Source organism: Staurois parvus, unplaced genomic scaffold (assembly GCF_062004578.1).
Source record: "Staurois parvus isolate SC_StPar_1 unplaced genomic scaffold, SC_StPar_1.0 ptg000262l, whole genome shotgun sequence".
NCBI lineage: Eukaryota > Metazoa > Chordata > Amphibia > Anura > Ranidae > Staurois > Staurois parvus.
In genome coordinates, this window is record NW_028318058.1 from 255717 (window position 1) to 399895 (window position 144179).

Genomic DNA, 144179 nt, shown 5'->3' on the forward strand with positions numbered 1-144179 from the left:
GTATATGAAAGATCAAAATTTTTTTCTCTTTTAATATGTATATGAAAAGAAAAAAAATGTATTCTGTATATAAAAATGAAAAAAATATTTTCAACTAAACATACCTTTAAAAAAAAAAAACTTTTTTTATAATTTTTAATATACCTATTAAAAGAAAAAAACTTTTTTTTATTTTTCATATACCTATTAAAACAAAGAAACCTTTTTTTATTTTTCACATACATATTAAAAGAAATTTTTTTTTTATTTTTCATATACATACTAAAAGAAAAAACTTTTTAAAAATTTTTTCATTTACATGTCAAAAGAAAAAAACATTTTTTTTTATTTTTCATATACATATTAAAAGAAAAACCTTTTGGATCAAATTAAGATGAATCTGTACCAGAATGATGGGAAGAAAAAAGTGTGGAGAAGGCTTGGAACAGCTCATGATCCAAAGCACACAACGTCAGCTGTAAAACATGGTGGAGGCAGTGTGATGACATGGGCATGCATGGCTTCCAGTGGCACTGGGTCATTGGTGTTTATTGATGATGTGACAGAAGATAGAAGCAGCTGGATGAATTCTGCAGTGTTTAGAGATATACTGTCAGCCCAGATTTAGCCAAATGCAGCAAAGTTGATTGGACGGCTCTTCACAGTACAGATGGACAATGATCCAAAACACACTGCAAAAGCAACCCAGGAGCTTATGAAGGAAAAGAAGTGGAATATTCTGCAATGGCCGAGTCAATCACTTGATCTCAAGCATGCATTTCACTTGCTGAAGGCAAAGCTAAAGGCAGACCCACAAACAAAGAACAACTGAAGACAGCTGCAGTTAGAGCCTGGCAAAGCATCAGAAAGGAGGAAACCCAGTCTTTGGTAATGTCCATGGGTTCCAGTCTTCAAGCAGTCATTGCCAGTAAAGAATTCTCAACAAAATATTACAAATTAACATTTTATTTCTGATCATATTCAATTGTCCAATTACTTTTGGTCCCTTGAAAAAGGGGGGGTGGCTACTCTTAAGAGCTGTAATTCCTAAACTCTTCCTCCAATTTGGATGTACATACCCTCAAATTAAATCTGAGAGTGTGCACTTTCAGCCCATATCCACTATATAACTATAGCTTGAATATGTTTTGGTAAATACCTGAAAAAAACTAAAATTGTGCCTGTGTACAAATATATATGGACTTAACTGTATATAGCGCCAACAGTTTGATCAGTGCTTTACAATATAAAGGAAGACAATACATCAACGATACAGTTCAATACAAGAGGGTTAGGAGGGTCCTGCTCCTTGGAGCTTACAATTAATTGATTTATGTGAAAGTTGTAGCGTTCATCAATGGTGATATACGTACCAGAATTTTTTTTTTTACTAGTAATGGCGGTGATCAGCAACGTATTGTGAGACTGCGTGCATTCTGACACTGGGGTTAACTGACTTGGTGTCACTGACATCCCCAGTGACACCAATACAGTGATCAGTGCAAATAAAAAGCACTGACACTGTACTAATGGCACTGGGCAGGAAGGGGTTAACATGTGGAGCGATCAAAGGGTTAACGATGTGCTGTGTGTGTTTTACCAGCTCATGGGGGGAGGTCACAGATGGGGGGGGCACAGTCGCAGATGTGGTGCAGTTCTCTGCGTGAGTGTGGTTTATGCTGGAGTGTGAAGATGCAGTTGAACACAGCAGTTTAACTAAAACAGGATAACCCAAGCAGCAGGAAGATACAACAAAGAACTCTACTGCATGCTGGATGGACTGTAAGCAAACACCCTGGGAAACATTTCCTACAAGTCTGAGTTCCACTCGTGTACCTTTTTAATATGCCACCTCTACTCTACCTTTTCTGTTTCAATATTTTTATTAAGAAAGTTTTGTTTTATGAACACAACAAGCTCAATATACGCCCACGCAGGGGCCGAGCATAACAATAACTCAGGAACAGGTACAACCTGCTGACTTGTATTAGCCAAATAATAAAATGTCTAATAACAGCAAGGAAGGACGGTAAACAGTCGAACCAAATATTATCGGCAGTAGTCCAACATAATACCGTAAAGAGAAGGGGAAAGAAAAAAGGTTAGAAGAAAGAAAAAAAAAAGGAATCAGAAAGAAAACAGAGGAAAGGGAGACTAGAAGAGTCACGGATCCAGGGCTAGCACAGGCAGCAATTATAAGGGGTCATAACTAGTAAGGGGCAGGGATGGCAAGGAATATCATATCCAAGGTTCCCAAACCTTAAGAAATCTCGGATGAGAATTATGAAGAATGCTAGACATCTGTTCATTGATCAACATATCATTCATCCGGGTCTACACTCCTTGGAATACAACCGAAGGGGTTCTCCAAGCTTGAGCTATGGCGCATTTGGCCGAAATAAATAGGTAGGATGCCAGTTTCTGCTGAGATCTAGACAGACCCAGAATTGGGCAATGTAGAACGGCTCCTTTGCATCCCTACGGACCGTAATGTGAAATAGCGTTTGTAGCAAACCAAAAACCCTAGACCAGAAGCCTATCAATCGCGGGCACGTCCACCAAATGTGTAAGACGTCCCCACGTAGACCACAGTTCCGGAAACATCTATCTCCACCAGTCGGATTAAAGTGTGCAGTCTGAGCCAGGACCCAGTACCACCACAGGAGAACTTTGTAGGTTGCCTCAAGAGTGACTGTATTGAATGAACATTTCGCCACCATCCCCCAGGCCCTACGCCACTCCTCCACCGCAATCGAGCCACCCAGATCTCACTCCCGCTGAGAGACATGGGGTGGTGAGGAGGACCTACTGTTAAGGGAGGCATAAATTACAGAAATGAGACCAGGGGACCCTGGGGAGTGCTGACAAACGTGTTCAAAGGACGTTTTGTGGTAAGGGTATGTAGAAGTACGACGAAGGGAAAGGACCCAGTGGTGCAATGGCAAATATCGATAATATTCCCATGGAGGGACCCCCCTTGATTCTTGAAGAGATTCCCATGAAGGAAATGTGCGAGCGTTCATGTACAATAACAAAGCCATGGGAGGTCCACCAAGAGAAAGAAGGGGGATGTTCTAGGCCTGGCGGAAATAAAGGATTATGCGTGATCGGCAAAAGAGGTAGAAATGATGAAATCAAATTACCCGAATATTTTACAGAATCCCAGGTTCGTAAACTGTGAAGCATGATAGGGCTCATATCCGGAGGGCGTAGCTTAGGCGGGAGCCAAAGCAATGCAGTTAGGGAAAGCGGAGCACAGTTGGGTAATTCCAATAGTACCCATAACGGGATATCTGTCGTGGCATGAAGCATAGACAACTGGGAAATCTGGGCCGCCAAGTAATATCTAGAAACGTGTGGCACTCCCAAACCTCCCTGTAATCTATGCGTATATAGAATGGCTCTAGGTTCTGGGACGTTTATGAGTCCAAATAAAACTGAGAATCCGGCTTTGCTGTACACAAAGAAAAAACGCAGGGACCTGAATAGGAAGAGTACAGAAAAAGTACAGGATCTTCGGCAAAATAGTCATCTTGACAGCATGTATCCGGCCAATCCAAGATAAAGGAAACTGCCAAGAATGAATCAGGGAAGTAACAGAGCGCAATAAGGGGTAATAATTAGCCAAAAATAAAGTAGAATAGGAGGAAGTAAGTGTAACGCCAAGATAGGTCAGAGAATGGGATGCCCAACCTAGGGAAAGTGTGTCTGCAACCGTTCAACCAGGTCGGCAGGGAGCGTAATATTCAATGCCGTGGTTTTAGACAAATTAATGCGGAGGCCAGAAATAGTCGAAAAACCGTCCAATATGACTTGGAGATTGGGGAGAGTGATGAGAGGATTGGTTAAAACCAAAAGCGCATCATCCGCATAAAAGTTGGCCTTGTATTGAGTGCCGGCATAGGGGACACCAGAAATATCCGGGTGATTTTGAATGGCTGCAGCTAAAGGTTCAAGAGCAAGAACGAAAAGAGCAAGTGATAATGGGCATCCCTGTCTCGTGCCCCTGAAAATAGGAAAGGACGAGGAAAAAAAACCTGCATATTTAACAGAGGCCGAGGGAGACGAATATAAAGCTGAGATCCATGCCAGAAATGCATCACCAAACCCCCATCTAGACAGCGTATATGTCAAATATTCCCACGAAAGTGAATCGAACGCTTTATAAATGTCCAGGGATAAAAGGAACCCTGGTATCCTTACTCCTCCTTTTCATATTACTATCCTGTGTTCCCAAAATCTCATCTCTTTACTCCTCTGCTCCACCTTAAAGCTTATACATATCACCCTCACTGCTACCATCTCCCTACTACTGCTCTCATCACCTCCTGCTGATACTTTACTCACCTGCTGACCCAAACCAGGATTGGAAGGCATGTACACTTGTATACATCCCGCTCCCATCTTACTTTCCTCACCCTCCTTCTTCTCCTAACCTCTGGGGATATCTCCCCAAACCCTGGTCCTCCACTATTTCACCCCCACACCAAGCACCCTCTTTCCTCCAGGAATAGCCGCAATCCCCTCAATTTAATATCAGTCCCCATGCTCCCAAAAACCACCTTCCCTTTTTCATGTGCACTCTGGAATGCCTGCTATGTCTGTAATAAGCCCACCTATGTCCATGACCTTTTTGTCTCCCGCACCCTTAACCTACTAGTAATTACATAAACCTGGCTTCAAGCATCAGATTCTGCTTCTCCTGCAGCACTTTCCTATGGAGGCCTCCTCTAGACACACTCACCCAGACCCAGTGGTCAGAAAGGAGGTGGGGTTGGTTTGCTTCTGTCCCCACTGAGCACCTTTCAAGTCCTCCGTAACCCTCCCTCTCTATCCTTCTCTTCTTTTGAGACTCACTGCATTCGGCTGTTTTCTCCCAATTCTCTGAGGATTGCAGTGATCTATCGGCCTGCTGGACCGTTGTCACGCTTTCTTGATGTTTTCTCCTCCTGGCTGCCCTACTTTCTCTCCTCTGAACTACCCACTATCATTCTTGGAGATTTTAACATCCCCATTAATGTGAGCAACCCGGCTACATCCCAACTCTTCAACCTAACCTCATATTTTGCCTTGACACAATGGACACTGTACTCCACTCACTCTGATGGGAATACATTAGACCTTGTTTTCTCCAATAGTTGCACTCCCTACAACCTACAACCTCACAAACACCCCCTTTCCTCTCTCTGACCATAATCTCATCACCTTCACAGTGTCCTCATCTTCAAACACCTATCCCTCCAAGCAGCAAACAATTACCTGTAGAAACCTTCACAACGTGAACCCTGCTCCTTTCCACTCTGCAACTGACCGCCTCTATGACAGAATCTCTCCCATGTCCTGCCCTGACTTGGCCACTGCTGTCTACAACGGTTTGCTTTCATCCACACTAGACTCACTTGCTCCTTTAACAACACGAAGTATCAGGCCCCAACTATTACAACCTTGGCAGACTGACGACACCAGAAATCTTAAGTGACATAGTCGTGCACTGGAGTGTGACGGGCACGGCGTCAGACCCCCAGCCCTTCTCACCGACTTGTGACCAAAGGACTAGCCAATCTAAAACCGCGCTGTCACTTGCATAACAATGCTACGCTCAGCTGCACCCTGCACAAAGATTTTCCAGCTCACTGGACCACAATCTATGTGCCGCAGCCTGAGAGCGATTGATACTGGGTCAGGTTAATTACACAATTAACCCTTCACACTGCCACCACCACCTTTTTGTACAGAGAAGGAGGAAATTCACAAATCTTAGCAGTAACACTATGATGTTTGAATAAGTGTCTGTATACACACTGTTACCGCAGGCAGATGTATGCAAAAGTTTAAAACACACAGTAGTGCTCTTCAGAGACAGGGATTCTTAGTTTGCATTAAAGAGCTTTAGAAACAGTTCATCACTTTTCAGAAAATAGGATTTTTTACTAAAAAGGTCAAAATGGTGCAATAAAAATATTTACAGAAAAAGATTTAGCCAATATATATATATATATAAATACAGAGAGCAATAACACAGCAGAGAGATAACAGAAAGAAGTTTAAAGAGGTAGAATACTTGCCAGAGTCCTTGGTTTAAGCAGATTCAAGTGTCCTGAACAAAAGGGTACCTTTTCTCCCAAAGTTGGTTCCTGATATTAAAAGGGAGAATCTCTTCATCTTATTCTCCAGGCCTGACAGCCTATTTTCTAGTCCCCCAGCAGGGGGTGTCTACTGAAGCCAAGGGCCAATCGCCTCATTTGGGGAGGGGGTTTAGGCAGAGACCCCGGTTGTGACCCAAATCCCTCACAAGTCCACACCATGGTCAATAACCTTCCATAGGTACATGTAGCATCCTATCCACTAGTAGAATAATGTGCAGAATCATATTCTGAACGTCCAGCCACCAGATATGACTTATCTGCCTGTGACGGTTAAAGAGATATCGCTTTCTGCTCTCGGGTAGACGTAATCTAGGATGTAAGGTATCAGGTGACTGGCATTAAACTGACCTATCTGAATATATGCTTTGTTCTATTGTACCTATTTCCTGCTGGGAGTTATGAAATTGTATGAAAAAGTGGTTTTAAATGGGATGTATGTTTTACTGCTATTTCGGAATGCTTTTCAAGTCCAGTGACTGACGGGTTTATAGCTTTACGATCCGGCCAGAGCAAGAGTCTGTCAGACACCCTGAAACCAGCTAATTGGGTTTACAACCATGAAGTGTATCCAGCTGTGCCATGTGCACTCCTAAACTCTGCACACACACAGACCACATGCCATTCAACAAAAAGGGAGGGGGACTGATTTGGAGTGAGAATGACACAAGATAGTGGATCTTGAGCAAAATGGATGGCCGTGTCCATATCTTTACATACAATTGCTACATGGAGCGATTGGGGCATAAAACCAAATCTCACCAAGTTTTCACCCTATATAAATCTGCTTTCTTAACATATAATTCCTCCCTCCATGCTGCCAAACAAGCCTACTTTGTCACTCTCATCAATAGCTTGTCATCCAGTCCTCGTCATCTCTGCTCTACTTTTAACTCTCTACTTTTCTCCACCTTCACCTCCACCCAGTAACTCACTCACTGCTTACGAGATTGCAAATCATTTCAAAAACAAGATTGATGCAATTCGTGGGGGCATCTCCACTGCACAGACATCCATCCCACTTAGCATACCTTATACTAAACCTCTCTCAACACTTTCTTCTTTTGAGCTTGCTACTACTGAAGAGGTCTCTAAGGTTTTTTCAGAAGCCTGCCTCATCACCTGCCTCCTGGATCCTGTCCCCTCACAACTACTACGGTCACCCTCTTCTTACATCCTATGCTCCCTCACTCACATCTTCAATCTCTCCCTCTCTAACGGTGCCTTCCCCTCCCCTCTAAAGCATGCACACATCACTCCCATACTTAAAAAACCCTCGCTGGACCCCACCAACCTGAACAACTTAAGATCCATCTCCCTGCTGCCATTTACCTCTAAACTCCTAGAATGCTTAGTCTACAGTCGCCTGAGCTCCCACCTCACCAACAACCTTCTTGACCCTTTACAGTCTGGCTTTCGCTCACAACACTCCACTGAAACTGACCTACTAAAACTCACTAATGATCTACTAACTGCTAAAACCAATGGCCACTACTCTGTACTCTTACTACTTGACCTCTCTGCAGCTCTTGATACTGTTGACCATCCCCTTCTCCTCAAAAAACTCCACTCTCTTGGCCTGCGAGACTCTGCTCTCTCCTGGATCTTCTCCTACCTATCACAGTGCTCCTTCAGCATTACCTATAACTCTGGCTCCTCCACTCCACTCCACTCCCTCTTTCTGTAGGGGTCCCTCAAGGTTCTGTCCTTGGACCCCTTCTCTTCTCCATCTACCCCTCCTCCCTTGGTCACTTGATAAACTCCCATGGCTTTAAGTACCATCTCTATGCTGATGACACACAAATCTATCTTTCTACCCCTCACCTCACCCCTTCAGTCTCCTCTCGTATTACTAACCTACTAAGTGACATATCGGCATGGATGTCACTCCACTTCCTCAAACTCAATCTTTCCAAAACTGAGCTCTTAGTATTCCCTCCAGCCTGTGCCCCCTCCCCTGACTTCTCCATCAAGATCAATAATACAACCATCAGTCCCTCCCCTCATGCCAGGGTGCTAGGTGTAATCCTAGACTCCCATCTGTCCTTTCAGCCCCAAATCCAATCGCTGTCCAAATCTTGTAGACTTCACCTCCACAACATCTACAAGATATGGCCGTTCCTAACCTCGGAAACCACTAAACAACTTATTCACTCCCTGGTTATATCTCGCCTTGACTTCTGTAACTCCCTCCTCATTGGCCTACCTAATCGCAGGCTATCCGCTCTTCAGCCTATCATGAATGCTGCTGTCAGACTCATCCACCTTACTAACCGCTCTGTATCTGCCACCCCTCTCTGCCAATCCCTCCACTGGCTTCCCATTGCCCAACGGATAAAATTCAAAACATTAACAATAACATATAAAGCCATTTATAACTCTGCCCCAAATTACATCACCAATCTTGTCTCCAAACATCCACACCGTACTCTCCGCTCCTCGCAAGACCTCCTACTCTCTAGCTCCCTTGTCTCCTCCTCCCATGCTCATCTCAAGGACTTCTCCAGAGCTTCCCCCATCCTCTGGAACTCTCTACCCCAATTTATCAGACTATCACCTACTCTGCTCAATTTTAGGCAATCTCTGGAAACCTATCTCTTCAGAGAAGCCTATCCTGCCCTCAGCTAATAATGGAATCTTCTATTCCTCCTACCAGTCCATCCCCCAGAGTTACTACCTTTTGTACCACTAGCCCCTCCCTCTTAGATTGTAAGCTCTAAGGAGCAGGGCCTTCTGAACCCTCTTGTATTGAACTGTATTATTACGGTATTGTCTCCTGTTATATTGTAAAGCGCTGAGCAAACTGTTGGCGCTATATAAATCCTGTATTATAATAATTCTGTGTGCTGTGTTTGTGCTTTACACTGTAAGTACACTGCTTTGTATGGCTGTGCTATGCAGAGCCATACAAAGCAGTGTGGTGGAGCTGACAGGGGAGAGATCTGTGTTGTTTACATACAGTTTCCCCCTCCACTGACCGGGACCAGTGGTTGATAGCCAAGGCCGTGAATTGCGGCGCAGGTAAGGTGTGCTCGCCCCCTACCCGGAAATGCTAAAGTACGTATATATACGTGATTTTTGCGCACCCCTGCTGCCCTGTAGTAGTTGTATATGAAAAATGAAAAAACGGTTTGTCTTTTGCACGTGTATGAAAAATAATAAAAAGTTGTTTGTATGTAGCTGAAAAATAAATGTTTCTTTTTTTCTTCTTAGTCAAAAAAGAAGAAAAACATACTGGCTGTGGTTCTGGAAGAACGGTGCTGCTTCGAGTCCGTACTGAAACGAATGAATGAATAACAGACAGTGAGTGGAATGTAGAAGGGTTTACCAGCTGTGCGGCGCTCCACACAACAGGCACAGGCAGCTGATCCTACCTGCCCGGCTCATCACACTCACAGGGGAGGGGCCGTGCAGCTGTTGTGGGCGTGGCGATCACTTGCAGGGGCGGGATCTGAGCAGGGTTGGTGTGAGGGGCGGGGCGGTGGAGGAGCGCTGCTGTTGAGTGTGGAAGTTATGGACGCTTCTCCGGATCTGTCCCGGCATCTGGTGAGTCAGACTTTGCCCGATCCGCCGTATTGTGGAGGTGGGGGAGGGAGGAGAGGTGGCTGGCAGCCTGGCACGCTGCTGTCTGCATGTGATTGTGCGCTATGGCACTGGCAGCCGCGGTGTACAGAGAGGGGATGTGACACACCCAGAATAAATGGACATAGTGGGGGGTAGTGTGGAGATCCGGCTGGGAGAGGACAACTCCTTCCTACTGTCCAGTGTGAGGACCGATCACCGTGATCTCCTGATGTGCTCCCAGTACAGAGTGCATGACAGCTCTAGTATTGATCACTAGGATACTATTGGTGATAGAAGTCTTCTGATCATTTCTGATCTCAGTTGTCCAATCAGTGATCATAGCATGGAACTTTCTGCTTGTAGTGTGATCGATTGGATGAGATGGAATCTTTATAGATGATATGTTATGGACAATCCCCATGACTGCTCCCACCACCATCTACAACAGGGGTCTCCAAACTTTCTGAACAAAGGGCTGGTTTTCTGGTCTTCTGACTTAAGGGGGGCTGGACTGTAAGCAGTGGGAGTGGAAAATGCAGAATAGTGCCCCATCACTGATGTCAGTGGGATGAATAGTGCCCAATCATTGGTGTCAGTAGAAGGAATAGCTCCCCAACACTGGTATCAATGAAAGAAAATTTGCCCCAATACTGATGTCAGTGGAAGGACCGGTGCCCCAACAATGGTGTCAGTGGAAGGACCGGTGCCCCAACAATGGTGTCAGTGGAAGGACCGGTGCCCCAACAGTGGTGTCAGTGGAAGGACCGGTGCCCCAACAGTGGTGTCAGTGGAAGGACCGGTGCCCCAACAGTGGTGTCAGTGGAAGGACCGGTGCCCCAACAGTGGTGTCAGTGGAAGGACCGGTGCCCCAACAGTGGTGTCAGTGGAAGGACCGGTGCCCCAACAGTGGTGTCAGTGGAAGGACCGGTGCCCCAACAGTGGTGTCAGTGGAAGGACCGGTGCCCCAACAGTGGTGTCAGTGGAAGGACCGGTGCCCCAACAATGGTGTCAGTGGAAGGACCGGTGCCCCAACAATGGTGTCAGTGGAAGGACCGGTGCCCCAACAATGGTGTCAGTGGAAGGACCGGTGCCCCAACATTGGTGTCAGTGGAAGGACCGGTGCCCCAACATTGGTGTCAGTGGAAGGAATGGTTCCCCAACACTGTTATCAATGAAAGACATTTTGCCCCAACACTGGTGTCAGTGGAAGGACTGGTGCCCCAACACTGGTGTCAGTGGAAGGACTGGTGCCCCAACACTGGTGTCAGTGGAAGGACTGGTGCCCCAACATTGGTGTCAGTGGAAGGACCGGTGCCCCAACATTGGTGTCAGTGGAAGGACCGGTGCCCCAACATTGGTGTCAGTGGAAGGACCGGTGCCCCAACATTGGTGTCAGTGGAAGGACCGGTGCCCCAACATTGGTGTCAGTGGAAGGACCGGTGCCCCAACATTGGTGTCAGTGGAAGGACCGGTGCCCCAACATTGGTGTCAGTGGAAGGACCGGTGCCCCAACATTGGTGTCAGTGGAAGGAATGGTGCCCCAACATTGGTGTCAGTGGAAGGACTGGTGCTCCAACATTGGTGTCAGTGGCAGGAATAGTGCCCCATCTTTAGTGTTAGCAGGAGTAATAGTGCTCTATAATTTATATCAGTGGATGGAATTATGCCCGATTGTTAATGTCAGTGGCAGGAATAGTACCCCATTGATGATACCAGTGGGAGGAAAAGTGCACCATCTTTAGTGTTTGTGGAAGTAATCGTATTCTGTAGTTTATATCAGTGGGAGGAATTATGTCCTAATATTGTTTTTGTGGAAGGAATGGTGCCCCAAGGGCCAGATAAAGGCAGTCAAAGGGCCATATTCGGTCCCTGGACCACAGTTTGGAGAACACTGATCTACAACAATGGGGCAGTGTATGGGCTGCATTGGTTTACTGAAATCACAAAATAGGATTTATGATGGATTGTAGTGACTTTGTTCCATTATAGACATGCTTACAAAGAGCTTTGTTCAGGATGGTAAGTTTTCTGCCTGGATACCCCCCCCCCAGAATCATGGAGTATAGAGCTTTTCTCCTGGGTCATGCATGCCCAGAAGAATGAATGACTGCCCACAAGACATTTATGATAGGGATTTATAAGGCACATACACATCAGTCCCTTCCTTACAATCTAAGGTCCCTATCTCACATGCGTACATACACATACTAACATCATGCTGGACAGGAGCCAACGTACCTTTGGAAAGAAATCCAGAAAAGCCCAGGGAGAATATGCCGACTCCATGCATATAATGTTCTGATTGGGATTTGAACCAGGATCCCCAGTGCTGCAAAGATGAAGTGCTAACTACTAAGGCTGGTCATACATTATACAATTATCTTGAGAATTTTGCTTTAGATTTACCAAAAACCATATAATATGAGGTCAATCCCAAACTAAACTTTCTTTCAATTGTATCCAATTAGGCAGGCCCTTGCACTACATAGTTGAAGGTAAATCTAAAGGAAATTGGGCAGAAATTGGACAGAAAATTGTATAGTGTATGGCCAGCCTAAGCCACTCTACAGTCCCTAGAGTTTTAATTCTTCAATATGTGCATGACTACTATAAGGAGCATACGGACATGTAAAAAGTGGGACCCATTTGCAGTTTAGCATTGGGGTGAATTATTGCTTATGCCAATTGTCACATGGTAATGAACTTTGCATTAAAGAGATATTAAAGGCTGAGGTTTAAAAAAAAAAAAAAATAGGCATGTCATACTTGCCGTCCTCTTCTCCTGACTGACCCCTCCCCCCTGGAGCTCCTGACCCCCCCGTAACCACAGAGCAAACTGCTTGCTCTGGGGGCAGTTGTGCATGCTCCCTCCTGAGCACCACTCTGTTTCTCTGAGCCCTCATTCACACTGGTGCAATTCATCGTGTGATTTGACAGTTGCAAATCGCATGTCAAGTTGCACCCCATTGCCAGCAATGAAACCGTTCAAATAACAAACATGTCCTAGTTACCGTCCTCTTCTTGTGTCCCCCACTGGCGCTCCTGACCCCTCGCCCCCCCGTTGACTGCCCACAGAGCATACTGCTTGCTCTGGGGGCAGTCGTGCATGCTCGCTCCCAAGCCAAACTCTTGTGTTTCTATGAGACCTCATTCTCACCAGTGTTATTCTTCATGCGATTTGACAGTTCCAAATCGCATGACAGGTTGCACCCCATTTCCAGCAATGAAACCGTTCAAATTGCCACAACTCATGTCGTGACGACTTTGAAAAGGGTTCATGCACTACTTTTTCAAATTGCATTGCGACTTGCGTAGACTTCTGTTGAACGAAGTTGCAAGCCACAATGAAATCATCGAGGTGCAAATTCCACTAATCTGCGGCTTTGAAATCACGATGAAGTAGCACAATGTCAAAGCCACACTGGTGTGAACCAGGGCTAAGACGCACAAAGCGCAGCTCAGCCCTGCCCCCTCACTCATCACTGGCTGTGACTGACAGCAGGGGGAGCCACTGCTGTGTCTCAGCCAATGAGGAAAGAGAGATTTGGGAGAGCCGAGGCTTCCATGCACAGTGCTGGATCGAGATCAGGCTCAGGTAAGTATTGGGGGGGTTGTGGGGGGAAAAGCACACAGAAGGTTTTTTTTACCTTCGTGAATAGAATATACCACAATGCAGCAGAAATAAGAACTGTAACATATGTAAAATTAAAGAAACTCTCAGTGCTCGACTCAGGTAGTCCATGAAGACAGTGCGATTAATCAGTGCTGAAGTTTATTTTTATTTATTTCAGGTACTTGCCCTCAAATTACACAGCACTTTACATATATATTGTACATTCACATCAGTCCCTAACCCTCAAGGAGCATACAATCTGAGAGTAATCAGTGCTTCTGCCATAGTAACTGTACAATGGACACCAGCACTGGATTCCGAGTTAGCTTGACGATCTTTATTGGACACATAAAATTCCATATAGTGCCTCAGTACTTACTCGTTTCAGCCCAACGGGGCCTTAATCATAGCAAAGTTAGCCAGCTTTCCACTACTGGTATGTGGTGGTATGCTGTCTAGCTTTGTTATGATTAAGGCCTTTTTGGGCTGAAACACGTAAGTGCTGATGCAATGTATGGAATTTCTATCCTGAACATTAGCATCCTGGGCAGCTAGCTCAGACTGAATGCTGGTTTCAACTGTACTGTTATCAAAACACGTGCATGCATTGCCTCCCACTGTAATTTATTTTTATTTATTTCAGGTACTTATATAGCGCTGTCAATTTACGCAGCACTTTACATATATATATTGTACATTCACATCAATCCCTAACCCTCAAGGGGTGTACAATCTAAGGTCCCTAACTTACATTCATACATACACATACTAGGGACAATTTAGACAGGATCCAATTAACCTACCAGCATGTCTTTGGAGTGTGGGAGGAAACCGGAGTACCCGGAGGAAAACCCACGCAGGCACAGGGAGAACATGCAAACTCCAGCCAGGTGGTGCCGTGGCTGGGATTCGAACCAACGACCCTAGTGCTGCCAGGCATTTAACCACTGTGCTGCCCTATATTCAGATTGAATGCTACAGTGTGCGTTGCATGTGGTTGTGAGGCAGTTTTGTTGCAGCCCCATTACTGGAGCAAATTGGATCGTGCTTTGCTGGGTGTTTTTGCCTTCCTCTGGATCAACTGTGGGCATAGGATTATAACTACTTTTTTTTTTTCTCTGGGTGGACTTTTGTCTTTTTTTCAGCCAGACTAACTATGTAACTATGTAACAGTGATGGAGAGGATCGTTTTTGCTGCAATGGGGGATGTTGGGGGTTGCCCTCAACCAACTCTTTTTCCATTATGGTACACTTACCTTACTAGTGCACCCTCCTCCAGCACTGACTGATCTAGGCTGTCCGTTGCTGCTCCATCCCCTATCACTGCCATCTCTTCTTCCAGGTCTTTCATACTTCTGGGCATGCTCCGTATAGTGTACACGGAAAATAAAACCCGCTAGAAGGAAGAAGAGGCAGTTTTTGGCAGAAGAGACTTTGCATTTCTCATGCCAAAAAATGCAAGTTTCTAGCAGTTTTTTTTTTCCATTTTTGAAGTTTGTTTGTGCCTTAAGAAGCGGCATGTGTTTTTGCAGCTGTTTTGTTGCCTGCGCCCCTACTACACTGCACCAAACAGAGAATGCCATAAACAAGTGGAGTGCTAAAAGTCACACCCAGCATGCAGCTTCTGTGCAGACACTGTCCTCTCTGTCTTCCCTAGCCTTGGGCTTTTCCTTTTCATTCATTGTGTTTGGAGAGTACATAACTAAGCACTTACACAACCAGAAGAAATGAAGGGAATGGCTGCACCCAATACTTCTTTTGCCAAACATGATGTATTCATACTACAGCTGGAAAATGGGTACCTTCTCACTAATGACTGGCCTTGACAGTAGGGTTTGTTGAATTCTTTTGTAATGTAATGACAGTGTTTGTCACACCTGAGCGTTTTGTCAAATCTGTCAACAAACAAAACTGCATGCAATTAAAGTGGTTTTTATGGCAGAAGGCTTTTTACCTTAACACATCCTTTACATTAAGGTAAAAATTGTTCTACATGCATCCCCCCCCCCTCATCAGCCCCCCAAATGCTTACCTGAGCCCGATCTTGATCCAGCGATGTGCACGACAGCAGTAGCTTTCTCTCAACTCATTGGACAGAGAGGCAGCAATGGGAGCCCTTGGCTCCTGTTGCTGACAGTCACAGCCAGTGAGTAGAGAAAGGGTGGCTCAATGCTTTTGCTCGGAGCAGCCCCAATCCTGCTCTTCTCAGGTCCCCCGCTGGCTGCTCCCCCTGTTGAGTTCCCACGTAACAAGATGCTTACTATGTGGGCACTCGTGTGCTCGCTCCTGAGCCAGGCTGTGTATCGATTGACACACAGCAGTGAGGCAGGGCTGAGCCTTACTCGGTCAATGGACACACAGCACAGCTAGGGAGCGAGCACACACAAGTGCCCCCATAGCAAGCATCTTCCTATGGGGGCACCTTGCAGGGGGAAGGATCCAGGAGCACAGGCAGGGGACCCGGGAAGAGGAGGATCAGGGGTGCAGTTAGAATCACTTTAAATAGTGGCCATTTACATATGAGTGCTCATGTGCCCTACACTCAATGCTTGACACTCCAAAAAGTGACAAGAGCTACCCATAGACTTCAGTGGAAATGCAAGTAAATACTCAAATTGAGTGATTACAAGTGAATTTTAAAGTGTTACTAAACCCAGGACCCTGCATTCACTCTATCTGGTCTCACACAGTACACAGAACATGGAAGCGCAAATATTTTAGTAAATATAAACTGCTAAATACATTTTCTCATCACCAGTTAGAGCAGTCTTGTGACTTCAGATGAGCACTGGTTAAAGATTGTAGGAGGAGCTTTTTTTCTGCTCTGGGAGGATGCAGAACCCCTGGCCTCTGTCTGGACAGTGCTGATTGGCCTTGTGCTGACCACATGCACTCTCCCAAACAAAGAGAAAAAAAAACCTAACAATACACACCAAACAGAGCATGTGCAGAAGGCTACAGGTTCAGTCTGTCTTATCAGTGTGGACATTTGAACAAGAGGAGGGGCAGAGAAGTCAGGATCAAACAGCTTTTTTACATAATGCAGAGGATTAACCCCTTAAATTCCACAGTGAGTATAACAAGCATGCTTTACTGCATATACAGACTGATTTTACTGTTATGGATTTAGTAACACTTTAAAACTTTTTTTTTTTTTTTAATTTAGTAAAACTGATCCCCTCCCCTAGTACATCTGGTCCCCTCCCCTAGTACATCCCATTGGCTTAAACAGAAATGTCGTAAGCTGGATTATACATGTAAAATGCTTATAAAACGCTAAGATTCCATGCACACTAGCTTACAAACACCAGTGCAATTGGCAGAAAAAAATTCTAACTTTGAGCTTTTTTTTGTACTAGCGTTTAGCATTTTTTTCTGCCAGAAAAACGCTCTCAAAATCGCAAAACAGAAGATTTTTTTTTTCTGCTTCTAAACACTGAGCTTAAAAACACCTCTAGACTACCTAATGTGCAAGAACACATAGGATAATATTAGTTGCTTCTACAGGCAAAATGCTAAACTCCTCTAGGAATAGTGTTTTTTTAGATTCGTGAGCAATGAGCCTAATATGCTCACAGAAACACTCAAATAAAAATGCCTGAAAACACCTACAAATTGCTCTGCTCAGATGTGAATGCAGCCTTAGGGCTCATGCACACTGGACTTAAAAAATGCTGCTTCTACAGGAATTTCAAGAGGAGAGTTTCGAGGCAGAAAAAAAAATCAATCACCTTTTGAGAGGTGTTTTCAGGTAGAAGAAACATTCAATAGTGCACAAACACAGCGTTTAGCTTTTTGAAGCGTAAGTTGAAAAATGAGTAGAGGGGAATGTTTTGGGATGAAACTGCTTCTAAAAGCAAACGCCTATAAACTCTCCCAAACTATTGGGCAATACAAGCCACTATGAGTGTTTTTTGGTTTTTTTTTTATGCCTTTTTCTGCCAGAGGTTTTGACATTTTTTTTCTGCTCCTAGTGTGCATGGACCCTTAAGTGTATTCCAGTGCAAATTAAAAATAAGTACAAAAAAATGCAGTATTTTTGCAGTACATCTCTGCATTTCCCCATGTTTCATCCATTTAAAGACTTTGCAAGCACAGAAAAATACCTGGTGATCAGCTAATAATTCCTCTTGTAGACTGCTTGGTGTCAGCCCTGCCCAGTTTTCTTTTGTTGAACTACTCAACCACTCCCACTCTTCATCAGCAGTGATTGCTGGCTGGGAGCTTTGAATAAGCTGCAGCCACTGGCAACATGTCATTATATCAAACAGGGTTGGCGACCGCACCTAGCCTCTCACAACTGCATCAGGAATCAAAAGATTCCTGCAGCTACAATTCACACTGGCCTAAGGGTCTGTTCACACCATCCAGCACTTTATAACACAATGGCTGTACCTCACTGTTCCTTTTTTCCTTTAAACAAACTGTATTGAAATGTCGCACAGATGTTTCTTTAAGTTCAATTGGCTGCCGTGTGGTGCAAGATGGTGCCTCGCACTGCGGTGCACTGAAAAAAAGTAGTGCATGGACTGCTCTTTTTCAGCGCACTGTGCCTGCACACCACTGCAAGGCAGTCTAAAACTAGGCATTTTGCCCTGTCATGCAGTGGGACTGCGCTGGAATAACTGATCAATGCAGTCTAACAGGATCTGGTGTGAATGTTACTAAACCCACAACAGTAAAATCAGTCTGTATATGCAGTAAAGTATGCTTGTTATACTCATTGTGGAACCTAAGGGGTTAATCCTCTGCATTGTGTAAAAAGTCTGTTTGATCCTTACTTCTCTGATCCTCCCATTCTTCTATTGACCCCAATCCATCTGCTGATTGAACAGAGCCTTGGGGGCAAGCTGCATATGCTCAGTTTGGTGTGTATTGCTAGAGAGGTTTTTGTTTTTTTTTCTTGGGAGAGTGCATGTGATCAGCACAGGGCCAATCAGCACTGTCCAGAAAGAGGGTCAGGGGTTATGCAGCCTCATAGGACAGTCAGAGGAGAATGAAAACTACTACAAGCTTTAACCAGTGCTCAGCTGGACACTGATAGAAGTCATAAGGCGGCCATATACTGATTATTATTATTATACAGGATTTATATAGCGCCAACAGTTTGCTCAGTGCTTTACAATATAACGGGAGAGAATACAGCAACAATACAGTTCAATACAAGAGGGAAAGGAGGGCCCTGCTCCTTGGAGCTTACAATCTACTGATGATGAAAAAAGGTATTTAGCAGTTATATTTACTAAAATAATTGCATTTCTATGTCTGTGTACTGTGGGAAACTAGATAGAGTGAATACAGGGTCCTGGGTTTAGTAACACTTTAATCACCGGTCTGAATGTTGCCCAAGAAATTTGTTGAAGAAAAATTTTCCATCCTGCTCCTTCAAATGTTCTCATCACTGTGGTCAAAACTCTTTGATCCCAATACTAATTAGAAAACTGATTGAACATTCTTTTTAAACTTGCTAATGAAATTCTACTAATGTATGGTCAACTTAAGAGTTAATTTCCCTTCTAGATCCTCTCTCCCTCACATATTGCTCTTCCGTTGCAAATAATGTGACTCAAAAGAATATGACTGATTGCTATGGATACAAAACAGAATACTTTTCTATTACTTGAAGTAGTTTGGTTTTGTACTTCCTTTTTTCAGTAAGGCACACCAAAAGGATAAGAAAGAGGAAAAACAATTTACAGTATCATGTTCTATGCTCCAGGATATACAATAAATCTCATTATGGCAGCTTCCTGTCACCAAAAACTGAAGAGCTGATATTGAGGCTGTACTTATCTATGTATCTGCCTCTGAGAGTTACATGTCCATGCTTCTTTTATACACAAGACATGAAGAATCTTGTGGTCTCATTAGTGGTGAGTTAATTGCAATTCAGATTAGTGGTGCCAGCTGGTGGCCCAGGGCCAGTGCTCCATTGGCAGCCCTTCTGTCCATGGGAAGAATGTGTTTTAACAAATACATTTTTTTCAGCTTTGGCTGTTCACTCACAGGTTTCTGTGAGGTTATTTAGATATAGGGCTGAAATCCAAATGAATCAGACCTGCTTACGTAGGACATTCATAAATATTGCACTGTAGATGCTACCGGGCAATACAGCTCTTCTGGTGCCTTCTATTAATTCATTAGTAAAGGTCACTATGGAGCTCTGGTGCCCAGTCGTTGAACAGAGGTCCACATGCAGTCCTTTGGTACTTATGATTTAGCCCTCAGACCCCAGCAACCAGTAGTGGGAATATTGTTTTGTAAAGGGGATGTAATGGAAGTTATCTCTAGCAGTCTCCTATAATGTACAGGCAAAAGAGATCCACTATGCTCAACCCAGTCTCCAGTGCAGGTAAGGAAATGCATCCGTGGTCACACAACCTCCTTTGTAGGCAAGGTTCATCCAGTGAACGTCCAGCAATGGCAGCATCTAATAGGAATATGAAGGCTTTATGTAAATATAGGGCTAAAATCCAAATGAATCAGACCTGCTTACATAGGAAATTCATAAATATTGCACTGTAGATGCTACTGGGCAATACAGCTCTGCTGTTGCTTGCTGGTAATTCATTAGTAAGGGTTGTTATGGAGCTCTGGTGCCTAGTCTGTGAGCAGAGGGCCACAGGCAGCTCTTTGGTACTCATGATTTGGCCCTCAGGCCCCAGCAACCAGTAGTGGGAGCATTGCTTTGTAAAGGGGATGTAATGGAAGTGATCTCTAGCAGTCTCCTATAACGTACAGGCAAAAGAGATCCACTATGCTCAACCCAGTCTCCAGTGCAGGTAAGGAAATGCATCCGTGGTCACACAACCTCCTTTTTAGGCAAGGTTCAACCAGTGAAAGTTCAGCAAAAGTCAGCACACGGCAGCATCTATTAGGATTATGAAGGCTTTATTTAGACATAGGGCTAAAATCCAAACAAGTCAGACCTGCTTACATGTTTCAGCCTAGTGGCCTTAGTCATAGCCATGACGTTTGCTAGACTTTCTCATATAACTTATCTCCAGTCTCTAACAGTCTCTTGCAGTACATTTCCAGCCTTCAATTATACCTGTACCAGTTTCTAACCATCTTCAGCAGTCTCTGAAGTACTACATATACTGAATAATATGTGCAGACCCTGTGGATGTCAGGGGCTGCAGTTGAGGCCCACTATATCTATTAAGTTGACCACCACTGCTATAGGTGATTTTCCCTGCTGCTTTTATTCCACATCCCAGGTACTCAAAAGACGTCTTAAGCTGGCCATAGTTGATGCAGTTCTATTTCTTGCAACCATGGGTTGCAGGAAAGAAAGTCGCTTGGTTTCTGCCATCAACACAGTCAGTGTTGATGGGGGAATCCCTTCCGTGGAGCTGTTGTGTTCTCACGGCTGGGAGATGCATGGAGGGGGGCCGTCCCTACCAGGGGAACACAGAGCTATAGCCACTGGCAATAATCGCATGAAGAATACAACAGGCTGGTTCTACCCAAGTCATACAACAATCAAATTGGGTACAATCAGCCTGGCCATAGATGGTTCAAATTTTCTCCGGTTCTTTTTCTGAACCAGCTGAGATTTGAACCATCTATGGCCGGATTTACATTCTTTTCAGAGTGCAAAGCTTTGTGTAAATTTTCGAAGGTGCGGATTGATCTCCTCTCCTCCACTAACAGAGTAGCTTGGATTCTGTAAAAAGAATGCAAGATGTTTTGTGACTGGAGGAGATGTGCAATGAGCAACCCACTATGATTAGTGTAGTAGAGCCAAGACTGTAAGATTCTGCACTGACCCATTGATGATTGTTTATTCATAAAGGTGAACGCTCACACAATGCTGAGCCGCTATGTGATCCATCGGCTGGGCTGTTTATGTGTAAAAGCAGCCCTGATAGACACATAAAACCACAGCACTGAGTGGTCTGAATGAATGATCAGTGTTGCTTGTTGATTCATAAAAGATTTCTCAGAGCTGCAGCTCTGTGTAATGTATCTACAGATGATTTACCTTCATACAGGGCATCAGCAGATACTTCACACAGAGCACTTGTTCATTCATAAACCTATGAATGAACACGCAGTACTGAATGTTTATTCATAATGGTGAAATATAACTTGGTTTAGAGATGGGGCGAAGCTCTGTGCTGGCTGTGCCTTCCCCTACGGTAATGCTCATAATTTGGGGTTCAAAAGGGGGTGGAGTTACAGTCAGCATATAGAGGTGTATTTTGGGGACAACAGGAATGTTGCATTTTGGGGATCAAGTGCATAAAGCACAACTCCTGGAATTTTGAAAATTATCCCTGGCAGTGGGGCTTGTTTAGTCCATGGAGAGGAGAAGCATTTTAACTGATCCTCTGCTCCCAGGCAGATGATCCTTGCCCATGCTATGGCCATGGATTGTCCCTCAGTGTCATCAAGTTCAGTGCAGGGCTATGGATTCTGCATTGGGCTTAATGTCATCAGGACCTTAGACTGCTGGAACATAGAGGAGAAAACACTGCAGTGAACGATCTAGCGGCGTGAAGAATTGGGTAAGTTAATCTACTTTAACAAGTCCCCCAGATGAATACAAGCAATAAACGCTTGCAGTGCAGTTAAAGCCTCACTCCAGGGATCATTTTTAAGTTTCACAAAGTTGGTTGTGCAATAGCACCACCCATAAGCCTCCTGTATGATGTCCTGTCAGCTTCCCCTCTGCCTCCAGTTTTGTAAGGAGCACATCCCATTCTGATTCCCCAGACCAGGGGTAGGCAACCTGAGCGCGCCGCAGGACTACAAGTTCAATCATGCCTCTGCAAGTCATAGCTGTAGCTGTCAGTTTTGTAATCCTTGCAATGCCTCATGGGAAATGTAGTTCCACAACAGCTAGAGAGCCACAGGTTGCCTACCCCTGCCCCAGACAAACAAGTTCAAGTAACACTTCTATGTGTTAACCAAGTCAAAACAGTGATAATACCACTTCAGCCACAGTCCCTGTCTGCTGCCCATAAACTCTGACGCGTTTCACCTGGATTGGTTGAGACATAGAGGTGCCACCTCTACAGCTAAATCCAATCAGGGGAAATACATCAGAATGTGTGGTTAATGGGCGGGGAGCATGGCCAAAGGGGTTTTATTACTGTTTTGACTTCGCTAACACAGTGCAGCTTGAACTTATTTTTTACAGAGTTGGCTTTAAATAAAATGTAAACATGCTTACCACGACTTCTTCCTGATTAAGTGCTTCTGGTGTAACATTTGAGGGTGAATTGCTCAAAGTTGTCTGCAGCTACAGAGGTCACTGAGGGCTTATTTTAAAGCTTATCAAGCAAGTTCATAGCATATTCATGGGTATACTTTAAAAAGAAGTGTAGGAATTCTATGTTCTGAAGTGTCCATAGTGATAACGGCAGGCTCACCCAAAAAAGTAAAGATTTAATTTAAACGTTTCTTCTGTCCATCACTCAGCCCTTTCACCCTTCACGGTTCACCTAGTCACGTTAATGATAGTTTGCCAAGTATGCCATTACAATTACCAGTATGGTATTAAAGCTCAGTGATGTCACAGAGTATCTTTCATAGATGTTCCCTGGGCCCTTATACATTCTTCTCCTGCTGGTACCCCATAACTCTCCAGCTTGTGGCTGAAGAGTGAAAAAACAGCTCTTTTGTTTATAAGAGCTTCAGAGATATGTTTAGCCAACACCACTAGATACATTTTAATGTTGACCTTCAACTTCTTCAGTCATTTCCATAATTTGCTTCCCATCCTCTCCTGTTACACAATCATATATTTGTTTATGTAGAAATACCCTTATGCAGGACCTGCCCCCCACTTCCGTCTTTCATGCCTAGGCCGTCTTCCAGCCTGTAAGCTGCCCATAGTCTCCCAAGAATACCACATCATGCGTTCCAGAAGGTCAATCGGGGGCATCTCTTCCTGGTTCATTCAGCTGGCCCCCTGATGATGTGCCGCAGAAAGAGAGGGCCAGCTCCTGATGATGTAGAAGAAAATGGCAGCATGGGATGTGGTATGCAGCAATGGTGTGGGAGATCCTTCAGGACAACACTGGATTTGTTGGTGCGGTGGGTATGACAAATGAATGACAATCCAGTGAAAAAGGTAAGAAGGGTTTGGAAATGAGATTGAAGTTACTTTTTTACAGTCTTCCATTGAAATGCAGACACGGGCACCAGAGCATCACTTTTCACAAGCCACTATTCTGTAGCTCCAAGAGTGTATCATTGGGGGGTTTTACATAAGAACACAACTTCGGTGGGAAGATACCTGGATTTACGTATAAAAAAAGGAAGGAAAAGACGATGCAATTTGTCATCTTCCTGGTACATTACTAAGTCCTGAATAATAGGACAGGCTGCTGCACTTGACAAGCTTTCCTTGCAGAAATCAGTACATTCATATTTTGAGGTCGACTTGCTAGTAAAGCAGCATGCCACAGAAAGAGCCAAACCCCCATGATTACTCATAACCACATTTTAGAAGGATTATTTTCTAATACAAAACAATAGCCAACATTCTTTAAATTAGATTGTGGTCCAAAAACAAAAAAAAAGTCCAGGCATCATTATTCGTCAAAGTAGGGGACCTTTGAAGCTCTTTTAAGGGTTTGAATTGCATGTAAAATCCTGGTTAGAGAGCTCCTGTGGAAAATCCCACTGGCTTGATTTTTCTTTGGCTAAGCTACACAGAGAAATGAAAGCTGTTTTGTCTTACTGTGGAAATCATGATGGAGAGATTTTTTTTTTTTTTAACTGTAGTTAATGTTAACTTCAAATATCCAATTTGCCATAAGTCTTATTGAATATTTGATGCAACCACTGGCTAGAGCAGGCATCACTAGGTGGGTATGGTGGCTATGGCACATGTTCTGTGCGCCTCCTGAAAAAAAGTGCATTGGCATTGCCACCTAGCAGCCTGGATGGTATTCTTTTTTTCTTCTTCTCTCTCGGCCCAGCCACCCTGGTGTCTCCTGCTCAGCCATAGACCACCAAATTGATCCTATTATTGTAAACATGCAGTTGTGCAGCTCCCATGCCCCATCCAGACCTGCTCCACCTCCCATCATCCACCATGCTGCCATAAAGTTGGTAGTAGGGCTGTGATATAGAGGGGGCTGAAGACACTGATGTGAAGGGGGGATGTGATGAAAGGGGGTCTATGATGTGGGGGGAGAATATGTGATGCAAAGTGGGGTCTGTGATGTGAAGGGGGGACTGAGGACACTGATGTTAAAGGGGACTGTGATATGAATAGGGGGCTAAAAAATTGATGTGAAGGGGGCTGTGAAGTAAAGGGAGGGCTGTAATGTAAAGGGTTGTGGTTGCAATGTAAAGAAGAGGGCTGTAATGTGAAGGTTGGACTGTGATATGAAGGAGGGAGAAGCTGTAATGTGATGGTGGGGACTGTGATGTGAAGAGGGGTGGTTGAAATGTGAAGAAGGGGGGAGTGTGATGTGAAGGGGGGTGAAATAAAGAGAGGGAAGTAATGTAAAGAGGGGTGGTTGTAATATAAAGAAAGGGGGGCTGTAATGTGAAGGGGGGGGCCTGTGATGTGAAGGGGAGGGGCTGTGATGGGGAGAGGCTGTGATGTAAATTAGGGTGACTGTGAAGTAAAAGGGAGGGATGTGATGTAAATTGGGGTGACTGTGATGTGAAGGGTGGTTGTAATGTAAAGAAGGGGGCTGTGATGTGAAGGGGCTGTGATGTAAATTGGGGTGACTGTGATGTGAAGGGTGGTTGTAATGTAAAGAAGGGGGCTGTGATGTGAAGGGGAGGGGCTGTGATGTAAATTGGGGTGACTGTGAAGTAAATTGGGGTGACTGTGATGTGAAGGGTGGTTGTAATGTAAAGAAAGGGGACTGTAATGTGAAGGTTGGGCTGTGATATGAAGGGGGAGGGGCTGTGCTATGAAGGGGGGCTGTGATGTGAAAGGGGTGGTTGAAATATAAAGAAGTCTGGACACTGCTGTGAGTGATCACACAACATAATATTTAGACCACTCTTGGAATCAAAATGTACTGGCTGGACCTGCGTAAATTTTATTTCGTACCCCAGGCCTAGGCTCTAGTGAAAAGTACTCCTTTGGTCCATTATTCTCTGTAGGTCCGTCTCTTGCCTGGTGTATTCCTGGAATAGGCTGCACGTTGGTTCATTGTTGCACTCAATAATACTGAGAGGAACTGACTTTAGTGGGCTATATTTTTCCATAGCTGCTCAGAGGAGTTCATTCATTCTGGATTTTCCTCAGTACATTCCTATTTAGTGAGGGAAAACATGTAAGTCATTTATTTCTGATTCTGTAACTAGTAACTGCCACGCATTATTTTTATTGAAACTCTGTTGTCACAGGACTGCTCAGCGTGTCCTTTTTGCATGTAGATTTTTGCTGGTAATGCATCTGAATTTAAACTTCAGCCAAAACAAAACAATTTCTATTAAAGTTAAGCTGTTAAAGTTGAGCAAAAGTAATTTTTTTTAATGCAAATTTGCTGGAATTGCAAGTTACAAATTGTCTGTGCATGCACACTTGTAAATCCATTGTACCTTTGCATTATCCATATCCCATCTTGTCCAGTTTGTTCATCAGCATTAGTGGAAGGTGGTCAAAAAGAAGTACATAAAATTCTGAAACCGTTTACACATGCCGGTTCACATAGACTATATTGTCAAAAGTATTGGTTGGCCTGCCTTTACACGCACATGAACTTTAGTGGCATCCCAGTCTTAGTCCATAGAGTTCAATATTGAGTTGGCCCACCCTTTGCAGCTATAACAGCTTCAACTCTTCTGGGAAGGCTGTCCACAAGGTTCAGGAGTGTGTCTATGGGAATATTTGACCATTCTTCCAGAAGCGCATTTGTGAGGTCCAGGGACTGATGTCGGACGAGAAGGCCTGGCTTGTAGTCTCCACTCTAATTCATCCCAAAAGTGTTCTATCGGGTTGAGGTCAGGACTCTGTGCAGGTCAGTCAAGTTCCTCCACCCCAAACTCGCTCATCCATGTCTTTATGGACCTTGCTTTGTGCACTGGTGTGCAGTCATGTTGGAACAGGAAGGTGCCATCCCCAAAATGTCCCCACAAAGTTGGGAGCATAAAATTGTCCAAAATGTCCAAATATGCTGACACTTTAAAAGTTCCTTTCACTGGAACTAAGGGGCCAAGCCCAACCCCTGAAAAACAACCCCACACCATAATCCCGCCTCCACCAAACTTTACACTTGGCACAATGCAGTCAGGCAAGTACTGTTCTCCTGGCAACCGCCAAACCCAGACGCGTCCATCGGATTGCCAGACAGAGAAGCATGATTCATTACTCCAGAGAACATGTCTACAATGCTCTAGAGTCCAGTGGTGACGTGCTTTACACCACGGCATCCGATGCTTTTCATTGCACTTGGTGATATAAGGCTTGGATGCAGCTGCTCAGAAACCCATTCCATGAAGCTCTCTACACACTGTTGTGCTAATCTGAAGGCCACATGAAGTTTGGAGGTTTTTATTTATTGTATCTGCAGACAGTTGTCGACTTCTGTGTACTGTGCGTTTCAGCATGCACTAACGCCGCTCTGTCATTTTATGTAGTTTACCACTTAGTGGCTGAGTTGCTGTTGTTCCCAGTTGCTTCCATTTTGTTATAATACCACTAACAGTTGACCGTGGAATATTTAGTAACAAGGAAATTTCACGGATGGATTATTACACAGGTGACAACCTATCACGGTACCTCGTTTGAATTCACTGAGCTCCTGAGAGTGACCCATTCTTTCACAAATGTTTGTAGAAGCAGTCTGCATGCCTAGGTGCTGGATTTTATATACCTGTGACCATGGAGGTGATTGGAGCACCTGAATCCAATGATTTGGAGGAGTGTCCCAATACTTTTGGCAATATAGTGTATATGCGGATTCCATGCGGTTTGAACCATATCCAGTCCGCATGACGTGAAATAACATTGCTTCCTATTGTGCCTGTTCACATATGTCCGATGTCCTTTTTTTTTTGTTTACTATACAGAGAATGCATTAAGGTAAAAAAAAAAAAATCTGCATTTAGAACCACTGTAATGTTTCCTCTGAAACTGGGATTGTTACTGCTGTATGCATGGACTAGTTTTTTTTTAAACTAGATGTCCAAAATAATCTGTTGCCTGTGCCTATCCAGTTTCAGGGCCTATGCACACTTAGCCATTCTTGTTCATTACGTTAATGCACATGCAATAAACGCAATACGCCACTCCAGGTTGTTCCGCCTGTAACCTAGCCCTAAGGCTGGCCATACACTATACAATTTTCTTGAGATTTTTGCTTTAGATTTACCAAAAACCATATAATATGAAGTCAAACCCAAACAACACTTTCAGTTGTATCCAATTAGGCAGACCCTTGCACTACACAGTTGAAGGTAAATCTAAAGGAAATTGGGCAGAAATTGGACAGAAAATTGTATAATGTATGGCCAGCCTTAAACCATAAAAAAGGTGCCGGTCCAACTTGCAACTGTGAAGGTTTCAAAGAAAGATGGATGACTACACAGTAGGGTATGGAAAGTCCAAACGCTTTATAGCAATGGTTCAGTAATCCAAAACATCATAGCATCTCAATACAAGGAGGATTGTTGACGCATTTCACGCCAAGAGTGTTTACTCATAACTGTTGTGTGTTGCATACCCGTTCAACAAACTTGTAGCATTTTTTCTGGAGCAAGGGACCAAAATGCACAGTACTGTGTTATGATTGTTTGATCCAAGAAAAAATAATAGTAAGATTATTAAAAAAAAAAAAACCCTATAAAAAAAGAGAACTAAAGTGGAGTTGTTGCCCATATTGGCCAATAGGCCTTTATCTTTTAATTTTGGGTAAAATAATTAACTATGGACAACCACCCCACTTGTGTTTTTTTTTTTTTTTTTCTAAAAATTTTCCTTTTCCACTGGAAAGATTGATTTTCAAAAATCTGCTTTCCTGCCATTGTGCTTGGCTAACTCATGAGCTCACCCCCCACCTCACCCCCTCGGTCTCTGCCCGAATCACACACCTACTGAGCGACATATCGGATTGGATGTCGCTCCGCTTCCTTGGACTGAATCTCTCCAAGACCGAGTTTCTTGTCTTCCCCCCGGCCCCAACCCCACCCCCCATTGACTTCTCCATCACATCCAACAGCGCCAATATCAGACCCGCCCTTCAGGCCAGAGTGCTTGGTGTCATTCTGGACTCCAACCTGTCCTTCCAGCCCCAAGTCCAGTCTTTAACAAACTCGTGCGGACTCCACCTCTGCAGCATCGCCGGAATCCGCACGTTCCTAACCCCGGAGACCACTGGACGGCTCATCCACTCCCTCATCGTGTCACGACTCGGCTACTGCAGCTCCCTCCTCACTGGCCTGCCTCGCCGCCGGCTATCCCCGCTTCAGTCGATCCTGAATACGGCTGCCAGACTCATTCACCTTTCCAACCGCTCCGTTTCCGTCACCCCCCTCTGCCAATCCCTTCACTGGCTTCCGATTGCGCAACAGATCAAATTTAAAATCCTAACACTGACGTACAAAGCTGTCCACCACACTGCCCTGAACTACATCACTGACCTAATATCCAAGTACCGCCCAGCACGCACACTCCGCTCCTCACAGGACCTCCTTCTCTCTGGTTCCCTGGTCTCCTCCTCCCATGCCCGCCTCCAGGACTTCTCTAGGGTGTCACCCATCCCCTGGAACTCCCTTCCCCAACCCGTCAGATTATCGCCTACTCTCCTCTCCTTTAGGCGCACCCTGAGGGCCCATCTCTTCAGGGAAGCCTACCCCCTGCTAACTTGACCGACCTCCTCCACTCTTCCTACCACTCCATCCCCCACAGCTATCTCCTCCTGTACCACTATCCCGTCCCTTCTAGATTGTAAGCTTGAAAGAGCAGGGCCCTCAATCCCCTCATGTTTTGCATTGTATTGGTATTGTTCTGTCACATGTTCTGTCCCCCTCTGTAATGTACAGCGCTGAGCAAACTATTGGCGCTTTATAAATACTGTATAATAATAATAATAATAATAATGAGCTTACACAGGATTGAGGTCTACCTATCCGATTAGGTGATAGAGCTGAGTGCCTAAGCAGCAGTCAAGTGGAACAACCTCAGAGCAACCAAATGGATTGGTGGGGTAATGAAGGGAAGGTAAGTATTAATTGCTGCATTAGTATTACTTCTTTAAATAAGAACTCCAGGAGTTCAAGCACTATTTAAAATGTTCTGGCCAATAAGGAGATAAAGTGACACTAAATAATATTCTTATTCTCAAAATATAATCCATACACATCTACTACTTAACAGCCTGTAATCTATTTGTTTCTAAAATAGTTTTACTGTGTTTTTCTGCCTCCTTCTAACATCCTCTGTGTGCTTCCAAACCACTCTTTTCCCTCTCACTTTTTTTTAGAAAGAGCAGTGCACATTAGTTGTGGCCATGTCCACTGCTCTATGAGCAATACAAATCCCATAGTCCCTAGGCCATCTTGGGAACAAGCTAGAGAGGATGGCTAAATTCCTACATACAGCAGAACCATGGAGAAAGAACATAACCACCCCCTAAGTCAGATCACAGCAAGAGGAGGCTGACAGCAATAGAAAGTATGTTTTTGAGCTAAGAATACATACTTGAAAAGTATTTTGTTTTTGCTTTAAACCAGAGTTTAGTGTCGCTTTAAGACCAACGAGGTTTATGACACCTCGTGGACTTATATTTACGGTTTGCATTTTTATCAAGCACTGGGAGTACATCCATTGTCATACTTGTGGCACTCCAACACTGGACCTTTCGTTCTCCGATCATGCAACTGCAGAGACTTGTGCAGTTACTGTGTCCGCCCCTCCTGTCCAGAACGCTTCATATTATGTGAACCTATCTACAAATATAAAACGTTCTGTGAGTGGACAATGCAAGGGAGGGGTGGCCAGAGCAGCTGCAGTGTGAGAAAGCACTGTCAGAGCACTGGGAATATGGCAATAGGTGTACTCCCAGTGCTCAGTAATACCGCAAATTGTAAATAAAAGTGATAAGTCCATTAGGTGGCATAAACTGGCACAGTATAAGCTGGCACATTTAAAAAATTGCTGAATTCCTGAAGTTCTGCTGTAAGTCAGGCCCACACAGTATTTTGGTGAAAAAGAGCAGACAGGGCGCACAATCATCGTGCATTACCGTGGTATACCACGTGTTTATTAAATAAACAAATGGATGTATACTCACAAACCAATGAAGATAAAAGCAGTGTAAATGGTCCACAAAAACAGTCACACAATGCTGTGTCCTTTGATAAGGATAAGTTAACGCGTTTCGGGAGATAAACCCCCTTCATCAGAGCTGACAGCTTTTATCTTCGTTGGTTTGTTGGTTTGTGAGTATACACCCATTTGTCTATTTAATAAAAATGTGGTATACCACGGTAATGCACGATGAGAGTGTGCCCTGTCTGCTCTTTTTCACCAGTGTCCAGATTTCTCGATCTTTGAAGGGCAGCACCACTTCGTCTGGCATCCTGAATTTTCTTTAGTCTGCATGAGAATTGGAGCGCTGGTTTTGTTTGTTTGTCTTTTGGGCGACACAGTATTTTGGCTGCGTACACACACCAATTTAAGATGATTGAAAACAAGTTTGATGCAGTTTGGTAGAAGTTCTTATTTAAAGGTAATGAACAAGCTGACATTCTGAGCCACTGTTTTGAAAAAAGAATGCAAATCAGGAGTTCTGATTTCACTTGCTGCATGCTTGTTACAGGTCTGTGACTTAGAAAAGACTCAAAGGGTCAGCATCACAGCCAGGCAACTAGCATTTTCAGAAGGAGGTCACTATTGGCAACCTATGTGTTTCTCACTTGACAGATTCCTTTTCACAGTCTGTAAACTAATCTGCTGTGTTAAACCAACAGCTGCTACCAGGTATTGTATGATCAGCTACATAGTTCCCATGTCATGTACACAATGCCTGTAGCTGCAACTCTGAAAAGTAAATACACCTTGTAAAAGGAGTTCTCCTGTCTTAAAAAACATAATGGTGTACTTTTAGTTGCTTGCTGTACTTTAGAATGGAATTTGGAGATTTGGAGGAGGCTGAGAGCAATAGAAGTTATTTTATTTATTTTTTGAGTTTAGTGTCACCTTAAGGGCCCATTCACAGCAGCCTTGCCCAATTCATAGACTTGTTTACTACCACTTTATTTTGTCATGATAGTTAAGTCCGTTCTTACACTTTTACCTACAGGAAAGCTTATAATGCTTATCTGTAAGTAAAATTAATATCTCCTAAACTTATACTATTTTGGAGATACTCCAGCGAGCAGCAGCCGGTAATGTAACCCACGCATGCACTTTGAAGGTACGGCATACCTGTTGCACGCTAGCACATTATGATACTACCTTGCAGGGGGGACCTTTTTTTCAGAAACTTTACTACCACTTTAAGGCTTCGTTCACACTTCTGCGACTCCACAGTTGTGCGATTACCAGTGCGAATTTAGAGTGCAACTATGATATGTGTCCAAAGTCGCATATGTGTCCAAAATTGCATGTGAATGACGTCTTACACCACAACCACCAAGTTGTGGACAGAAAGGGGTTAAAATAATACCATGGAGTTCTTCCCTTTCTTTCCCTTCTTCCCTTTCTTTCTCCCCTTTCTTTCTCCCCTTTCTTTCTCCCCTTTCTTTCTTCCCTTTCTTTCTTCCCTTTCTTTCTCCCCTTTCTTTCTCCCCTTTCTTTCTCCCCTTTCTTTCTCCCCTTTCTTTCTCCCCTTTCTTTCTCCCCTTTCTTTCTCCCCTTTCTCCCCTTTCTTTCTCCCCTTTCTCCCCTTTCTTTCTCCCCTTTCTCCCCTTTCTTTCTTCCCTTTCTCCCCTTTCTTTCTTCCCTTTCTCCCCTTTCTTTCTTCCCTTTCTCCCCTTTCTTTCTTCCCTTTCTCCCCTTTCTTTCTTCCCTTTCTCACCCCTCTTTCTCACCTTTCTCGCCCCTCTTTCTCGCCTTTCATTCTTTCTCTTCTTTTCTCTCTTCCTTTCTTTCTCTTCTTTTCTCTCTTCCTTTCTTTCTCTTCTTTTCTCTCTTCTTTTCTCTCTTCCTTTCTTTCTCTTCTTTTCTCTCTTCCTTTCTTTCTCTTCTTTTCTCTCTTCCTTTCTTTCTCTTCTTTTCTCTCTTCCTTTCTTTCTCTTCTTTTCTCTCTTCCTTTCTTTCTCTTCCTTTCTTTTCTCTTTTCCTTTCTTTCTCTTCCTTTCTTTTCTCTTCTTTTCTCTCTCTCTTCCTTTCTTTCTCTTCTTTTCTCTCTCTCTTCCTTTCTTTCTCTTCTTTTCTCTCTCTCTTCCTTTCTTTCTCTTCTTTTCTCTCTCTCTCTCTCCCTTTCTTTCTCTTCTTTTCTCTCTCTCTTCCTTTCTTTCTCTTCTTTTCTCTCTCTCTTCCTTTCTTTCTCTTCTTGTCTCTCTCTCTTCCTGTCTTTCTCTTCTTGTCTCTCTCTCTTCCTGTCTTTCTCTTCTTTTCTATCTTCCTTTCTTTCTCTTCTTTTCTCTCTACCTTTCTTTCTCTTCTTTTCTCTCTTCCTTTCTCTTTCTTCCTTCCGTATCATTCTTGTCAATCTTTTTATTCTTCCTTCCTTCCTTTCTTTCTTTTTCCCTTCTCATTCCCCCCCCCCCTTCTTTTCATTCTTCCTTTTCTTTTTTTTTTTTCATTCCCCCCCCCCCCCTTTTATTCTTCCCTTCTTCCCTCCTTCCTTTTTTCCCTTCTTTTCATCCTTCCTTTTTTCCCCTTCTTTTCAAACTTCCTTTTTTCCCCTTCTTCTCATTCTTCCTTTTTTCCCTCCTTTCATTTCACCTTTCTTCCTCCCTTCTTTGTTGATTCTGAAAGCAGTTTCTGATCATGTTGCAGGGTCCTGTAGCAGGGTTGTCTGGATGTCGCTGTGTGAGCAGTGTCTGTAGTAGCTCAGAACAGGGGAAGTTTAGGCTGGTGCTTGTTAGTTGCAGAGCCACTCCTTATATGTGGAATTCCATTGCACAGTAATGCTTTCCATATGTGCCGTTTGCAGTCCTGCTCTTCTTGATGACATAAGAATGTGGGCTGCTCTAAACAAGCCTGTTTCCTTCTCTGCACTCTACACACTGAACTTCCTTTATCAGGATGTATTGTAAAATACCGCACAATGACCCCAGGCTGCATTCTTTTACTACAGCACTGTTACCTACACACTCATTGCATCTGATGCTTCTATATATAAATCCTGTATAATAATATATGAATACTGTGGCTTTATTAACAAGGAGATAATACCTCTGGGTTGAGTCATGTGGTCTTGTCTTCCTGATGTGTCATTGTTTGATCATAATGCAGTCATTTTCATGGTTGACTAGGCAGACAGATGGTTTAATTGATTTTAGGTTCTGTAGCATGAAAACAGACGCTGTAACATTAACTATGTAACACTATGGGGTGGATTTACTAAAGGCAAATAGGCTGTTCACTTTGCAAGAGAAGTTGCACTTTGCAATGGAATTTTCTCCAGAGCTTACTGAATGTTGAAAAGCTTCACTTTTCAAAGAATACTCAACCATGTGTATGCAAATTGTTTTTAAAAAACTGTATTTTTGCATGTACATGATTGGATGATGGAAACCAGCATAGCTTCCCCTTATTTACTAAGCTAAGGGAAAATTCCCTTGCAAAGTGGAAAGGCTATTTTCCTTTAATAAATCAACCCCCTGTACACTCATCTAAATATTTATCTACATTTGTTAGTATTTACTACATTCATCTTGCCAATGCAGGATGCAGATTTACAGTGGCAGAGCAGCCCCGTTGTGCTGTCATTCGCTACAGCACAAACCTGATCAACGAGTCCTGAACAATGATTTATGGCCAGGACCCACTGATTGGCTGAGCGAATGGCAGAAGAGAGCCCTGTGCTGGTAAACAACACAGGGCTCTCTACAGAGAGCAGTGATGTGGCTGTTTTTTTTTTCTCCCTGCAAAGCATGATGATAAAACAGTCACATTGCTCAGTAAAAGCAGCATACATTACACTGGTTAGGCATGCAGGTAACTCTTTGATTGCCCCTAGATATTAACCCCTTCCCAGCCAATGTCCATTAGTACAGTGACAATGTATATTATTAGCATTGATCACTGTATTAGTGTGACTGGTGATGTCAGTGTCATTTAGTCAGTTCCCATCCAGCGTCAGATTGCCCGCCACACTATCACAGTCCCACTATAAGTCACTAATCACTGCCATTACTAGTATATATAAAAAAAAATTCCAATGTATATGCCATAATATGCTGATGCTATAACTTTCACACAAACCAATTAATATACACTTATTGGGATATTTGTTTTTTGTTTTTTTTACCAAAGACAGGTGACAAAATACATTTTGGCCTAAGTTTAGGAAGAAATTTGACTTTTGTTTTTAACTTTTATTGGAAATGTTGCATAGTAGAAAGTAAAAATATTTTTTTTCAAAATGTTTGATCTTTTTTTTAAAGATCCGTGTTGCATGATTGTGCAATTACCAGGTAAAGTGGCACAGTGCCGATTTAGCAAAAAAATGGCCTGGTCATGAAGAGGGGGTAAAACCTTCCAGAGCTTAAGTGGATGTTTAGAATGGGAATGCCACATGAAAACTACATACAGGTCCACCCAAAATTGGGTATCTATGAGAGTACTTCACTCTGTGTTTGAGTCTACATATATTTCAAGCTGCCATACGTTAGTAGTACAAGCTGAACAAAAAAAAAACAAGCGGATTCTCCCATCCACGAATCTGTGCCTATTGTGTTATGGCAGTGGCCTGATCAGGAATTGATTAGAAGCAGCCATTTTTCAGCTGATTTTTTCTTTTTTACCTGGCTTCTTTGATTTTTGAACCGAGAGATGTCAAGTACGGAGAAAATGTTGGTCTGTTCATTAGGAACTGGCCAAATTGTGTACAATGTATGGCCAGCTTTCAGGCCCTTTCACACTTCATTGAAAAAATGCAGTAAAAATGCACGTGTGTTTATAATGCATTTTCTGGTTGCCTGACTTCAATCAGGCATCTGTGAAACTTGGACATGTAACTCAAAAAAGCGCACCAAAAACACAATCACGGTGCTTTTTTTTAATGGCATTTTTTATGCCTTTTCCATGCATTTCAGTGTGGAGGTGCATTTTTGGTGCTCTTTTTAAGTATACACCAAAAATACAGCATGCAGGACTTTTAAAAAAAGCACACCACACCTGCGGCACATTGCTGAAGAGTTTGATAGGTTTAAGCCCAGGTTCACATATGTGCGGTGCGATATATCGCATGTGATTCACACAGGAACCGCACCGTGATTTGTGTGCGGTGTGATTGGAGCCATACATTTGTGTATGGCTCTAATTGCACCGCACCCACACCAAAAATGTGCAGGACTCTTTTTTTTGAGTCCGCACTAGAATCGGATAGCATGGGTATTCACACCAATGCGATCCGTCTCTGCACATCGCACCGCGTTTTACGGACCGCTTTCGGGGTGTTGTTATCTTAACATACACACTCGCAGCGATTGAAATGAACGGGGTGTGATTCTGATGCGGTGCGGAATTCGCACAGAAAACGCTGCGATTTCCGCACTGCATCAGTGTGAACCAGGGCTTAAAAGGATACAGTTTTCACCCATTTTAGCTAGTACACACGATCAGAAAATCTGCTGAAAAATACCATTTTCAAAGCGATTGTATGATAATTTGATCATTTAGAACACAGCTTTCGCAATCTGATCATAATTCATGCAAAGTTGCCTGAAGGGACAAACACATTTTTTTCGTATGATACCAAAACAAACAATTTTTGTTTAACCACTTGCCCTCTGTACGATTTACCTCCCTTCATGACCAGGCCAGTATTTACGGTACGGCGCTGTGTTACTTTAACTGACAATTGCGCGGTCATGTGATGCTGTAAATAAATGAAGTTTGTAATTTTTTTCCCCCATTTCTTTTAGTGGCATTTGATCACCTCTGGGTTTTTTATTTTTGGCGCTATAAATGAAAAAACACTGACATTTAAAAAAAAAAAAAAAAAACCTAAAACAAAACAATATTTTTTACTTTGTTATAAAACATATATCCAATAGAAACATTTAAAAAAATCAAATGTCTTCATAAATTTAGGCCAAAATGTATTCTGTTACATATTGTTGGTAAACAAAATCCAAATAAGTGTATATTGATTGGTTTGCGCAAAAGTTATAGCGTCTACAAATGGTGGTGTATATATACTGGAATTTTTTATTTTAGACTAGTAATGGCGGTGATCAGCAATTTACAGCAGTACTGCGATATTGTGGCAGAAAGTCTGGCTGTGGGAACCAGTGACACTGATACAATGATCTGTGCTAAAAATATACACTGTCACTGTACTAATGACACTGGCTGAGAAGGGGTTAAACATCTTGCGGATCAAAAGGTTCATTGTGTGCCTAGCCAGTGTTTCTGTGTACTGTGTGTGCTGTTTTTACTAGGCAATCTGCTAGATTTTATTCCCTGAATAAAATCTAGTGGATCGCCGTTGACATAACTCCGCTCTGCCTTGTTTACATAGGCAAAGCTGTGTTCTGTCAGTCTCCTTGGCAGTCAACAGGGGCCGGCGCTCATCCATTGGCTGCTATCTATTGATTGGCTTATGCTGTATTCAATCAAAGCAGAAGCACCGCTACAGCAGCAGGCACCCTAATCCCTCCATATGTGATTTTGAGAAGAACGCCCACCCTGTAGCAGTAAATCTGCTAAAGGGCAGATGACAAGTTTAATCAGTACAGACCAAGACCACGGATGCTCAGAAAAGAGAGAATATATTACATCACTTCTGAAGTAGTATTTGGTTGTATGAGAATTTTCGTAGCTTTAGTAACCTCTTCATTTTTTACTGAAGACTAGCATGCAAAAAAAATAGACAATCATTACTCCCTGTGCCTGCGTGGGTTTCCTCCAGGTACTCTGGTTTCCTCCCACACTCCAAAGACATGCTGGTAGGTTATTTGGTTCCTGTCTAAAATTGGCCCTAGTATGTGTATGTATGAATGTGAGTTAGGGACTTTAGATTGTATGCCTCTTGAGGGTTAGGGACTGATGTGAATGTACAATATATATATGTAAAGCGCTGCATAAATTGACGGTGCTGTATAAGTACCTGAAATAACTAAAATAAAATAAATTAGTCTGATATTCTTGTGTGGACAAGGCTTAAGACTGAGAGTTAAGTGTGAGATTGCTGATACTACACAGTGAGTAGAAGCATATATAGGAAATCGCACCCATATATAGCTTAAATGCAGGTTAAGGCAGCTTTCACACTGCTCCATGGTAAAAACACATATGCTTTTTGGCCGTGTTTTTAATGCCTTTTCTAGGTGCCCAGCATGGACCTGTGAAATTGGACATGTGACACAAGAAAAAAAAAAAAAAGCAAAAATGCACTCGTGGGTGCATTTTTGATGTGTTTTCTATTAGTTTGAATGGAGATGTGCGTTTTTGGTGTGTTTTTGGTAAAGCGAAGTTCTGCTTTAAAGACTGGTCCCCCGCTCCCCATTGAGGATTGGCAACTTTGGGAAACGTGGGGGGGAACCTGCTCCCACTTCCGCTGCGATCGCCTAGGCGATCGGAAACAGAAGTTGTCCTCCCCTCTCCCTCCCTGAAGTCTTGTGGGACACGTGACAGGTCCCAGAAGACGTTGGAGCCATTCAGGAAGCGCAGCGCTACTCGCACATGCGCAGTGGGCACCCGGCTGTGAAATCGCAAGCTGTCACAGCAGGGAACCCACACTGAAGATGCCGGCGCTTGGAATACAGGATGGCCAGTGAAACGGGTTGTGGCGGGGGGCAACGCGGGATCGTGGGACAGTAATAGGCTGTTTTTTAAAAGTCAGCAGCTACAGTTTTTGTAGCTGCTGACTTTTATTTTTTTACAGAGTGAGTGGAACTCCGCTTTAACAATGCACCACACACACACGCCAAACATGCAGCAAATAGGACTTTTTAAAACGCAACTGACCAGTGTGAAGAGTTCCAAACAGTATAAAGGGATTTATTTTTCTTCTGCTTTTTTTAAACTGAAACAGATTAAAACTGTTCAGGGTGAAAAGTCCATAGGGGCAAGATGATCATTTTGACGAATATGGGTGTTAACATAGAAACAATGAGGATCTATGCTGTGGAAACCATGCCCTCAAAAGACCATCAGGAAACAAAGACATAGTCCCCACCATTGCTTACTCCTGGCTGATCATGCTTTTGGTTTGCACTGTGTAGAGGTGACCATCATGGTAGAGGCAGGGTTTTGTATCCTCATGTCAGAGCTGCCCTCCTAATGACTGGTGAGGAATATTCAAGCAGCAGAAATGGAGGAAGCATATCCACAGAATGAATGAGGCACTGCAAGTCCTCAGGTACACCTTCCTTCTTGGCAAAGACAACAATGAGCAGCACAGTAATGCTATCACCAAATCTCCTATGTCTATCAGTCAGTGGTAGTAGTGCCTATTACCCAGCATGTACCTGTGAAACTTGGACATGTGACACAAAAAAAAAATAAAAGCAAAAATGCACTCATGGGTGCATTTTTGATGTGTTTTCTATTAGCCATGATATTCCAGCGTGAAGTACTACAGTGATTGTTAGCTACACCAGTTGGCCCATCAGGCATGAGATATAAATATTTAAAGCGGCGTGCCACCCAAAAGTATACGCTCCTCTTATCTGCCTCCTACCCCCCTCTGCTGCTCCATTTGGCACCTTTTGGGGGGAGTGGGTACCTGGTTTTGACAGGTACCCACTCCCACTTTTGGAAGTTTGCCCCTGACACCAACCCCCTCCCCCTCTCTCCCTCCGCAGCCCTCTGGGATACTTCACAGGTCCCAGAGGACTGCGGCTCATTCACAAAGTGCGCAGTAGGAAACCAGCTGTGACACCGCAAAGCTTCACTATCAGTTTCCCGTACTCAAGATGGCGGCACACGAACCCGACAACCAATTGAAGAATCGGCTTAGGGTGAGGATACCGCTGGATCCCTGGGCAGGTAAGTGCCCTAATATTTAATTTATTTTTGGGAGGTGGGGGGCAGGGGGCTAGAACTCCGCTTTAAATTAGGCCAAGCTGGACAAAAGTAAGTATGCAAAACACACATTCCTCGAGTTCAGCTTTAGCCCCCGTTCACACCAATGCGACTTGTCATACGATTTTACCATTCAAATTGAATGACAAGTCGCACCCTATAATCGGCAATGGAACTGTTCTACTCGGTGCGACTGAGACTTTGTTGGAATCGCACCGATTTAAAAAGTAGTTCTTGCACTACTTTTGCCTATTTTCTGGTGTTACTTGCATTGACATCTGTGCATGAAGCCGCACAGATGTCTTACAAGTTGCACCTGAAGTCGCACTGGCATGCGACTTTGAAATTGTGCAACTTCAGTCGTTTTCAGTGTGAACCAGAGCTTAACACAATGCACATTGACAGGGGACGCAATACAGTCACCGCCCTCTGCTCAGAGCAGAAGGGGGAACTGAGAGATCAGCAGTGTTTGATCGCTCATTTCTCAGTCAGAGGCAGAAAGGGACAGATGCAGCATTGGATTGATGCTGCATCCATCTAGGTGAGTATATTTTTTTCCCCCAAACCCATACTTCTCTTACATTTTTTTTTTTTAAGCTTTGGATAGAGTGGAGATGGATTAGAACCCATGTCAGGTTTTTTTTTTTGCTGTTTGTGTCTTCGTTAGTGAGAGTCATCGTCTCTATTTGTCCCATTATCTCCAGGAGTGAAAGTAAAAGAAAATCTCACACTGTGGGTTGTCATCAGAACAGGAATAGAGGGAAATCTTCCAATGGGGACACTAGTTCTGGTGACAATCAAGGATTCCCTGACTTTGGAGGGGTTTTTCCTCACATCCTGTTTTTGCTATGGGTTAGGAAGTGAAGGGAAATCTCCCCAATGGGACAGAGATAGCGAAAAACTGTCCCTTATTCTACTAAAAAGGAGAAAAAGTTTTGCCTTTCAAAAAAGTGATTTATTGCAGTTTACCAATCCTTAGAAATGGTGACTGTATTAATATTTCTCCTTTTTTATTGCTTTCTCCCTCTTTCACCTGGTGATCTGGCCAGTAACACACCTCTTGTATTCGTCCTCATGCACACTGGACGTTTTGATAATGCTGATAACGTTAGCTGTGTAAAGTCACGTTAAAAACATGAGTTTTTCAGCTTTTTTTTTAGCATTTTTGCATTAGCGGTTTTCCGCGTTTGCGTTTTCTAGCTTTTTTTTTTTCCCCCAATTTTTTTTTTTTGGTCAAAAAAAGTCCAAAAATGCCGGTTTGCAGCGTTTTGCAGTGTTTTTATAGCTAAAAACTCCTCTAGAAACCCACTAGTCCTGGGTTTTTTTGTTTTTTTTTCAGCCAAAGAAACATTGATTACAGCCTATGTGTGAATGGACACATAGGATAACATGCTGGGGGGTTTACTTGCTGTAGAAAAAAAGTCAAAAGCCAAAACCAGCTGCTGTAAAAACATGAAGTGTGCATGAGGACTAAGAGTGCCTGCACTCTGGATGAATGAGCACATTTGGACAGCAGCATTGTCAGCCTGGATGAGAGGTGTTAGATGTACTAGCAGATTTAGATAAACTAACAAATTGAAGCCAAACTCCAGCTAACACTTTCTAAGCAGTTACAGCAAGGCTTTGTTCCTTTTTAAAGGTTTTACAGAAATAAAAGCTGACCATTGTAAGCACCCCTGTCAGTGATAAATGGTGTGTCTCATCTCTGTAACTGCTACAACTTCAGGACAGCTTATTCTGATGAAAAACAGACTTGCTGGCAGGATCACCTGGTGAAAATGAAAAGGCTAAAAAAAAACCCTTATACAGCCGTCTAAGAATTGGTAAGCTGCTATATAATAAATTTGCTTTTGGGTTTAATACTGCTTTAACGTTCACACTGAAGCCTAAACTAGAACAAAAGCTGAAATCAGAGTGATTACTATAAGTACGGTTTTTAATAGACATTATTTTGGCGTAGGAGCCTATAATCTTTTCTGCGTGAAGTATGACAAATTCTGCTAACGCAGCACTTAAACCCTGGAAGTCACAGTTGATAAAGTGCTGCTGCACACATTTGGCTGGGCTGGAGCGACAGGGGTCCTATTTCAGGTTGTCATTGTGTGCTCTCTCTGGAATGCATATTTGTTTCCAGAGCTGTGAAGAAGTTTAGAAGAAGGTCACTCACATGAATGTGTTTCCTGTCAGGCTCACCAAAGCCATCACTGTGCTCCGTCAGTGTTGGAATGTAGGCTAGCTGGAAGCATTATTACATGACACTATACAGACTTCATTGTGTGGATGAATCACCTAGGTGTTTATTAATGTCCTCCACAGACTGTTTTGTCTGGGCTTGGTGACTTGTGATGCAGTGATTTGGGCAAATCTGAAATCTGGATACTCTGCTTTTTAGCGGGGAATCCTTCCCCGCCTCCTAGCAGCATTGCACTTTGTCCCAACCCTTGTCACTGTCACTTTGGCTGGAAAAGTATATATAAAGAAGTGGAATCCTATTCCAAATTCTATTGTTACATGTAGTATATTTGTTTAATTTATTACAGTTATTTATATAGCGCCAACACTGTGCTTTACATACTGTACATACACATCAGTCCTGCCCTCATAACTTTCTGCCCCGGGTCATGGCCAGTTTCCAGACCTATGATAGTTTGACTGACAACTACTCGGCCATGCAAAAGTGTACCCAAATACATTTTTTATGTTTTTTTTTTTTTATTTTTATTTTTTTTTATTTTCACCTGTAGAATGTAAAAAAAGTAAAAATGTGATCCTTTACTTTTTGAAATACAGGCGTAACTTGGTTTATGAACTCCTCGGTTAATGTAATTTTTGGTTTACGAATGAAAATCCTTTGAAAATAATGACTCAGTTTACGATTTTTTTTCACAATCCGAATGGATGAAATGGTTTTCAATGCACTTATGAATTTGTTTTTCAATCATGTCCCTGTACAGTACTATGCCTTTAAAGTGCACTTTAAAAAGAGTTTTTAACAGATAAGACTTTTTTTTTACTTTTTCCTGACCTCCAGAACGGATTAATTAGTTTTCAATGCATTTACACTTTTTTTTTTTTAATCATGTCCCTGTACAGTACTATGCCTTTAAAGTGCACTTTAAAAAAAGTCTTATCTGTTCAAAACTCTTTATAAAGTGCACTTTAAACGCATATATACTGTACAGGGACAGGATTAAAAATTAATTCGGAAATGCATTGAAAACCAATTAATCCGTTCCAGAGGTCAGAAATAAGTAAAAAAAAGTCTTATCTGTTCAAAACTCTTTATACTTTTTTCTGACCTCCAGAATGGATTAATGGGTTTTCAATGCATTTATGAATTAATTTTTAATCCTGTCCCTGTACAGTATTTATGCCTTTAAAATACACTTTATAAAGCGTTTTGAACAGATAAGAATTTTTTTTTTTTTTTTACTTTTTTTCGGTTTTCAATGCATTCCTATGGGAAACTGTGTTTCGGGTTACGAATTTTTCGCAATACGAAAAGTTCTGCAGAATGCTTTTAATTCATAAACCGAGGTATGACTGTATATAAAAAAAAAATACCAGGGCAGTTCCAAAACTCCCTAAAATGACCCCTTTTCGGAAAGTATATACCCAAAGGTAATTTGATTTTTTTTTTTTTTTTTAGGTTTTTCTTTTTTTTTTTTTTTTTCTTTTTTATTTTCTGTATATAGCGCTGCACTTAATCAAATCAAGTGTTTTTTCTGCCCAAACTCTGCTGCTCCTGGATGCACTGGCAGTGGGGTTTTTTTCCTGCCTTTTAAAGCTCCTGCCACTAAATGCTGCTAAAAGTCTGTGTGCATGGACTCGTAGGCAAACATGGAGGGGCACTTAAAAATGTCAGATGCCCCTAGCAGCTGTAAAAACATCCTGTGTGCATGAGGCCTTAGCTTGAGTGTGAGTGGTCAAGTCACTATAAGACTGACCATACACTTTTTTTTTTTTTTTTTTTCACCCTGTGGGCTAACTGTAAAAATTCGAACAGATTCCTCCATCTATGCTATACAGTGCAAATGGATGAATCCCCCTGCTGTATTGTTGGACAGGGATGGCCCAACAAGGCCACCCAATAAGCAAATTTTGGTTGGTTTACCAGGAACCCCCCGACATGCAGCAGAATACGCTTTGTACATTTTGGCCTAAATTTCAGAAGACCTAAGTTTTTTTTAATTTTTTTTTAATTTTTTTTATTAGATATACAGTATTTTATAAAGGAAATGGAAAAAAAAACATTTTCCAAAATTCTTAGCCTTTTTTTGTTTATATGATAAAAAGCCTAGTGGTGATCAAACACCACCAAAAGGAAGCTCTATTTGTGTGAAAAAAAATGTTATAAATTTCATTTGGGTACAGCGTTGCATGATCAAGCAATTACAAGTTAAAGTAGCGCAGTGGTAAATATTTAAAAAATTGCCTGGTCATGAAGTGGGTAAAACCTTCCAGAGTGGTAATTTTGAAAGAATTGTAGATAACTATAACTAGGTGGCTTTGTTATTAGACAGTGTCTGCATGCCAATGTGTGCGGTCAAACTAACAGATTCCTGAATTCACACAAACAAGGTGGATAGAGAAATCCCCCCACCAGGTTATTTAGTTATATTATTCTGATAGCGGCATCCGTCACCCTCAGAAAACACTAATTGGGATCTCCAGTGGATTGGCTGCAGCTGCTGATCATCAGAAAATTTTCCAACATTTTTACTTTGGCAGAAGGCTGTTAAGGCTAGGTTCACATATGTGCAGGTGGTGCTGCTGCAGATCCGCACAAAAATCTGTGCAGCTGCACCACCCGCACAGAGGAATGTGGACCCACGGGCGGGTGCCACTAATTCTAATGGCAAGCTGCCTGCACTGGAAATCAGTTCTAATGGCAAGCTGCGTTTTCAGAAGAAGTGCAGGGACTTCATCCCTACGTGTCCCAGGGCACGGGAGTCCATTCAAATGAATGGGCTCTCATGCCGGCGCAAAACGCAGACCGCAGGAACGTGGATATGTGAACCAGGGGTAAATAACCCTAGGGTCACACCCAAGCCTTTTCTGCAGCGTTTTGCATAAATGCAGTACAGTCCATTTACCATGATTTCCTATGGGACATATTCACATCTGTGCGTTTTCACCCGGTGTGTTTTTTGGAAAGGGTCAGGGACTTTTTTTTTTTAATTTTATTTTTTTTATGCAAAACGCATTTTTGGTTCCATAGACTTCAATGGGAATGCTGCAAAAAAGCATGTCTTGTGTTTTTGATGAGTTTTTGATGTGGTTTGCATTTTAAATATGCCTAGCAACAAGAAAAAAAAAAGAAAAAAATCACATCAAAAACTCGGCAAAAACTCAAGTGAAAAAATGTATTATTTATTTCAGGTACTTATATAGCACTGTCAATTTATGCAATGCTTTACATACATATATATTGTACATTCACACCAGTCCCTAACCCTCAAAGGGTGTACAATCTAAGGTCCCTAACTTACATTCATATACACATACTAGGGCCAATGTAGACAGGAGCCAATTCATCTACCAGCGTGTCTTTGGAGTGTGGGAGGAAACTGGAGTACCCAGAGGAAACCCACGCAGGCACAGGGAGAACATGCAAATTCCAGACAGGTGGTGCCGTGGTTGGGATTTGAACCAACGACCCTAGTACTGCCAGGCAGAATGCTAACCATTTAGCCACTGTGCTGCCCCAAAATGCAAAACGCAATGCAGAAACACATCAAATGCAATCTGCATAGGTGTGAACCTAGACTTAAACAAGAAGTGTGGAAGCCCACACACTAATCAAATTCCAGCCAACTTGACTGGCCGTATTTTGATCAGTGTACAGCCAGCTTTATATGAGCTCAGTTTTGACTGGTTCTGTTTTATGGTAGTAACAACAGTGCATTCCCATATCCCCGTACTAAGCCTAGCGCACATGATCAGAAAATTGTGCAAAAAATACCGCTTTCTAAGCAATCGTAGATAATCTGATCGTTCATACACAGGTTTTATTTGAAATTATTCGAAGGGACAATCAAGAAAATATTTCTCATACGATTTCAGATTGTACAGTTTTTGTCCGAAAATACAATACAAATTCATTACAATACATGACATCACTTCCGAATTGTTATTCTGTCCTACGAAAATTTTCGTAACTTTAGTAGTCTTTTCATTATCGATATGGGACTAGCAGAAAAAAAATGGGAACGATCATTCGTCCAATATTTTCATTGTGTGTATGAGGCTTTAGACACAAATTTACCTTTTTATAAAGAGGATAGTGTTGAATCCCATATCAACTCATCAGAAATAATGTCTTCCTACATTTAGGGCTAATTCACACCTGTGCTTTGATCTGCGTTTTAGAGCGGCTGTAAAACGCAAATCAAGGCAAGGACATCTAATAAACAATAATTTCCAATGTGTCCTATTCACACCATTACACTGCGTAGGCCTGTGGTGAGCTAAAATTCAACAGATGTAAGCTAATGTCAACAAAATGCACGGGATATCCTGTGAAAATGCAGTACACTTTAACGCACACTAAAATGCCTGTCAACAGACGTAAAAAATGTATGTTAGCTGGTGATCAGAAAGGATGGAAATGTACATCCATTTTCCATACATTTTAGCGCATGTCAATTGGCCCTAAACCTTTTTCTATGTAGATCAGTGGTTCTCAACCTTCCTAATGCCGTGACCCTTTAATACAGTTCCTCATGTTGTGGTGACCCCCAACCATAAAATTATTTACCCAGTAATTATAATTCATGAAGTGTCATTTTACCTCCAATACTGCTGCTTTCAACAAAGTAGCTGCTTTTAACAGAGTAGCTGCTTTCAACACAGCAGCTGCTTTCTACACAGTAGCTGCTCTTTACACATCGGAAATATGTGTTTTCTGATGGTCTTAGGGGACCCCTGTGAAAGGGTCGTTCGACCCCCAAAGGGGTCGTGACCCACAGGTTGAGAACCACTGATGTAGATGGACCTGTATAGTTACAAAATAACTTGCCAACTGCTTGCAGAACAATGAATTGTATCTTTTCTTTTTTTTTTTTTTATGCTGTATCTTTGTTATGTAATAGCACAGGCCAGTTTTGACACACAAGATGTAAAGATAATCATCACTGTAGTAATTTTTTATGTAGACTGTTAAGTCTTCTGTCGGTCTACATGTTTGTGCTAATGATTTGTTAACTGCATTTTGGCCTCACATATGAATGTGTGCCCCAAGAATGCTGGATTTTTTCTGCTAGAACTTAAAAGAGAAGTACAGCCATCTTTGGGCAGTGCTTCTCCTGTGGAGCACATGAGTTTAGGTCGTTCTGCTCTCCTGTGACCCGTTTTCAGCTGACAGCAGGCTGAAGCTGCTGTCAGCTGACGTCACTAAGCCGGCCCAGGCTGGGGTAAGATCCCAATTTTAAAGTCAGGATCCACCCCAGAGTCTGGCGTGGCAACCGGCTCAGCCTTTCAGCGATCTTCTGAGAGCCTGAGCCAGCAGAGCAGACAGTGATGACTGACAGTTACCACTCTGCTCAGAGCGACAGTGAGAAGTCAGCGTTCAGCAGTCATATGATCTCAGCTTAGAGCAGAGGGGAGAACTGAGAGATCAGCAGTGTTTGATCGCTCAGTTCTCAGTCAGACCCGGCGAGGGACAGAAACAGCATTGGACTGATGCTACATCCACCTAGGTAAGTTTGATTTTACAAAAAACAAATTCCCATACTTCTCTTTTAATGTTGTGTGAAAGTGCATATTGCGTTGAGTGTAAATGCATTCTACTGGCCAAAATATTAATTTATTCTGGCTGCTGGAGTACATTTCTGCTCATATGCATGCAATATATGCTCATAAGCTCCTCTGTGAGCACAACTTTGGTGCATTTTTTATGCTTCTGAACTCTGCTCATTTTGCGTTGATTGTTAGGCGCTGTCATCTGCCGGCATTGTAACAACCAGTGACTCATCCATGCTGTCAGCCAGCAGGAATGAGTCATCTGTTGTTAAGGAGCTGGCACCCATCTGCTTTCTAACAATGATGAGTCATCCCTGCTGTCAAAGGGGATTCCCTACTGACAGCAGAATGAAAACAAAAGGGTCTGGTATGGATTTTAAGGGGACCCCCACATCAAAAAATGTAGTTGCGTACCCCCACAAAATCCATAACAGACTCTTATACCCTTATAAGCATGCAGCCCCGTTTGAATTACCTGCTGACAGCAGGGATGACTCATGGTTGTTAGGACACTGGCAGGTGCTGGCTCTTCAACAACCAGTGGCCCATCCCCACTGTTGATGGCAGGGATGACTCATGGTTGTTAGGACACTGGCAGGTGCTGACTCTTTTTACAACCAGTGGCTCATCCCCACTGCTGATGGCAGAGATGACTCATGGTTGTTAGGACACTGGCAGATGCTGGCTCTTTAACAACCAATGACTCATCCCCACTGCTGATGGCAGGGATGACTCATGGTTGTTAGGACACCAGTGGGTGTCAGCTCCTTAACAACAGATGATGTATCCCTGCTGGCTGACAGCAGGGATGAGTCACTGGTTGGGAAGCCGGCGGGTATCGGTCCTTAAAGGCAAAGCTCAAAAACGCTTGACTAAACGTCCAAAAGAACAGTCATAGACAGGACGCTCAGGTGTGAATGCAGCATAACATACAGGGGAAACCTGGATATCATCAAGATTTCATCTTTTGCAGGATATCAAGATTTCTTCTTTTGCAGTTAGTAGCACTGAAGTGATAGATGACTTGTGCTGAGGCTCCTTGGAATTCCTGACCATTAAAATATTGCAATAATCTGGTCTACTAACACATACTTTTAAGCAGCTGGCAAACACAGATATTGGCCTGCATGACTCAGCTGCCATTGCAGAGCTACTGACTTCAAGTTACTGTATAAAATGATATATCTGGATAACATGATACTGTAGGAAGAGATTCATGTACAGAATTCCTTCTGCTGCTTGTTCATATTACTGAAAATCCCAAGGCGATAATTGTTGCCAGTCAAGTTAAAGTTGGATTTATGTAATCTGAGCATTATGGAACCCAAGGAATCTTTATCCAAATATCTTTAGCCCAATATTGGGCTTTGGCTTGTGAAGTGGAATTTTTTTGAGCACCAAAATATGTTGAATAGTCTCAGAATAAAGAAATTGCGGGATGCGTTGGTGATAAAGTCACATACAACCAAAAACACAACTCTTCTATAGTTTTTCAAAGGTTTGCAACTCTTTTTTTTTTTCTCTTTTTTTTTGTGAAAACAGTGTTACACTGTATGTTGGTGCCATATGAGTTAAAAAATGTGTTTGGCAAGTGCTCAGCAAGTCCAAGCCAAATAACTGAGGCAGAAGATTAACTGATGCAACTCTGATGAGTTTGGCAGCAAATTCAACATGATATGACAACTCAACAACTCTAAGAATTGGAGGCTTTCAATTCCGCGATGAACAAATTGTGTAATGACTTTGATGAATTAGAATTAGTGGGCATAAACATAGTTTGATTTTGTGTACTGATGTACAGTCAGTTTATAGTAGCTGCTCTTCTATAGCACATAAAAGGCATGTATAGTATGTTTTCAGTGAGGACATATTTGCATTATTTACCTTTTAAGCAAGATTTTTGATGTCATTTTTTGGCATGCTTGCTCTTCTGGAATTTTGTTATTGTATTAAAATGTATCTCTACCTAAATCTTTTTTCTTTTAGTTTTGGATAGAGTGGGGAAAGGTTAGAACCTTGTCATGGGAGTTTTAGTGTGATACAGTCAGGTCCATAAATATTGGGACATCGACACAATTCTAACATTTTTGGCTCTATACACCACCACAATGGATTTGAAATGAAACAAACAAGATGTGCTTTAACTGCAGACTGTCATCTTTAATTTGAGGGTATTTACATCCAAATCAGGTGAACGGTGTAGGAATTACAACAGTTTGCATATGTGCCTCCCACTTGTTAAGGGACCAAAAGTAATGGGACAGAATAATAATCATAAATCAAACTTTCACTTTTTAATACTTGGTTGCAAATCCTTTGCAGTCAATTACAGCCTGAAGTCTGGAACGTATAGACATTACCAGACACTGGGTTTCATCCCTGGTGATGCCCTGCCAGGCCTCTACTGCAACTGTCTTCAGTTCCTGCTTGTTCTTGGGGCATTTTCCCTTCAGTTTTGTCTTCAGCAAGTGAAATGCATGCTCAATCAGATTCAGGTCAGGTGATTGACTTGGCCATTGCATAACATTCCACTTCTTTCCCTTAAAAAACTCTTTGGTTGCTTTTGCAGTATGCTTTGGGTCATTGTCCATCTGCACTGTGAAGTGGCGTCCAATGAGTTGTGAAGCATTTGGCTGATTATGAGCAGATAATATTGCCCAAAACACTTCAGAATTCATCCTGCTGCTTTTGTCAGCAGTCACATCATCAATAAATACAAGAGAACCAGTTCCATTGGCAGCCATACATGCCCACGCCATGACACTACCACCACCATGCTTCACTGATGAGATGGTATGCTTAGGATCATGAGCAGTTCCTTTCCTTCTCCATACTCTTCTCTTCCCATCACTCTGGTACAAGTTGATCTTGGTCTCATCTGTCCATAGGATGTTGTTCCAGAACTGTGAAGGCTTTTTTAGATGTCGTTTGGCAAACTCTTATCTGGCCTTCCTGTTTTTGAGGCTCACCAATGGTTTACATCTTGTGGTGAACCTTCTGTATTCACTCTGGTGAAGTCTTCTCTTGATTGTTGACTTTGACACACATACACCTACCTCCTGGAGAGTGTTCTTGATCTGGCCAACTGTTGTGAAGGGTGTTTTCTTCACCAGGGAAAGAATTCTTCGGCCATCCACCACAGTTGTTTTCCGTGGTCTTCCAGGTCTTTTGGTGTCGCTAAGCTCACCGTTGCGTTCCTTCTTTTTAAGAATGTTGTTTTGGCCATGCCTAATGCTTTTGCTATCTCTCTGATGGGTTTGTTTTGTTTTTTCAGCCTAATGATGGCTTGCTTCACTGATAGTGACAGCTCTTTGGATCTCATCTTGAGAGTTGACAGCAACAGATTCCAAATGCAAATAGCACACTTGATATGAACTCTGGACCTTTTATATGCTCATTGTAATTGGGATAATGAGGGAATAACACACACCTGGCCATGGAACAGCTGAGAAGCCAATTGTCCCATTACTTTTGGTCCCTTAACAAGTGGGAGGCACATATGCAAACTGTTGTAATTCCTACACCGTTCACCTGATTTGAATGTAAATACCCTCAAATTAAAGCTGACAGTCTGCAGTTAAAGCACATCTTCATTTCAAATCCATTGTGGCGGTGTATAGAGCCAAAAATGTTAGAATTGTGTCCATGTCCCAATATTTATGGACCTGGCTGTATGTAAAAAGGTAAATGACCAGTTCAGTATATAAGTGTTCTCCTTTCCTTTTCTTTTTTTTCTCAAAGTAAAGCCGGCCATACATGGGTTTAATTCTGAAAGATTTTTCTTTTGCAAATCTTTTGTAAGCATTTTCATTCTAATTTCACACCATTAATGGGCCCCAGCAATGGCCGATTTTCAAGTGATCATTGAATTTGAGTGATCAGGGATGTTGGAAATTTTTTGAAAAATTAACAAATTTCTAATCAACAATGGGAGAATCATATGAGAAATGTAATTGAAAGTGAAATGAGCATTAGCTGTGACCTGGAAAGAAAAGAAAATTCTTGGCCATGAAAATTCTTTTCTTTTAGCAACTTGAGGTGAAATTAAAGGTTTGGTTGGTGAAATTTCGAAATCAATGGTGGCACCATCGGATTACAAAACACACATTTCTGATTTTCTAAAGGAAATCCGTTTGGAATTCGACCCATGTATGGCCAGCATTACTGTTAGCGCATGTTCTCTTTAATAAATATTGGGTCACTGTTGTCCATAACATACACAAATCTACAAATTTTCGGGTGCAGTTGTGCAAGTCTTCACAGTTTGCTGCTGAAATGCTGCCACAGTGTGCTTTGTTGTGTTTGTTTATATAAAGAAATCCTAATTTTAGTGATGTAACATGGCTTTGAGATATTAATATCTGCTGCAACTTGAATACTTTACTGTATTCTTTTACTTTAGGTTTACCAATCAAACCTTGGAATGAGAGCCCCACAGAGTCCCTCCCATGACTATAATCGAGATGGAAGAAAAGTAAGTTTCCCTAGTGTACTGTGGTGTTGAATGAAAGATTTTAAATTGTTCATAATTAAGGCAAATGCTGTTTTGACAGAAGATTTATTGCTGTGTTTTTATGTATTGTATGAACTTAACCACTTCAAGTCCAGACACTTTCACCCCTTTCCAGTCCTGGCCAATTTCCAGCTTTCAGTGCTGTCACACTTTGAGTTACAATTACTCAGTCATTCAACACTGTACCAAAATAATTTTTTATCATTTTTTTTTAGACGGACCTTTCCTTAGGTGGTATTTAATCGCCACTGTTTTTTTTGCTATATAAATAAAAAACGACCAAAATTAAAAAAAGTTTAGTTTTTGTTATAAAATATTGCAAATAAATAATCTTTCTTCATACATTTAGGCCAAAATGTATTCTGCTACTTTTTTTGTAAAATTGATCAATTGAGATACCATACCGTACACTAATATGGGGTAAGGCAGTGATCAGAGCATTTGGTATGAGGTATTGTGGTGATCAGGATGTTGGTATGGTGGTGATCAAGACATTGGTATGGAGGTGATCAGAATGCTGGGGTATGGCGGTGATTAGGACGCTGGTATGGTTTGTGACAGTGATCAGGACACTGGTATAGTTTGTGACAGTGATCAGGACACTGGTATGGTTTGTGACAGTGATCAGGACACTGGTATAGTTTGTGACAGTGATCAGGACACTGGTATAGTTTGTGACAGTGATCAGGACACTGGTATAGTTTGTGACAGTGATCAGGACACTGGTATGGTTTGTGACAGTGATCAGGACACTGGTATGGTTTGTGACAGTGATCAGGACACTGGTATGGTTTGTGACAGTGATCAGGACACTGGTATGGTTTGTGACAGTGATCAGGACACTGGTATGGTTTGTGACAGTGATCAGGACACTGGTATGGTTTGTGACAGTGATCAGGACACTGGTATAGTTTGTGACAGTGATCAGGACACTGGTATAGTTTGTGACAGTGATCAGGACACTGGTATGGTTTGTGACAGTGATCAGGACACTGGTATGGTTTGTGACAGTGATCAGGACACTGGTATGGTTTGTGACAGTGATCAGGACACTGGTATAGTTTGTGACAGTGATCAGGACACTGGTATAGTTTGTGACAGTGATCAGGACACTGGTATAGTTTGTGACAGTGATCAGGACACTGGTATGGTTTGTGACAGTGATCAGGACACTGGTATGGTTTGTGACAGTGATCAGGACACTGGTATGGTTTGTGACAGTGATCAGGACACTGGTATGGTTTGTGACAGTGATCAGGACACTGGTATGGTTTGTGACAGTGATCAGGACACTGGTATGGTTTGTGACAGTGATCAGGACACTGGTATGGTTTGTGACAGTGATCAGGACACTGGTATGACATATTAGGTGATCAGAACACTGGTTTGAGGTATAGCGGTGATCAGGATGCTGGGATGGGGTATGGCGGTGATCAGGACGCTGGTATGGTTTGTGACAGTGATGAGGACACTGGTATAGTTTGTGACAGTGATCAGGACACTGGTATGGTTTGTGACAGTGATCAGGACACTGGTATGGTTTGTGACAGTGATCAGGACACTGGTATGACATATTAGGTGATCAGAACACTGGTTTGAGGTATAGCGGTGATCAGGATGCTGGGATGGGGTATGGCGGTGATCAGGACACTGGTATGGTTTGTGACAGTGATCAGGACACTGGTATGGTTTGTGACAATGATCAGGACACTGGTATGGTTTGTGACAGTGATCAGGACACTGGTATGGTTTGTGACAGTGATCAGGACACTGGTATGGTTTGTGACAGTGATCAGGACACTGGTATGGTTTGTGACAGTGATCAGGACACTGGTATGGTTTGTGACAGTGATCAGGACACTGGTATGGTTTGTGACAGTGATCAGGACACTGGTATGGTTTGTGACAGTGATCAGGACACTGGTATGGTTTGTGACAGTGATCAGGACACTGGTATGGTTTGTGACAGTGATCAGGACACTGGTATGGTTTGTGACAGTGATCAGGACACTGGTATGGTTTGTGACAGTGATCAGGACACTGGTATGACATATTAGGTGATCAGAACACTGGTTTGAGGTATAGCGGTGATCAGGATGCTGGGATGGGGTATGGCGGTGATCAGGACGCTGGTATGGTTTGTGACAGTGATCAGGACACTGGTATAGTTTGTGACAGTGATCAGGACACTGGTATGATTTGTGACAGTGATCAGGACACTGGTATGGTTTGTGACAGTGATCAGGACACTGGTATGACATATTAGGTGATCAGAACACTGGTTTGAGGTATAGCGGTGATCAGGATGCTGGGATGGGGTATGGCGGTGATCAGGATGCTGGTATGGTTTGTGATAGTGATCAGGACGCTGGGTTTGGTTTGTGACAGTGATCAGGACGCTGGTATGGTTTGTGACAGCGATCAGGATGCTGGTATGGTTTGTGACAGTGATCAGGACACTGGTATGGTTTGTGACAGTGATCAGGACACTGGTATGATTTGTGACAGTGATCAGGACACTGGTATGGTTTGTGACAGTGATCAGGACACTGGTATGACATATTAGGTGATCAGAACACTGGTTTGAGGTATATCGGTGATCAGGATGCTGGGATGGGGTATGGCGGTGATCAGGATGCTGGTATGGTTTGTGACAGCGATCAGGATGCTGGTATGGTTTGTGACAGCGATCAGGATGCTGGTATGGTTTGTGACAGTGATCTGGACACTGGTATGACATATTAGGTGATCAAAACACTGGTTTGAGGTATAGCGGTGATCAGGATGCTGGGATGGGGTATGGCGGTGATCAGGATGATGGTATGGTTTGTGATAGTGATCAGGACGCTGGGTTTGGTTTGTGACAGAGATCAGGATGCTGGTATGGTTTGTGACAGCGATCAGGATGCTGGTATGGTTTGTGACAGTGATCAGGACACTGGTATGGTTTGTGACAGTGATCAGGACACTGGTATGACATATTAGGTGATCAGAACACTGGTTTGAGGTATGGCGGTGATCAGGATGCTGGGATGGGGTATGGCGGTGATCAGGATGCTGGTATGGTTTGTGACAGTGATCAGGATGCTGGTATGGTTTGTGACAGCGATCAGGATGCTGGTATGGTTTGTGACAGTGATCAGGACACTGGTATGACATATTAGGTGATCAGAACACTGGTTTGAGGTATAGCGGTGATCAGGATGCTGGGATGGGGTATGGCGGTGATCAGGATGCTGGTATGGTTTGTGATAGTGATCAGGACGCTGGGTTTGGTTTGTGACAGTGATCAGGACGCTGGTATGGTTTGTGACAGCGATCAGGATGCTGGTATGGTTTGTGACAGTGATCAGGACACTGGTATGACATATTAGGTGATCAGAACACTGGTTTGAGGTATAGCGGTGATCAGGATGCTGGGATGGGGTATGGCGGTGATCAGGATGCTGGTATGGTTTGTGACAGCGATCAGGATGCTGGTATGGTTTGTGACAGCGATCAGGATGCTGGTATGGTTTGTGACAGTGATCAGGACACTGGTATGACATATTAGGTGATCAAAACACTGGTTTGAGGTATAGCGGTGATCAGGATGCTGGGATGGGGTATGGCGGTGATCAGGATGATGGTATGGTTTGTGATAGTGATCAGGACGCTGGGTTTGGTTTGTGACAGAGATCAGGATGCTGCTATGGTTTGTGACAGTGATCAGGACGCTGGTATGGTTTGTGACAGTGATCAGGACGCTGGTATGGTTTGTGACAGTGATCAGGACACTGGTATAGTTTGTGACAGTGATCAGGACGCTGGTATGGTTTGTGACAGTGATCAGGACGCTGGTATGGTTTGTGACAGTGATCAGGACACTGGTATGGTTTGTGACAGTGATCAGGACACTGGTATGGTTTGTGACAGTGATCAGGACACTGGTATGACATATTAGGTGATCAGAACACTGGTTTGAGGTATAGCGGTGATCAGGATGCTGGGATGGGGTATGGCGGTGATCAGGATGCTGGTATGGTTTGTGATAGTGATCAGGACGCTGGGTTTGGTTTGTGACAGTGATCAGGACGCTGGTATGGTTTGTGACAGCGATCAGGATGCTGGTATGGTTTGTGACAGTGATCAGGACACTGGTATGACATATTAGGTGATCAGAACACTGGTTTGAGGTATAGCGGTGATCAGGATGCTGGGATGGGGTATGGCGGTGATCAGGATGCTGGTATGGTTTGTGACAGCGATCAGGATGCTGGTATGGTTTGTGACAGCGATCAGGATGCTGGTATGGTTTGTGACAGTGATCAGGACACTGGTATGACATATTAGGTGATCAAAACACTGGTTTGAGGTATAGCGGTGATCAGGATGCTGGGATGGGGTATGGCGGTGATCAGGATGATGGTATGGTTTGTGATAGTGATCAGGACGCTGGGTTTGGTTTGTGACAGAGATCAGGATGCTGCTATGGTTTGTGACAGTGATCAGGACGCTGGTATGGTTTGTGACAGTGATCAGGACGCTGGTATGGTTTGTGACAGTGATCAGGACACTGGTATAGTTTGTGACAGTGATCAGGACGCTGGTATGGTTTGTGACAGTGATCAGGACGCTGGTATGGTTTGTGACAGTGATCAGGACACTGGTATGGTTTGTGACAGTGATCAGGACACTGGTATGGTTTGTGACAGTGATCAGGACACTGGTATGACATATTAGGTGATCATGATGCTGGTATGGCATATGTCGGTGATCAGAGTGATGGTAGGGCAGTGATCAGGGTGTTGGTATGCTATTTAGATGTGATCATGGTGCTGGTATGTGATATGGCGGTGATCAGGACATTGGTATGGTGTATGGCAGTGTTTTTGTGAGCACCAGGACAAGGGCTGGCTGCATTTTTTTTATTATTCCAACACTGGGGCAGTGAACACTGGAGTGGCTGGCACTGCAGTCTGGGTGTAAAAGCAGCCCAACAGGCTGCTGCACACTCACAGGCTGCAGATTCGGTTCTCTTTGCTCTCATAGTTAAAGCAGAGGGAACTGATACTTGCTTTCACTTTCTATTGTTTACTATGTGTTTGGGTTGGATAAAAGAGGTATAGATTCCAGAGAGAGAGAGATCATTTTACCCCTGTACGTTAGGAAGACCTCATCTGGAGCATACAATTGGGGAACTGGAGAAAGTACAGAGAAGGGCAACCAAACTGATAAGAGGCATGGAGGAGCTCAGCTATGAGGAAAGAATAGAGAAACTGAATGTATTCTCTCTTGAGAAGAAGAGATTAAGGGGGGATATGATCAACGTATAAATACATCAGTGGTTCATATAGTGAACTCGGTGTAGAGTTATTCACTTTGAGGTCATCACAGAGGACAAGGGGGCACTCTTTATGTCTGGAGGAAAAGAAATGTAATTTCCAAACACGGAAAGGTTTCTTCACAGTGAGAGCTGTGAAAATGTGGAATAGACTCCCTCAAGAGTTGGTTCTGGCCAGCTCAGTGAATTGCTTTAAAAAGGCCTGGATTGTTTCTTAGATACACAGAATATAACTGGATACTAACATTTATAGGTAAAGTTGATCCAGGGAATATCTGATTGCCTCTCGGGGGATCAGGAAGGAATTTTTTCCCTTGCAGGAGCAAATTGGATCATGCTTTGGTGGGGTTTTTTTTGCCTTCCTCTGTGGGTATAGGATTATATACTGTGGGTATAGGATTATAAATTTTTATTTTCTTGAACTGGATGGACCTTTGTCTTTTTTTCAGCCAGACTAACTATGTAACTATGTTAAAATGGCATGTAATCACCTGGACACAGGGGTAATGTTATCTGCTGTGTCCAGGTGACACATGGATCTCTGGGCTACCAGGTGCGCCCTCTGTGAGTCTTTCAGGAACCGCCCATGCGGTCTGATGTATACGAACGTAGCCCACATTGGCACTGCTTCCTGTACACCATTTATAGGCAATGGGTAGACAGGAAGTGGTTAAAGGATAACTATAATTAAAAAAAAAAAAAAAAAAATCAGCACATACTGCCTCGAAAACAGCATACATGTGCATTAACCTAACCCCAGAGATGAGCATTCCAGTGATGTGACTGCTGTGATTGGCTGGCACAGCGATCACATGATCAGAAAGCTCACGATCACAAGTATGCATTGGAAGCTTTCTGTTACATGTTAGTTGCTGTGCTGGGAGTGCACAGTGAGCATCCTCTCAACACAGTAAATTGTTCACAAATAGATGCACATACAGTGGGGCAAAAAAGTATTTAGTCAGCCACCAATTGTGCAAGTTCTCCCACTTAAAAAGATGAGAGAGGCCTGTAATTGGCATCATAGGTAGACCTCAACTATGAGAGACAAAATGAGAAAAAAAATCCAGACAATCACATTGGCTGATTTGGAAAGAATTAATTTGCAAATTATGGTGGAAAATAAGTATTTGGTCAATATCAAAAGTTCATCTCAATACTTTGTTATATATCCTTTGTTGCCAATGACAGAGGTCAAACGTTTCCTGTAAGTCTTCACAAGGTTGGCACACACTGTTGCTGGTATCTTGGCCCATTCCTCCATGCAGATCTCCTCTAGAGCACTGATGTTTTGGGGCTTTCGCTGGGCAACACGGACTTTCAACTCCCTCCAAAGGTTTTCTATGGGGTTGAGATCTGGAGACTGGCTAGGCCACTCCAGGACCTTGAAATGCTTCTTTTGAAGCCACTCCTTCGTTGCCCGGGCGGTATGTTTGGGATCATTGTCATGTTGGAAGACCCAGCCACGTTTCATCTTCAATGCCCTTGCTGATGGAAGGAGGTTTGCACTCAAAATCTCACGATACATGGCCCCATTCATTCTGTCCTGTACATGGATCAGTCGTCCTGGTCCCTTCGTGGAGAAACAGCCCCAAAGCATGATGTTGCCACCCCCATGCTTCACAGTAGGTATGGTGTTCTTTGGATGCAACTCAGCATTCTCTCTCCTCCAAAGACGACGAGTTGTGTTTCTGCCAAACCGTTCTATTTTGGTTTCATCTGACCATATGACATTCTTCCAATCCTCTTCTGGATCATCCAAATGCTCTCTAGCAAACTTCAGACATTTGCTAGGCCCGGACATGTACTGGCTTAAGCAGGGGGACACGTCTGGCACTGCAGGATCTGAGTCCCTGGCGGAGTAGTGTGTTACTGATGGTAGCCTTTGTTACGTTGGTCCCAGCTCTCTGCAGGTCATTCACTAGGTCCCCCCGTGTGGTCCTGGGATTTTTGCTCACCGTTCTTGTGATCGTTTTGACCCTACGTGGTGAGATCTTGCATGGAGCCCCAGATCGAGGGAGATTATCAGTGGTCTTGTATGTCTTCCATTTTCTAATTATTGCTCCCACAGTTGATTTGTTCATACCAAGCTGCTTGCCTATTGCAGATTCAGTCTTCCCAGCCTGGTGCAGGTCTACAATTTTGTTTCTGGTGTCCTTCGACAGCTCTTTGGTCTTCACCATAGTGGAGTTTGGAGTGTGACTGTTGTCTTTTATACTGATAACAAGTTCAAACAAGTGCCATTGATACAGGTAATAGGTACAGGTTAAGGTAATTGTAAGCCTTCAAAATGAAAAATTGAACAGAGCATATCCCTCTATAGTGTGTGCTAGCCTTAATACAAAGCAATTAATGTGATTTCTGTCTCATTTCTCTTCCCTCTGTTATCTGCATAAGTCACTTCTGACATGTCATCCCAACACCACAGAATCCTGGGAAATGGCCCACTCCCCCTCCAGCACACAGCAGGGATTTGACAGCCTCAGCTGTGCATGTTTCCCTATGAGTGTGTAGAGGGAGGTGTGTCCTTGACCTCCACTCAGGTCTCAGGTTACACTAAACTCTTTGATGTCAGATCCCTGCCCCCGCCTGCTGCTTTTTTTGTTGTATTTTGGATAGCATAGAAAAGAGTTAGAAACCTTGGCCGTTTGTGCAGCTTTTAGGGGATTGTCTCATCTCCTGATCATCTTTCTTATTTCATCTGTTGTTTCAGAACAAGTTTGATGTAACAATAGATTCTTTTTCCTTCCAGCAGAATGAAAATGGCCGAGTCCTGCCGCTATCTGGTCACGTGGGCTTTGACAGTTTACCAGACCAGCTTGTTGGTAGATCCGTCCATGAAGGATTTTGTTTCAATATCTTGTGTATTGGTAAGTTTTTTAAATGTATGTAATTCAGCTAGCAATAACACACTGGGGGCAATTTACTAAAGCTGGAGCATGCAAAATCTGGTGCAACTCTCCATAGAAACCAATCTGCTTGCAGCTTTCAATTTCAAAGCCTAATTGAACAAGTTGAAGTTAGAAGCTGATTGGCTACCAAGCACAGCTGCACCAGATTCTGAGTGCTCCAGTTTTAGTAAATCTACCCCCCTATGAAGATGAAAACTATGATTGTCATTTGCAGTCCCTTTGACAAATGCCAGTCTATGGTATGTTGACTGTTGTATGTCTGTTGATATGGGTAGAGTAGTTTGGTGGAAAAATAATAAGTAGTAGCACTTTTTTTAGAAAAATAGAAAGCAAGTATTGCGAGTTGGAGCCTGTACTAGTCCAAAGGACTATGAATGTCAATATTCCCTGACACCTCACTGGCGTTCACCTACAAATCAAAGGGTTTTATATATAAACTTTAGCTCTCAACTATCTGAGGACAAAAAGTGTGTATGGATAGGGCAATCCACACAGCAATACAAATATTCTTTAGCTAGTCTATACTAGAAGCCTAAATGTGTGTGTATTGTGCATATGTATATAAAGCTGGCCGTACACTGATCAAAATACGGCCAGTCAAGCTGGCTGGATTTTGGTTAGTGTGTGTGCTCCCACACTTCTTGTTTAAGTCTAGGTTCACATCTATGCAGGTTGCGTTTTTATGTATTTCTGCATTGCGTTTTGCATTTTGGGGCAGCACAGTGGCTAAATGGTTAGCACTTCCGCCTGGCAGTACTAGGGTTGCTGGTTCAAATCCCAACCACGGCACCACCTGCCTGGAGTTTGCATGTTCTCCCTTGCCCTGCGTGGGTTTCCTCCGGGTACTCCGGTTTCCTCCCACACTCCAAAGACATGCTGGCAGGTTAATTGGATCCTGTCTAAATTGTCCCTAGTATGTGTATGTATGAATGTAAGTTAGGGACCTTAGATTGTACGCCCCTTGAGGGTTAGGGACTGATGTGAATGTACAATATGTAAAGCACTGTGTAAATTGACGGCGCTATAGAGGTACCTGAAATAAATAAATATGTAGAAACCATTTATCTGCCTGCTAAAGCATGTTTAATTCTATTTTGCTTGTGTTCTTTTTCTTCACCTTTCTTTTGTTATACTTCTGCTTTAATTTTATCCATTAAAAGATAACACTGCTTCAGGTGATCCAACTATCTGCCTCATTAAGCCTCCATGTTGGGTACACGCCTCACCTCGCCATCACTGTATCACCGCAGAAAAGAATTGTTTGCACACCGCTATAAAACTGCTATAATTATTCCATCATCGTGAAAATGAGGACAACACACAACACAAGAAAGCTGCTGTTAACACATTTCACACATAATTGTGCTTATTCCTAACAAAGTTATAGCCGCTCTATAGTGGTGTGCAGACGATTCTTTTTTTCAGTACTTTAATGGTACATTAAAGAATCTCTGTGGTTTTGTTTGCCCTGTGTGTCTCTTTCTACTTCCTCTTCTGCATTTTCTATTCTAATCCTAGTTCTGCTAATCGGGGGCTTTTGTATAGGTATAATGAGTGTAACATTGAGCCTCTCTGTATGCCATGAATGGATGACTTTATTGCAGGGACATTTCAGCCAAAATTTGGTGAACATGTATCTGCACTGTACAAATGGAACGGTCACTTGGTTGATTTCACGATTTGATACTTCACTCACATCAAGTAATTGCTGGAGGTTACATTGGATGTTGGCCAATTAGAATTGGCTGACATCCCACAACATAATTTGACTACCCAACCCCTTTTCCTGCAGATTCATGGCAGCTACAATTCATCCTTTCAATTAGTGCTAGTGATTTTCCAGAACATGTGCAGAGCTCTTGCCAACATCTGTAATATTGTGTGGATCCAGTAATATCTAGTAGTATATCCTCTTGAGCAGTGGTAGGATCAATACTTACAGAATGAGTGGAATGTGCATGTGTGAGTAATTCCTTAATCACTTGCCCTTCAGAGGATTTACCCCGCCCTTCCTGACAACCATTTTTTGCGATACGGCGCTGCGTTACTTTAGATGACAATTGCGCAGTCGTGCAACTCTGTACATGAAGTTTATGTCATTTTTTTCCCCACAAATAGAGCTTTATTTTGGTTGTATTTGATCACCTGTGCATTTTAATTTTTTGTGCTATAAACAAAAAGAGACAAACAGTTTTGAAAAAAAAACATATTTTTTAGTTTTTGCTATAAAACATATTCAATAAAAAAATTTAAAAAATCTAATTTTGTCATAAATTTAGGCCAAAATGTATTCTGCTATATGTCTTTGCTAAAAGAAAATCCCAATGCATGTAATTTAACTGGTTTACGTGACATTTCTAGCATCTACAAATGGTGGTGTGCATATACTGGAATTTTTTTTGTTCTCTTGTTTTTTTATACTAGTAATGGCGGCGATCAGCGACGTATAGCAGGACTGCGGGACTGCAGCAGGCATTCTGACACTGGAGGGAACTAACTGCCACTGACATCCCAATGACACTAATATAGTGATCAGTGTTAATAAAAGGCACTAACACTGTACTAATGACACTGGGCAGGAAGGGGTTAACATCTGGGGTGATCAAAGGGTTAACTGTGTGTTGTGTGTGTTTTACTAGGGAAACATGCTGCTGTGTATTTCTCTGCTTTGCCAAGAATTACACAGCAGCATGTTATTGCTGGCAGGAGAGAGACCTCTCTCCCCTGTCACTGTTTATCGGCAATCGCTGGGTGCCAGTGGGGAATCTCTGGCCGGGACTCGGTGATTGACATCTGTAGCTGCCAGCGGTGGCACGGGTAGGGTGGTGCACGCATGCTCATGCACCCTACCTAGAGATGCAAAATCATTTATATACACGTGATTTTGCACAGCCCTGCCGCCCTGTAGCTGCATTTCTGCTATAGAGCGGCGGGAAAGCAGCTAAAAATGGAAAATTAACTTGCCAATCAATAGTGTAAAAAAAGCAGCTTTTACTGCAGTACCCATCCTGTCTCCAGCGCTTCCACCATAGAAACTCTGCACTGACACGTGTCAGGCCTCTTCGCGTGCCACCAGGGCTTCTTTATGGCAACTGGGGCTTACAGGAGAGTGCCACTACATGAGTACAATTCTCTGCAGCATTCAGAACTGCCAATGAATAGAAGAATGATGGCTTATTGGTATTTATTGTGTAGCCCTCAGTCCCCAGAAGTACTTGCTGGTGAACAGGCGACCTGAAATAATATGAGAAGTTTCTGTGGACTTCCCCTCAATGTCATGTGACATAGGGAAAACCAGAGAACACTTCTCCTCATGTTGGCCTGCAAGCTTTGTAAATATCAGAGAAAGTACTCTTTGCATCACAATGGTGCCAGAAACAATAATGAAATATTTATTTTTTGCTGGATGCTGTGATCAGATGGTAATCAGCAGCTCTTAATATCTGTGGGTCCTGACCTGATAGAGGGGTGAAAGGGGAACAGTGTCACTGACCACAAGCTTGTTCTGATGGAGGCCTGCAGGATATATGTATCTTTATCTTCTTTCATTTGCTGCCATTTCTATTAATTTCCATTGTTCTTTCTCCCCTACCTACTCAAACCTGTCTTGCACCACCTTCCACCTCTGCAGACTGGGATTGTTGCCTCTTCTATTCCTTTTCCCAATCTAGAACTACTGCTTCTTCCCCCTCTCTCCTACTCTCTATCTCAATCCACAATGCCTTTTTCCCTCCACCAAAACCCCAAGCCCATCCCATTGAGTTACTGTCCAGTACAGCTGAGGTTGCAGAGAAAGGTGCAGACATCAGAGGTCTGTTTAGACCTCCCAACATGGCAGTTAAAAATGAATTCTATAAATACATTAAATAAAATTCTAAAAATAAGAAAAATGAAGGACTCGTTCAACTGTGCTTTGCTCTCTGAAGAGCAGTCAGCATTTGGATCGATCTTCAGAGAGCATTTGTCAACTGGTGTAGAGGCATATTGCCTTTTTTATCCGTGCACTAACGCACCACAACAGTGTGTTTTGCCTGTGGTTGTGGGATGCTTACAGAGCATGAATGGGTCTTGTTTGATCAGTGTGTAATAAGTGTATAGCATCACAGTTGTGGCATTTTAGCAAAAATATAATTTGATATTTTAAGAGGAAGAAGGGCTGTCAAGTAGGCTGTACGGGGCCCTGTGAGTTCTAACAGCAGCCCTGGGTGGTAACAAGGGTACCCCTTTACCTCTTGAGATCCCCCAGATTGACCACTACTGCTCTACAAGATGCCATTTGCTTGCTACTAACTGTGTATAAAATACAGAATATTATGTGAGCTCACAATGGGTGTAGCAGACATGATTGGGGCATGTGGCCCTGGAGAACGTAGCACCCCATGTAAAAGGATATTGCAAAATGTTGGTGGTCATGTGTCCATGCTGAATTTGTTTGTTGTTACTTTGCAGGGGAAACTGGTATTGGAAAATCAACATTAATAAACACACTGTTTAATACCAACTTTGAAGAACACGAATCCACTCATTTTGAGCCATCAGTAAAGCTTAGATCGCAGACCTATGACCTCCAAGAAAGCAACGTGAGCTTGAAATTGACTATTGTGAATACAGTAGGATTTGGGGACCAGATAAACAAAGAAGACAGGTTTGTTTGACATTGGTCTGGCCATGTCGTTTCATGCCTTCAATTGTCACTACATGTCAGAAACATCTGTAATATGTTTTATGTAGGTAAATAGTTGCTACAACAACAGTTTTTTTGTTTTGTTTTGTTTTTTATTTTCTTTGGTAAGTACCAGTAAAATCATTCATGGCAGTCTGTTCGAAATCTGTCTTTGATACTATTGACATAAAACAGATTACTTCAGCTTTTCCTATGACACGTGCTGTTGGTAGCAATAATAAAGTTGCATAATATAGAAATGAGGATTGAGTGTGCAATGGGAGCACATAATGTACAAGTATATTTGCATGGCATACTTGTACATTATGGCATACTTACCTCTGATTTTGATGTGTGATAGCTTTGCACTTTCCTATGCCATTCCACAGCTGCCAGTGCCATCTTCACTGAAGCATCTTCTGCATGTAGGGTAGCACCATCCTGGTACTAGACTCCGCTCTTTTGCCAAGAGTACACACTTTGCATGCATAAGATTTCCCTGCATTTTTTTGTACTGGTGACCATAACAGAAGAGGAGGGAATTCTCTCTAATCGTGAAACAGATATTCCTGTTTCCTACTCTATAAAAAAGAAGACAGGCCTTGGTTTAGTATTCATATATTTGTGTGTTTATAGCTTACCATTTATATGTAATCAGTATTGATGGGCTGAATACCCCTTTGTTCGGTTTGCAATCGAACATTAGAGCCTACCGAAAGTTCAGCCGCAAACTTCGAACAGCGTCAATTTTTTACTGAGCGGTATCTTACCACATCTGAGTATGCGGTAAGATACCGCTCAGTTACTAAAATACGACATGAGTTATATTAAGTCATGCAGTATTTTAGCAGTGAAACATTCATTCATGTTTCAGCTGTCAGTGGGGTTCCCTGTTGACAGCAGAATGTCAAAAGAATTGTGACAATTGAAAAAAAAAACAAAAACAAAAAGGCATGGGGTCTCCCCTCCCATCCATACCAAGCCCTTTGGGTCTGGTATCGATTGAGGGAAACCCTCCATGCCAAAATGAAGACAAAAAAAAAATGGCGTGGCCCCCCCCCCAAAAAAAAAAACCCATACCAAACCCTTTTCTGAGCATGCAGCCCAGCAGGTCAGGAAAGCACCTTATCCCCATGTTGATGGGGACAAGGGCCTGTTCCCCACAACCCTGGCCACTGGTTATGTGGGTCTGCGGGTGGGGGGCTTATTGGAATCTTGTGGGGGTCTGCGTGTAGGTGGCTTATCGGAATCCCAGATCCCGCCCATGTGAATGATTATTTGGTACATGGTAAAATGGAGTGTAAAAAAAAAAAAAAAAACTGTCTTTATTAAAAATGACAATCCCCCGAAGTAGATTCAACACCACTACCGACCCAAAACCAGAAAAAAAACAAAACCCACTCCGCTTTTGACTCTGGCTCCCGACCGTCTTGACAGTTGCACCACAATGACTGTTCTTAAATAGGGTGATGATGTCACAAGGGGGCAGGGTCATCCCGCCCCCTTGTGACATTAGCATACCCTGTGATTGGCCACAGCATTGCACTGCGCAGGGCGTAGTACATTGTGAGGCGCGGGAGGCTAATAGCTCACCGAACGCCCGTACCATTCATGTGTTTAACAAACATGATTAATAAGCAGCACGATTCCCTAAACCATGCTTGTAATTGCTTCATTTTTCATATCCTTCATATTCATTCAATATTCATATTATTTCAGCTATATGCCAATTGTGGACTACATTGACACACAATTTGAAGCCTACTTGCAAGAAGAATTAAAGATTAAGCGTTTATTGTACAAATACCACGACACCCGTATTCATGCATGCCTTTACTTCATTGCTCCCACTGGACATTCACTTAGATCCCTTGATCTGATAACCATGAAGAAGTTAGACAGTAAGGTAATTTTACACTTTGTTGTCCTTTTTTTTTTTTTTTTTTTTTTTTTTTTTTTTTTAGCTTTATGTGTATGTATGTCTGTCCCTATGTGCATGCTTGTTTATTGGATACAAGTGGAGTTTTGTCATCAGATTTCAGCTTCATATTTTTTTGGGGGATTTGATTAAAATCGAACTAAAGCCTATCTCTGGAGAAAATTAAAATCCTCCCATGCAGTGGTGCTGCCCTGCACTGTAAAGGTTAAATGTTCATTTAGGTCTAGGGGACAGAGAAAAACACTTCTACTTACCTGATCCATGCTCCCCTACGGTCTGGCTTGTGAACTGTCCCACAGCATCCTCACTTGCAATGTACGACTGTGGGCTCTGCTATGTACTTGATGACATCACAGGGCATCTAACCACCAGAGCATAGGGGAGAATTAAAATCAATATGATATACTAACAATAAATACATTATTATAATTTTTATAATGTACTTAACCCTCAGTATTACTACCTCATTTCAGCTGCATCCCCTGTGATTGTAGTACTGGATTGTATAAACTTCCAGCCGGGGATCACATGACCAAAGGTTTTCAGAATATCCCATCATTTGTGATCCTGCACATGCGCTCCCCCTTCACTGGTACCCACAAGCTGACGTGAGGATGATCATGCGCCCAGTTAAATAAAACCTCTCCAAGACATGCCCATACCCTTACATCTGACACACCCAGGGGCAGACTGACCATTTGGAAACTCGGGCACTGCCCGGGGTCAGTAGGGGGCCCCATGAGATGCCTCTGGTACTTTTTTTCATAGGCTTTTTTGAGTTTGGGCAAGGACACGGGCTCCATGATCCCCTATTGCCCGGGGGCCCCATGAGTTGTCAGTCCGCCCCTGAACACACCCATACATCACATGGCAGATAAGCCCATATTCTGCCTCCTAGACACCCTTCTGCTACATCTATGCCACTGTCAATCAGTTTTCATGGAAGGCGGAACAGAGACAGGCTGTATATCACGAAATATGTACTTTTTCCAAATAAATTTTTATTTCAATTCAGTTTAAGAAACAATTTTTGATGTTTCAGATCTGTACTCCTCAACTGAATATCGGTGTCTTCATAAATTGCCTATCCTGTTTCTTTCCTAGGTGAACATTATTCCTGTGATAGCAAAAGCAGACGTGATCGCAAAGTCAGAGTTGCATAAGTTCAAAACAAAACTGATGAGTGAATTGGTCAGCAATGGAGTCCAAATCTACCAGTTTCCAACAGACGACGAGACCATTAGTAAACTGAATTCCTCCATGAATGTAAGCTTTCTGCACCACATTTACACTCATTACAGCTGTTACATAATGTTATTTTTTTTTGTAATAAATATGAGTTACTCCAAACTAGTGTGGTGTGTGCTGCTTTATGCAGAACACAACTTTGCTGCAGTTGTAAGTCAAATACCAAATCCTCCAAGCAATCATACCTACAAAATGTTTGGACCCCTGAAAATTAAATATGTTACGTTAAACTAGTTATGTATGTAACTATAGAAAAGCATTTATAAACTTTAATTTTCGTCTCTGGTATATATAGTCACATGAAAAATGTGCAGAAAAGAGACTGCACTGAAAGAGTCTCAAATGAGGACAACTACGGCTAGTCTTCAGTGCAGTCTCTTTCCTGCACAATTTTTGTTTGTATTATTTAGTGGTTAGTCCCTGAGGACACCACCCGATATGTGGATGAGTCGGCTAGATTTTCTATTGTATTAGGAGAGGTTCCTGTGATTGTTTTTATTTTTTTACTATATATATATTCATATCCTTACAAATCTTGCCATTGAAGATTAAAAATTGGTCTGAATATACATCTCTATCATGAGTACAAGATCTTGCACCGTTGTCATTTCAATGTATTAAATGCAATAAACCTTCACACAAATGCACAATAAATATTCATTCCTAATGCAGTTTGTATGCATCTGTCCCACCGCCTGTTCCTCTGATCTTGATTGTCTTGCAGAGTTTGCAAAGTATACAACCTCTGTACATTTTACAGCCTCTTCTGATACAAAGTGTCTCAATATTTGTTTAGATAAAAAGATTTATAATTTGACACTCTTTGCAGAGGACTGTGTTTACAGATATTCTGCTGGATACATTGTTTCTGCATCGGATTATAGCCTTATTTTATCGTTAACATACTGTTCTCTGAATAAGAGAACTATTGAAAAGCATTTAGTCTGTGAGAGTTTTATTATTGTTGGATACATTGTTTAGGCATTGGATTATAATCTTGTTATTTTAACATTGACACACTGTTCTCTGAATAACCGCATTAACTATTAAACTATGATTGGTTTATGAGAATTTTATTATTTGGTGTGTCAGATGCCTACGCCCTACTGTGCTCTCTGCTTCCTCCAATCACCCCCTACATCACTACAGGACAGAAACCTTATAAGTAAGGCAAACCATAGATGATGATCTGCCATAGATGATGATGTGATTTTCTTCCCTGCAATCATGTAGTCTGTGTTCATGGGGGAATCCCTCCTGCAACACTTTTGTGTTCTGCCAACAGGGAGCTTTTCCTGCTAGAACACAATGATTATTGCTGGCAGATATAGCCGCAGGCAGTAATTGCATGCAAAAAATCCGACAGCCTTGTACCGAAATCACTGGATGGATTGACTCTTAGCCAGTCCCTGCTGAACCAGTCAAGATTTGATCCATCTATGGCCAGTTTAAATCATCAGTCGATCCGATGCTGCATCTGTCCCCCGTGGTTTCTGCACTGTTGATTGCTCAGTTCTCAGCATTCTGTGAGTAGAGAGCCAGGGACTGTCAGTCTCTTCGCTCTCTGCTTTGCCCTTCCAGCACTCACTGGAGCTCTGGGCTGTGGAGGGGGGAGTAGATCACTGAAAGTCAGGGGCTGATCCAAGCTTCTAGGTGTATCCCGACCATATGGTCAGGGTCTTTTCAGAGCCTGCACTGGCTCTGTGACGTCGGCCAACAGCAGGCGTCAGTCAGCTATTGGCTGAAAACAAATCACAGGAGTAGCCAAAATAGCTTTGGCTATACTTCTCCTTTTAACATCAACCTTTTTCTTCTCCCTTATCCTAATACCATAAATTCACACATTACCCAAATCCTAAAACTGTACATGTCACCTAACCCTTTTTGTCTGAATGCTAATAGTAAACAAAGCTGTAATTATTTTGTTGTGAACAGAAAACAGAGTTTTTTTTTTTTTTTTTCAATATTATATAAAAATACACTTTTGTTAAACCTTTTTTGCAGGCACAGCTACCATTTGCAGTGGTAGGTAGTATGGAGGAGGTTAAGATTGGAAACAAGATGGTAAAGGCCCGGCAGTATCCTTGGGGGATTGTACAAGGTAAAATTGTTGTTGCTTTTGAAGTTCTTTGTTTAAACAGAAATGTTGAGTGTAGGAGCCTTCTTAACAGAAACAATGAAAAAAATATCTTCTAATTTTTCATCTTTTTTTACCTACTGCTGCATATTTACATATGTAGCATTTCATCTTCTAGTCTGTTGAGAGCAATATTGTAGAGTTAATTTTACATGCAACATGCTAAGACCCTGTAAATTAAACCCTCTAAAACACAATGGTGTTGATTTACTAAAAGCAAATAGGTTGTTTGCTTAGCAAAGTGAATTTTCATATTGCAAGGGAATTTTCCCTTTGCATAATGAAGAGATGATCCTAGGTTTTATTGGACCCAACATGCGTACGAGCTTGGCTGTCCTTTTTGTGGTCTGTACAGGCCGCTACTTCATTATTAAAGGCAAGTCTTTGGGAATGTAATAAATATATTTTGTGACTGCATGATGCCAATTCTGTAGTTTTTTTTTTTTTTTCAGCCATAATACTGCATGCTATAGACATGTAGTAAGAGGTAAATCACAAACCGTAGACATGTAACATTTTCACTTCCCTCAGCATGAAGCGTCCGTTTTACTTTTATCAATTCTGTGTGTTGAACACCCCTGTATACTATTAACAGTGCATGAGGATGTACAGTGGGTAAATAATTATTTTATCCCCTGCAGATTTTCTAAATTTGCCCACTAACAAAGAAATGAAGGGTCTATAGTTTTTATCATAGATGTATTTTAAATGATAGAGACAGAATATCCACCAAAAATACTGAAAAAAACCACGTGATACAAATGTTATGAATTGAGTTGCAGTTCAGTAAGTAAAATAATTATTTGATCCTCTACCAACCAACAATAATTCTGGCTCCCACAGACTGGCTATGTGCTCAGGTGGTACACAGATTAGTCTTGCCAATTTAAGAAGGTGCTCTGAATGACAACTCGTTATGTGTATAAAAGACACTTGTCCACAGAATCTTTCTTCCATTCAAACCTCCCCACCATGAGCAAATGACCAAAGAACTGTCAAAGGACATTGGGGACAAGATTATAGACCTGTACAAGGCTGGAATGGGCTAAGAGACCATCAGCAAGAAGATTGGAGAGAAGGAGACAACTGTTGGAGTGATTTTTCGCAAATGGAAGAAATACAAAATAACCATCAATCGCCCTCAGTCTGGAGCTCCATGCAAGATTTCACCTCCTGGGGTAAGGATAATCATGAGAAAAGTGAGGTATCAGTCCAGAACTACATGGGAGGAGCGTGTGAATGATTTCATGGCAGTTGGGACCACAATTGCCAAAAAAACCATTGGTAACATAGTACGCCACCATGAATTGAAATCCTGCAGCTCCCGCAAGGTCCCCCTCCTCAAGAAGGCACATGTTCAGCCTGAAGTTTGCCAATGAACATCTAAATGACTCAGAGAAGGACTGGGAGAAAGTGCTGTGGTCAGAGGAGACGAAAATTGAGCTCTTTGGCATTAACTCAACTCGCTATGTTTGGAGGAAGAAAAATGCTGACTATGACCCTAAGAACACCATCCCTACAGTCAAGCACGGAGGTAGAAACACTATGCTATGGGGCTGTTTCTCTGCTAAAGGTACAGGCCAACTATGTTGCATTAAGGGGCCAATGGATGGGGCCATGTATTGTAAAATCTTGGATGTGAACCTTCTTCCGCCAGCCACAACACTGAAGATGGGTTGTGGATGGGTCTTCCAGCATGACAATGACCCAACAAATACCACCAAAGCAACAAAGGAGTAGTTTAAGAAGAAGCACATTAAGGTCATGGAGTGGCCTAGCCAGTCTCCAGACCTTGATCCTATAGAAAATTTATGGAGAGAATTGAAACTTTGAGTTTCCTAGCGACAGCCAAGAAACCTTAAGAATTTAGAGAAGATCTGTAAACCAGAACCCCTCCTGAGATGTGTGTAAACCTGGTAACCAACTACAAGAAATGTTTACCTCTGTGCTTGCCAACAAGGGTTTCTCCACCAAGTACTAAGTCATGTTTTGTTTGGGGATAAAATACTTATTTTACTCACTGAACTGTATCTCAATTCATAACATTTGTATCATGTTCTTTTTCTAGATTTTTGGTTGATATTCTGTCTTTATCATTTAAAATACACATATGATAAAAAATCATAGACCCTTCATTTCTTTGCCAGTGGGCAAACCTACAAAATCTGCAGGGGATCAAATAATAATTTTCCCCACTGTTTTTTTTTTGTTTTTTTTTTTACATTGCATTTGAAAAGCCGCTGTGCAAATACCGTGTGGCATACCTACATTTTTTTTCTCTGGGAGCTCTATATATATATATATATATATATATATATATATATATATATATATATATATATATATATATTTGGGGGTTCTAAGTAATTTTCTAGCAAAAAAAACAAACAGATTTTTTACATGTATGACAGAAATGCCAGAATTGACTCTGTAGGCAAGTGGTTAAACCTGCAGGAGGACCATTTTTTTGTATTGTTTTCAGGAGACTTCACTACTATTTTGTAGAGCTCAAATGTAGAGCATGATCGAAAGGCCTATAGGATAGTGGAGCAAATACCATCTGAGTCAAGTCTTCAGATAAAGACATGCAGTCCACTCAAGTGAACAGGTGCAGAACTCCATGGAAAATGTTGAAAAAAATGAACTCCTAACTGTGGCTTTCATAATTCATGCATGAAAGAGTTAAAAATCAGCAGCTACAGTATTTGTAGCTGCTGACTTTTAATTTTTTGGGGGGCCACTAAAGATTCTCTTTAATTATATTCATCTTTATACTGCTTACGTTAGTAATACAATAGGAAGGTATATTATATTTACTTGTTTTAAACTGTATTTTTTTTTATATTTATTCAGTTTGTTTCAAATATTAAAACTGAAATAAACAGTGTTTTCAGTTTGTAGTGCTCAGATACAGTTAAGTTTCGCTTTAAGGCCACATGCACACTGGATGTTTGGCCAGCTCCTCTGAATGCCTTTTCTCCTGGCAGGCATGCACACTGGCTTAAACATTGCTGCTTCTACAGGAGTTTTGTGTTTTGCCTGTAGAAGCAGCTCAGTGTTATCCTACGTGCCCATGCACATTAGGACAATTAGAGGCATATTTTAAGCTCAACGTATAGGGGCCGGAAAAAAAAACCTACTGATTAGTGTTTTTTCTGGCAGAAAGCTCTAATCAAAAACGCAAAACTCCTGTGAACTTGCCTAAACTGTGTACAATAGTATGTGCTCAATATCGGTGTTGTTTTTTCCTGCCAAGCAAACTGGCTTTTTATTATTTTTTTTTAAGCCCAGTGTGCATGTTTTCAAATGCGATTAGTTGCCTTTAGTGGCGTAAAAAGTTTGGGCATTCATTAATTCCATTGGCTGGAATATTAATTTATTCTAACCATTGAAATGAATGAAAGCTCTAGCACTAAATGCGCCTAGCCTTTAGGTGCATTTACACACATTTACAGGTGTTTATGTGCGTCAAGTGTTTTTACTGTTCAAACCCTCCTCTCTTGAAACTCCAAGTGATGAGTGTTTATTTTTCTGCCTCTAAACTTTCATGTCTCTATACCCCTGTAAATGCCTGTGTGTGTATGTGGACACAAGGCTAACGTAGAGGAGCATTTAGAGGCAGAAAAAAATGACAAACGCCTTTAAAGCCCAGTGTGCAGGAGACAAAAAGTTCCCTGAAAACTGGAGTTCTACTTTAAAAAAAATTGCTCCACCCAGTGACTATAACTCATTTCCAAGTGGAGTATGCTGGGCTGAGTTACAAACTGGTTTCTTACATCTCTATGGTGTGGATTTTAGTGGAGAGAAATTTAAACAGCTGCCCAATGCCTGCTCGCTCTATGGTAAGTGTTCATCTAGACACTCATCAGAGGAAACCTGCCTGTTGCCTCCTTCCCTCTGCTCAGCTAGGCATTTCCCAGCTGAGCCTCCCTCTAGTTAGAGTCTGTACATTAGCTTTACCAAAGGAGTAAGGCCAGTGTGCAGATCTGCACCTGGTGCTGCTAATATCTGTGCCACAGTTTATATGATACAGAAACACAGCATTTCTACAACAATTCACAATTTGTGATTTGTCAATTTTTGGCCCAGGTGTCTCAAGCCTATTTCAACACGCTGTGTTGTTTATTTGCCACATGTCTGGTGCACTTCACATGTGAGCCAAAATACACTGCTCAAAAAGTAACACATTGAAAACACATCAGATCTCAATGGGGAAAAATATCATGCTCGATATCGATACTGGTATGGACTGGGTAATGTGTTAGGAACGTAAGGATGCCCTATCGTTTGATGGAAATGAAAATTATCAACCTACAGAGGACTGAATTCAATGACACCATGAAAATCAAAGTGCAAAAATTATGTAGCAGGCTTGTCCATTTTGCTGAAATTTAATTGCAGCAACTTAAAATGGTACTCATTAGTTTTTATGGCCCCCACCTGCTTGTATGCATGCCTGACAACGTCGGGGCATGCTCTAATGAGACGATGGATGGTGTCCTGAGGTATTTCCTCTCAGATCTAGACCAGGGCATCACTGAGCTCCTGGGCAGTCTGATGTGCTACCTGGGGGCGTCAGATGGACTGAAAACATGATATCCCAGAGGTGTTCTGTTAGATTTAGGTCAGGCGAGCATGGGGGCCATTCAATGGAATCATTACCCGATACCTAATGACAATCAGGGTGCCATTGACTAGCCTGTAGAGGTCTGTGCATCCCTCCATGGATATTCCTCCCTAAACCATCACTGACCCACCAACAAAACAGTCATGCTGAACGATGTTTCAGGCAGCTTAACATTCTTCACTGCTTCTCCAGACCCTTTCATGTCTGTCACATGTGCTTGGGGTGAACCTGCTCTCATCTGTGAAAAGCACAGGGTGCCAGTGGTGGACCTGCCAATTCTGGTGTTCAATGGCAAATGCCAATCAAGCTCTATGGTGCCTGGTTGTGAGCACAGGGCCCACTAGAGGACATTTCTGATGGTTTGGTCAGCTATTCCCACCAGTGGCCTGCTGGAGGTATTTTTGTAGGGCTCTGGCAGTGCTCACCCTGTTCCTCCTTGTACAAAGGAGCAGATACCGGTTCTGCTGATGGGTTAAGGACCTTCTACGGCCCTGTCCAGCTCTCCTAGAGTAACTGCCTGTCTCCTGGAATCTCCGTCATGCTCTTGAGACTGTGCTAGGAGACACAGCAAACCTTCCGGCAATGGCATGTATTGATGTGCCACCCTGGAGGAGTTGGACTGCCTGTGCAACCTCCGTAGGGTCCAGGTATTGCCTCATGCTACCAGTAGTGACATTGACCCTAGCCAAATGCAACACTAGTAAAAAACAGTCAGTAAAGATGAGTAGAGAAACAATTTCAATGGCCTCCACCTGTAAAACCATTCCTATTTTGGGGGTTGTGTAATTTTTACCCATCTAGTGCACCTGTTAGTTCATTAACACCAAAGCCGTTTAAACTGATTAACATCCCCCTCTGCTACTTAACTGACCAGATCAATATCCTAGGAGTATAATTGACTTGATACTATACTCTGGTTGAAAAGTGTTCCTTTAATTTTTTGAGCAGTGTATGTTGTTGAAAACAATGGTTCATTAGGCCCAATGTATGATATGAATGGATGTATGGTTTTCTTTTTTTTATAAGGGGGAAATTAGGTTGACTGTCTTTAATCATCATTTTGACAAGAACCAAGTTGCATGCTTTTTGGGGTATGGCTCCAGCCTCTTGCTCAGATTATCCCTCCGTTTCTTTCCTTGCATTATAAAGGTTCCAACCATGTACAGCCATATCCTTAGATTTACTCATTCTCTCTGTGTGCTTGTATTAAAGTGTTACTAAACCCAGGACCCTGCATTAACTATATCTGGTCTCCCACAGTACACAGAACATGGAAATGCAATTAGTTTAGAAAATATAAACTGCTAAACATCTTTTTTTCATCAGCAGTTAGAGCAGGTTGTGTGCTTTCTATCAGTGTCCAGCAGAGCATTGGTTAAAGCTTGTAGGAGGTGTTTTCATTCTCCGCTGATTGTCCTATGAGACTGCATAACCCCTGACCCTCTGTCTGGTCGATGATTGGCCCTGTGCTGATCACATGCACTCTCCCAAGACAAAAAAAAAAAAACTCTCTAGCAATACACACCGAACTGAGCACGTGCAGCTTGCCCCCAAGGCTCTGTTCTATCAGCAGATGGATTGGGGACAGTAGAAGAATGGAAGGATCAGAGAAGACAGGATCAAACATCCTTTTTACTCAATGTGGAGTATTAACCCCTTAGGTTCCACAATGAGTATAACCAGGGCTGTGGATAAGGGGGCACCACCAGTCCTCCTGTACAGGGCCCAGGCAGCTCGGTAAATTGGATGTGGGCAGGGAGGGTGATCAGCATGGCAGGTGGGCAATTATTGGAACTGATCCCCTGTATGGCTCTCTCTGCAGCAGCTGAAAGCTGGCTTCTCCTTCCACTGGCTTTCAACTGCTTCAGAGAGACCCATACAGAGGATCGGTTCCAGTAATTCCCCTCCACTGCACCCATCACCCTCCCTGCGCACCATATATTTTCGCCTGATTCCTAGGCCTCCCTTTGTGCCCCCAGTGCTGCTTGCTTCCCTCTCTTTTCCATCGACAGCTACAAGCACACAAAAGGATTCTTCAGGATGGAGAGTGGGGGAAGAGTCCCATAAATATGTCATATTTACCAGCCTCTTCTCTAATTGGGCACAATGAGTGATTTGTACTGATCTCTCACTGTGTTCATTCATAACTGAAGCATGGTAAACTGTTTTTTTTTTTTTCTTTCTTTTTTTTTGGGGGGGGGCAGGGTGGGGCCTGTCAGGTTGGCTGTATGGGGCTCCATGGTTTCTAACCGCAGCCCTGAGTATAACAGTCATGCTTTACTGTGTATACAGAAACATGGTACAGAAAAGGGCACTGCTCACAAGATCAAGATGTCCTCCTGGTATCATGGTATGCTGCAGACGAATCCCAAGAGCTAGAATGGTCATCCCTAAATAAAAGCAAATACTAGATGATATTAAATAAAAGCAAGGTTATGCTGTGTGAATATGATGGTTCAGTTGAATGCAAAGGTGCTGGCACAACTACAAGTTGGACAAGCATTTCTCTAAATGAAAGTGCTCATTACTGTAGTGCAGCCCTAAACAGTCCTCTCTTCCTCCAGCCTTGCAGTGGGATGTTGATACAGGGCTGCAGGTCAAGAAACCCTTGGTGCCAGGGATGATTACATTTTGTTGCATGTTTTCTTGGGAATTCCTAAGATTGTTGATGCATATATGCTTCATCACCCATCTGTTCTTTTCCAAATAGTGGAAAATGAGAATCACTGTGATTTTGTGAAGCTACGTGAGATGCTAATTTGCACTAACATGGAGGACCTAAGGGAACAGACACACAATAGACATTATGAACTTTACCGACGCTGCAAGTTAGAGGAAATGGGATTTCAAGACCTGGGTCCTGGAGATAAGCCCGTAAGGTAGGTTGATGTCTCTTTCATACAGTTATGTGATCTGTTGGGAGTAATATTATTGTACTGTGGTTAGCAATTCTAACTTCAGACCAAGGACCATGCAGCACTGGCATCCCCAAATGTAATCCTGATGAGGACACATATCTGCATGGAGTTTGCATATTTTCCCTGTGTTTGTGCGGAATTCCTCCATGTATTCTGGCTTCCTCTCCTGCTCCAAAGACATGTTGGTAGGTTAAATGGCTCCTGTTTAAAACTGGTCCTAGTATATATCTGCATGCTTGTAAGATACAGGACCTTACATTGTAAGCTCTTTGAGGTCGGGGACTGATGTGCATGGACTGACTCATGTGATTTACTGTGTGTTGCTGTATAAATACCTGCCATAAATAAATGTTTACTGTCTGAAACATGTTTTCAGCAGAGATTTCTCTTACCTGTGTAATCTGCTAGCAATCTACGGTTTTAAATAATCGTTTAAATGCAAATAAAACTATTTTAGTTACTACTGTTGCTGTCACGTGCTGGAAAATGGGTTACCTGGGCACAGGGCCCATGGAAAGCATGCAGGAAAATGACCCGACCGTGTTTTGTGGCCTCACCCTGCACCTGTTGCTTGCACAGCTGTTTGGTACTGTGCTCCGCTGAGTCAGCTTTGCTAGGAATTTCAGTAAAGCTCACACAAAATGCTGATTGTTGTCTCAGGACTGGCACAAATGGAAATAATAAACTAGTGCTCTGGTACTACACTGTAACCTTCTGATTGACACTTTTCTCTAAGGGAAAGCTCATTTTATAGCCTAGGGTTTGCGGACTGGAAATCTCTTCATTCCTTTTTTTTTCTATGTAGTTGATACTAGTAAAAATGAAGGAATTGACACATAAATATTTGAATAAGTAGCTAAATCGGATGAAGTTGAATGGGCCCTACAGTCTTTTTAATCTTTCTTAGATATTATTATTATTATTATACAGGATTTATATTGCACCAACAGTTTGGACAGCGCTTTACAAAGTGCTATGTGTATGTAGTCCATTCAATATAAATCCTCTTATGGATTAGCAATTCTTAAAAGTGTTACTAAACCCACAACAGTAAAATCAGTCTGTATATGCAGTAAAGCATGCTAGTTATACTCACCGTGGAACCTAAGGGGTTAATCTTCTGCACTGTGTAAAAAGGCTGTTTGATCCTGTTTTCTCTGCCCCTCCTCTTGTTCAAATGTCCACCTGATAAGACAGACTGAACCCATAGTCACATGCTCAGTTTAGTGTGTATTGCTAGAGGTTTTTTTTTTCTTGGGAGAGTGTATGTGATCAGCACAGGGCCAACCAGCACTGTCCAGACAGAGGTCAGGGGTTCTGCATGCTCCTAGAGCAAAAAGAAAACTCCTCCTTCAAGCTGTAACCAGTGTTCTACTGAAGTCACAAGACTGTTCTAACTGATGAGAAAAGGTATTTAGCAGTTTATATTTACTAAAATAATTTCATTTCTATGTTCTGTGTACTGTGGGAGACCAGATATAGTGATTGCAGGGTCCGGGGTTTAGTAACATTTTAACCTTTTTTTTAGTTGAGGCAGCCTTTGGGCTCATTTTACACCTGTGGGTTTGGGGTGGTAAAGACACCTCTGAGTTGTGTATTTACTGCCCCCTTAACTTGGAAATGCAACAGTCAGGGGTGCACACATTCTACAGCCACTAGTAGAAGCAAGCCCTTTAGGAGTATGCAAAATCTCAAGGCGCCCCAGTCTGAAATGTAGAAAAACATTAAATGGGTCTAATCAATGGGGAATATGAGCCTGTGATGATGCACACAACCTCATTTATGAAGGTGACTTTACATCAAAAGCTCCTCCATCATGTTGGAGTCTTCCTTACAAGTCAGAGTCCTTGCTTCACATCAGATTCACCCATCACTGAGTCTTCTCATCACATCAGGGTCCCTCGTTACAGAGCTGCTACCCAAAAAACACACAGTTCCCTCTTCACATGGGAGCCCTACCTTTTGCCTCAAACAGCATGGCAGGGGGTGGGAGGTAGAGACGGTCTGAATGAACCAGACTTCTTTCCTCTCCTGAAAACTGGGGATGCTCCTCTATGCTGTCTGCCCTGGATCAGTGTCATGAGTTGCCAACACTATAGCAATGAATGCAAATGGGTCCTGTGCGGTGGAACCCAAATGGCACCCCAGTTGAGCAAAGCTTGTTTCTGTGTATGGTTTGGTTTGAAATCCTAGAACATGGGACATCAATATTTGCTCATGACATATGCAGACTGTGCTTTGATGATCATCCCGTCCACCAGACTTCTAGGAGTCTGAGTTTTTATGACTGAAAATAATAGACTGCGGTCTTTTGGCATAAAAACCTAAAATGCTTTTGGTAGCAGAGACCAAGCATCTTTTGCCTAGGCCTGGCAACATAAGAGAACTCATCAGTGTTTTGTTTTTTTTTTACTTTATTCATGCTAAGCAAGAGACATTTCTTAAAGCGATACTAAAAGGCTCACTTTTTTTTTTTTTTTAAATAACAAACATGTTATACTTACCTGCTGTGTGCAGTGGTTATCCACCGATGCTCCAGGCACCTCCTTTCTGTCGGGTGCCCCCATAGCAAGTAGCTTGCTATGGGGGCACCAAAGCAGGCTGTTCCCAAGCCTCTGCTCTGTGTGTCCATTCACACACGGAGCCCCACTCTCTTCTCATTTGCTGATTGGCTGTGATTGACAGCAGCAGGAGACAATGGCTCCCGCTTCCTGTCTCAGCCAATGAGGAGGCAGAGACCCTGGACAGCCAAGGCTGTTGTTCACATCAGTGAATTGCGATGGGGCTCAGATAAGTAATGAAGGGGCTGGGGGCACTGCTGCACACAGAAGTTTTTTTTACCTTCATGCATAGAATGAGCCTTTACAACCACTTTAAGCCCCGTACACACGTTGAGAATATTGAACAAATTATGTGCCTTTTCTTTCTTTTTTTTTTTTTTTTTTTTTTTTTGCATGTTAGTCTCATATCGAATATAAAGAGGTTACCAAAGTTAGGAAAATTCTTGAAGACAGAATAAAAATTCGGAAGTGATGTATTGTATTTTCAGATAAAAACTGTACTGATTGAATGAAAATCGTATGATCTGGTATCGTACGAGAAACATTTTCATGCTTGTCCCTTAGAATCATTTCGGACGAAAACTGTGTACTAATGATCAGATTATTGTACGATCGTTTCAAAAGTAGTATTTTTCAGACGATTTTCTGATTGTATGTACTAGACTTTACTCAACATGATTTTTTGGTTTTATAATGTTTATTAGTTGTAAGTTGATTAATATAAAGTGTGAATTTTCATAATAGGTCCACCTTAAAGTGGTAGTAAAGTCTGTTTTTGTGCTTGTACCTACAAGTAAGCCTATAAAAAGGCTTACCTGTAGGTACTGTAAATATCTCCAAAATATGCAATGTTTTAAAAGATATTTACTTGTGTAGCAGCACCGGCACATGGAAGGAATCAGAGCTGTGTGCCGTAAAAAGTGACTCCCGCACACATGCGTGGGAGTGACATCATCGTAGTTCGACCATTCAAGCCGCTGGAGCTCACAAATCCGGAAGAAGGACCCAGAAGAAGTGACAGCTCCCTGCTGGAGGGCTTTGCTTTAACCTCCTCAACGGTCTGATTATTTCCGATTTTTTTTGTGCTGAAAGCGGTACCATTTTTTTGCATGGAAATATGTAGTTTTATATTGTTCGCTGTAATTTTTAGGAATAACTCACTGAAATCTGTCCGAACAAGAGTCTAGTAAACATCCCGGGTAGGATAAAATTTGAAACACGAAATCATAAATCATAATTTAATAAATAATCATAAAAAATAATATAAATTTAATTCAATAATGTAATCAAACCAAAAACACTGAAATTTGAAATACAGAGGCAAATTCGCACATCGCTGAGCAAAGTCGCAAAATCGTTTTCAGTGTCTGATGACAAATTTCCCCACGAATCATTATCACTCAATTCTGCAAGTGGTTCTAATTTACTATCGCTGTTCTCTAGCTGGTCTAAAACCGCTTTTGACATAAAGGGACGCTTTTTGGATGCCATGGACTTTTCTAAGTTTCCAGGCAGAAAGAACAGTCAAAATGCAGGCAGGGCACAGGACAAAGCAGTAGGGACAAAATGTATGTGAAATGTTTTGAAACAGCAATGTTTTACTATGTAATAATCATTTTTAAAAAAATGACATTTTTTTAAAATTTAAAATTTGCCACCGGTTCCGGCGCCCGTACATCCCGACGTCACAGGGACCGGAACACGGAAACCGGATGCCGGCATCGGCCGGAGGAGATAGCCGATGACGCTGCAGGGTACACATCGTGGGAGCGAAGGACAAGGTAAGTGCTGCAGGGACTCCTTGAGCAACGCCGCATGGTAAGCCCGAGTGTAGCTCGGGGTTACCGCTCTTGATACTCAAATATTACCCCGGGCTACACTCGGGAATACCGATAAGGAGGTTAAGGTAAGTTTCACATAATGTGCTAGTATGTGATGCATACTAGCACATTATGACATTGCTGTTCAGGGCAAAAGTTTTGTTTTTGTTTTTTCTTTTTTGTACTAGTGGGTTTACTACCACTTTAAATATCAAGAGTTAGATATGTCTTTGTGTTTAGCACCAGACAGGAATCTGGACATGCATTTTACTGGTTGTGTGATAAAAATGGATGGCCAGGCTTTCTGTTTCCAATTAGGATATGTTGTGTAGGGGGTTGTACTGCTGTTTCAATCAGGCATGTTAAGTTTGTCTGTTGGTTTATAGTTTGACCATTTAAGCTAAGGTACGACATGTTTTGTAGAGCTGTTAATGGCACTCCATTCCTGTGTCACAAACATATGTTCCACATATACATTCACTGGCTTTGCCCTGGAGCTTCGGCTCCTGTACTTAAAGAGGCCTAATTCACAACATATTTTTGGCTTGGAGTCACATATTCAGGCTGAACAATGTTCTGATAAATAATAAACCTGGCTTTTAAATAAAACATAATGACTTCTTTTGTGTTTTTGTAAAGGAGAATTGTCTGCCTAAGGGTGGCTTTTGATTCCATAGTTTGTAAAATGTGCAGTACATTGTCACAAATAGTAAAGAAGCTAATATATTTATGGTCAGGCAGGGTGTCCATAACGTTCTGTTCTGTATTCTGGACCATCAGGAGCTGTGTGATATGTATTTTTTTTTTTTACATGTTATGTATTTCTTGCCTCTGTAAATGCTTTCCTTCAAATTGCATATTATTGAGCATGGATGGTCGTTATGTGGTGGCATAAGTAATGCAGTATAAATTTAAAAACCCAGCAGCAGAGAAAACTAAATTTACATACTATTATAAGAGACCATTTAGGTAAACCTCCATGGCTGGATCAAGAAAATGCAGAAATAAGTTTGTGAAATAGTAACAATGGCATGCTTCCCATTTATTTAAATATGTTAGGAGATTGGATAGTGGGGAAAAAAGGCAACAGGAGAGGAATTTGTGATCTTATTAGATATCAAGTGGGTGAAAGAAAGTAGGCAGGATATAGGGAAGGATGGTTTGGATATATAAGTGGTTTGGAAGTCGGAAGGTTTGGAGGGCTGAAAATGAATAAAACAGGCGGTGCCAAGGGTTTAAGAGGACCTAAGAGGGAGGGCAACTCCCAACTGTGTTAAGGTCGGCCAAAAAAAAGTTTAAATTGCTCTGAGTATTTATATATAATCCAAGCTGAACAGATTTCTGGAAATCTGTTTTTATCTCGTTCAGTGGCCATTAGTTGTTACATGTGCATATTATCATCCAATAACCTCAGCCACTCAACCAGAGTGGGTTCTGAGAAGACTTGGGGTTCTATTTTTGAGTTCTCATGCACACTTGACGTTTTTACAGCTGCTGTTTTTGGCTTTTGGCATTTTTTTCTACCCCCCAGCATGTTTTCCTAGGTGGCCATGCACACAGACTGTAACCAACGTTTTTTGTCTGGAAAAAAAAAACTAGTGGGTTTTTAAAGGAGTTTTTTAGCTGTTAAAACACGGTGAAATGGCGCAAACCGGCGTTATTGGATGGTTTTTTTGACCCAAAAAAAAATTGGGGGGTGTAAAAAAAAACTGCTAAAAAATGCAAATGTGGAAAAACGCTGCTAATCGTGGCTAAACGCTAAGAAAATCTAACAAAATCATGTTTTTAATGTGACTTTACACAGTTAACGTTACCAGCGTTATCAAACCGTGAAGTGTGCATGAGGGCTTAAAAATCTGCTCTGTGGATGCCTTAGCATTTTCACAGTCATCACAAGCAATCCCTGTATTGAGTCTTATTGTTTATTTCCTATGATAATCAGATCAATCTAGTGGCCATAATGCAGTATTTTATGGAAATACCCCAGCCAGGAATATACTGCATTATGGCCACTAGATAGAGCTGATTGTCATAGGAAATAATTAGGGGGATAATTTGCAAAGGCTGTGCAAATTGTGTGAGCATTTTTCTTTTTTTATCAATAGACCCCCACAGTACCTATTGCCTGATAGGCTGATAAAATGAATAATTTCAGGATGGAACCTTTGGCTTCTGGTAATTCTTTGAGTGATTTTGGACTACAAAACTTGGTTTGGTGTATGTATATGTTTGAAACCAATTTTGTCTTTATGCTATATAATGGTTTTAATAAGCTTCTAGTATTATGCATTGTTATTTAGCATTGAAATTATATCACTCACTGTCTTTGTGGTGACTGGGCTACATTGCTTGCTATTATTTGTTGTTTTGCTTCATGAACTAGATTAATTTAGAATTCGGAAATCGGTTACAGCTTATTTTAAGGTGGACCAAGAAATCTTTAAATGGTGCAAGTCAGGGGTGCTCAACCTGTGGCCCACGGAGCCCTCTAATGTGGCTTCTACCTCAAACCTGGGAAGCACATGCCCAGGGTCAGTAACCCCAATGATCTCAATATAGGCTTGCTAACATGCCATTCCAGAGCATCAGAGTGCAGTGAGCTAGACTCGGAGGAGGTAGGTCGCTGTGGAGGGAACTGGAGCCGCATAAATCGATGTTTCCTCTGTAGCTCCGGCTCCTGTCCCAGGTGGAGTGATACCAAGTGCACTTTACCTGCGACCTTTTTAGCAGCCTGGAGACAGAGAGCGATGCCTCTGGAAGAGGGGGGAAAAAAGGTCAGAGTATTAAACATCACATACACTGTGCTTTTGCAATGGCATATTAGCACATATAAAATGGTTACAACTGTTAGGCTGCTTTCACACTGATCCATGGGTGCAGTACAGTGCACCTTCCACTTTCCTGTGGGTTGGCTGCACTGAGCCATAGACTTGTATTATATCCTGTAGGTTTGGTGTGCTTTCAGAAAGTGCACCACACCCGCAAGGTATAATAAGTCTATGGCAAAGCGCAGGAAAGCTGCCGGTGCACTGTTCTGCACTTGGGGTGTGGGTAAACTGCAGTATATCAGTGTGAAAGGAGCATTCTAGGGGGCTCAGGATAGTAAGGGTTTATTTACATTAGTAAGGGTTCGTTTACATTTGTGGTTTGGGGATGGTAAAACCCCACAGCTGAGACTTGTATTTATTACACACCCCCAACCATTGGTGTAGCATCAGGGGTTGCAGTGGCGATCCTATTCCATGCTCCAGGGGGCCCATGCAGTCTCCTTGTCGCATTCTGTTCTACACTGGGACAGGAGGAGGGGTATTGGGGACGGCACATACAGGGATGTACAGTCATGGCCGAAATTGTTGGCACCCTTGATATTTCTCCAGGAAATCATGTATTTCTCACGAAACGTATTGCATTAACACATGTTTTGCTATACACATGTTTATTCCCTTTGTGTGTATTGGGACAAAACAAAAAAAGGGAGGAAAGAAAGCAAATTCGACATAATGTCACACAAACCTCCAAAAATGGGCTGGACAAAAGTATTGGCACCCTTTCACAACTGCGGATAAATAAGAATGTTACAAGCATGTGATGCTCCTGTAAACTCACCTGGGGCAAGTAACAGGTGTGGGCAATATAGAAATCACACCTGAAAGCAGATAAAAAGGAGAGACGTTCACTTAACCTTTGCATTGTGTGTCTGTCTGTGCCACACTAAGCATGGACAACAGAAAGAGGAGACGAGAACTGTCTGAGGACCTGAGAACCAAAATTGTGGCAAAATATCAACAATCTCAAGGTTACAAGTCCATCTCCAGAGAACTAGATTTGCCTTTGTCCACAGTGCGCAACATTATCAAGAAGTTTGCAACCCATGGCACTGTAGCTAATCTCCCTGGTCGTGGACGGATGAGGAAAATTGATGAAAGATTGCAACGCAGAATAGTCCGGATGGTGGATAAGCAGCCCCAAACATGTTCCAAAGACATTCAAGCTGTCCTGCAGGCTCAGGGAGCATCAGTGTCAGCGCGAACTATCCGTCGACATTTAAATGAAATGAAACGCTATGGCAGGAGACCCAGGAGGACCCCACTGCTGACACAGAGACATAAAAAAGCAAGACTACAGTTTGCCAAAATGTACTTGAGTAAGCCAAAAGCCTTCTGGGAAAACGTCTTGTGGACAGATGAGACCAAGATAGAGCTTTTCGGTAAAGCACATCATTCTACTGTTTACCGAAAACGGAATGAGGCCTACAAAGAACAAAACACAGTACCTACGGTAAAATATGGTGGAGGTTCAATGATGTTTTGGGGTTGTTTTGCTGCCTCTGGCACTGGGTGCCTTGACTGTGTGCAAGGCATCATGAAATCTGAGGATTACCAAAGGATTTTGGGTCGCACTGTAGGGCCCAGTGTCAGAAAGCTGGGTTTGCGTCCAAGATCCTGGGTCTTCCAGCAGGACAATGACCCCAAACATACGTCAAAAAGCACTCAGAAATGGATGGCAAAGAAGCGCTGGAGAGTTCTGAAGTGGCCAGCAATGAGCCCAGATCTAAATCCCATTGAACACCTGTGGAGAGATCTTAAAATTGCTGTTGGGAAAAGGTGTCCTTCCAATAAGAGAGACCTGGAGCTGTTTGCAAAGGAAGAGTGGTCCAAAATTCCGGGTGAGAGGTGTCAGAAGCTTATTGATGGTTATAGGAAGCGACTGATTTCAGTTATGTTTTCCAAAGGGTGTGCAACCAAATATTAAGTTAAGGGTGCCAATACTTTTGTCCAGCCCATTTTTGGGGTTTTGTGTGACATTATGTCATATTTGCTTTTCTGCCTCTGTTTTATATTTGTTCCAATACATACAAAGGGAATAAACATGTGTATAGCAAAACATGTGTTAATGCAATACCTTTTTTGTGTGAAATACTTGATTTTCAGGAAAAATATCAAGGGTGCCAACAATTTCGGCCATGACTGTATGTAGCTTTCTTCAACCGTTGAAAGCTGGCTTCTTTTCCTCTCCCTCCCACCAGCATTTAGGGACTTCAGGAGGAAAATGTTAACTAGAAAAGCTACAATTTCTGGGGAAATTGTGTGAAGTGTTCTTGCCTCCACCAATAGTCTACAACTGGAGTGGGCAGAGTAACTGGGTGGAGTGGCTTGAGTAACTGTGAAAAGGTTGGACTGGGCAGAGTAACTTTATGGAGTGGGCAGTGTAACTGTGTGGAGTGTTTGGAGTGAGTAAAGATAGAAAACATTACACTAACCAATTGATCAAATTTAAAAAGTGCACATGGCAAGCTTGATAGAGTGAGAAATGCATTTCAACTTTTAATTATTTATATAGCACATTTAATTGCAATGTTGTTGCCCAAAGTGCTTCACAGTTACATTAAAACATACATTTATATAAACATTAGCAGCATTATCACCTCAAATACTCTCTACTGCAGAAAACTTATTTCCAAACCTTTAACCAGAAGCCGGCCAAACTGTCACGAATTCAAGATTAGATTTCAAATAGGGCAGAGAAGAGCGGTTAAAAACAAACTGCTCCAAATTGCTCACTTCACTGGCATCTTTAAATGGTTGTAGTTTTAAAAACTATAAATCCTACAGCGAAGAGCTTTATATTGTGAGAATCACAAGACCCAGACCTACACTTTGATGCATAGTATGTCTCTGAAATATTAAAAATGAAGGCAAAGTCGCAGTTTAGAAATTGCCCTTCAAAGTTGAGGTGGCTAGAGTGAAGTTTTAATGAATGTCAATGGGTGGCGAGAGTTGCAAACAAATGGTCATATTGTGAAAACTATCAGGACTATGGCTTAGCCGTGGACATTTTTAGTGGCAGCAGGGATAGCTGAACGTTTTGATATAAGATTTGTGTAGGTGGGCTTGAAAATGAGGGAGTGATGGCAGTTTAGAAATTGTGTCCTGATTTTTCAGCTCACACTCTAGCTTTTGTCAGCTCCCACTCTAGTTTTGAACATTCCGCCATTCATTCCTATGGGAACAATTTCAGAACAAAAACGCCGATATTTTGTGAACCATTCGGTGAAACGTTCCACAAAGTAATAGCACACCAATCAGGAACAATCCACATGTTTCGCTATATTACTGTCTATGTAGTGTAAAAACTGTGGGAGGAGTTAGGGTGGTAAATTTGGCTATAATAATAAGAATATATACGTGAGATAACAGTAAGTGGTCTTGCCATGCAAGAACACTTAATTATGCTATTCAAAATAAAAAATTTTAAATTCCTGAACTATATTATTTTATTGTGGCCCGTGACCAGTTACCAAATCACTGAAGTGACCCTCACACTTCGAAAGGGTGAGAACCCCTGCTGTAAGTCTTTATATATAATCCAAGCTGAATATATTTCAAAATGTTTCTGTGGCATTTCGGTCAGTAGTCATTGGCTGTTCCATGTGCATTATATCATTTAGGCAGCCCAAAAATGACAGTTATTTTCATTCAAGCAGAGAGTTGAACGAAAGAAAAACTGACCTGATTCCCCCATTCACACATTTGAGGTAGATGGGGGAAACACTCTTGTTGAACTGTTGTATTGTGACAGTGAAGAGACTTCCCCACTGTCAGAATACACTGATCGGGATTGCAGGTTAGTCTGCAGCCTTTTTCGAGAATGGACAATCCGACAGGAAGGTTCTACAGAAGTCAATCGATAAATCAACATACAGTGCCCAAACATGATTCTAATTTTATCTGTTCCCTGCTGAATTGGCCGATTTTCAGTCCTTGTGTGGCCAGCTTAAGTAATCACAGCCACTTAAGCAGAGTAGGGATCCGAGACAACTTGGGGTCTGTTTATAAATAATTTGTTGTGCTGATGCCTTCGCATTTGCACAGCCGTCACAAGTAATCACTGTAATATGTCTTCCTGTTTGTTTACTATCATTATCAGCTCCATCTAGTGGTTATAATGTGGTATTTTATGAAAATCTATTAATCACGAAAATTCTGCCTTTTACCTCTAGACGGAGCTGTTTGTCATAGGTAATAAACATATTTGAGACATTATGGGGATAACTGTGTGATAATTGCTGTGGGAATGCTATAGCTTTCATTCAGGAAATTTTTTATGACTTGGACCCCCAAGCAACAAAAATGAATAATCTCAGGATGGACCCTTTGGCCTCTTTTCTGTGTATCTGTAATATGTGTGAAACAAGTTTTGCCTTTGTGATATTTAATGTTTTTAATAAGCTACTGGTATTATGCATTGTTATTTAACATTACAATGATATCACTTACTGTCTTTGTGGTGACTGGGCTGCATTGTTGGCTATTCTTTTTTTGTTTTGTTTCAGGAAATAGATTATGTTAGAATTAGGAAATGGGTTACAGCTTTTTTTAAAGGCAATCTGCTTCCTAAGCAGTTTTACACAGCAGTGAAATGAAGTTCTCAGGATGGCTTTATGGGGGCCCATATCCTGTTTACTTTTCTTTCGGCCTGAATTAATGCTGCCGTCTGACTTGTATTCCATCTCCGTGATACGTGCCACCGAGAGTAAATATATACTTTCCTTGCCGTTGTCATCCTTCATCGCTCTATATGTTTGTTAATTGTTCTGTGATACATATCTCTCTAACAACTTCCTCTATTGGAATTTGAATGTCTTCAGCTGTAATGGAGGGCGGCTGTATGCAATTAAATGAATGTCTGGTCTTTGGCCTACCATTTAATATCGCGAAGCATCTTTCCATCTGTTCAAGTTATGTTGAGGCTCCAACTGCTTGTCTAGACAACTGTAGTGGCAGTCTAGCTAGCACATTTAGATACATGGAGCTGTGTGCATATCAGTGGTGGTTCCAGTGTTTAATGATGTATATATGGGACTGTCTGCCAGTCAAATGGACTGGGGCTACAGGAATTCAAATGCTGGCCAACTACTGAAACAAGAGCCATCTTATGCATTGTATGCTGGACTCATTTTTTGTTTAGAACAGCTGATCTCCCTGATATCCTCACAAGTCCTAATTACAGGTTTGTTTGACTAGTGTGATAAATAGGTGTGACCTCTGCACTTTTGGGACACTGGCAGCATTCCTAACATAGCTATTGCCCCACACACACTATAAGAAAATCAGACGAACGTATTGGTCCGACGAGCAATCTCGTGCAATTTTCTGACGGTGTGTACATCATTTTCAACAGCTGATTCTGATCTTACGAATGAAAATTAACGATGGTGCAAACATTAAAATTTTTGTCGTTCGGGAACAGAAGGAATGATTTTCTTTTAACCTCCCTGGCGGTATTCCCGAGTGTAGCTCGGGGTAAAGTTTCAGCACCACAAGCGGTAACCCCGAGCTACACTTGGGAATACCTTGCAGCGTTGCTCCGGGATCCCTTCTGCACTTACCTTGTCCTTCGCTCCCGCGATGTGTCCCCTAAAGTGTCCCCGGCCATCTCCTCCGGCCGATGCCAGCATCTGTCTTCCGGGTTCCCTGCGAAGTCAGGACGTATGGGGACGTAACCGGCGGGAAATTTAAAAATTTAAAAAAGTGACATTCACTAAATACACTAAAATCACATAATAAAACATTACTGTATCAAACCATTTCACATACATTTTGTCCCTAGTGCTTTGTCCTGTGCCCTGCCTGCATTTTTACTGTTCTTTCTGCCTGGAAACTGAGAAATGTCCATGGCGTCCAAAAAGTGTCCCTTTAGGTCAAAAGTGGTTTTAGACCAGCTAGAGAACAGCGATAGTAAATTAGAACCACTTGCAGAATTGAGTGATAATGATTCGTGGGGAAATTCATCATCAGACACTGAAAATGATTCTGCGACTAAGATCAGTGATGTGCGAATTTGGCACTCTCTTTCCAATTTCAGTGTTTTTGGTTTGGTTATATTATTGAATTAAATTTATTATTATATTATTTTTTATGAATAGTTATTATATTATAATTTATGTTTTTGTGTTTCAAATTTTAACATACCCGGGATGTTTACTAGACTCTTGTTCGGACAGATTTCAGTGAGTTATTCCTAAGAATTACAGGCCTACAATAAAAAAACAACATATTTCCATGCAGAAAAATGTACCGCTTTGAGTACAGAAATACTGACATAATCAGACCGCTAGGGAGGTTAATGTGTACTGTTTTTGTACAAGAAGAATTGGATACGAAAGACCGCGCATAATCTGAAGCTGTTTATGACTCGGAAGAACCTGAAGAAAATAAACATCACTGAATATTTGTAAGCATTACAGCCATTACTGTCAGTAAACAGTTGTCTTCAACCCACCCCCAAAAAACAAACATTACATATGCAAATAATTTGCAAATAATTTCTAAAATCATCTGGATTGTTCTCATGCAGTTCTCTCAACAGAGACAGGTGGGAATACTGGTCATGCCTCAGTAGCCATTTCTTGCACCACAGCCTCCTTTTTGTCTTTTTCCTCTGTTGCCCCTGTATGGCCAGAATTCCAAAACCCATAATGGCAATTGCAGTATTTTCAGAACCTTTGGATACGGTATCCATGACTATTCCGAAAATTTGTCACAAAAGATCCGTCGATGGGGGATAAAAAATATGGCACCAAAAGGTGTGGCTACAGGGTCACACGTACATTACATCACTTCCACAGCTACACAACAATGTTCGTACGCAATGCCTTTATCGTACAATATTTTTCTCATGCATAAAAGCACATCGCTTTCGACCAGCTGCGTACAATCGCTGATAATCGGACAATCGTTCGTCCGATTTTCTTATAGTGTGTACAGGGCATTAGTATTAGACTCTTAACACATTTACCTCTGTGCTACACATAGGTTTTTACTGCCTGACTGGACAAGGCCAAGGTGAGATGGGAGATTTTAGCCTTGGCAAGTCTGGCTATGGGCTTGATATACAAAAGACAAATGAGATGTTCAGTTTGCAAGGAAATTTTCACTTTGCAGGGGAATTTTCAGTGTGCTGTCTGGGTTTGTTAGGGGCGGCCTCAAACTACGGCACTACTAACTATCGTGTAATATATATATGGCGTCACAGAAATGGACTTCCTTTTGTTGTGGCACATACAGTGGGAATCGAAAGTTTGGGCACCCCAGCTAACAATTTGTATTAATGTGCATAAAGAAGGCAAGGAAAGATGGAAAAATCTCCAAAAGGCATCAAATTACAGATTAGACATTCTTATAATATGTCAACAAAAGTTAGATTTTATTTCCATCATTTACACTTTCAAAATAACAGAAAACAAAAAAATGGCGTTTGCAAAAGTTTGGGCACCCTGCAGAATTTATAGCATGCACTGCCCCCTTTGCAAAGCTGAGACCTGCCAATGTCATGAATTGTTCTCAATCATCGTCTGGGAAGACCAGGTTATGTCAATCTCAAAGGTTTTAAATGCCCAGACTCATCTGACCTTGCCCCAACAATCAGCACCATGGGTTCTTCTAAGCAGTTGTCTAGAAAACTGAAACTGAAAATAGTTGAAGCTCACAAAGCTGGAGAAGGCTATAAGAAGATAGCAAAGCATTTTCAGATGTCAATATCCTCTGTTCGGAATGTAATTAAGAAATGGCAGTCATCAGGAACAGTGGAAGTTAAAGCAAGATCTGGAAGACCAAGAAATATATCAGACAGAACAGCTCGCAGGATTGTGAGAAAAACAATTCAAAACCCACGTTTGACTGCACGATCCCTCCAGAAAGATCTGGCAGACACTGGAGTTGTGGTACACTATTCCACTATAAAGAGATGCTTGTACAAATATGGTCTTCATGGAAGAGTCATCAGAAGAAAACCTCTTCTATGTCCTCACCACAAAAATCATCGTTTGAACTTTGCAAATGAACATATAGACAAGCCTGATGCATTTTGGAAACAAGTTCTGTGGACCAATGAGGTTGGACTATTTGGCCGGAATGAGCAAAGGTACGTTTGGAGAAGAAGGGGCACAGAATTTAATGAAAAGAACCTCTGTCCAACTGTTAAGCATGGGGTTGGATCAATCATGCTTTGGGGTTGTGTTGCAGCCAGTGGCACAGGGAACATCTCACAAGTAGAAGGAAAAATGGATTCAATAAAATTTCAACAAATTTTGGATGGTAACTTGATGCCATCTGTGAAAAAGCTGAAGTTAAAGAGAGGATGGCTTCTACAAATGGATAAAGATCCTAAACACACCTCGAAATCCACGGGGGATTACATCAAGAGGCGTAAACTGAAGGTTTTGCCATGGCCTTCACAATCTCCTGACCTCAACATAATTGAAAGTCTATGGATAGACCTTAAAAGAGCAGTGCGTGACAGACAGCCCAGAAATCTCAAAGAACTGGAAGACTTTTGTAAGGAAGAATGGGCAAAGATACCTCAAACAAGAATTGAAAGACTCTTGGCTGGCTACAAAAAGCGTTTACAAGCTGTGATACTTGCCAAAGGGGGCAGTACAAGATATTAACTCTGCAGGGTGCCCAAACTTTTGCAGACGCCATTTTTTTCTTTTCTGTTATTTTGAAAGTGTAAATGATGGAAATAAAATCTAACTTTTGTTGACATATTATAAGAATGTCTAATCTGTAATTTGATGCCTTTTGGAGATTTTTCCATCTTTCCTTGGCTTCTTTATGCACATTAATACAAATATTTAGCTGGGGTGCCCAAACTTTCGATCCCCACTGTATATATGGGGAATGTGGTCGTGCTGGGAGCATGCTCAGTCATGCAACTTCCCCTGGTCTCAGTAACGACTGAGCTGTTAAGACCAGCTCCTGATCACATGATCATTGTGATAATCAATCATTAGAGAAGTCTGTGAAAAGAAAAAAGACAAAAAAGTTAGATCAGGGCTTGATCTATTATTATTATTTTATTATACAGGATTTATAAAGTTTGCTCAGCACTAGTGATGGGCCGAACACTCGGTGGGTTCGAGGTCGAACATTCAAACCTAATGAATGTTTAACTGCAAACTTCGAACTTAATGCAAGTCTAGGGGACTTGAACTTGTAAATTCAAAAGTGCCAATTTTGAAGGCTTATATGCAAGTTATTGGGCATAAAAGGGGTATGGGGACTCGGGTACTGCCCTGAGGGACATGAATCAGTGAAATTTTTTTCAAAAGGTACTAGTTTTAAAGGGGCAGTCATTTTTCATTGCTTAAAGTAAAAAAAAAAAAATGAAATATAATGCCTGGGGGGTACCCTCAAACTATCTGCAAAGTTAAACATCTGTACAATGTATAGAACCTGCTGCAGCAGGACTGACTTTTTTTTTTTTAAATTACATTTTTATAAAAAAGAAAAAAAAAACAAAACAGATACCCCACAGTAAACAATAATAAAAAAAGTGCGTTGGGTTCCCCCTAAAAGCCCCACCAGGCCCTTTATGGGAACCCCACCTCCTAAAATTGGAAGGAAAAAGTGCGTGGGGGTTCCCCCCAAAGGCCATGCTGGGCCCTTTTAGGCCTGGTAAGACTTTTAAGGGGATCCCTACCCCCATAAAATGAGAGGAAAAAGCATGGGATCCCCCCTAAATTCCTACCAGACCCTTAATCCAAGCACAGGCCTAGCAGGGCAGGAAAGTAGGGGATTAATGAGTGCTCCCAAACTCCCTGCAGCTTACTAGGCCATGTACCCTCGGCATGGGGACAGTGTCCCCATGACAATGGGGACAAGGGCCTCTTTCCCACAATCCTGGCCTGGTGGTTGTGGGAGGTGTGCAGGCAAGGGAGCTCATTAGCAATAAATAAGGGGGCATCCTGATGCTTCCCCCTCCCCTTTGTGAATGGGTAAGGGGTTAAATTCAGTAAAAAAAATAGATGGCAGAATTCTTTGAAAAATTATTTTATTGAACAAAAAACAAAACCGTTTTCGACAAGTCCTTTTAATAAATATTTTTTTTAAAAAAAGCCAAAAAATGGTTCTGTTGTTGTAATCCATCGTTAATCCTGGCGTCCAGCATTGTCACGACAATGCCAAAATACAAATTAAAAAAAAAAACCGCCAACTCGTCTGCACCAGCCAAGCACTCGCCATAATCTGACATTTGCCGGTCAGAGGTAAACAATTTGGCGGAGCTAGCAGTGACAACACTGCTAGCTTTGCCTAGTTGTGCTGTAATTGGCCAAAGCACTGAACCTTACCTGTGGTCAGGTGCATTGCTTTGGCCATTCATAATGCACTGCGAGAGCACAGTGCATTGTAGGGTGCGGCGGGCGAACAGCCTGCCGAACATCCTTCTAGTTCGTGTGCTTGGAGAACACACGAATGGCCAATGTTCCAGTCGAACTTGTGTTCAACTCGAACATCAAGCCCATCCCTACTCAGCACAATATCAAGGGAGGCAATACAGCAACGATACAATACAATACAAGAGGGTTAGGCTGGCCCTGCTCCTGAGAGCTTCCAATCTAATAGGGAGGGGCTGGTGGAACAAAAGGTAACAACTGTGAGGGATGAACTGATGGGGAAAAACAGAAGATTCGGTTATTAACTGAATAGGTTCTAGATTAGTGTCAGTGTGTTTTAGATCTAAAAAGGTGTTCTATTTAGTGTCAGTGTGTTTAGGTAGACAAAATGGCAAAAAGTGCACTGCTGTTTCTTGCCACTACTGTAAGTGGAAACATCAGATAATGTACACATATGTGGTATCTTCATGCATGTCAGGTGGTGGATCATAGTAATGGCATTAAATAAACTAAAGTTTTTACATTTTTTTATTATTACTATTTTGTGCCAGTGATATAATATAGAAAAGAAAACGGGACATACACTCTAATAATATATGAATAAACAAAGGTCCTATTTTTCTGGAAAAAGCAAGTATAATTCACCTGAGATGTCTGGAGATTTTTCAGACTGGTGAAGGGTGTTTTGTCTAGTAAAATGCTGGCTTCCATCGTCCAGCCATTTACAAGAAAAATATTGTTTCTGTATTTTCCTTGCACTTGATTGGGTATTCTTTGTAAAGTGAAATTTTACTACTTTCACTAGGGTAAGGGAAAATTCCCATGCAAAGTGAACAGCCTATTTGTCTTTATTAAATCATCCCCATGAGTCACATGCTATATATCAAAGTGTATTTTCCCTGGCTTTTATGTATAGTCCACTGTCTGTGTGTTATAATGGAACTAAGCCTAACTTGTAAAAGACAGGCAGCTGTTTATTTCAGAAGAAGCATGCTATGCCTCTTCTCAATAACACACACTTACCTGCCTGCTCACAGTCTTCTATTGAATGTGCACTGGGCTGCGAATTTGCAGCTCCGCGTACTTTCCCATCATACTCTGGCAGTGATGGAATGACTGACTCCCATGCACATTTACTCCAATATAGAAGAGGTTTTTATTTACCTCCACTTTCCTTTATTTATTACAGGTACTCGTAAAGCGCTGCATAAATTGATGGCGCTATATAGGAGTATATTATACATTCACATCAGTCCCTGCCCTCAAGGAGCTTACAATTTAAGGTCCCTAAGTCCCCGGTCACACTGGGTGCGACTTGGCATGCAATTTTCATGCCATGCGACTTGCAAATCCTATGCCAAGTCGCACCCTATTGTCCGCTATTAGAGTGGTCATATCATTGCGATTCGGATTTGGTCACACTGATCTCTAAAGTAGTGCATGCACTTCTTTTGGTGCGATTTGCATAGAGAGCTGTCAGATGTTTTGCAAATCTCACCTCAAATCAGCATGACATCCGACTTTGAAATTTAATTTTGATTTTAAAGTCGGGATCTGTGTAATGCTTTGAAAATGAAAGCTAGAAGCTGGTTACTATGCACAGCTGCTCCAGATTTATTTTATTTTATTACAGGTACTTATATAATGCCGTCATTTTACGCAGCGCTTTACATATATATTGTACATTCACATCAGTCCTTAACCCTCAAGGGGTATAAAGGTCCCTAACTCACATTCATACATACACATACTAGGGCCAATTTAGACAGGGGCTAATTAACCTTTCAGCATGTCTTTGGAGTGTGGGAGGAAACTGGAGTACCCGGAGGAACCCACGCAGGCACAGGGAGAACATGCAAACTCCAGGCAGGTGGTGCCATGGTTGGGATTCGAACCGACAACCCTAGTACTGCCAGGTGGAAATGCTAACCATTAGCTACTGTGCTGTTCTGTCTGCTCCAGTCTTAGTAAATTTATTAACTCATTGATATTGTAAACTCTGTTTCATTTGTATTTGTTTTTATGGGGGATTTCCAGCACAAACAAGAAATTAGGCTCTCACATATTTCATCACTGTTGTCCTTGTGTCCTTTGAATTCTGAGACAGACTTTCAGAATCCAGATACAGTACTTACTTTAGCATGTGTTTGCTGCCATCTAGTGTTTAGTTATTAGTGCAGCCTAGTTTGGGACCATCTGTTTGTTTTATAATTGTTCAATATTTAATAACATTGATCACATTAGATAGAGACCATTTAATTCAATAATAACTATTGGTATCAATAATTTGGTTCAGTAAATCATTGTGCTAATGTAATTTGCTGAATGCAGCTATTTCTTTTTTATTTCTGCGTTTTCTTTCTCCATATTGCTCTTGATATTACTAAAGGCAAATAGGCTGTTCACTTTGCAAGGAAATGTTTCCCGGTTAAATTCATATTGCAAAGAAAACTCAATCACGTGCAAGGAAAAATAGACAAAAAAAATCACCGTATTTTTGCTTGCATGATTGGTTGATGGGAGTCAGCAGAGTTCACCCCAATTATTAAGCTAGGGAAAAATTCTCTTGTAAAGTGAACAGACTCTTTGCCTTCAGTAAACCAAGCGTATTAGGTCTTTGGGCTTTTATAGGACAGTGCTCTTGGTGGTTGCATAGTTTAACTAATGCATAACTGCTGTAGGTAAAAAACATAATAGTGTTGCCCATAGCCAAAACAATTATTTTTGTAAACAGTATGTGTATATCTTCTAACTGCTTAACACTAATCTGAAAGAAAATATCTTTCAGATACAGAATGTTATCCATTCCAAAAAATTGTATGGAATTCAGCAAGCACTTAAGTTGTTGCACAAGCACAGTAAATTAGGTTCTCAGATTTATCTGATGACATCAGAGGACCTGTAACGTCCAGAGCATAGTGGAGCAGTGGGACTGGTCTTACAGCCTGGAGGTAGCCTGTGGGAGTTGTGGGTTGGATAAGTAAAATTGCTATAATAATCATACAGTAGAGGACACCGGCAACTTCTTTATACACTATGAATTATAGGCTTGTACCTTCAGGTGATTGGACACTGACCAGCTTTTGATGACATACCCCCCCCCCCCCCTTGTCATGCCTCCCCTATAACCCTATCTCTTCTCCCTCACAGAAAAATTGGCTTCACTAATTTATTTTTTTTTTTCTTTCTTGGAGTTCTTCAATAAACCTTGGTGTCTTCTGATGCCTACAGGCACTGGATCCTGTGTGGAGCGCTCACCTTGGCACTTCGTGCAACAAGTTGAGTTATCCACAGAGTGCTATACAGATCCAGGGCCATGTTCCATTACTATGATACCCAGTTCCTGTAGGCCCCTTTTGGGGTTTGACATGTGAAGCCTGAACTTTGTGCGGTCTAGTGTCATGGACAGGTATGCCAGGGTCGCCTTGTATCTCTCTTATGTTGCAAAAGGGGCTATGTTTGGAATTTCACATCACAGTATACATTTTCCAAAATTGGCCCTAAAATTCAACCACTCAGAGTTAACTTTCGATTGGATGACCGGATGTTACAGGACACCACTGACTGCACTCTTTATTACCTTTGTGTAGAGCCTCTAAGGTACTCAGGAGCTTGCTCCCACCCTTTTGCCACAAGGATTCCTTGCAGGACAGTCTAAAGCTGGGTTAATGTTCTGGACATGCTTATTCTATCTCCTACTCTACTTTGTTAGTACACCAAAGGGGAATACACTCACTTGTACGTATGGCAGAGATCAAGCAAAAGGGAGCCAATTCAGAACAGCAGGTGAACTTTCGCTCTTCTGAAGAACCACATGTCATTTAGCCTCAGAGTGATGATACGTTCCTTGCACTAGAGCAAGAACTGGTTTTAACACCAGTCTCTGCATTTGATTCTAGCTTTATTTTCAGGCACACAAATAGTGCCCTTCTTGACAAAAGCCAAATTTTCTTCTTCTATGTCACAATTTCCTTGACAGATTACATCCTTAATACAGCCATTTTTTTCCAGGGCTCAGAAACGCCCCACCTCTAATCCTACTGCAGTTTCTTTACTGGTGTCGGACCCTGATATGTCGGTCCTAGAGGGCGCAGAATCAGAAGAGAATGAAGAGAATCTTGAGGCAGTGTTGGATGTAGCTTTAAAAGATTTCTATCCCTCATATTGTCACTATATTGAAAAAACTTCATGAAACATGCATGCTAAAATGAAAAGCTCATTGCCTCTTTCTGCAAAAGCCTTAGCATTGTGCAGAGTAAGACTCCTCCATCTTGTCATACCCCTTTGGGCACAAAGAGACCTACAAAAATGTACAGTTTCCTGTAACTCAAAAAAAGTGTTTACTCTCCCAAAAATCTCTGCTTAACTCTAAAAGAGAGTATGCAAAAAATGGGCTATTCCTATGGCTGATCCTGCCATCTTTGCCCTAAGCAAACATCTCATGTACCTATTGAGGATGTTCCTTCTTTTAACGATTCTGCTGATAGAAAATCTGAGATGCTCTTAAAAGCTCTCTTTAATCTGGCAGGCCCAGCCCTGCAACTAACTCTCCCTGCTATTCCATATGTCACACTGCTGCTAACTGGACTAAGACAATAAATAGCCAACATGATCCTGTATTTTAGGATTGTGCTGTTAGAGCAATTACAGTGATTGCCTTCTGCTCTTTTTTTTGTGGATACCTTGGAACAGCGGTCTAACATCATTGTTTTCCCTTCTTAGAACTCAGCACATCCAAATGACAGGCTACCTAGACATTTGGCTGGGTTATCAATTTTAAAAAAAAATCTGCTCTTGAGCCTTCCCTGCACCTAGAATATTTAGGTCTGATCCTGGATACATTTGAAGCATATGTTTTTCTTCCAGAGCTCATGCTCGTCAACTAAAATTTAAGAGAATCCCCACAGTAAGAGTTCTGGATCAAAAGGTTGGCTTCTTTGAAGCAGTACCTTTCACCCAGTTCCAATCTAGAACTCTCTAACAAAACATTCTGTTGGCATGAAAAACCAGGCTCTTTCCCTGGAATTATCCATGCCTCTACCCAACTAAGCAAGAACTTCCTTGTCCTATTGGATCATCAGTCCAACTCGAACAGTGGGGAAATCTTTCTGTCCTTACAATTGAAAGCTCTTACAAAAGATGAAAGTCTGTCAGACTGGGGAGGAGTCTTTCAATCCTTGACAGGTCAGGAACATGGTCCAAAACATCTTGCAGCTCAGAGCAGTTAGGTTGTCCCTTTTTTGCAATGGACCGCATTCTAAAGGGACACCCAATTCAAGTGCAGTCAGAAAATGCCACCATAGTGGCATATATCAACCATCAAGGGGGACATGAGGAGCCTGGTAGCCTTGATAGAAGCAAGATTCTCTCATGGACAGAAACATACAGTCCAAAGGGCCACGTTCCCAGAGTGGATAACTGACAGGCACATGATCTCATTCACCACCGCTTGCACCAAAGGGAATGGTCTCTTCATCCGAATGTGTTCAGTCTGATGTGCCAAAAAATGGGGACTCCAGATGTGGACATCCTAGCCTACATATATAACAAGCTACTTTGTTTGCTGCCAGAACCAAGGATCCTGTAGCTTTGGCCTCAGATGCTCTAATTATCTCCTGATCTCAATTCAGGTTAATTTGTGACACCATTGCAAATTCTGCCTTGTCTGTTCCACGAAAAACAGGAAGAGAGAAAAATGGTGATTCTAGTGGAAACAAACTGGCCCAGAAGCACCTGGTACACAGACATACTTGGACTGCTAGCAGACGATCCCTGGCTTCTTCTCAATAAGCCAGAGCTGCTATCTCAAGGCCTTCTAGTCCACCCTGCTTTACAGTCCCTGACTTTAAAGTGGTAGTAAACATCGCTTGCTCAATTGTACCTACAGGTAAGCTTATAATAAATGGAATTGTGCCCGTTTAGGAGATATTCACTACTTCTGCAGCCGGTGACATCACTCACATGTGCGGGAGTGCTGTCATCGTGGCTTGGACAAGCAAATGGCTGTAGCCTGCAAACCTGAAAGGAAGACCGGATAAAGATGGACAGTGACAGTGTGTTACTAGATGGCTTTGCTTTAAGGTAAGTCTTTTCATAATATGCTAGTATGCAATGCATGTTAGCACATTATGTTCTTGCAAGCGGAAGAGATAGATAGAGATATATACAGTCAGGTCCATAAATATTAGGACATCGACACAATTCTAACATTTTTGGCTCTATACACCACCACAATGGATTTGAAATGAAACGAACAAGATGTGCTTTAACTGCAGACTGTCAGCTTTAATTTGAAAAAATCCCTTGTGAAATCCCTTGTGAAAACTTTTATTCAAGGTGTTTCTCATGTTAGGCCCTCCTTGTAGCAAGCTGTTGCCCAACTGTGTAAGCCCACCCACCTGGTATTCTGTTCATGCTTTCTCAAGGTTTTACCAAGTGAATGTCCAATCTTGTGTGAATGCAGTTTTTGGTCACAGGGTTCTTGCAGCAGCACTCTGAACCTGGGTCCTTGAACCTTGTTTTTTTTGGGCCTGTTGGCACAGTTCCAATTGATAGTTGCTACCAACCCTTGTATTCATTGCTTCAGGGTGTCCCATGGTGTAAGAATAAGTTGGCTGTGTCCTGTACTGTACAATTAATAAAATAGGAACTTTGACTTACCTGTAAACTCTATATCTTGGAGTACAGTCAAAGAACACAGGCCACCCTCCCAAACTCTGTGTTTACTCTGCATTGCCTGCTACAAAACTTATGACTCACGGAGTAGGGTTCTAGTGGAGGCATCTAAAAGTTTGCAAGAGTAAAATCACCTGAAGGTACCAGTCTATAATCTATGGTGTATGAATACGTTGCTGCATCCTGTGGCATACTCTAGATAAGGAAATTTATAGGCAAGTCAAACTTTTTTTTTTTTTTTCTTTTTGTGCCCCCCTAGACCTAAATGCGCATTTAACCCTTGTAGTGCTGGGGCAGATCCACTGCAGGGGAACATTTTTTCCTTCTACTGGAGTTCAGCTTTAAATGAGATAATAAAATGTATTAAATTGTAACAATTATTCATATGATTTTGTGTTCCATTGCCTATTGAACCCACAATATAGGATTCACCACCATTTGCTGGCAGCATTCACTAGGATTTATAAAGATGGCTGATGAATGTTACAAAGGGCAAATCCAAACAATTTATTGCATTTTATAAATGTATATACATACCAAACAAGATCATAGGATGCTATCATGCAGATAGCTCAGGATTGGAAAGTGGATGTAGACTTGGAAAAAAACTTGTTGTCCCCAAATTTTGCAGCTAAAATACTCAGGCCAGACATAGTCTGGTGGTGCACAACAACCAAGGTGGCATGTGTTGTTGAATTACATTTCATTTAAATACATTTCATTGTGGAATTTGCATGCATGCTGGAGTTACATTTTCTCTGCATCTGGTTCTAACAAAAAATTTGTAAACTACTGTATAGTGTCTGCTAACTATCGTTCCATTATACTTATGTATATAGACAGAGCATCATTTGGTACAATGAAAGTTTAGCAGATTGAAAATAAGATTGCGTTTATGTATTCTTGGCTATAAGAAATCAAACAATTGTGTTATTTGCCTTCAGTCTGCAGGAGACGTATGAAGCAAAGCGGCATGAATTCTTTGAGGAACTCCACAGGAAGGAGGAAGAGATGAGACAGACCTTTGTTCAGAGAGTCCGAGAGAAAGAGACTGTGCTGAAAGAAGCAGAGCGGGAGGTACTTTTATTACTTCCATTGCTTTACTTACTACTCCAAAGTACTTTTCTGGGGAGTTAGGATCTGGGCTAAAGAAGGCTCAACCGTACATGTCAGTATAGAGCAGGGTTAAACAATCTTAGCACTCCAATTATGGTGAAACTATGAATCCCATCATATCATTGCTCCAGGGAAACATGCCTTTGGCTGTCAAAGTATTAGAATGCCTCCTTGGACTTGTAGTTGCACAATAGCTGGAGTGCCTGCCTTTGGTAAAGGGCATCACCAACTGCACATATAACCACATTACAGTTTGTTTTCCTCCATACAACCCTTTTATTCCTGTGTTTGAACACAGTCGGCATTATTCACTGGTACTAGCTTCCTTTTATTCTGATTGAAGACAGTTGTGCCAGATGAGAAATGCCTTGATGCCCCTAAAGTAACAGAGAAGGGTACAGAAAAGTCAACCAAATTATCATGGCATTTTCACTCTTTCCCAGACACACAGAACTTGGCATGGAGGACAGTAAACATGATTACGTAGCCATCTTGAAGAAATTAGATTTTTTATAATTTTTTAATAGGATGTGTTTTATATCAAAAAGGCTAAAATATTGTTTTTTGTTTTCAAAATGGCCAGATCTTTTTGGTTTATAGCGCAAAAATAAAAAATGCAGAGGTGATCAAATAGCATAAAAAAGGTCTATTTGTGGGGAAAAAATGACATAAATTTCACTTATGTACAGCATTGCGTGACCGCGCAATTTTCAGTGAAAATAACGCAGAGCTGTATCTCAGAAAATGGCCTGATCAGGAAAGGAGGTAAATCCTCTGGAGAGCAAGTGGTTAATAGCAATCACTATTGCATACTAGTTCTCCATACATCCTGAAGACAAATCTGAGATTGCCTGACATTCTAAATGTACGCATTCTCTATACAATCAGAAAACGCAGGATTTACATATACTATACTAGATCCTTAAAGGTTAACTCCACTTTCATGGGGAAAAATGCAAATAAAAAAAATATATATGTTTATCATATACAATATTGATACCAGCCCTATTTTAATTTGTTATTCCTTTCCTTTTCAATTAGCAGCACAGTAATTTTCTGTAAAATTCAATGCAATATGGCAACCTGACTGCCTTGTGTACACAGTTGGTGTACAGAATTCCCCCAGAAATGTCATTTCCTGCTTGTGTGATTGGCTCACTAATTTTCCCAGAAGTCTGCACTAAGATACAAGTCAGATTTTAGGCATCCCCTGCAATTTCATTCGTGGTGAGATGCACTTAAAGGGTTATTCTATTGGCGTCAAGAAGGAATCCAGGTAATAACGCATGTGATCCCATGTGACATCAATGATGCCACATGGAGCGGGGTCACTCGGGTGATGTCCCCAGGTGGCCCCGCCTCTTACATATTTAAGAACTGTCAAGCAAGCTCAGAGGCAGAGGGCTGGCAGCGATCCTCGGGAACAGAACTCTTTTTTTTCTAATTTTGCAAGTCGGCGGTGGGCATCGTGATTGACGTTGGATCTACTGCGGGGGACACGCTTTTAGTTTTTTCTTTTAATAAAGGACTTTTCAAAGACCGTGTCCTGTCTTTTTTTCATACTACACTTTTTGTTTTTTTGTGAATGAGTAGTGATACCATGTACCCCATACTCACTCACATGGGGGGGGGGGAACTGGGGGCCCCTTTGTTAAAGGGGGCTTCTAGATTCCGATAAGCCCCCTGCCCGCAGACCCCAAGCCAGGGTTGTGGGGAAGAGGTCCTTGTCCCCATCAACATGGCGACAAGGTGCTTTGGGGGCATGTGTTGAGGGCATGTGGCCTGGTATAGTTCAGGAGGGGGCGCTTGCTCATTTCCCCCACCCCCCCTTTCCTGACCTGCCGGGCTGCATGCTCGGGTAAGGGTCTGATATGGATTTTGGGGGGGCACACCATTTTTTTTTTTTTTTTTTTTAATTTTGGTGTGGGAGTTCCCCTCAAAATCCATACCAGACCCAAAGGGCTTGGTATGGATAGGAGGGGGAACCCCACTCCGTTTTTTAATTGACAGTAATTCTTTTACATTCAGCTGTCAGTGGGGAACCCTGCTGACAGCTGAAACCTTAACATATGATTGTCACTACTAAAATACTGCATGACTTTATAAAATAACTCATGTGGTATTTTAGTAGCGTTTATTTTTTCTGACCTCCTGAATGGATTAATTGGTTTTCAATGCATTCCTATGGGAAACGGTGTTTAAGTTTACAAATTTTTTGCTATACGAAAAGTCCTGCAGAACGAATTAAATTCATAAACCGAGATATTACTGTATTATAATGTGGGATTTTCATTTAAAACAGTAACTTTTTAATCTGTATCATTATCGGTAGAATAGTTATTCTCAGACTGAAGGCCTTCTTTTTCACATCTGTTTATGATGTATATGTATGTACAGCTTCAGAACAGATTTGAACAGCTGAAGAGGCTTCATCAGGATGAAAGAGCAAGTCTTGAAGAGAAAAGGAAAGATTTACAGGAAGAAATAAATGCTTTCAGTAAACGGAAAGCTGCTGCAGAGCTCTTGCAAGGACAGGCGTTTGGAACCGTGGCCAACACCAGTTTAAAGAAGGATCGCAAAACGTAAGTGTCTTGTTTTACTGTGTTGCAAATCCATTCGTAGAGATCAGTAAATATTGCTGTCTACAAAGTAAAACTATGCATCAATATAAAATTCTGATATCAAAGTAAGGGGGAGATGCATGAATATAATATGGGAAAAAAATAAAATACAGGAGCACTAAATTGTACAGATCATACAATCTGTTTAATAATTAAATAAGATGATTCCATTGAGCATACAGAGAAACTATTACACATATGACAACTGTCAATGTAAGTACACCTGTTAGAGTTACCCAGGGAGTGGGGGTGGTACTGAAATGCATCAGTGGTGGTGTGGGCTCACACTGGAGTACACCAGCTATCAAAACTGGTTTATGTACTACATATAACTTGCTTGGGACATTACCTGGGCTGTGGTTGCTCAGAAGGTCTTTTGTACTTGCTGAGGGGGAAACCATTTCAACAGAAACACTTACCTTGAGGGCTAATTCTCACAGTCCAAAAGACAAACAAACGAATCCAGCACTCCAATCCTCATGCAGACTAAAAGAAATTCAGGATGACAGATGAAGAGGTGCTGCCCTTCAAAGATCGGGAAATCTGAACACTGGTGAAAAAGAGCAGACACGGGCGCACTTTCATCGTGCATTACTGTGGTATACCACGGTATAAAAAAATGAAATGCCCAAAGACAAGGATGAAATAATAATGATAGAAATGATGGAGAAATACCATAAACAAATGAATATATAAAAAAGACATATAACCAAAGGTACCCAAAAAATACACAAATATTACCCAAAAAGTTGCACAAAAAAAAAAATATATATATTTTTAGCTCTGAAGAAGGGGGTTTATCTCCCGAAACACATTAGCTCATCCCTATTAAGGACACAGCATTTGTGTGACTGTTATTGCGGACCACATATTCTGCTTTTATCTTCGTTGGTTTGTGAGTATACATCCATTTGTCTATGTAATAAACACATGGTATACCACGGTAATGCACGATGAGAGTGCGCCCTTGTCTGCTCTTTTTCACTTAATTCACACAGTATTCAGTGACAGATGTTTTACTGCATTGTAAATTGCATGTGACTGCAAGGACACACAGAAAACCATTGTTTGCTGTGTGCCCCATTCATACTGCAATGTAGCCCAGGGCTGTGCTGCAGCATGCTTCAATAAAATGCAGACATGCTGCATTGTATCACAATGGAAAAATTGAGCCATGTGATGCACTAAATCACACTCCACACTGCCCCTTACTGCAGCCAGGAACAAACATCTGTTGGAGCAGTAAAGCGCTCCATTAGCTGTCCGCTATAACATGAACCCACCCTGATAGATGTCACACAAGTAATATTTGACCCCGTGTGCTCATGACTCCATGTATATGCAAATAAAGCATCTTAATTTAATTATTAAATACATATGCGCAGTTTAGTGCATCTGTATCTTATTTTGTTGTTTTTAGCATTATGTTTTCCTGCATACCTTCAAGGACTGCATATCTTGTATCTTGGGGATTTTGAATGAACTTTGGCAGTGATTAGCTGTGGACAGGCTGTTGCAGTGGTGAACGTATCCTGGTGTGCAATTTGTAACACTATGGAAAGACCAAATACAGAAATAATTGTACAGAGCTATGCCATAAAAGAGATGACTATTTTAAGTAATAGCTATAACTGCAGTCTTTCCATCATCTTTACTCTGTAAATGCAATGCCCTAAAGCAAGTGCTCAGTTGCTCTGGCAAATCTGCCTCTTGTTTTACTACTTACCGTATTTTTCGCTCCATAAGACACACCTAGGTTTTAGAAGAGGAAAACAAGAAAAAAAAATATTCTGAACCAATGGACTGCAGACATAGTACAGGAAATGACCAGAGACAGCGGACGTAGTACAGGAAATGACCAGAGACTGCGGACACAGTACAGGAGATGACCATAGACTGCAGACAGTACAGGAGATGACCAGAGACTGCGGACACAGTACAGGAGATGACCAGAGACTGCGGACACAGTACAGGAGATGACCAGAGACTGCGGACACAGTTCAGGGGATGACCAGAGACTGCGGACACAGTACAGGAGATGACCAGAGACTGCGGACACAGTACAGGAGATGACCAGCGACTGCGGACACAGTATAGGGGATGACCAGAGACTGCGGACACAGTGCAGGAGATGACCAGCGATTGCGGACACAGTACAGGGGATGACCAGCGACTGCGGACACAGTACAGGGGATGACCAGAGACTGCGGACACAGTACAGGGGATGACCAGAGACTGCGGACACAGTACAGGGGATGACCAGAGACTGCGGACACAGTACAGGGGATGACCAGAGACTGCGGACACAGTACAGGGGATGACCAGAGACTGCGGACACAGTACAGGGGATGACCAAAGACTGCGGACACAGTACAGGGATGACCAGAGACTGCGGACACAGTACAGGGGATGACCAGCGACTGCGGACACAGTACAGGGGATGACCAGAGACTGCGGACACAGTACAGGGGATGACCAGAGACTGCGGACACAGTACAGGGGATGACCAGAGACTGCGGACACAGTACAGGGGATGACCAGAGACTGCGGACACAGTACAGGGGATGACCAGAGACTGCGGACACAGTACAGGGGATGACCAGAGACTGCGGACACAGTACAGGGGATGACCAGAGACTGCGGACACAGTACAGGGGATGACCAGAGACTGCGGACACAGTACAGGGGATGACCAGAGACTGCGGACACAGTACAGGGGATGACCAGAGACTGCGGACACAGTACAGGGGATGACCAGAGACTGCGGACACAGTACAGGAGATGACCAGAGACTGCGGACACAGTACAGGGGATGACCAGAGACTGCGGACACAGTACAAGAGATGACCAGAGACTGTGGACCTTTGGGGAGCAGAAAGGGGGTGGGGCTGTCAAATTTGCATACCCGCTCCCACTTCCACGGAGTTGTTCTCCCTCCCCATCTTCTGGGACACATGACAGGTCTCAGAAGACTGCCAGACCATTCACAAAGTGCAGCACTTCTCACGCATGCGCAGTGGGCACCCGGCTGTGAAGCTGCGAGCTGTCATAGCCGGGTGCCCACACTAAAGATGCCGGTGCCAGGGAGAGAAGATGGTGAGGACACCGCTGGACTGAGGAACAGGTAAGACCAAGGAGCAGGTTCTGCTGCACAGAAGAACTGAGCGGGCCGGCCCGTTATTCTAACACGGCGGCGGCGGGAATACCGGGCTGAGCGCTCCATATTCGCTCCATAAGACGCACAGACATTTTCCCCCATTTTTTGGGGAGAAAAAAGTGGGTCTTATGGAGCGAAAAATACGTTACTAACTAGCACAGAACAACTATGGAAAAAGGGCTTCTGACTTTTCTCCAGCTTTCTTAATCTGTATATTTGCCCTGGGCCAGTGAATCAAAAAATACTGTAGATTTAGCATAACAACCAGGCAGTTAGAATTTTCAGAAGATGATCAGTGATTGGACTACTATATTTTTATTGAGGAAAAGTTGACTCCAATGCTCTGTTTGAATTGTTACATATAACTGCTATGGGGATGTCTTCATACAGATGATATATAATTTTACCAGAAATGTAAAGTTGATATTCACTGTCAGTCTTAAACCCATCTATGCTTTGTTTTGCAGTTTCATGTGATTGGATGATGCTACAATCAAATTCTGTGGTGGGGATGGTTTTTTTAACTCCATCTGTTTTTAAATGGGTCCCTGAAGCCTCCATCTATTTCTGAACAAAAAGAATAGAAATCTGTGTACAATAGCCAGTGGCAGAAGATAAAGAACAAAGCAAATTTCCATCAGTACATTTTATTGTAACCCTGTCCTAACTAGATGGCTGTTTGGATGTTATGCTCCCTCCTGGAGCTGCCTGGTACCAAAGAATACAAGGGAAGAATTTTGCAGCTGTAGAGTCCAGGAATCGTTACTATTTAAATGGATATGTTTTTCAGGATAAGCAAAGTATTCTTTTATGTAGGTTACTAAGGAAATGGGACATATACAAGCTGGAGACATGTTAATATGCCCACAGCTAATTCTATATGTTTAATCTGCTTTGTTCAGACATGTTACTGTTTTCTAACTTTTAGTTACAGGAAAAACATTTATATTCATATCTATTCTGTAATATTGTCTGTTTCATGCGGACTTTGAAATTTAGGTAATTTTGGATTTCCCTGTGTTTTGACATATCACTAAGATGATAATTGTTTGAATTGCAGGAGTGAGTGCATAAATGGTTGCCTAATCCAATTGTATATTATAAAACTGATGTTATATAGGCAAGTATACTTATACACAGGAACTTTTTCACATGAATACATCAAGTTCTTTTTAATAAGTCGTGTTGTATTGATTGCATAACAACTACCCAAGATGACATTTTAACATTGTTCCAGTTAGAGTTGCACATGCTTATACCTGCAGCAGATTTTAGGGCCCCCTTGTAGTGCCAAAGCTTGCCTTCCTCCCACACATTATTTTTACGGGTCAGTATAACTATGCGGGGCTGGAGAGAGAGAAGACAAGCTCTTACATAACGTTTCTGAGCTGTGTTGGTTATGGCCGCAGAAGGGACAGCATGCCTCTTCTGATTACCCCTGCTGCTATTTATTAGTATTTTAGGTACCCCTTAAAATGTGTATGCCTATTGACAGCATCCTCTAAGGACCAGCTCATACTAAGAATCACACAAGAACATGCTGTGCATTCATGTGCAATTCACATGTAGTTCTGTATGGTGCAATTTCAGTGAATTCATTTTGAATGGGCTGGTACTGCACCCCATCCAAAGTAGTGCATGCACTATTTTTGGAAACGCAGTGCAACCAGATCATATGGGACTTTTTTACAATATGACCCAAGGCGGGAAAACGTACTGCATTTGTGACCTGTGTTTGGGGTGTTGTTACCGTATTACTGACACCCGCTGCAGATCGCAACTGCAGTGTGTTTTGAATGCGGTGTGGGAAACGCACACAAAATGCAGAAAACAGTACTATTGCATCAGAGTGCCCCCACTCTGGATGAAGGAGCAATGGGGGCACCTTTGGATAGCAGCATTGTCACTCTGGGGGGAGGGGAGTGTTAGATGTACTAAGAGTTAGATACACTAACAAATTGAAGCCATACTCCAGCTACTACTTTATAACCAGCAACAGTTTTTTTTTTCCTTTTGAGATCAAGTTTTTCCACAAATAAAAGCTGATCATTGTAAGCCCCCCCCCCCGTCAGTGTTAAACGGTTTGTCTCATCTCTGTAAACTGATAAATCTGCAAGAGAACTTGCTATTTTGAAAATCAACAGTCTTACTGGCTAGATCACCAGGTGAAGATAAAAGAAAGAGCCTAAAAAAGAAAACGCATGCAGCCACCACATCTAAGAATCGATAAACTGAAATTTAATAAATGTGTGCTTTTGGATTTAATACCGCCTTAAATAAACTCCTTTTAAAATCTTGGAAATGCATGAAGATACTTACACCTTTCTTTTTCAATAGTTTTTTATTGTTTTTGTCACGAAGAGGAAAATACAACAATACTTTCCAGTAGCAAAGTGTACAGGTATACAATAAAGTAGAAGAACGCAAAAACAAAATGCCCTTCAATAAAGAGCCAAATCAAGCATAATGCTCTTCAGAGTCAGATGTGATGTTGGTTGTCATTCATGGTTGTAACCTCGTCCAGGGTCAAGGAAGCAAGGTAGGGCTTATATCAAAATCTCATGAATATATACAGTAACTATGTAACCAAATTCAAATACAGCACTCAATTACCCCTCCGGTAGGAAAGGAGGCGAGAAAGGGCCCGAGACGGGAAACTCGGGATGCCATAGAGATTTAAGTACATGACCCTTCTAAAAGAACAATACTTGTATAAGCACCATGTCATACAATGCAAAACTGATAAAGAAAAAAAGTGACCATCTGAGTACAACTGAATACAGAGAATACTAAGAAGGGGGTAAGAAAAAGAGTACAGGAAGAAATGGGGGATTGGAAAATGGGAAGTAGGAGAAGGAGCCTGCCCCTTGCCCGACCGACCGTCAGCTCGCCTCTATTCAGATGGTAGCTGTGTGTAAGACAGCCAAGGGTTCCAAGCTTTATCAGACAGCAATTGCTTATCTCAAAGCGTACTAACAATTTCTTTTTTACTGTTTGAGTGTGTTTGTTTGGGAATGTTTTTGATTGGCTTATTAAGCTACTTGAGCATTCTTCACCCAGGATAACTGTACTCCAGCTTGGCCATTTTTTTTACAACAGGCTGAGTGGGAAGTGATTAATGAATAAAGGTAAGTTATAGATCCTATGTAGCTTAGTGTATAAACTCTCACAGTATTACGATTGACTTTAGGCAACCTCATAACTATTCACAGGCAGTTTTGAGCTCTCCAGATATGTCATCTTCTAAAACAACTTTGACTATATACTTTGATGTAAGTAGAGAAATATTGAACAGTAGCCCTTAGAACACAATCAGAATGGCCCTATACATTTTTTTCTGTAATCATCCCATCAAATTATTGGTACACTAATCATAATGCTAAATTCATAATTTTAAATGAAAACATTAAATGATTGCAGTGAGCATAGTATGAGACACCAGACTTAGAGCCATAAAAATGGATGTTATGTGAACAATAATCCTTTGGTCCTTGAATATAATACAGGATCCTATGGAATCAGTGTAGACGTGTTTGTGGTTGTATCTTTTCTTTTTACATGAAATAGTTATTAAGAGATAAAGGGTTATCTTTTAGCTGATCGCATTTAGCTGAAACACATTTATGTGGACATTATCATCAAGTGTTTTTTAATGCTGTGATGCAGCCACCCTGCCAGATATCTCAGCCAGGTTCTGGCCCACTTGAGGTATGCCCTACAGCCTGGTCCAAAACCCACCCCAGCCTTTGTTTGGACAATGTAGGAAAAACATATTGGGGTTGCTTAACTAAAACCGGATGCATGGTAGCCAATCACCTTCTAACTACAGCTAATTCAATTAAAATTTTGCAAAAAGCCTGGAAGAGCAGAGCTGCATCAGATTTTTCACTCGCCAGTTTTGGTAAATCAACCTCATGGTACATCTGCCTTTTAAAGAATAAGCAACAAATCACTAGGGTTTTTCTCAAAAGGAAAATGTGTGTGTGTATATATATATATATATATATATATACACAGTTGCAAGAAAAAGTATGTGAACCCCTTGGGATTACGTGGAGTTTTGCATGAATTGGGCATAAAATGTGCTCTGAACGTCATCTAAGTCACAACAATAGAAGAACACAGTCTGCTGAACATAATACTACACTAACATTAGATGTTGCCATGGTTTAATTGCACATAACATGTAAACATTCACAGTGCAGGGAGGAAAAAGTATGTGAGGCCCTAGCTTAATGACTTCTCCCAGAGCTAATTGGAGCCAGGAGTGAGCCAACCTTGACTCCAATCAGTGTGATGATATTGGATGTGTTGCTGACAGCTGTCCTGCCCTTAAAAGACACACACCTGTTTTGGGTTTACTGGTTTCAAGAAGCGGTGTCTGATGTGAACCATGCCTCGCAGAAAAGAGCTCTCAGAAGACCTACGATCAAGAATTGTTGACTTGCATGAAGCTGGAAAGGGTTACAAAAGTATCTCCAAAAGCCTTGATCTTCATGTGTCCACGGTAAGACAGACTGTCTACAAATGGAGAAAGTTTAGCACTGTTGCTACTCTCCCTAGGCGTGGTCGTCCTGTAAAAATGACTGCAAGAGCACAGCGCAGAATTCTGCAGGAGGTAAAGAAGAATCCCAGAGTGTCAGCTAAAGACCTACAGACATCTCTGGCACATGCTAACATTTTTGTTGACACATCTACAATAAGGAAAACATTAAACAAGAATGGAGTACATGGGAGGACACCACGGAGGAAGCCATTGCTGTCCAAAAAGAATATTGCAGCACATTTCAAGTTTGCAAAAGAGCACCTGGATGTTCCACAGCACTACTGGCAAAATATACTGTGGACAGATGAAACCAAGATTGAGTTGTTTGGGAAGAACACACAACACTATGTGTGGAGAAAAAAAGGCACAGCACACCAACATCAAAACCTCATCCCCACTGTAAAACATGGCGGAGGGAGCATCATGGTTTGGGGCTGCTTTGCTGCCTCAGGGCCTGGACGGATTGTTGTCATTGATGGGAAAATGAATTCCAGAGTTTATCAAGACATTTTGCAGGAAAACGTACGACCATCTGTCCGCGAACTGAAGCTCCGCAGAGGATGGGTGATGCAACAGGACAATGACCCAAAGCATACAAGTAGTTCAACAAAACAATGGCTGCAACAGCACAGAATACGCCTTCTGGAGTGGCCCAGTCAGAGTCCTGACCTCAACCCGATTGAAATGCTGTGGCATGACCTTAGGAGAGCGATTCACACCAGACATCCCAAGAACATTGCTACACTGAAACAGTTTTGTGCAGAGGAGTGGTCCAAAATTACTCCAGATCGTTGTGCAGGTCTGATCTGCAACTGCAGGAAACGTTTGGTTGAGGTTATTGCTGCCAAAGGAGGGTCAACCAGTTATTAAGTCCAAAGGTTCACATACTTTTTCCTCCCTGCACTGTGAATGTTTCCATGTTATGTGCAATTAAACCATGGCAACATCTAATGTTTGTGTAGTATTATGTTCAGCAGACTGTGTTCTTCTATTGTTGTGACTTAGATGACGTTCAGAGCACATTTTATGCCCAATTCATGCAAAACTCCACGTAATCCCAAGGGGTTCACATACTTTTTCTTGCAACTGTATGTGTGTGTGTGTATATATATATATATATATATGACAATTTTCAGTCAATTAATGCCTTAGGTATTCTTCACCTTCTTCCTCCAATGGAGGGTGCAGAGGGCATAGTGCCCTTCTTTGCAGTATTCTCCTGGAAGTCCAGGGTGCAAGAGCGCTACTGATTAATGCACTGTTGGGGTGGGATGTTGGGCTATGGGGGAGTCAGGTGGCAGTTTTGTGTAAGAGAGTTGCGGTACAGGGTATTTTAACCCCCTGCTGCAACACTTAGCAAGGTAAAAAAACAGTAGTAAAAAGAAAAGGCTTACTTCTGTTTATTCAGCCTGGCTACATTACAGAAATAAATCCTGAAGGTTTGATTGGGCTATAAGTAGACTTCGAGCAGCTTATTTCAAACACCTGGAACCAACCTTCAACTGCTTTTTGAGGATGTTAAACACAGGTCTCAGTTCACCAGTCTTTTACCAGGTTTCACGTATTGTAGCTTTCTGAAACCTGCCAGGACCTTGCGTGAAGCTGCTGACAGCTTTATTTTTGGGACAGTAGCTCTGCTTTTCAGAGCTGAGAGAGCCTGTGTAAATTCTGCAGTTTGAATGGATATAGGGGACAGAAAGCTGTAGATAGACAGGTACAACTTATGTAGTAGGATGTTTCATCTCAGCGTATCACCTGAGGCCAGTCACTTCACTGGGTAAATGTAAGGGTTTACAACCACTTTAAAGGACAGCTTCACCTGGCTTATACTTACCTTTTAGCCTCAGATCCAGCAATCTTACTGCTGACATAGACCCAGCTAGTTTCTCCCATTTCTGTGTAACTGCAAAAAGGCCCCATTTTTTTCTTTAGGGAGAGTATGGCTGCCTAAACAAAAACAATGGGGTGCATTAACAGAATGAAGAGGATTCAGCCAGATCCATGTTGGCCCTGGGGTTGCTGTATTGGGACTAGAGCAAAGTATAAGCCCAGGCAGCCTGCAATTGAGAATGAACAAATTCAGTGAATCGATGCAAAATGTGTTTGTGTGTGTTATGGTCATAGTTTTGTATACTGATCTATCTGTTAGTAAACCAGGCCTATTGCATTGCTCCAGTAGGATTGCCACCTGGCCAATGAGGACTCATACACTTGGGTGCACAGGGCTGCATGATGTTTTAAGGATATGTATTTCTGCACCCGGGAGTCTCGAGCATTTATGCAGCCTGTACAAATCAATAGCAGGCTGACAGACACCATGGGGTAGATTTACGAAAACTGGTGCAGCTGTATATGGTGGTCAATCAGCTTCTAACTTCAGTTTGTTCAACTAAGCTTTGACAATAAAACCTGGAAGCTGATTGGTTTCTATGCAAAGCTGCACCAGATTTTGCACTCTCCAATTTTAGTAAATAACCCCCCCCCATGATTATGTACGTCTGAGTAGTTACCTGTGTACAGGGATGAAAAAGTAGCCTGTGGCCAGGGCCACTTATTCATCCCTGACCCTTACGCAAGTGGGGGGTATACAAAGACCCGTGACTCCCAAGCACAGATGTTATGAATAGGAAAATAGATCATAAGTCTGGCAGGTTTTTCTAGAAAAGGCACTCATCAAATATTTTTAGCCAACATAAAGCAGGCTGGCAAAGCTTAGGGTGCAATACACTTTCTATATCTATATATATATATACTATATTGCCAAAACTATTGAGACACGCCTCCAAATCATTGGGTTCAGGTGTTCCAATCACCTCCTTGGTCACAGGTGTATAAAATCCATCACCTAGGCATGCAGACTGCTTCTACAAACAGTTGTGAAAGAATGGGTCACTCTCAGGAGCTCAGTGAATTCAAGTGTGCTGTGATAGGTTGTCCCCAGTGCAATAAGTCCATCTGTGAAATTTCCTTGCTACTAAATATTCCACGGTCAACTGTTAGTGGTATTATAACAAAGTGGAAGCAACTTGGAACAGCAATTCAGCCATGAAGTGGTAGGCCTTGCAAAATGACAAAGTGGGGTCAGCGCATGCTGAAGCGCAAAGTGCACAGAAGTCGCCAACTGTCTGCAGAGGCAATAGCTAAAGGCCTGCAAACTTCGTGTGGCTTCAGATTAGCACAACAGTGCGTAGAGAGTTTCATGGTATGGATTTCCATGGCTGAGCAGCTGCATCCAAGCCTTACATCACCAAGTACAATGCAAAGCGTCGGATTCATTGGTGTAAAGCATGCCACCACTGGACTCTACAGCAGAGGAGATGTGTTCTCTGGAGTGATGAATCGCGCTTCTCTGGCAATCCAATGGATGTTTCTTGGTTTGGCGGTGAACGGAACTTGCCTGACTGCATTGTGCCAAGTGTAAAGTTTGGTGGAGGGGTGATTATGGTGTGGGGTTGTTCTTCAGGGATCGGGCTTGGCCCCTTAGTTCCAGTGAAGGGAACTCTTAAGGCATCAGCATACCAAGACATTTTGGACAATTTCATGCTCCCAACTTTGTGGGGACAGTTTGGGGATGGCCCCTTCCTGTTACAACATGACTGCACACCAGTGTACAAAGCAAGGTCCATAAAGACATGGATGAGCAAGTTTGGGGTGGAGGAACTTGACTGACCTGCACAGAGTCCTGACCTCAACCCGATAGAACACCTTTGGGATGAATTAGAGCGTAGACTGCGAGCCAGGCCTTCTCGTCCGACATCAGTGCCTGACCTCACAATGCACTTCTGGAAGAATGGTCAAACATTCCCATAGACACACTCCTGAACCTCGTGGACAGCCTTCCCAGAAGAGTTGAAGCTGTTATAGCTGCAAAGGGTGGGCCAACTAATTTTTGATATATATGTCTTTTAACTGCTTCCTGTCTGCCTTATAGCAGAAGTACTGCTATAGGGCGGCACGGATGCGCAAAATCACATATATATACGTGATTTTGCATTTCCCGGTAGGGTGCATGCGTGTGCCCTACCCACGGCACCATTTGCGGCCGTGACTGTCAATCACCGGGTCCTGGCCAGTGATTAGTAAACAAAACAGTTTTCTCCCCTGTCAGCTCCTGCACACTGCTTTGCATAGCTGTGCAGAGCACAGTCATGCAAAGCAGTGTGCTTACAGTGAAGCACTAACACACAGCCCCTAGTAAAACAGCACACAACACACTGTTAACCCTTTGATTGCCTCACATATTAACTCCTTCCTGCCCAGTGCCATTAATACACTGTCAGTGCTTTTTGTTAGCACTGATCACTGTATTGGTGTCACTGGGGATGTCAGTGGCACCAAGTAAGTTCCCCCCAGTGCCAGAATGCCCAGCGCAGTCCTGCTATAAGTCGCTGATTGCCACCATTACTAGTAAAAATAAATAAAAAAGCTCAGTATATATACCGCCATTTGTAAACACTATAATTTTCACGTAAACCAATTAATTTACAGGTATTGGGATTTTTGTTTTTAGCAAAGACATGTAGCAGAATACATTTTGGCCTAAATTTATAAGAAAATTTGATTTTTTAAATTTTTTTCACTGGGCATGTTGAATAGCAAAAAGTAAAAAATATTGTTTTTTTTCTCAAAACTGTTGACTTTTTTTTTAGTGCAAAAAAATAAAAACTGCACAGGTGATTAAATACCACTGAAAGCTCAATTCGTGGGGAAAAAGGATGCAAATTTGATTTGGCTGCTGCGTTGCATGACTGTGCAATTGTCAGTTAAAGTAACGCAGCGCCGTAATGCAAAAAATGGCCTGGTCAGGAAGGTGGGGGTAAATCCTCTGGAGGGCAAGTGGTTAAAGAGTAGGATTTTGGTCATAAAGAAAAGTTCCAGCTTCAGTCATTTCCTAATGCCAGAGTCAAACATGGCTACTTCTAGCCCATGTGTCTCAGCGTAATGACGCATGTGACGGTAGGCGAGGCATTGACGTACAGCTGGAGAGGCGGAGCCGGGTGCTGTAGCGTGTTCGGTAGCGCTGGAGGTGTAGGGCTCGCTCCGGGTGTCGGGATGGCGGTGTACCATGATGAGGTGGAGATCGAGGACTTCGAGTATGACGAGGATACGGAGACGTATTATTACCCCTGTCCGTGCGGGGACAAGTTCGCCATCACTAAGGTATGATGATCACAGATGAGAGAGCGCTCACGTGTCACATGACTCAGAGCATCAGTGGGCTGTGACAGCTGACACCCGGGGCGTGGTCTGTGACTTCTTATACAAGCCTTACATAGCACTGGGGGCAGTCGAGGTTAGTTCACGTTTGTAATGACTTTTGCTGTTCAGCCTATGGCCTCAAATAGTAGACAGATGACCCAAGTGTGGCGAAGCCTGGCCTATAAAGTAGTATTCTGGGTGATGAGTAACATCTGGCTGGGAGATATGGTACATTGAGTGCGCCCGCACAATCAAATGAAGGCCATATTCACATCTAGCGATTTGAGACGCAGGGGTTTGTTTACGTGCCATGCATAGGGCAGCCTATTGATTTCAATGGGCTGTTTACTTGCGGAAAAGTAGCTCATGCAGCATTTCGGGTTGCACATTTTTGCCGCATTTGTTCGTGTTAGCATGCAGCAAAATGCATGCTTGCTTCCTGCATTTTGTGCCATTAACAATGGCACCACAAGCATGTCATGCATTTCCAGTTGTGAATGGGCTCTAAGAAGCTTAGAGGTTCTGTATTGCTCCTCCCCGCCGTCCACAAATCCACACATGTGCAGAGCCCTCTCCCTCCTTGTCCTGCGGATTTGTGGCTGAGCAATACAGCAGATCCTTCCTGTGATGATGGGGACACGCTCAACATACCATCCAGCCTAGCTTATAGGTAGTGTGGTGCCAGTCACTCAGAATGCTGCTGTTTTGGCCAGGCTTTACAGAAGCCACTTGCCTACAGGGCATTTATATCCCCTTGCTGCCCAGGCCAATTTTCAGCTTTCAGTGCTGTCACACTTAGAATGACAATTGTGCGGTCATGCAACACTGTACTCATACAAAATTTTTATAATTTTTTTTGAGACAGAGCTCTTTTTTTGTGGTATTTAATCACCTCTGGGTTTTTTATTTTTTGCTAAACAAACCAAAAACAACTGAAAATTTTGAAAAAAATGTTTTTTCTTCGTTTTTGTTATAAATTTTGTAAATAAGTGATTTTTCTCCTTCACTGATGTGCGCTAATGAGGCTGCAGTGATGGGCACTGATAGGCTGCACTGATGAGGAGGCACTGGTAGGTGGCACTGGGCATTGACCGGCATCACTGATGGGCACTGAAAGGCAGCACTGACTGGTACTGATAGGCGGCACTGACTGTCAGCACTGATAGGTGGCACTGACTGGCATTGATAGGTGGCACTGATATGTGGCACTGATGGGCATTGGCAGGTGGCATTGATGAGCACTGACAGCTGGCATTGATGGACCCTGAAAGTTGGCACTGCTGGGGCTACACTGATCATCAGTGCCCTGATGATCAGTGTACATGTCCCCTCTGAGTAATGCTGATTACTGGCTCTCCTCTCAAGCTGTCAGCGTGACAGCTCATGAGGAGAGAAATGCTGATAACCGGCATTTCCTTATTTACATGCGATCAGCTGTGATTGGACACAGCTGATCACATGACTGAGCCGACATCTTCGGATTTTTCCATTGATCGGTGATCTGCTGTGTCCGAGGGACACAGTGCACCACTGATCAACGTGCTGCGCGCCCCTGGAGCCGCGCACGCGTGGGAGGACATCATATGACGTCCTCCCAGAACAAGAGAACCTCCTTGCACCCGTCATTTCCTTATATGGCGGGTGGGAGGCGGTTAAAGGAAACTCAATTTGTCCACATTGCACCACAATTTATAAACTATCGGGGCCCCTTGAATACACTGCGGGCTTAACTACTTGACAACCGGGCTATAGCTGAATGACAGCTACAGCGCGGTTGTCAAATTCTGGGAGGACTTCATTTGACATCCTCAAAGAAATCGCGCCCAGCGGCACACACCCGGCGCTGTCTGTGATCGCTGTATCCTACAGACACAGCTGATCACATGATAAGGTAAAAGGCTAATCATAGCGGCCTTTTACCACATGATCAGCTGTGTCCAATGACAGCTGATCACAAAGTAAATAGTTGCCAGTTATCGGTAGCATTTTCCTCATGCTGTCACAGTGTGAGGAAAGTGCTGCCGATAACCAGCAAGTGTCACAGAGGACATCTGCACGATTATCAGTGCAGCCCCAAAAGTGTCCATCAGTGCCACCTCATCAGTGCAGCCTCATCATCATCAGAAAACCTTTTTTTTTGTTCATTTTTTGCTCTTTTTTTTTTTTTGTCTATAGTGCAAAAATTAAAAAACCCAATGGTGATTTAATAACACCGAAAGAAAGCTCTATTTGTGTGAAAACAAATTATAAAAACCTCATTTGGGTACAGTGTTGCATGACCACGCAATTGTCATTCAAAGTGCAAGAGCGCTGAAAGCTGACAATTGGCCTGGGCAGGTAGGCACGTGGCTAAAGTGGTTGTAAATCTCAGACATGAAATATGAACAAAGCATATCGCTTTATATTTTGTACTTGTCTCAATCCAGAGCACTAAGTGTCCTTTCTGTCTGCTACCTAGTTCCTCTGCTGTAAGCATTTTTTTACTTCTGACAAGTATTCCTGATACCAAGGGAAAAATGGTGACGTAAGGGACCTCCAGAAGATTGAGAGCCTCAGCTGTCAATGAAGGGGGGTGTGCCCGATTCCTCCAATCAGCCCTCAGAGCTTTCCTCATTGATTTAACTTTAACTTGATTCAATTCAATGCTTTTCAGAGCTGAGTGATCCTGTGCAAATTCTGCACCTTGAGAGCTGATTCCCACATGTGCGGTGCAGATTGAAGCTCAGGTTTCACAGCTGATTAACACAGTAGTTGTTCAGCAGTTCAGATCAGGTTTAGGTGGGGATTTTATCCTTTTCACACATGTGCAGTGTAGAAATGGTTCCCAAATAAGTCAATAGCCTGTAATCCACACCTGGATCGAACAGCACTCTTTTTCAATCAGCACTGTCAGTGCACTGGACATATGTGAATAGGCACCATAGGAAGCAATGTTATTTCACATGACATGCATATTGGATGCGCTTCAAATCGCATCCAATCTGCATATATGTGAACCAGCACTAAATAGATGGAGGGGTAAGATGGCTGTAGATAGAAAGGTACAACATATGTAGTAGGATGTGTTTCATCTCAGTGTATCACCTGAGACCAGTCACTTCACTGGGTATAAGTAAGGGTTTACAACCACTTTAAATATAAACTTGAGCTAACGCTTTAAAGTGACACTAAACGATTCCCTTATTTAGCGTAAAATAATACATACACATTTACTACTTATTAGCCTTGTAATCTATTTTTAATGAAATTGTTTATTAAAGTGTTACTAAACCCAGGAGCCTGCATTCACTATATCTGGTCTCACACAGTACATACAACATGGAAATGCAATTATTTTAGTAAATAAACTGCTCAATACCTTATCTCATCAGTAGTTGGAGCAGTCTTGTGACTTCTATCAGTGTCCAGCCAAGCACTGGTTAAAGCTTGTAGGAGGAGTTTTTATTTTGCTCTAGGAGGATGCAGAACCCCTGACCTCTGTCTGGACAGTGCTATTTGGACCTGTGCTGATCACATGCACTCTCCCAAGAAAAAAAAACCTCTAGCAATACACACCAAACTGAGCATGTGCAGAGTGACTGCACATATGTCTAATCAGGAGATAAGAGGGGAGCCCGGGAAGAAGGGGAGGATCAGAGAAGACAGGATCAAACATACTTTTTACACAATGCAGAGGATTAACCCCTTAGGTTCCACAGTGAGTATAACAAGCATGCTTTACTCCATATACAGACTGATGTTACTGTTGTGGGTTTAGTAACACTTTAATGGGTTTATCTGCCTTCTTGTAAAGTCCTTTTGTGAGCTCCCGAACCTCTCCTTTTCCCCCTCATTTCTGTGTTTTTTTTTTTTTTTTTATATACAAGCAAGTTAGTTTCAGTCATGCGCACTTCTCTATACATCCTACAAATGTCATAATTGTTAGCCCATCTCAGGAGTGAACAGGGGTGGCTCATTCCTTTATACAGCTGGACTATGAAGATTGAATGTAGACTCCCTCTAACAGAAAGTCAGATCATAGCAAGTAAAAAAAAAGGAATTTGGAGGAGACTGAGAGCAATATTTTTAAAATAATTTCTGCATACATACTGTATACTAACACATTATGGCTGAAAGCTCCTGGGGCCTTATTGTTTTGTATCAATGGTTTACTTCTGCTTTAAAGCAAGTTCCCTACCACTGGTAATCGCTCCATGTGCTGTTACATGCAGATGTGGCTGCCTGTCATTCATTTGTGCAGACTTCCTGCTCACAGCTGATAATGTGTACCTATGATTCTAGCTGTTAAAGGATAGGTTCATCTATATATTCAGGATGTAACATGTTGTGAAAGCATCGGCTTTGACAGCTAGCGGGGGATCTTCTTCGAACCCAAAAGTCCACCCCCCACTAGCTTTAAGAATACACCATATGCACCTAATCACCTGTGTGCAGGGCTGGTGCTAGACTATTTTGCACCCTAGGCAAGACCAGCTACTTACGCCCCCTCCCCCCATCAAAAAATAAATATATTTTTTAAAAAACAGAAAATTTTAAATCAACACAACATGAAACTGCTAAATTTCTTTTAATTTGCAAAAATAAGTGCCATGAGATACCACAAGCATCAATATTTAAGATAAAATCAGTGTCACAGATGGACTGTATCTGTGGCTGGCAGTGGCAGGGTGACAGTTGCAGTGAGTGGAGGATGATGGATCCACACTCTGACAGATCCTAGGCTGGAGTTCCCCAGGCAATGGGGGGAGATAAAACGCTGTGACAGCAGGCAGCTGAACTGAGCGATCCCCACAGAGTTACAGATCCGATACAACACCAACACTGACACAGATCAGCAGGCACTAGAAGAGCAGGTTGTGGAATTGTGAAGATGTCATCGCTCACTGTCACACTGCACATGTGATGGATGTCCGGCCAGCTGGGTCATACTTGCACAGACACAAGACATCAGAGTCAGACATTACCTTCTTCCGTAGGCGCAGCTCCACCTCTGCTGATGAATAGGAAGAGAGAGGCTGGACCTCCACAGCGATCAGCAGCCGACTTGCAGTATGGGACTGAGTCTGAGAGGAACACTGGAAGGAGCCTAAGCTCGGCTGCTACACTGGCTCCAGACATCCGGCATCTTCCTGTCCTTTCTTCCTCCCCTCTGCTGCCCCTCCTATCAGATGAAGATTCATTCATGACGTGGTGACACAGAGTGCCGGCCTGTGCTGCGCCCAGGCATCCCTAGGTGGCAGTGTGCCCTAGCGGCCGCCTAGTTTGCCTAGTGGAAGCACCAGCCCTGCCTATCTGCACGAGTATCAGTAGTACACAGAAATGGAAATATTAAAGAATCACGGACTATAGACTCATTTAGGTACTCTTGTGCTGCATAATGATTTTGAAAAACAGAACCAAGAAAAATTTAATCTGTTAGTGGTGACCCAGATTTGTCTAGCCCAGCCTTTTTTAACCAGGGTGCCTTCTAGTTTCTTCACGGGTGCCTTGGCAAAATGCCTAAAAACTGTATACAAGCCAGCAGGTGGATCAAGACTGCCACAGATTTTCATTGTACACCGTTACAACTTTCTAGCTGCTGGTGACATAACAACCAACGATGTCATAAGTTGATAAGGACACTGGGCACCAGCACAGCATTCTTGTTTGCCCCTCTCTGTCAGCATTGGGGTCACACTAGCCGAGAGAGAGAAACTGAGGGAGAGGAGAAACAATGGAATACTACCGGTTTGCAAAGGTGTATTTGCTTTGGAAGAATAAATCATCTCTAACATTGAGTGTCCTACATGTACAGATGTTGCTGCGTTCTGTAAAACTATTTGTTTAATTTTTTACATTTTGCACTGCTCTAGCCAAACAAAATAATTTACAGCCTGACACATATTAACCCTGTTTTTTTTCTGGTAGATTTTAGCGTCCGGTGACGGTTCTAACTCTTGGGTTGTTCACATTTTTATTTTCAGGAAGATTTGGAAAATGGAGAAGAAGTTGCAACATGTCCTAGCTGTTCATTACTTGTCCGAGTCATCTATGATAAGGTGGGTCACACACTCCACTCATTGGGTCAGAGTTTTTCTAGCTTTTTTTTACACAGAAATATCAGCTCAGTAAGGGATGCTAATGCTGAATAATAGCTGTATTATATCTGTGAAAATGTGGAATGCTGTTCTCTGACAGAATCTATTTCTGTAAGGTTGGGTCAATGGGTTGAGCTGTCAGCCCAATCACTGCGAGAATAACCGTTAGTAGCAGTCTGGTCACAGCATGTGAATATGCTCAATCTTGGAGGTACATCTTTTTATGGGCTTTCATTTACTCATGAACAGGGTATGAAGAGTGACAAAATAGCTAGAGATCTGTGTTTTGGGGCATAAAAAGTGACACTATATTGCCAATAGTATTGGGACATCCCTCCAAATCATTGTTCCAATCACCTCCATAGCCACAGGTGTATAAAATCCAGCACCTAGGCATGCAGACTGCTTCTGCACACATTCGTGAAAGAATGGGTCGCTCTCAGGAGCTCAGTGAATTCAGGAATGGTATGTGATAGGTTGCCACCTGTGTAATAAGTCCATTTGTGAAATTTCCTTGTTAGAAAATATTCCACGGTCAACTGTTAGTGGTATTATAACAAAGTGGAAAAAACTGGGAACATCAGCAACTCAGCCACGAAGTGGTAGGCCACATAAAATGACAGAATGGGGTCAGCACATGCTGAAATGCACAGTGCGCAGAAGTTGCCAACTGTCTGCAGAGTCAATAGCTAAAGACCTCCAAACTTCGTGTGGCCTTCAGATTAGTGCAACAGTGCATAGAGAGCTTCATGGAATGGGTTTCCATGGCCGAGCAGCTGCATCCAAGCCTTACATCACCAAGTGAAGTGCAAAGTGTCGGATGCAGTGGTGTAAAGTACACTGCCATTGGACTCTAGAGCAGTGGAGACATGTTCTCTGTAGTGACGAATCATGCTTCTCTGTCTGGCAATCCGATGGAAGTCATGGCAGAGGTATGAGCATAGAGATTAAAAGCCAAGCGCTTTTAATATTAGGGCACTTACCTGTCCAGGCATCCAGTGGTGTTCTCACCCCGAGCCGATTCTTCAATCGGCTGTCAGGAGCTGGCGCAACCATCTTGACTAAGGGAAACCAACAGCGAAGCCTTACAGCTTCACCGCTGTTCTCCTACTGCACATGGGCAAAATGCACTGCACTTTGTGAATGGGTCGCAGTCCTCTGGGACCTGTTGATTTTCTGAGGGCTGCAGGAGGGACAAACTCCTGGCTCAGTTTGCTGCAGCAAACTGAGCCGGAGATGGGCGCAGGTACTTGTCAAAACCAGGTACCCGCTCCCTCCCAAAAGGTGCCAAATGTGGCAGCGGAGGTGGGAGGAGGCAGAGAAGCGTAGCTTCCACTTTTGCGTGGAACTCTGCTTTCAGAAGGACCCAAACTGGAACAAGAGGAGAAGGAGCTGCAGCATTACAGGACTGCAGCTTTAGGTAATTTTATAATGAAAAGGGGCTTGGGCTTCCTTAGTAGACCGAGGTTGGCCACACAAAAAATACAGGAAGGCAAGTAAAATGCCAGGGTGATTTATTGATCGAAGTTTAGGTTTACATCTAAACAAACCTGATGGAGTAGTTGTGCACTTTGAGGTAGGTCCTTCTATATTTGAAGGGAGGGGGTTCTTTACACTGGTGTGACCCTGTCTACACAATAATAACTTGCAAAGATCAAATGTTTTTTTTTTCACTTCAGGATGATGTATTTTACAATAAAATGTAACTTGCTTTAATCACAGGTCACACCACTGCGATTTATGTGCTTATTGCTACTCGTGAAGATTTTCAATAATTTCTTTCAATTCGCAGTGCGATTTCTGTTCTATGTATGTGAAATCGCAACAAAACTGCAGAAATAGTAATGAAGAACTACTTTAGAAATCGCGCTGCAGCAAATCGCACGTGTTAAGACACTGATATTCATTCGATGCGATTTCAATTTGCAAATCGCATCGGTATGACCACTGTACATGCGTACAATAGGGTGCGATTTGCAAGTCGCATGCCAAGTCACACGCCAAGTCGCACCTGGTGTGATCGGGGACTTAAGTTTAGTTTTTGTGATAACATCAAGGGTGGTCTGGCTGTTGTCCGTGATTAGCATGTAAGGTCTTTTTGCTCACCTCAACCTAATGTGACTTAGATTTTCTCTGAAGTCCCTAGACTTGGCTCCCTCATCCAGAAATCATGGACCTGCAGCCTCTGCCTAGCTTGCTCCGTTCCAGCAGCCACACAAAAGACAATCTGGCCAGCAAATTGCCTGGGAGACCATTGAAATCCATAGTTTTACAGTGCAGTAAAAGGTTGCAAACTGCAGCCTGCATCTTGGTGTTTTTTTTTTTTCTGAAATATTTCAGACTTGGAATTGTGGAGAGACATTGAAATGTATCTATTTGTTTTTGTTTTGATCTTTCAAGCACTGATATATGACAGAACTTGATAATAACAATGATGTTATATTTGCAGGATGAATTCATGAAAGGGGAAGCTGTTCCTGAACCGGTTTCTGGCAAAACTGAACTGTTAAAGTGCTGATCATGAATTTGAGCTTTATCCTTCTGTGTGGACGCCCCATTGCTGCTGCTGGACTGCTGTTTAAATCCTCCCTTTTGGATACAAGACTTGTTACAGTTGGCTACTTGTTCCAGTTTGTTTTAAAATTTCACAGCACATAACTAATGCGCAAGTTTTTCATTGCTGCATATCAGATGGCAAATGAAAGTGCTTTTCTTTGGGTTGCAGTACTGCAGAATAACATGACTTAATTAGATCGGGATTGTCTATGCTTTCTTCTGGAAACCTTGTGATAAATCTTAAGCCATTTCTTACCAAATGCATGATGCCATTTGCACTTTTTTGAACCGACTGAGCAAAATAGAACCCTAGGAAAACTTTACATATTTTTACTGTAAGCTGTATATATTTTAATAAAGTGTTTATTTTATTTCTATTACATTTTTTGTAGCATTTGATATCTTTGCCAAATCGAATGCTTGCACTTAATTGCTCTCATCCACAGAATATTTGAACTTCCTAAAACTGACACCACCTACAGTTATATAAATAAAATAAGATGTCTGGGGATTTTATTAAAGTGGACCTTTCAGTAACCTTATAAGTGTGCATGAGTAAATTCCTGACACGTCCGATAAATACATGGACTGTATAGTTATCTGTTTTCTACTTCTTACCTTTTTAAAAAGCAGTTCTGATCTGCAGGCAGATTTACCAAGGTTTAGATGATTTTGAGAACAGTCACAAGGATTGTGTTGTGTCCTAGCCATTCTCTCAGATCAAGAATTGGATGCTAACCCTGGACAGTGTAATCTCAGAGTGAGTTCTGTCTAAAAGGTAAGAGTTTGCATGTTCTCCCTTTTGTCTGCGTGGGTACTCCGGATTTCCTCCCACACTCCAAAGACATACTGGTAGGTTAATTGGATCCTTTCTAAATTGTGTGTGTGTGTTAGGGCCCTTAAATTGTAAGCTCCTTGAGGGCAGGGACTGATTTGAATGTGCTATATACAGTCAGGTCCATAAATATTGGCACATCGACACAATTCTAACATTTTTGGCTCTATACTCCACCACAATGGATTTGAAATGAAACTAACAAGATGTGCTTTAACTGCAGACTGTCAGCTTTAATTTGAGGGTATTTACACCCAAATCAGGTGAACGGTGTAGGAATTACAACAGTTTGCATATTTGCCTCCCACTTGTTAAGTGACCAAAAGTAATGGGACAGAATAATAATCATAAATCAAACTTTCACTTTTTAATACTTGGTTACAAATCCTTTGCAGTCAATTACAGCCTGAAGTCTGGAACGCATAGACATCACCAGACGCTGGGTTTCATCCCTGGTGATGCTCTGCCAGGCCTCTACTGCAACTGTCTTCAGTTCCTGCTTGTTCTTGGGGCATTTTCCCTTCAGTTTTGTCTTCAGCAAGTGAAATGCATGCTCAATCGGATTCAGGTCAGGTGATTGACTTGGCCATTGCATAACATTCTTTCCCTTAAAAAACTCTTTGGTTGCTTTTGCAGTATGCTTTGGGTCATTGTCCATCTGCACTGTGAAGCGGCGTCCAATGAGTTCTGAAGCATTTGGCTGAATATGAGCAGATAATATTCCCGAAACACTTCAGAATTCATCCTGCTGCTTTTGTCAGCAGTCACATCATCAATAAATACAAGAGAACCAGTTCCATTGGCAGCCATACATGCCCACGCCATGACACTACCACCACCATGCTTCACTGATGAGGTGGTATGCTTAGGATCATGAGCAGTTCCTTTCCTTCTCCATACTGTTCTCTTCCCATCACTCTGGTACAAGTTGATCTCGGTCTCAACTGTCCATAGGATGTTGTTCCAGAACTGTGAAGGCTTTTTTAGATGTCGTTTGGCAAACTCTAATCTGGCCTTCCTGTTTTTGAGGCTCACCAATGGTTTACATCTTGTGGTGAACCCTCTGTATTCACTCTGGTGAAGTCTTCTCTTGATTGTTGACTTTGACACACATACACCTACCTCCTGGAGAGTGTTCTTGATCTGGCCAACTGTTGTGAAGGGTGTTTTCTTCACCAGGGAAAGAATTCTTCGGTCATCCACCACAGTTGTTTTCCGTGGTCTTCCGGGTCTTTTTGGTGTTGCTGAGCTCACCGGTGCGTTCCTTCTTTTTAAGAATGTTCCAAACAGTTGTTTTGGCCACGCCTAATGTTTTTGCTATCTCTCTGATGGGTTTGTTTTGTTTTTTCAGCCTAATGATGGCTTGCTTCACTGATAGTGACAGCCCTTTGGATCTCATCTTGAGAGTTGACAGCAACAGATTCCAAATGCAAATAGCACACTTGAAATGAACTCTGGACCTTTTATCTGCTCATTGTAATTGGGATAATGATGGAATAACACACACCTAGCCATGGAACAGCTGAGAAGCCAATTGTCCCATTACTTTTGGTCCCTTAACAAGTGGGAGGCACATATGCAAACTGTTGCAATTCCTACACCATTCACCTGATTTGTATGTAAATACCCTCAAATTAAAGCTGACAGTCTGCAGTTAAAGCACATCTTGTTCATTTCATTTCAAATCCATTGTGGTGTTGTATAGAGCCAAAAATGTTAGAATTGTGTAGATGTCCCAATATTTATGGACCGGACTGTATGTAGACTGATTAAAAAATATAAAGGAAGACATTGAAAACACATCAGATCTCAATGTGGAAAAATATGCTGGATATCTATACTGATATGGGCTGGGTAATGTGTTAGGAATGTAAGGGTGCCCCATCATTTCATGGAAATGAAAATTATCAACCTACAGAGGACTGAATTCAAAGACACCCTGAAATTCAAAGTGAAAAAAATTAGGCAGCAGGCTAGTCCATTTTGCTATAATTTCATTGCAGCAACTCAAAATGATGCTCAGTAGTTTGTATGGCCCCCACATGCTTGTATGCATGCCTGACAACGTTTGTGCATGCTCCTAATGAGACAACAGATGGTGTCCTGGGGTATTTCCTCCCAGATCTGGACCAGGGCATCACTGAGCTCCTGGACAGTCTGAGGTGCAACCTGGTGGTGTAGGATGGACTGAAACATGATATCCCAGAGGTGTTCTATTGGATTTAGGTCACGGGAGTGTGGGGGCCATTCAATGGTATCATTTCTTTCATCCTCCAGGAACTGCCTGCATACTCTTGCCACATGAGGCTGGGAATTGTTGTGCACCAGGAGAAATCCAGGACCCACTGCACCAGCGAAGGGTCTGACAATGGGTCCAAGGATTTCATCCCAATACCTAATGGTAGTCAGGGTGCCATTGTCTAGCCTGTAGAGGTCTGTGCGTCCCTCCATGGATATGCCTCCCCAGACCATCATTGACCCACCACCAAAACGGTCATGCTGAATGATGTTACAAGCAGCATAATGTTCTCCATGGCTTCTCCAGACCCTTCCATGTCTGTCACGTGCTCAGGGTGAACCTGCTCTCAAAAAAAGCACAGGGTACCAGTAGCAGACCTGACAATTCTGGTGTTCAATGTAAAATACCAGTTGAGCGCTATGGTACCGGGCAGTGAGCACAGGGCCCACTAGAGGATATCGGGCTTTCAGGCTACCCTCATGAAGTCTGTTCTAATTGGTCAGAGACATTCACACCAGTGGCCTGCTGGAGATCATTTTGTAGGGCTCTGGCAGTGCTCATCCTGTTCCTCCTTGCACAAAGGAGCAGATACCGATCCTGCTGATGGCTTAAGGACCTTATATGGCCCTGTCCAGCTCTCCTAGAGTAACTGCCTGTCTCCTGGAATCTCCTCCATGCTCTTGAGAGAGTGCTGGGAGACACAGCAAACCTTCTGGCAATGACATGTATTGATGTGCCATCCTGGAGGAGTTGGACTACCTGTGCAATCTCCATAGGGTCCAGGTATCGCCTCATGCTACCAGTAGTGACACTGACCCTAGCCAAATGCGAAACTAGTAAAAAACAGAAAAGATGAGTAAGGGATAACAATTTCAGTGGCCTCCACTTGTAAAACCATTCCTGTTTTGGGGGTTGTCTCATTGTTGTCTCCGTACACTCACCTATAACTCCATAACACATTCCATGCCTCCCCCATACACTCTCCATAAAACACTCCATGCATCCCCCATACACTCTACCCCATAAAAACGCTCCATGCTTCCCATACACTCTCCTATACCCCATAACACACTCCATGTGTCCCCCTTACACTCTCTAAAACCCCATAAAACACTCCATGTGTCTCCCATAGCACATTCCATGCGTCCCCCATACACTCTCCAATACCCCATAACACCCTCCATGCGTCCCTATACACTCTGCTATACCCAATGACACACTCCATAACACACTACATGCATCCCCCATACACATCCCTACACCCCCTAACATACTCCATGCATCCCACATACACTTGCCATAACACACTCTGTGTTCCCCATAAACTCTCCATAACCAGGAACGCACTGCATGCGTCCCCCATGCACTCTCCAATACCCCATAGCGCACTCCATGCGACCTCCATTACACACTCTATGCATCCACCATACAGTCTCCATAAGACACTCCATGCATCCCCCATACACTCTCCTATATTCCGTAACGCACTCCATGCATCCCCCGTACACTCTCTTATACCCAATAGCACACTCCATGTGTCCCCCATACACTCTCCTATACTCCATAGCACAATCTAGGTGTCCTCCATAAACTCTTCTATACCCCATAGCACACGTCATGCATCCCCCATATACTCTCCTATGCCCTGTAGCACACTCCATGCATCCCCATACATTCTCCTATACCCCATAGCGCACTCCATGCGTCCCCATACATTCTCCTATACCCCATAGCGCACTCCATGCGTCCCCTATACACTCTCCTTTACCCCAAAATACACTTCATGCGTCCCGATACACTCTTATACTCCATGCGTCCCCAATACACTCTCCTGTACCCCATAGCGCACTCCATCTGTCCCTCATACAGTCCCGTATACACTCTCCATAACTCACTCCATGAGTCACCCATACACTCTCCTATACCCCATACCACACTTCATGCGTCCCCATACACTCTGTTATACTCCATGCGTCCCCCATATACTTTCCTACACTCCATAACATACTCTATGCATCCCCCACACTCTCTCCATAACACACTCCATGTGTCCCCAAACACCCTTCTATACCCCATTGTGTACTCCATGTGTCTTCTACAACACACTTTATGCGTCCACCATACACTCTGCATAACATACTCCATGCGTCCACCATACACTTTGCATAGCATACTCCATGCGTCCCCCATACACTATCCTATACCTAACACTCCCCTATACCACATAGAGCACTCCATACATTCCCCATAACAAACTTCATGCATCTATGCCCCACTGGAAACGCTTACAAAGGGGAGAGGCACCATTGTAGCTCCGCCTAGCTGTGTGGACGTTCGGTCTCCTCCAACCAAATGGACACACAGCGGTTGGTCGGTCAGTTGTGATGTGGTGGCGTGGTCGGAAACACCGAGCCGGGATCGGTCCCCCTCAGTCCCCCATGAAATGACTGGATTCTTCCTGTGTCTGGGTTTTCCTCCTAATAAAGGACGTTTTCCCAGTGTGGTGTCTTTCTTCTCTATTGCTGGATTGGATGGTTGTGAAGGAGTAACCAGGTGTACTATGTACCCCATACTCTTCCACGGAGGGGGCGGGATCTGGGGCCCTCTTACTGTTCAGGGAGCTTCCACATTCTGATAAGTCACCCCCCCCCCCCCCCGAACCCCACAACCACTGGGCCAGGGTTGTGAGGAAGAGGCCCTTGTCCTCATCAACATGGGGGACGGCTACTGTGCCTGCGGTCACCCCTGCCAGGGACCCCCCATGTTGAGGGCATGTGGCTCGGTAAGATTCAGGAGGGGGGGCTGCATGCCCACCCCCCCTTTCCTGGCCTGCCAGGCAGTGTGCTCGGATGAAGGGTCTGGTAGGGCTTCTGGAGGGGACCCTACGCTAAATTTTTCAGTGGGGTTCCCCTTAAAAGCCTTACCAGATCTGAAGGGCCTGGTATGGCTTCTGGGGGGAACCCCCGCATTTTGTTTAATGGGGTCCGATATAGAGGATCTATGGATGTTTTTGAATTTCCAGTCAGACAAGTCTTAAAGAACCTGCTTTGGCTTTTTTGGGGGGACTATACACACATTTGTCACATCTATAGGGCCTGGTGTGGCTTTTAGTGGGGACCGCACACATATTTTGGGAATTCTAGTCAGAGCAGACCTAAAGGGCCTGGCATAGCTTTTGGGGGACCCCATGCATATTTTTGGATTTTCAGCCAGAGAAGACCTAAAGGGCGTGGTATGGCTTTTGGGGAGCCCCCATTCATTTTTGGGGGTTCCAGTCAGGCCAGGCCTAAGGAGCCCAGTATGGCTTTTGGTGGGAGGGGTACACATGCATATTTTTGGGGGGCCACTCCCTTCAGACCTAAAAGGTCTGGTTTGTGTTGTTTTGATGGGGGGGGGGGGGGGGGGGGTTGCAGTAAGACCAGACCTAAAGGGTCTGGTATGACATTTGGCAGGGAGGGACCCCACACCATTTTGAGGGGTTCCAGTCAAATCAGACCTAAAGGGCCTTGTAGGACTTTTGGGGGACCTACAGTGAAGGATATAAGTATTTGATTCCATGCTGGTTTTGAATGTTTGCCCACTCACAAAGAAATGATCAGTCTAAAAATCAAATGGTAGGTGTATTGTAACACAGAGACAGAATAGCAACAAAAATTTCAAAAGAAATGCATGTCTAACAAATGATGCACTGATTTGCATGTTCGTGAGGGAAATAAGTATTTGATCTCCTTCACAAAACATGACTTAGTACTTGGTGGCCAATCACGTTTTCACCACCATGTTTGACAGTTGGGATGGTGTTCTTGGGGTCATAGGCAGCATTCCTCCTCCTCCAAACACGGCGAGTTGAGTTGATGCCAAACAGCTTGATTTTGGTCTCATCTGACCACAGCACTTTCAACCAGTCCTCCTCTGCATCATTCAGATGTTCAGTGGAAAACTTCAGACGGTCCTGGACATGTGCTTTCTTGAGCAGAGGGACCTTGCGGGCACTGCAGGATTTCAATCCTTGTTGCGTAGTGTGCTACCAATTGTTTTCTTGGTGACTGTGGTCCCAGCTGCCTGGAGATCATTGACAAGATCCTCACGTGTAGTTCTGGGGCGATTCCTCACTGTTCTCATGATCATTGACACTCCACGAGGTGAGATCTTGCACGGTGCACAAGATCTAGGGAGACTGACAGTTGTTTTGCGTTTCTTCCATTTGCGAATGATTGCACCAACTGTTGTCACCTTCTCACCAAGCTGCTTGGCGATAGTTTGGTAGCCCAGTCCAGCCTTGTGTAGGTCTACAATCTCGTCCATGACATCCCGGGACAGCACTTTGGTCTTTGCCATGGTGGAGAGTTTGGAATTTGATTAATTGCTCCCATGGACAGGTGTCTTTTATACAAATAACAAAATGAGATTAGCAGCACTCCCTTTAAGAGACTGCTTCTAATCTCAGCTTGTTACCTGTATGAAAGACACTTGGTAGCCAGAAATCCTGCTGAATGATAGGGGATCAAATACGTATTTCCCTCGTGAACATGCAAATCAGTGCATCATTTGTTAGACATTCATTCAAAGTCAGCAGGGGATCAAATACTTATTTCCTTCACTGTATATATCAAACTAGAGCTCGGACACTAATAAGGGCCATGGCTGAAAACATCCCAAAATACCACCATGAAATAGAACGCTCCTCTATCTCTCCTCTCCATCCCCCACAAAGGAAATGATGACACAAGGAATAACCACAGGAAAAAACGCAACAAAATGCAATAGGAGAGGAATAAAACGCAGATAAACGTTGGTGAATGTATGTGAGAGTTTCTGCACACACGTGTGACGAGTCCTATATGAGAGGAGGAGGAGAGGAGTACAGGGATATGGGGGAGGACGTCTCCAATGTCATGGGGCATTCTCTGTGTGCGCCCCCCCCCCCCCCCAACGCAGGACATTGGTGGGAAGTGAAGCCTTCAGACATGGAGCACACTGCCTTGTACCTGGACAAGGTGGCCGAATGCTGGTGGTGGACTTGAATGGGTCACATTCAGCAGGCACTAGGCCCATCCAAAGCAACAGGTGGGAGATTCCTGCTGCAGCCACTAAGCCAAACATTGCCGCCACGCCATGACTACACCCTTGGACACTGCCTCTGCAGCTACAGGGGGAGGGGTTGGGGGCCAAGAAAAATGCAGCTCATTCGGGAGGTTTTACTGCCCCTCAACCACTAGTGTGAACAAGTCCTTCTGCAGGGGGTTGAGGCATGGTGCTCCAGGTTTTTAATAGTTAACACATATGGTGTGGAGGTGACATAACTCCTACGAGCCACCTCTCAAATGCTTTTATAAAGAGATCTCCTGTGGATTGCTTTTCAGAAGACAACATGTGTAAACAAGGCCTTAGAGGAATCGCTATCTGACCATAGGTAGGCTGGGGCAGCATGAAGTGTGGGCTCCGTACTTCTATGGAACATCAGGGAAATGTACCGGGAAGGAGATCACAGCAGGTCAAAGCTCTACCAATTCCCCAGCATTCAGTCCAGCTATTCAGCTCTGAAGATCCAACTAGAAGGAGCCATTCACACCGGAGCATTGCTATCACTTCTAGGGAAATGCATTTTCCCCGCATATCGGCATAACACACAAAGCTGGGAACAGCACCACATGTGCCATGACATTTCACGTTGTCACCAGAACAGGAATTCAGAGAAAATGTTCCAATGGAGACACTTGTTCCGCTGACAACTGTCTAAAAGGGGATTTCCCTCACATTGGAAAGATATCCTCTCACATCCTGCTGAGTCTACAGGACAGGAAGTGAAGGGAAATCTCCCTCATGAGACACAGGCAATAACAAAAGTTACAGCAGTTCCTTACTTAAGGGCTCATTCTACCCTTTTAGCACTCTGAAAAGAGATGTGATGGGTTGCTTTTCAGAGGACATTTGCCAGGCAATGAGGAGACATTAGGTTGTCTCCTCATGGCCTTATTTAAACCCTAAAAAGACTGCACCACCCTGCTGCAATCATGTACACTGCATGCAGTTGTGGCCTGGCCCTATTCACTTGAATGAGTCACATTAGTGTAGGCATATAAAATGTGTGTATCATAGATAGAATGATATATATAAAATATGAGGAAATGCACTATATACACATTCTTGTGTGTGACGTTGGCACTGATAGCGGACCAGACAAACTGCATTTTTTCATATCAAAAGAATAGAATAAGGACTCCTTACTATGTTCATTTATGCACGAGGTCATTACTTTACCTTTGTTATGTTGGGTTCACCAGTTTTTGGATAAATATGTGGAGAGTCAGGGGGAGTTTCAGAGCAGGTTATGTGCAAATCTACCAGCATTGTAAAATGCAAGTTTGTCTGATTAGATTTGGAAAGGTCTTAATATTCATAGTGTACCTGTTTATGGTGAAGAGAATTTCAACGTGGTTGTCGTGTCCACCTTTGTACAAGGATGTTGGAGATTGCCGTTTTGCTATAAACAAGACAAGGAGTATCTATTTAACTTTTTAATTAAAATCAAAATTAAAGAAACGTCCATTCTTTTTTAGTTCCATATTTTATTGAAATAACAGTTAAAAAAAAGAAAGAAAGGGCCCTGGGGGGGCCAAAGCCAACATTACAGCAATAGATGTGAAGGAGAGAGCGGGGAAAGAGAATTTATCCAAAAATACCAAACCAAACATCTGGTCATTAATCAGAACAATGCGTAGGAGTTGCGTACATGAGGTGACAGGCTATATACCAGTAATGAGCTATGAGTACATAACCAAGGCCCTGGTGTGTAGGGGACGATTACAGGATACAGGGTATAGTGCAATGAGCCACAGTCCCCATGCAGTGGGGGACTAATGATAGAAGGGTCTAGACCTGGATTTCTCTACCAGGGTTCCTCTAGAGCAGCGGTTCTCAACCTGGGGGTCGGGACCCCTTTGGGGGTCGAACGACCATTTCCCAGGGGTCGCCTAAGACCATCGGAAAACACATATTTCCGATGGTCTTAGGAACCGAGACACCGCTCCTCTGACTCAGTCGATGTGTGGGCGGGATGACACGCTGCCCTGTCACCTGGCCACACCTCCGGGATCCCTCAACAACTCCGCCTCCTCGCCGCTGATTGGCCACCGGAACTGTAGCTCAGGAGAGGCACACAGGCGGCCAATCACCGGCGAGGAGGTGGAGCTTGGAGAGGAGGAGCCGAGCGGCAGCGCGCGTAGATCTAAGAAGATCGAGGGAACTGCCGGAGTAAGTGAAGAGGAGAGCGGCCAGAGAAGGAAGACAGCTGACAGGTAAGTGAGAGAGCGAGCCCAGGATGGAGCAGGGGTCAGCAAGGTAAGTATCATTGGTGTCAGTGGGAGGAATAGTGCCCCATCATTTGTGTGACTAATACCAACAATGGGGCACCATTTCTCCCACTGACACCAATGATGGGGCACTATTTCCTCCCCCCCCCGCACTGACACCAATGATGGGGCACTATTCCTCCCTCCCACTGACACCAACGATGGGGCACTATTCCTCCCCCCCACTGACACCAACGATGGGGCACTATTCCTCCCCCCCACTGACACCAACGATGGGGCACTATTCCTCCCCCCCACAGACACCAACGATGGGGCACTATTCCTCCCCCCACTGACACCAAGAATGGGGCACTATTCCTCCCCCCACCGACACCAACGATGGGGCACTATTCCCCCCCCGACCCCAAAGATGGGGCACTATTTCCCCCTCCACCACACTGAAATCAATGATGGGGCACTATTCCTCCCACTGACACCAATGATGGGGCACTATTCCTCCCACTGACACCAATGATGGGGCACTATTCCTCCCACTGACACCAATGATGGGGCACTATTCCCCCCACTGACACCAATGATGGGGCACTATTCCCCCCACTGACACCAATGATGGGGCACTATTCCCCCCACTGACACCAATGATGGGGCACTATTCCCCCCACTGACACCAATGATGGGGCAATATTCCCCCCACTGACACCAATGATGGGGCAATATTCCCCCCACTGACACCAATGATGGGGCACTATTCCCCCCACTGACACCAATGATGGGGCACTATTCCTCCCACTGACACCAATGATGGGGCACTATTCCTCCCACTGACACCAATGATGGGGCACTATTCCCCCCACTGACACCAATGATGGGGCACTATTCCCCCCACTGACACCAATGATGGGGCACTATTCCCCCCACTGACACCAATGATGGGGCACTATTCCCCCCACTGACACCAATGATGGGGCACTATTCCTCCCACTGACACCAATGATGGGGCACTATTCCTCCCACTGACACCAATGATGGGGCACTATTCCTCCCACTGACACCAATGATGGGGCACTATTCCTCCCACTGACACCAATGATGGGGCACTATTCCTCCCACTGACACCAATGATGGGGCACTATTCCTCCCACTGACACCAATGATGGGGCACTATTCCTCCCACTGACACCAATGATGGGGCACTATTCCTCCCACTGACACCAATGATGGGGCACTATTCCTCCCACTGACACCAATGATGGGGCACTATTCCTCCCACTGACACCAATGATGGGGCACTATTCCTCCCACTGACACCAATGATGGGGCACTATTCCTCCCACTGACACCAATGATGGGGCACTATTCCTCCCACTGACACCAATGATGGGGCACTATTCCTCCCACTGACACCAATGATGGGGCACTATTCCCCCCACTGACACCAATGATGGGGCACTATTCCCCCACTGACACCAATGATGGGGCACTATTCCCCCCACTGACACCAATGTTGGGGCACTATTCCCCCCACTGACACCAATGTTGGGGCACTATTCCCCCCACTGACACCAATGTTGGGGCACTATTCCCCCCACTGAACCAATGTTGGGGCACTATCCCCCCCACTGACACCAATGTTGGGGCACTATTCCCCCCACTGACACCAACGTTGGGGCACTATTCCCCCCACTGACACCAACGATGGGGCACTATTCCCCCCACTGACACCAACGATGTGGCACTATTCCCCCCACTGACACCAACGATGGGGCACTATTCCCCCCACTGACACCAACGATGGGGCACTATTCCCCCCACTGACAGCAACGATGGGGCACTATTCCCCCCACTGACACCAACGATGGGGCACTATTCCCCCCACTGACACAAACGATGGGGCACTATTCCCCCCACTGACACCAACGATGGGGCAATATTCCCCCCACTGACACCAACGATGGGGCACTATTCCCCCCACTGTCACCAACGATGGGGCACTATTCCCCCCACTGACACCAACGATGGGGCACTATTCCCCCCACTGACACCAACGATGGGGCACTATTCCTCCCACTGACACCAACGATGGGGCACTATTCCCCCCACTGACACCAACGATGTGGCACTATTCCCCCCACTGACACCAACGATGGGGCACTATTCCCCCCACTGACACCAACGATGGGGCACTATTACCCCCACTGTCACCAACGATGGGGCACTATTCCCCCCACTGACACCAACGATGGGGCACTATTCCCCCCACTGACACCAACGATGGGGCACTATTCCCCCCACTGACACCAATGATGGGGCACTATTCCCCCCACTGACACCAACGATGGGGCACTATTCCCCCCACTGACACCAACGATGGGGCACTATTCCCCCCACTGACACCAACGATGGGGCACTATTCCTCCCACTGACACCAACGATGGGGCACTATTCCTCCCACTGACACCAACGATGGGGCACTATTCCTCCCACTGACACCAACGATGGGGCACTATTCATCCCACTGACATCAGTGATGGGGCACTACTCCTTCCACTGACACCAATGATGTGGCACTAGTCCTCCCACTGCAAAATTACAGTTATGAAGTAGCAACGAAAATAATTTTATGGTTGGGGGTCACCACAACATGAGGAAGTGTATTAAGGGGTCGCGGCATTAGAAAGGTTGAGAACCACTGCTCTAGAGGTTCCTTAAACAATTTCTGCCTCTTAGATAACTTCCCACTGACACCATTGGTCCTTTTAGCTTTCTGGAAGAGGGTAATTCTTCCCCATGACCCTAAGTGTAAGGAGCATTCTTCCCCCCGACCATCACACTAATGTATCATGAGTTGTAGATATAGTCACTTTTAGCAGAGGTTCCCTGAGACCGGAAAGTTATTTCAAGGCTTCCTCTGTGTTGAAAAGGTTGAGAAAAACTGGTCTAGACCAACCTTTCTCAACCCTTTTATCCCAGCGGCAACCCTTGAAATAACTTTACGGTCTCGGGGAACCCCTACCAGTGAAAAATTGCCCCTTACATTGGTGGTCAATGAGAAGAATGCAACCCCCCCAGACAGCTAGAAAGATCACTGGCTTCAGGCAACTGGCTCTACCAAGTGCCGTTGACCTCAGAACTATGGCAGCCCCATCAAATGGAAGTAGGGGAAGGGAAGCAGAGGAAAAGAGAGGGGAAGAGGGGCATGAGATAAGAAAAAAGGAGATGGGGAGAAGAGTGGGGGAGAGAAGGAGAGTGAGGTAGGAAAGACGCATAGGGTATGGTGTTGGGCCATGAAGGGGAATGGAGGGAAGTGGTAGGTGAGAAGTGTGGGGAGTCCCTCTCAGCTGTTCAGCTGCCCCTCTCCGGCCCAAGCCCCCACCTCTTGAAGTCCATCCTTTTTTATGCTTTCTATCCCCTCTTCCTTTATCAGAAGCTACATGATGAAAATATATATCAATATATTGCACTCAATTAACCAAGTCAATACTGGCATGTAACACCCCCTCCATTACCAAGTTATTTTGCAGTTTTAAAAAGTGTTACTAAACCCACAACTGTAAAATCAGTCTGTGTTTGCAGTAAAGCATGCTGGTTATACTCACTGTGGAACCTAAGGGGTTAAACCTCCACATTATGTAAAAAGGCGGTTTGATCCTGTCTTCTCTGATCCTCCCTTTCTTTTACTGTCCCCAATCCATCTGCTGAAAGTACAGAGCCCCTAGGAGACACTCTGCACATGTTCAGTTTGGTGTGTATTCCTAGTTTTTTGGGGGGAGGGTGCATGTGATCGGTACAGGGCTAATAGGCAATGTCCAGAGGGTCAGGGGTCATACAGCCTCATAGGATAGTCAGAGAAGAATGGAAACACCTCCTATAAGCTTAGCCAGTGCTCGGCTGGACACTAACAGAAGTCACAAGACTGCTATATACTGCTGATGAAAAAAAGTATTTTGCTGTTTCTATTTACTGAAATGATTGCATTTCCATGTTCTGTGTACTGTGGGAGACCAGGTATAGTGAATGCAGGCTCCGGGGTTTAGTAACACTAAGTGCTGTGATAGTGTGACTGACAATTATAGGTCATGCAACACAGGACCCAGATTATTTTTAGATCATTTTTTTTTATACAGATAGAGATTTTGAGGCATTTATAACTACTTTTATATTTTCAACTCAAAAAAGGAAACAAGAACATTTATTTTTTAAACTTCCCTTTACGATATTGTTATCAAACAAAAATGACCCCTTTTGTGAAATCAGACACCTCATGGGGATCCCATGTTTTGCACGCTGGTATTGAGGTGGTTACATAAGGCTTCAGTGATCAATTCAAAGCCAGAGTGACCACAGAGAAAGTGGAAGATATAAATGGGGAGTCGGCCAGATCTGAACTGGAGTGCACTAAGACATATTGGCTCTGCCTGGATCATTTACCATGAAGGGTTACACAAGGGGATTCTCTCAACACAAAACCAGTCATACTACTGTGGGCTGCAGTGTGCGATTGTGTATTACTCCAGGGTCTGATTTACGAAAAACCTATTTTTGGTTCATTTCTAACAGTCATTTTTTTTTGCGGAAATTAAAGAAAATTATTTTTGTAATAAATGAATGAACCCAGCCGGTGTTTACTACTGGAATAGCTTTGATTGGTTTACAACGATCACAAGGCACAGAGCCACTCGGATTGGCTCGAGCCCTCATTTATAAGGGGCATACTACAGCATATGTCCATGCAAGGGCCGTGTTTACCTATGGATGCACAGAACAGTCATGTGGATGCGGGTGCATGCAGGTCCCTGAACTCCACACGGTCTGCATTCGAGGACCCGCACCCACACAGATGTCAAAATGGAAGCAGAGGCTGTCTATGCAGCTGCTGCATCCCAATTGATATCAGTGGGACCGTCTGCACAGAGATGCACGGAACGAACATGTGTGCATCCCCTGTTAGGGGATCCACCCTATTGACGCCTATACCACCAGGGAACCACTAACCACCAGGGAATTCTTTGATTGGATCTGGATGGTCATCTTAACCCTGGGATCTGTGGGATATATATTTATATATGGTCCCTTTCTGTCACTAGCCACCAGGGACTTTCAATTAAACCTGGATGCAAGTCTTTTATGTTGGTGGAACTACTAGCCACCAGGGAACCTAAGAATGACACCTGGATGTACCTTTCTATGCTGATGTGAGTTCCTTCCTTTTGTTTGGTTTTTTACTCTGAATAAACGTACTTCACCATTGATACCTTCTTGCCTCCTGGCTCGTTTCTAATGAGCTTTGTAAGGTGGTGATCTGGAATAAGGAGCCACTGGATGCCTGGACAACGTTGGACCCACTGGCCTTAATGTCCTTACATGACCAGATGCTGCTCATGCTGCTGACCAGACCGTGATGTCCTGTTGCTGATTTACATACAATGCCCATATTGTATGTAATTGTGGTAAGCGCATAACCGCACTATATACATTTTTCGTTCTGTCAGATTGGATTGGGGACACCATAGGATCTTATCCGTCTGCCCTCCGGATACACTTTATGGACAATATGTACTTCTGTGAGGATATATGATGACATTTTATTTGTAATTTTGTAGCGCTACATACCCCCTTTTTATATTTATGTTTAGGTACTGAGGATTACCCTGTATGTCAGCTGCTTGTCCTGTCTGTTTGCGCTCACTTACCTTACCCTACTTATATAGGTCCCTGAACTCCACACGGTCTGCATTCGAGGACCCGCACCCACACAGATGTCAAAATGGAAGCAGAGGCTGTCTATGCAGCTGCTGCATCCCAATTGATATCAGTGGGACCGTCTGCACAGAGATGCACGGAACGAACATGTGTGCATCCCCTGTGTGGGTAAACACGGCCCTCGCACAGGCAGAGCACACCCTGTGTGAATGAGGCCTTACATTTTGTGCTGCCTAATGATATTGTGAGTACGCCTGGAAAATGCATGCTTGTTGGGAAAAATGACATATATATTGTATATCTATTCTGTACACATAAATGAGGTGAAGGAGAATAGCAGCTCTTGTTGCCCCTTTGAAAAGCCTTGCACAGTGAATTGCTTTTCAGAGGTCAGTAGAGAAAGCTATCATTTCACTTCCTGCTGAGTCTACAGGACAAGAAGTGAAGGGAAACCTTCCTAATGACAGCGCTGATAAAAAGAAAATTACAACAGTTCTTTACTTAAGGGCTTGTTGCACTGAAGGACTTTAGTACTCTGAAGAGTGGTGGATCGCTTTTCAGAGGACATTTTACAGGTGATAAGGACATGGCCTGCTTTAACCCCTAAAAAGTCTGCACCACCACGCTGCAACCGTGTACATTGCACACGGTTGCAGCTTGGACCAATTCACTTGAATTTACTGCCACCAAGTAAACCCCCCTTTTTTACCAGTCAAATGGAAATCTTGTATGTAAATATCACACCACAAGCCAAGTGATTGAGTTGTGACATGGACCTGTTTACTTGAATGGGTCGCATGTGGCGGCTCAACCTCCTGTTTTTACCTCCTGTGACAGCCGTGTGTGTGTGAAGCAATAAAGTATGGATCAGGCGCACTTCTAAAATTGAAAAATGACGCTCCGGGCTGGTTTAACCAGGATGTGGTGGGGGAAGGGCGAGTTCTCACTCAAAACGCACCGCCTTTGTGAGCTGCTGCAGGTGTCAATATATTCTTAAGCAGATATACTGCTACAAGGCGGCAAGGGTGCGCAAAATCACATATATATACACATGTGATTTAGAAGTTCAAGGTAGGGGACACACGTGTGCCATACCCGCACCGCCATTCATGGCCTCGGCTGTCAATCACCGGGTCCCGGCTGGTGATTTCTCGCCGGCACCCAGTGATCGCTGAGTATTTCCGACGGGGGAGA

The 144179-nt window shown here is 42.9% G+C and overlaps 2 protein-coding genes across 3 annotated transcripts; both read left to right on the forward strand.

The window, feature by feature from the left end:
* The first annotated feature begins 9576 nt into the window (after positions 1–9576).
* On the forward strand, positions 9577–110987 carry LOC149459338 (septin-10-like). Of its 2 annotated transcripts, none has more exons than XM_089681229.1 (11): positions 9577–9668; positions 51516–51587; positions 59702–59819; positions 64311–64506; positions 66244–66430; positions 67568–67729; positions 69716–69812; positions 77186–77354; positions 102571–102703; positions 105140–105324; positions 108988–110987. In XM_089681229.1, exons 1-11 carry the CDS (start codon positions 9636–9638, stop codon positions 108995–108997), a joined length of 1362 nt encoding a protein of 453 aa, XP_089537355.1. In that variant the 5' UTR covers positions 9577–9635; the 3' UTR covers positions 108998–110987. The 2 variants fall into 2 exon arrangements, with proteins under 2 accessions (XP_089537355.1, XP_089537356.1); XM_089681230.1 differs by having other exon boundaries at positions 59705–59819.
* A 7045-nt stretch (positions 110988–118032) lies between these two features.
* LOC149459339 (diphthamide biosynthesis protein 3-like) lies at positions 118033–127278 on the forward strand. The gene is made up of 3 exons (XM_089681231.1): positions 118033–118226; positions 124229–124303; positions 126792–127278. The coding sequence occupies exons 1-3, from the start codon at positions 118119–118121 to the stop codon at positions 126858–126860; spliced, it is 252 nt and encodes an 83-aa protein (XP_089537357.1). The 5' UTR covers positions 118033–118118; the 3' UTR covers positions 126861–127278.
* Positions 127279–144179: the final 16901 nt, after the last annotated feature.

Coding starts and splice junctions, on each gene's coding strand:
- LOC149459338 (XM_089681229.1), top strand. CDS start 9,636: ATGGACGCTTCTCCGGATCTGTCCCGGCATCTG. Junction 51,588..59,701: donor ATAATCGAGATGGAAGAAAA/GTAAGTTTCCCT, acceptor TTTTCCTTCCAG/CAGAATGAAAATGGCCGAGT. Junction 69,813..77,185: donor TCCTTGGGGGATTGTACAAG/GTAAAATTGTTG, acceptor TTTTCCAAATAG/TGGAAAATGAGAATCACTGT.
- LOC149459339 (XM_089681231.1), top strand. CDS start 118,119: ATGGCGGTGTACCATGATGAGGTGGAGATCGAGGACTTCGAGTATGAC. Junction 118,227..124,228: donor ACAAGTTCGCCATCACTAAG/GTATGATGATCA, acceptor TTTTATTTTCAG/GAAGATTTGGAAAATGGAGA. Junction 124,304..126,791: donor TCCGAGTCATCTATGATAAG/GTGGGTCACACA, acceptor TTATATTTGCAG/GATGAATTCATGAAAGGGGA.